The following is a 142,276-nucleotide window of genomic DNA, read 5'->3' as shown; positions in this document are numbered from 1 at the left end:
GAAAGTTGCTTTGTTTTACAGAGACCTGAAGAAAAACCCATTTGGCGCGGCAGGATTCCAGGTCTGGATACACGCCTTGTAGCCCGCCCAAGCCTACGCTGGGGGTTTATGACGGGTCCCTCGCATCGTTGCTGCTGTTATAAAATATTAATTGACTTGAGTATTAAATTGCACCTTTAAATGCACTACCTCCTTACTGAAAGACTTGAAAGTTGTTTGCACCCTTAAAGGGAATGTTGACTTGTTGCACTTTGTTGAAGTGATATCTGAAGTTAGTCCGAACTGTACTTTATATGCTAGATAGTTAACATATTAGTGCATAAATATAATGAATAAAAATGAAAACTGAAACTTGAATCCAGATAGTGTTATGTGCAGAAAGTATTGAAGATGTCTAATGTAGCACTTGTGAATTAAACGGACCTGATGCAGTGTACCCTTAGGGGTTGTCTCCGTTTTGTAGGAAAAGTTCTGCACTTTGAAGAAAGTAATATAATATTTGTTTTGCACTTTGAATCCTTAAGAGATAGTATACCCATAGCGTGTAATAGCCTTTCATAGTTATTATACTGTTCTCTATTGTTAAAAGTAGGCCTACAATGTAAATATGTTCTTGTAACATTCAAGCCAAAAATACCTCCCATAAAGGGAAGCTCCAGTTTGCCATTATTAACTTGTTTTACATGTTTACAGCATTTAAAAATTTGTATGTCTTTTTGCCAATTTGTATGGTTGTTCTTCTTTTCCCAGTCTGGGAGTACTGGATTTAACGGGGGGGGGGGGGGGGGGGGGGGGGGGGAGTGTGGCGCCCCAGGGCCCTGGTCGTCACAGTAGCATTGCTTTCCTCACGGGGAGAGTGATGTTACGTTTGGAAGCGATGAAGGATAACTCTTATCAGGTAACCACCATACACACAACATGTTCACACTCCAGGCCACAAGGGGGAGCTTTTGATCCTATTTCATAGGTGACTCCCCTATATATATTGTGGTTTGGAGGGAAAGTGAGAGTAGTTTGTGCCAGATAGCAGACTAGAGCAGTCTGAGGCAGGAAGAGAGCAGTCTACAGGACTGAAGGGGGCCGTTCAGCCAGAAAGCGCTGAAGCTCCTGGACAGAGATTATACCGACAGCAGAACATCGTCGAGTGAGCGTGCAGGAAAGCGAAGCACAGGAGAGGAAATATGGGAGACCAGCTACGAGCAGGCTGCCTCCCTCTGAGGCGCAGATAACCGGTAGCCGGACCACCGAGGTTGTAAGGACTCTACGACTTACATCAGAGACCTGCAGGACAGCTGAACTGCAAGTTACCTGTCCGCCTTTAAACCCAGGAGGCACGGTGACACCTACAGAGCCTGGGGCATGCTAGAGTCCCTGTAAAAAGGCTCAAGTCACCAGTCATATGGGTTATGTCCTATCCTATATGGGGGACAGTGAGAACAACTGTGAGGACCTTATGTGAAGCCACGGGCAGTAAGGAACTACAACACCACCACCCTTTGAGGGAGGCTTTTAACTTCCACCTGATAAAGGGGGACTCTGGATTCGTTTCCAAGCCGGCCGGACCCTGCCTGCCCTGTGATCTGGTGCCCTGGACTGTGGTTGCCTGAAGTCTTCAGTAAACCAGGTAAAGAGACTGCAAACCTGTGTCCTCCTTCTTTACTGCACCAGTCACCATCTTCCATCTACACATCGGTTTCCCTGGGGAAATACTTCACCTGTGGGAAGTTATACCATATAGCTCCCATAACATCACCCCAGAGGACCCCTTAAAGCAGCGTCGGTCCACACTGACCGAATACCACAGGTGGAGTCACGAACATAAACTTTATTCAATTTCCCCTTTTACATGGGCGCCCAGGGCCACGGACCGGGTCGCCACCGTGACATCCCCCTGTGAACACCGGTACCGGGTACCGGGTACCCCACGGCCCTGGCGGGTGACTCACCTGCCCAGCAAGAGGGCCAGGTACAGAATCAAACTCTATAAGCAGTGTGAGAGTACCTCAGGGTACACCCACAGGTTTAGAGTGTACGAAGAAAAGGACACCAGTATTAAACGCCCTGAGTGTCCCCCTGTCCTGGGAGTGAGTGGGAAAATTGTGTGGGATTTCGTGCACCCACTGCTGGATAAAGGTGATCACCTCTACACCGATAACTTTTACCAGAGTCCCACTCTTCAAATCGCTCTCTGCGCGAGGTACCGCAGCCTGCGGTACTGTCCGCAAAAATCAGAGAGGCCTCCCGAAGACGCTACTTGGGCAGATGCTCAAAAGGGGTGACAGTAGAGCCCAATGTAGCGACCACCTGCTGGTGGTCAAGTACAAAGACAAGAGGGATGTCTTTCTCTTGACCACCATACACGGTGATGGCAGCGCCCTCAGCACTGTACGGGGTACCTCTAGAGGTCTGCAAACCGACCTGTGTACTGGGGTACAACAAAAACATGGGGGGCGTTGATCTCTCCGATCAATTCCTCCATCTGTGCTTTGAGAAAGGCCAGGGTGTGGTACAAAAAGCTGTCCGTGTACATTGTACAAATGGCAATGCTCAACGCTTTAATGCTGTCACGATGTGCACGCCACACCGATACGTCGTACCTTCATTTCCAGGAGGTAGTGGTTAAGGCCCTGATGTATGGCACGAGGGAAGGAGTGGGCCCCAGTACTTCCAGAACTGAAAGAGCTCGTATCGTACCAGGTCAGCATTTCCTGTGGGTGGTCCCGCAAACTGAAAAAAAAAGGTAAGATGCAAAAAAGGTGCCGAGTGTGTTACAAAAGGGGAATACGCAAGGACACCACTTATCAATGTGACACCTGCCCTGAAAAACCTGGCCTGTGTATGAAGAATTGCTTCAAATTGTACCACACCTCCATGCACTACTAATTTACTTTACAGGAAACAGTAGATTAGTTCCAAAAAGAGGGCACATCTAGATAAGTTCCTTAGGGGGTCTAGTTTCCAAAATGATGTAAATTGTGTTTTTTTTTTACTGTTTAGGCACATCAGGGGCTCTGCAAACGGAACATGATGCCCGCAGACATTCCATCAAAGTCTGCATTCCGAAACGTCCCTTTCGAGCCCCGACATGTGCCCAGTTTTTTCCCACATATGGGGTAACAGCGTACTCAGGACAAATAGGACAACAACCTTTGGGGTCCAGTTTCTTCTGCTACCCTTGGGAAAAAAAAAATTTGGGACTAAAAGATCATTTTTGTGGAAAAAAATAGGATTTTTTATTTTCATGCCTGGGCATTATAAACTTTAGTGAAACACTTGGGGGTTCAAAATTCTCACCATAAATCTAGATAAGTTCCTTAGGGGGTCTCATTACCAAAATGGGGTCACTTGTTGGGGGTTCTACTGTTTAGGCACATCAGGGGCTCTGCAAACGGAACATGACACCCACAGACCATTCCATCAAAGTCTGCATTCCAAAACGGCACTCCTTCCCTTCTGAGCTCTGCCATGCACCCATACAGTAGTTTTCTCTCACATATGGGGTACCATCGTACTCAGGACAAATTAGAAAACAACTTTTGGGGTCCAATTTCTCCTGTTACCCTTGGGAAAATTAAAAATTGGGGACTAAAATATCATTTTTGTGGATTTTTGTTTTCTCACGCCCGGGCATTTTAGTGAAACACTTGGAGGTTCAAAGTGATCAACACACATCTAGATAAGTTCCTTAGGGGGTCTAGTTTCCAAAATGGGCTCACTTGTGGGGGGTTTCCACTAATTAGGTACATCAGGGGCTCTTCAAAAGTGACATTGCGTCTGATCTCAATTCCAGCCAATTTTGGTTTGAAAAAGTCAAACGACGCTCCTTCCCTTCTGAGCTCTGCCGTGCACCAAAACAGTGGTTTACCCCCACATATGGGGTATCAGCGTACTCAGAACAAATTCAACAACAACTTTTGGGGTCCAATTTCTCCTGTTACCCTTATTAAAAAATTGTTGCTGAAAGATCACTTTTGTGACTAAAAAGTTCAATGTTCATTTTTTCCTTCCACGTTGCTTCTGCTCCTCAAGAGTTAATAAACTTCTTGAATGTGTTTTTTTTCTGCTATATAGACCCCTCAAAGTGACTTCAAATGTGAGGTTGTCCCTAAAAAAATAAAAAAATGGTTTAGTAAATTTTGTTGTAAAAATGAGAAATCGCTGGTCTTTTACCCCTTATAACTGCCTAACGAAAAAAAATGCTATTTCCAAACTTGTGCTGATGTAAAGTAGACATGTGGGAAATGTTATTTATTAACTATTTTGTGTGACATATTTCTCTGTTTTAAGGGCACAAAAATTCAAAGTTTGAAAATTGCAAAATTTTCCCAGATTTTCGCCAAATTTCCTCTTTTTACACAAATAAACGCAAGTTATATAGAAGAAATGTTACCACTAATGTGAAGTACAAGATGTTACGAAAAAACAATGTCAGAATCACCGGCATCCGTTGAAACGTTCCAGAGTTATTAGCTCATAAAGGGACAGTGGTCAGAATTGTAAAAATTGGCCCGGTCATTAACCTATAGTGCTAGTGCTGTATGTAAAGCCTGAGCAGGTATTATAGGCCGCACTGGTGCTGTAGAAAGATTGTGTCCACATATTAGCAGTAGGTAATGCTAAGAACTTTACATAAACCCAGGCATTGGAGATGAGGTGCCAGCAGCATCCCTCACCCCTCACTCACTCAGGCTGAAGCTCCGCTCTGTGCACAACAGGCGATCAGAAGATGGCAGCTTCAAGTCTCCTAAGGAGTCTATTACAGCAAGTGAAAAGTGTAAAAAAAAAAGGTTTTAAAAATATTTTAAAAGTTCAAATCACCTCCTTTTCCCCATTCAAAATTTAAAAAAAAACAACACATATTTGGTATCGCCGAGTTCAGAATCACCCAATCAATCAAAATATAAAAATAATTGATCCAATTGGTAAATGGCGTAACAAGAAAAAAAAATCAAAACACCAGAATTACATTTTTTTTTTGTCGCCGCAACATTGCAATCAAATGCAATAAAGGGCGAGCAAAATATCGTATCTGCACCAAAATCGTATCAATAAAAACATCAGCTCGGCGCACAAAAAATAAGCCCTCACCCGAGATCACGAAAAATGGAGACGCTATAGGCCTCAGAAATTGGCACCATTTTTTATTTATTTTTTTTTTTACAAAACTATGGATTTGTTTTCACCACTTAGAGAAAAAGGAACCTAGACATGTTTGGTGTATACAAACGCGTAATGACCTGGAGAATCATAGTACCAAAAAAATAATTATTGTGGAAATTCACTTTTTTTGCAGTTTCACCGCATTCGGATTTTTTTTTTCCACTTTTCCATTATATGGGAAAAAACAATGGTGTCGTTCAAAAGTACAACTTATCCCGTAAAAAACTGTGTTGTGTTTTATTTCATTAACCCCTTCATGACCTTGGGATTTTTCGTTTTTCCGTGTTCGTTTTTCACTCCCCTCCTTCCCAGAGCCATAACTTTTTTATTTTTCCGTCAATTTGGCCATGTGAGGGCTTATTTTGTGAGGGACGAGTTGTACTTTTGAACGACATCATTGGTTTTACCATGTCGTGTACTAGAAAACGGGAAAAAAATTCCAAGTGCGGTGAAATTGCAAAAAAAGTGCAATCCCACGCTGGTTTTTTGCTTGGCTTTTTTGCTAGGTTCACTAAATGCTAAAAATGACCTGCCATTATGATTCTCCAGGTCACTACGAGTTCATAATGTATATTTGCATCATAAATGTGAAGAATCTTTAATAGGAACACCACAGTGGTACAGACAGTAGCTGAGGTAACGTTTCGACCCTTATGGGCCTTTGTCAAACCTCACTGAAAAAATGCAGAAAGACATAATATTAGAAGTCATGTATAACATAAAGCAAAATTGGACATGTACAGTTACAACATACTGAGTACAGGAATGGGGAAAAAAAGGGGGGAAGCATTTCAGCAGCCTGTGAAGGTTACGGGAAACCCATACAAAGAGATATGTACAACATCACAATCTGATATATACAATATATACGAAATTTACAAAAAATCTACAAAAAAATCTACAAAAATTGCCCTGAAACAGAGTATCAAAGAATCATGGTGTACCGCTGTGGAACAAGGAGGCGAGGGCGAAGGAGGTGGACGATAATGTCAATCTTGTATCAAGCATATGACCAATATGATGCAGATACCATTTGTGAAAAAGTACATGAAACGATAAATAAGCATACACAGTGTTTAGACATAACTGACCTTCAAGAAAGAAAGAGTGAGCGAATGTAGCGCCCCCCTACTGTCGCAGGGCCGAGGGGTACCCGGTACCGGGCCTCTGAGTCTCTGTTCTGGGGTTGTCACGGTGGCTAGACCCGGTCCGTGACCCTGCTGAGGGGCGTACAATAAAGGTGGAGGTATGGTGATGATGTTATGGTGCGGTGAAGTGCCGGTAAATAACAAGGACACCAGGTTGCAGTCTCTTTACCTTTTTACTGAAGGTTTGGAGGTACCCAATCCAGAGCACTGTTAACAGGGCTGGCTGAGACCGGCCGGTCCAACAGCACATCCGGAGTTCCCTTTGCAGGTGGGAATCAGTGTCTACCTTCTAGCGCCTGTGTGTTGTAGTCCTTCCTTGCTGAGCACCCCGGGATAGTCCTCACAACTGATTCTGTCTGTCTCTGATGTTCGTTCTCTCCGTCCCCCAGATGATATGGTAGGACTCACCCGTATGACGGGGTAGGCCTGGAGTTCTTCTGGGACCCTAGAGTCGCCCCTCTCCCACAGCTGCCTCCGTTGTCTGCTTAGGTGTTTAAGTGAGACAGCCAACCTATAATTGGCTGTCCTGCCGTGGTTTGAAGTAATGCTTAAAGTCTCTTACTTTCTCGGCGTTCCGGACACCGACTGTTTGCACCTCAGAAGGATGTTGCCTCGGTCTTACAGCACGACTCCTTCCGGTCCTATCGCCTCTTTGCTGTATTCCTGTTTTCTCACTCAGCACAATAAACCTCGCTTCTTGTCCTTTCTTAGGCCTCTGTCAGGATCCCATCCCTGACAGGTCCTCTCTCTAGCTCTTCCCAGTAACTTCTTCCTGTCTTCCTGTCCAACCCCCAGTTTTACCAGAGTGTGAGGAGTGGCCTACTAGATAGAACCACTCCCCCTGGTGGCCGGAGTGTGAAGTGTAGTGTGAGTGTTACCTGATCAGGTGAACTCCTTTAGTGCAGTCAGACGTAACATCACTCCCCTTAGCGGCAGAGCGACGTTACTGCAACGACCAGGACTCTGGGGCGCTGCACTCCCCCCCGGTTAAATCCAGTACTCCCGGACTGGGAAAATAAGAACAACAATACATGTTAACAGAAAACACACAAAATTTTGAAACATCATAAACAATTAAACAGAACAGTGCTTCCCTTCATGGGAGGTGAGGACTCTTGAACGTTGCAAAAGTTAGGTCATGCACAGTTTATGACTCTCAGTTCAGTGGTTGAAACAGCGGGGACCCCGGGTAAACAAAGGGGTCCCCTTTTAGAAGTTTTTGGAGCAATTCACTGTCCATTTCTCCGTTGTCTATTTTTAAAACCTGTAACAGAAGATATGCACACAAACATTTTCAACTAAATAGCAGCCCTCATTAATACCTCCAAGTTTTGTAGCGGAGGGGAGTTTGATTCTGAGTGCTGCGCGTGGACCTTCGCAGCGCAGGGGTTGCTATTGACCTAACAGGGCCCGCTATGCTTGCTACCGCTGTTGTAGTGCACTGCCTTCTAGCTACACTTCTAGTGAGTCTGGGTAGCACTGGCAGGCTGGAGCTCTCAGGGCTGCTGCCAGCAACAGTGGGTACGGCAGGCTCGCCGATAGCAGAGGGAGGACTTGCCAGTTCCACGGTCGGCACGGCATCTTCAGGTAGGGCTTGTTGAGGCTGCGGGGCCGGATGATCTGGTACCACCATTGTTTCTGGTGGGTCCGGTTGGTGGAATGTTAGAACAGGTACCACGATGGCCTGGTTTATCTGAGTCCAGGACTGGGGAAAGTCACCAAGGACAGTGTGGATCATCTTCACCTTTTCTACAGGTGGGGAGGTTCCTGGATCCATTTCCCTCGCTCTCAGCTTATCAGGGCAGGCTTTAAGGTGGTCCCTGGATATCACTGTCGAGGTCTCCCCTCCGTCCTTGCTGATGAGGCAAACCTTTGTGTTGTCAAAATCGGATGGCAGGACGGTATACGGTTCCGCTTCCCATTGGTCGTCGAGTTTGTGTAACCTCCTTTTTCATTTGAGTACGTGCTCACCAGGTGGCAAAGGAATTGCAGGGGCATGTAGGTTGTAGTCCCTTTCCTGTTTTTGCCTGGCCTGAGCAAGGCTTCTCTCCACACACTCTTGTACCTTGCGGTACCTTTGCCGCCTCTCGGTATCCCAATCGGCATCCGGTGATGTATCTTCGGGGGTTAGGACCCCCATGTTCAGATCAACGGGTAACTTGCTAGACCTTCCTCGCATCAGGTACGCTGGAGTGCAGTTGGTGGAATTTACTGGGATGTGATTACATATGTCCACCAGGTCAGGCAACTTCGTTGGCCACAGGCTCCGTTCCTCTACGGGCAAGGTCTTCAGTAAGTCGATCACCACCTGGTTCATCTTTTCGCACATTCCATTGGTTTGGGGATGGTACGGTGTGGTTCTGATCTTCTTGCACCCGTATAGTTGGCAGAACTCTTGGAACACTTCAGCTTCGAATGCTGGTCCCTGATCGGTCAATACCTTCTCCGGGTAGCCATGGGGCCTACAAAAGTACTGCTGGAAAGCCTTGGCGGCCGTCCTGGCCGTTAGATCCTTGACAGGTACAACCACCAAAAATCTGGAGTAGTGATCCACGATGGTAAGAGCGTAGACATAGCCTGACCGGCTAGGCGTCAGCTTCACATGGTCCAGCGCGACCAGTTTGAGGGGTCGCCTGGTGATGATAGGCTGCAAGGGAGCCCGTTGGCTGCCACGGTCCCTCCTGCGTAGGCTACATGGACCACACTCTCGACACCACTTCTCAATGGCTCTCTTCATGCCAATCCAATAGAACCTCCCTCGGAGTAGCCTCTCCAGCTTCTTCCATCCGAAGTGTCCGGTTCCATCGTGGTAGGCTCCCAGAACCATGGGCGCTGTTGTGATCCTAATGGCAGAGGATCTCAGGGTCTTCAGCAAAGTCTGCAAACATAAAAACTAGCTCTTAGGGAGGTGGTAACTGAGCTGACCACATACCTGATCCTAGCCCACAACTAATAGCAGCCGGGGAACGTACCTACGTTGGTTCTAGACGTCTCGCGCCAGCCGGAGATCTAACTAACCCTTTCAGAGAAAATACAGACCTCACTTGCCTCCAGAGAAAGATACCCCAAAGTAGATACAGGCCCCCAACAAATAATAACGGTGAGGTAAGAGGAAAGGACAAACGTAAGTATGAACTAGATTCAGCAAAGAGAGGCCCACTAAATAATAGCAGAAATATAGAAAGCGGACTTATGTGGTCAGCGAAAAACCCTACAAAAATATCCATGCTGAATATCCAAGAACCCCCGTACCGACTAACGGTATGGGGGGAGAATATCAGCCCCCTAAGAGCTTCCAGCAAAATCAGGAATCACATTATGACCACCTGGACAAAAAACAGAATAATACAAATAAACAAAAGAAACAAGAAAGCAGGACTTAGCTTATGTTGCAAAAATCAGGACCAGTAGACAAGAGCAACCAGACAAGGACTGATTACATGGATGCCAGGCAATGGACTAAGACTCCAGGAAGTTTAAATAGAAACACCCAGAGTCTTAACGAACCAGGTGACTACCAACCTGGGGAAAGAGTATCCAAGAGCCATACCGCGAGTGACCACAAGAGAGAGCCCAAAAGTATAGTTCATAACAGTACCCCCCCTTTAAGGAGGGGTCACCGAACCCTCACTACGACCACCAGGGCGATCAGGATCGGCAGCGTGAAAGGCACGAACCAAATCGGCCGCATGAACATCAGAGGCGACCACCCAGGAATTATCCTCCTGACCATAGCCCTTCCATTTGACCAGATACTGAAGCCTCCGTCTAGAGAGACGAGAATCTAAGATCTTCTCCACCACATACTCCAACTCGCCCTCAACCAAGACCGGAGCAGGAGGGTCAACAGCAGGAACCACAGGCACAATGTACCGCCGCAACACATTGTGAATGGCAAACGACACAGGAAGATCCAAATGAAAAGACACCGGATTAAGGACCTCCAAAATTCTATAAGGACCAATAAAGCGAGGCTTAAACTTAGGAGAGGAAACCTTCAGAGGGACAAACCGAGAAGACAACCAAACCAAATCCCCAACACAAAGTCGGGGACCCACACCGCGGCGGCGGTTTGCAAAACGCTGAGCCTTCTCCTGTGACAACTTCAAGTTGTCCACCACATGATTCCAAGTCCGCTGCAACCTATCAACCACAGAATCCACCCCAGGACAGTCAGAAGGCTCAACATGACCCGAGGAGAAACGAGGATGAAAACCAGAGTTGCAGAAAAATGGCGAAACCAAAGTAGCGGAACTAGCCCGATTATTGAGGGCAAACTCAGCCAATGGCAAGAAGGTCACCCAATCATCCTGATCCGCAGAAACAAAACATCTCAAATAAGCCTCCAGCGTCTGATTAGTTCTCTCCGTTTGGCCATTAGTCTGAGGATGAAAGGCAGACGAGAACGACAGATCAATGCCCATCTTAGCACAAAAAGATCGCCAGAATCTGGACACAAACTGGGATCCTCTGTCAGACACGATATTCTCAGGAATGCCGTGCAAACGAACCACATTCTGAAAAAACAAAGGAACCAGATCGGAAGAGGAAGGCAACTTAGGCAAGGGCACCAAATGGACCATCTTGGAAAAACGATCACACACCACCCAGATGACAGACATTCCCTGAGACACCGGAAGATCTGAAATGAAATCCATGGAAATGTGTGTCCAAGGCCTCTTCGGGACGGGCAAGGGCAAAAGCAACCCGCTGGCACGAGAACAGCAAGGCTTAGCCCGAGCACAAGTCCCACAGGACTGCACAAAAGCACGCACATCCCGTGACAAGGAAGGCTACCAAAAGGACCTAGCCACCAAATCTCTGGTACCAAAAATCCCAGGATGCCCTGCCAACACCGAGGAATGAACCTCGGAAATAACTCTGCTGGTCCATTTATCAGGAACAAACAGTCTATCAGGTGGACAAGAGTCAGGTCTACCAGCCTGAAATCTCTGCAACACACGTCGCAAATCAGGAGAAATGGCCGACAAAATCACTCCCTCTTTAAGAATACCAGCCGGCTCTGAGACTCCAGGAGAATCAGGCACAAAGCTCCTAGAGAGAGCATCAGCCTTCACATTTTTCGAACCAGGCAGGTATGAGACCACAAAGTCAAAACGGGAGAAAAACAATGACCAACGAGCCTGTCTAGGATTCAGGCATTTAGCAGACTCGAGATACATCAGGTTTTTGTGATCAGTCAAGACCACCACACGATGCTTAGCTCCCTCGAGCCAATGACGCCACTCCTCAAATGCCCACTTCATGGCCAACAACTCCCGATTACCAACATCATAGTTCCGCTCAGCCGGCGAAAACTTCCTGGAAAAGAAAGCACATGGTTTCATCATAGAGCAACCAGAGCCTCTCTGCGACAAAACAGCTCCTGCACCAATCTCAGAAGCATCCACTTCAACCTGAAAGGGAAGTGAGACATCAGGCTGGCACAAAACAGGCGCCGAAGTAAACCAGGGCTTCAGCTCCCGGAAGGCCTCAATGGCCGCAGGAGCCCAATTAGCGACATCAGAACCTTTCTTGGTCATATCCGTCAGAGGTTTAACAACGCTAGAAAAGTTAGCAATAAAACGACGGTAGAAATTAGCAAAACCCAAAAACTTCTGAAGACTCTTAACAGACGTGGGTTGAGTCCAATCATGAATAGCTCGGACCTTGACTGGGTCCATCTCCACAGCAGAAGGGGAAAAGATAAAACCCAAAAAGGAAACCTTCTGCACTCCAAAGAGACACTTTGAGCCCTTCACAAACAAAGCATTATCACGCAAAACCTGAAACACCATCCTGACCTGCTTTACATGAGAATCCCAATCATCAGAAAAAAACTAAAATGTCATCCAGATAAACAATCACAAATTTATCTAGATACTTCCGGAAGATGTCATGCATAAAGGATTGAAACACTGAAGGAGCATTAGAGAGCCCAAAAGGCATCACCAAGTACTCAAAATGACCTTCGGGCGTATTAAATGCAGTTTTCCATTCATCTCCCTGCCTAATGCGCACAAGGTTGTACGCACCACGAAGATCTATCTTGGTGAACCAACAGGCACCCTTAATCCGAGCAAACAAGTCCGACAAATAGTGGCAGAGGGTATTGAAATTTAACCGTGATTTTATTCAGAAGCCGATAGTCTATACAAGGTCTCAAAGATCCGTCTTTCTTGGCCACAAAAAAGAATCCCGCACCAAGAGGGGAAGAGGATGGACGAATATGTCCTTTCTCCAAAGACTCCTTTATATAAGAACGCATCGCGGCATGCTCAGGTACCGACAGATTAAATAATCGTCCCTTAGGAAACCTGCTACCAGGAATCAAATCTATAGCGCAGTCACAGTCCCTATGAGGAGGAAGAGCACTGGACCTGGACTCACTGAACACATCCTGATAGTCAAGCAAAAACTCAGGAACTTCTGAAGGAGTGGAGGAAGCAATAGACACCGACGGGGAATCGCAATGAATTCCCTGACAGCCCCAACTTGACACAGACATAGCCCTCCAATCCAGAACAGGATTATGAGCCTGTAACCATGGCAGACCCAAAACGACCAAATCATGCATTTTATGCAGAACAAGAAAACGAATCACCTCCCGATGTTCAGGAGTCATGCACATGGTCACTTGTGTCCAATACTGCGGTTTATTCTCCGCCAATGTTAGAGTAAGATTTTGGCGTGCACTCAGTCAGAGTAAAGGTGAGGTGCCGGTGTAATGGGACAGTCAGTCCCGATTAGTAATGAATTTGTAATTCACCGCACACTCGAAATGAATATTGCACGATATGCAAATAAAGTGTAAATTTATTCTAAATCTGGGAGCGTAACAGAATAAAGCAGCTTATGCGATCATATACAACGTTTCGGCTCCACCGGAGCCTTTCTCACGTAATCGCTTTTTTCAATGAGTGGAAAACATGCAAAAGAGTGAGTGGAGGGAAGAAGTTCCAGTGGTGACACTTAAGCTAGTAGTAGTGTGACTGCCTGTGTATAGCTGGTGGTGGCCAGATGGGGTCACTGCAAACGTCCGTCTATTGATGTCACTGAGATAAGCGGCGCTCCCGCGCCTTGCTGGTAGTCGACTATGATCGCATAAGCTGCTTTATTCTGTTACGCTCCCAGATTTAGAATAAATTTACACTTTATTTGCATATCGTGCAATATTCATTTCGAGTGTGCGGTGAATTACAAATTCATTATTCTCCTCCAATGGCGTAGCATCAATTCCTCTAAGAGGGATAGGATTTACTAAAGGCTCCAGAACAAAACCACAGCGCTTGGCAAACGACAGGTCCATAAGACTCAGGGCAGCGCCTGAATCCACAAACGCCATAACAGGGTAGGAAGACAATGAGCAAATTAAAGTCACAGACAAAATAAATTTAGGTTGCAAATTACCAATGGCGACAGGACTAACAACCCTTGTTAGGCGTTTAGAGCATGCTGAGATAACATGTGTAGAATCACCACAGTAAAAACACAACCCATTCTGACGTCTATGATTTTGCCGTTCAGTTCTAGTCTGAATTCTATCACATTGCATTAAATCAGGTGTCTGTTCAGACAACACCGCCAAAGGATTAGCGGATTTGCGCTCCCGCAAACGCCGGTCAATTTGAATAGCCAGCGCCATGGAATCATTCAGACTTGTAGGAATGGGGAAACCCACCATCACATTCTTAATGGTTTCAGAAAGGCCATTTCTGAAATTTGCGGCCAGAGCACACTCATTCCACTGAGTAAGCACGGACCATTTCCGAAATTTTTGGCAATACACTTCGGCTTCATCCTGGCCCTGAGAAATAGCCAGCAAAGCCTTCTCTGCCTGAATTTCAAGATTGGGCTCCTCATAAAGCAATCCGAGCGCCAGAAAAAACGCATCAATATTCGCCAATGCCGGATCTCCTGGCGCCAATGAGAAAGCCCAATCCTGAGGGTCGCCCCGCAAGAAGGAGATAACAATTTTAACTTGCTGAGCTGAGTCTCCAGACGAATGAGGTCTCAAAGATAGAAACAATTTACAATTATTCCTAAAATTCCTAAATTTAAATCGATCTCCAGAGAACAGCTCAGGAATAGGAATCTTAGGCTCTGACATAGGACTGCTAATAACAAAATCCTGAATGCCCTGCACACGAGCAGCAAGCTGATCCACACTAGTAATCAGAGTTTGCACATTCATGTCTGCAGCAGAGTTTCAAGCCATTCAGAGGTAAAGGGGAAGAAAGAAAATACAGAGCTCACTTGCCTCCAGAGAAAGATACCCCAAAGTAGATACAGGCCCCCAACAAATAATAACGGTGAGGTAAGAGGAAAGGACAAACGTAAGTATGAACTAGATTCAGCAAAGAGAGGCCCACTAAATAATAGCAGAAATATAGAAAGCGGACTTATGTGGTCAGCGAAAAACCCTACAAAAATATCCACGCTGAATATCCAAGAACCCCCGTACCGACTAACGGTATGGGGGGAGAATATCAGCCCCCCTAAGAGCTTCCAGCAAAATCAGGAATCACATTATGAACAAGATGGACAAAAAACAGAATAATACAAATAAACAAAAGAAACAAGAAAGCAGGACTTAGCTTATGTTGCAAAAATCAGGACCAGTAGACAAGAGCAACCAGACAAGGACTGATTACATGGATGCCAGGCAATGGACTAAGACTCCAGGAAGTTTAAATAGAAACACCCAGAGTCTTAACGAACCAGGTGACTACCAACCTGGGGAAAGAGTATCCAAGAGCCATACCGCGAGTGACCACAAGAGAGAGCCCAAAAGTATAGTTCATAACAGGGCGCATCTCGCCTTGGCACTACTATCTGCCATACCAATTCGTGAGTACGTGGGTCGATGCTTCTCCGGCACAGCTTGCCATCATGGATAAACAGTTTGCTTCTCCCCTTCCACAGCTGTTGGGTCTCCTGTGGATCATCTGGGCCGGGATGCAACCCTGCCTGCGTCAAGAGCTCTTTCACCTGACGGACCACGGGGTCACCATCCTGGGTTTCCGCCCATCCGTGATGGGGCAGGGGATTCAGCGTGGCATCCGGTTGGTTCTTGTGCCTGTTCTTCACATGATGGGAGTTCTGAGTGGCTTTGGGGCGATGGAATGCAGGCAGCTCCACCTCTTCAAGTGCCTCTGGGTCTTCCCCCGTTTCCTGCAGATTGGGCATTCGAGACAAGGCATCAGCATTTGCATTCTTGCGTCCTGCCCGGTACTTGATGGTGAAGTCGTAGTTGGACAGCCAGGCCATCCACCGCTGTTCCAAGGCCCCGAGTTTGGCGGTATCCAGATGCGTTAGCGGATTGTTATCCGTGAAGACGGTGAATTTCGCTGAGGCCAGGTAGTGTTTGAACCTCTCTGCCACTGCCCAGACGATGGCAAGGAATTCCAGCTTAAAGGAACTGTAGTTGTCAGGGTTCCTTTCCGTGGGACGGAGCTTCCTGCTGGCGTAAGCGATTACCCTCTCCTGGCCTTTCTGGACCTGGGACAGCACGGCCCCCTATCCTACATTGCTGGCATCCGTATACAGCACAAACGGTTGGTCGTATTCAGGGTAGGCCAGTACCTCTTCTCCCGTCAGTGCCGACTTCAAGCAAGTGAAGGATCCTTCCAGCCCCTCGTTCCAATCAAATGGGGTGTTCTTCCCCTTGGTCTTCTTTGACTGGCCCACCAACAGGTCTTGCAAGGCGCTGCCTTCTTGGTGAAGTCCTTAATGAACCTCCGGTAGTAGCCTACCAGTCCAAGGAACTGCCGGACTTCGTGGACGTTGCTGGGCTTCGGCCAGTCCTGGATCACTGTGACCTTGTCGGGGTCTGGGGCCACTCCTTCAGCGCTCACCACATGACCCAGGTACTGCACTTTAGGTTTCAGCAGATGACATTTGGACGGTTTCACCTTTAAGCCAAAGTTGGACAGGGCTTCAAACACCTCATTTAGGTGTTTCAGATGGTCTTCGTAGGTCTTGGAGAAGACAATGACATCATCCAAATACAGCAGTACGGTTTCAAAGTTCTTGTGCCCCAGACAGCACTCCATCATCCTCTGGAACGTCCCCGGGGCATTGCACAATCCGAAGGGCATGTAGTTGAATTAGCAGAGACCCATCGGTGTCGTGAAGGCAGTCTTCTCTTTGTCCGCCTCCGCCACGGGAACCTGCCAGTACCCACTGGTGAGATCTAAGGTAGAGAAGTAGTTAGCAGATTTTAAGGCAGCCAGAGACTCCTCTATCCTGGGCAGTGGGTATGCATCCTTATGTGTAATGCGATTCAACTGCCTGTAATCAACACACATCCTCATTGTACCATCCTTCTTTTTGACAAGGACTAATGGGGCTGCCCAGGGGCTACAACTGTCTCTCACCACCCCAGCCTCCTTCATTTCTCGCAACATGTCCTTGGCACACTGGTAATGAGCTGGGGGTACAGGGCGATATCTCTCTTTTATGGGTCGGTGATCTCCCATGGGGATGTGATGTTGGATCCCTTTCACCTGTCCAAAATCTAAGGGGTGTTTGCTGAATACCTGCTCGTACTCGTGAACCACCCTGTAGGCCCCCTGTTTCTGATGGGATGGGGTAGAGTCAGTGCCCACATGCAATTCCTGACACCAATCTTTCGAGTGTCCTGCGGAACCGTTGTCCTCCGCCACGTTTGACGGGGTCAAGGGTTCAGGCATCTGTATCACACTATTATTGACAGTGAACAGTTTGGCAAGCGTGGCATACTTGGTGAGGTGGACCTCTTCTTCCCCACAATTAAGGACACGTACTGGCACCCTCCCCTGGCGGACGTCGACCACCCCCCTGGCTGTTAGGAGAGTAGGCCTATTGTCTGAATATACGGGTTCTACCAGGGCCTGGTAGTCCTTACCCCATAGACCTATGGCTGCCCGACACCATATTAACATCTCACTCCTGGGGGGTATCGCGATGGGGTTTGAATCACTCACAGTGACACGACGAATCTCACCACCAGTCAGCTCTACCTGCTGTCTCTGCATCAGAGCTCTAATTTCTTTTTGCAGGGCGCATTGTTCACTGTGGCCAGCGGTTTCTGCCACCTGTTGCAACAAAACAATAACTTCTGCAAGGCAATTTTCTATAACATTAGTACCGATAGTCATCATGGGATTACATTCTTGGCGATCAATATCAACAATTACAATCCCTTGGGTTTTCAATTCCACCCGCCCCACCTTGATGGTGACCTCTTTATACCCCACTTGTGGCAATGGCTGACCATTAAGGGCTATTATGGTGAAATCGTCATCGGGGCCACGAGTAATATCGGTGTCCTCCCAATACCGTTTATAAAGCACGTAAGGCATAGTCGTCACCTGAGAACCGGTGTCCAGCAAAGCGTTCATGGGGATACCGTCAACCACTACAGGAAGAACTGGTCGCCCTCCAACGTATTTGGCTCTCCAATGCTGTGGGCCTGATCATCCTACTCCTGGGGGTTGGCCCTTTGCCCCAGGGGTTGCTCGTTTAAAGGACAGTACCTTGCCAGGTGGCCCACCTGGTGACAGCGGCGGCAGATGGGTCGTCCATCCTGATGGAAGCGATCACTGTCCCGGCCTCTGGTCGGTGGAGTCCTCCTCTGTCGCATCCAGGGGACATCTTCTGGTCTGGAGGCCAGCTGGATCTTTTCCTTGGGGGCCTCCTGTAGGGACTGCACCGTCCGGGCTAGGGCAGCAACACTCTTGGTCAGCTCCTGCATCTGGAGGCGGAGTCCTGCAGGGGAGTCGTCCTCTAGGCTTTGGGCATCGGCCTCGGCGGCGACTGGGGCATCCGACGCCATCTCCTGGTGGTATGTGAGGGCGGGGCACCTGGGTGGTATTGCGCGGCTGGGTTGTCGCTCCTGCAACGCCTGGATAGCTTTATCCTTGAATTGCGCAAAAGTCAAGTCTGGATTCTGCATGGCCAGGAAGTGTAATTGGCCCCTTTGGTGACTGCACAGGAGCCCCTCAATGAACCGCTCTTTCAGGAGCTTATCCTCATCCTGCATGCTGTCGGGGTCACTCTGCTTAACGGGCCGTATCGCCTCCTGGAGATTAAGGGCATAGTCCCGTAAGCTATCCTGCGGTCTCTGTTTGCATCCATAGAAAGTCAATTTAATTTCTGTAGCAGTACGGGTATCGAAGGTGGCTTTAAGCTTTGCAAAAACCTGCTGTGCCGTTCCCTTATCCGCGGCGGGCCAGGACTTCACTTCTCTCAGAGCCGCCCCAAAGAGTTGGCCGATTATCATATGAACCTTCTGAGGCTCTGTCAAGGGATAGAACTCGAGCAGGCTGTAGATCCCTTCTTTAAAGTCAGTGAATGTATGCGACTCCCCGGAGTATCGTGGGAGCCAGGCCGCTCCGGGCAGGTACGGCATAGAGAAGGGCATTATGGCTTTTGTGGTAGCGGCAGTGTCCGACTGGCTGATGGGGGCAGCGGGCTCCGCGGCCACCGGTGGTGGTATTGGGGCCGCGGCTATGTCCGCTACAGGGACCAGAGCTGCCTCCGCGTTCACGGCTGCGACCGCCGCCTCCGCTTCCCCTGACTCCGACATGGCTGGCCCTTCCTCCCACTAACCTGCTGGGGGGGGGGGGGTCGGAGTTCCTCTTCCAGGGTTGGCACTTTACCGCGCTTTCTCGTTCCGCGCTTCTTTTTGACCGGTTCCGCCCACGAAGCTAAGGCTCCTCCCTCCGTGCACGGCAATGGCGAATTGTGGCGGGAACTCTTGGCAGCAATTGGCAATACACAGTCTTTGCAATAAGTCACAGTCCAAGTACAATAAATCACAGTTCCAAGGCACACATGACCTGATTCTTCAGGCTTAAGTAGATCCTGTTCGTGACGCCAAGTTTGTAGCGCCCCCCCCACTGTCGCAGAGCCGAGGGGTACCCGGTATCGGGCCTCTGAGTCTCTGTTCTGGGGTTGTCACGGTGGCTAGACCCGGTCCGTGACCCTGCTGAGGGGCGTACAATAAAGGTGGAGGTATGGTGATGATGTTATGGTGCGGTGAAGTGCCGGTAAATAACAAGGACACCAGGTTGCAGTCTCTTTACCTTTTTACTGAAGGTTTGGAGGTACCCAATCCAGAGCACTGTTATCAGGGCTGTCTGAGACCGGCCGGTCCAACAGCACATCCGGAGTTCCCTTTGCAGGTGGGAATCAGTGTCTACCTTCTAGCGCCTGTGTGTTGTAGTCCTTCCTTGCTGAGCACCCCAGGATAGTCCTCACAACTGATTCTGTCTGTCTCTGATGTTCGTTCTCTCCGTCCCCCAGATGATATGGCTAGGACGCACCCGTATGACGGGGTAGGCCTGGAGTTCTTCTCTAGAGTCGCCCCTCTCCCACAGCTGCCTCCGTTGTCTGCTTAGGTGTTTTAGTGAGACAGCCAACCTATAATTCGCTGTCCTGCCGTGGTTTGAAGTATGCTTAAAGTCTCTTACTTTCTCGGCGTTCCGGCCACCGACTGTTTGCGCCACAGCACGACTCCTTCCGGTCCTATCGCCTCTTTGCTGTATTCCCGTTTTCTTCTCACTTTTTGTCCTTTCTTAGGAGTCTGCCAGGATCCCATCCCTGACAGGTCCTCTCTCTAGCTCTCCCCAGTTACTTCTCCCTGTCTTCCTGTCCAACCCCCAGTTTTACCAGAGTGTGAGGAGTGGCCTACTAGATAGAACCACCCCCCCTGGTGGCCGGAGTGTGAAGTGTAGTGTGAGTGTTACCTGGTCAGGTGAACTCCTTTAGTGCAGTCAGACGTAACATCACTCCCCTTAGTGGCAGAGTGACGTTACTGCAACGACCAGGACTCTGGGGCGATGCACGAACGTCCAGAGGGACACGTAGGCTCCTGAGAGGGTGAAGAGAAGGATGTTAAATAAATATAAAAATAAAATACTGAGAGAAACAAAGGCAAAAGTAGGGCAAATCGGGCAAACGCAGCACCATAACTGACAGGAGGAGCAGCAGCGGTGGTGTGGCCCATGTGTGGAGGCTGCGTTTAAAGTACACCCGGGGCCGGAAATGAGAAGGGGCGGGAATGATGCTGGCGTCTGCGCTCCTGTGCGTTCCACCCTGACCCCCCTATACACACCACGCAGGCGCCAGCCTCCTTCCCGCCCCTTCTCATTTCCGGCCCCGGGTGTATTTTAAACGCAGCCTCCACACATGGGCCACACCACCGCTGCTGCTCCTCCTGACATAGGACCCACCAGGTGCGCTTCATGCTGTCACGTACATGCGTACCCTGTCTACCACTATTTTATCCAATAAGCTCCTCATTCTCAGTTTTTACAGGGACTCCTTCCCTTATCCGTGCTGTTCCGGATCTTTTCAGTGTTCTTCTCCTACAAGTGGTACGTAGTACTGTTGTTTTCATTATCTTTCCTTGCCCCTTCCCTGGCTCTCCCTGGCTGGATCAGTTGTGGTGCTGCGTTTGCCCGATTTGCCCTACTTTTGCCTTTGTTTCTCTCAGTATTTTATTTTTATATTTATACATCCTTCTCTTCACCCTCTCAGGAGCCTACGTGTCCCTCTGGACGTTCGCTCACTCTTTCTTTCTTGAAGGTCAGTTATGTCTAAACACTGTGTATGCTATTATTTATCGTTTCATGTACTTTTTCACAAATGGTAACTGCATCATATTGGTCATATGCTTGATACAAGATTGACATTATCGTCCACCTCCTTCGCCCTCGCCTCCTTGTTCCACAGCGGTACACCATGATTCTTTGATACTCTGTTTCAGGGCAATTTTTGTAGATTTTTTTGTAGATTTTTTGTAAATTTCGTATATATTGTATATATCAGATTGTGATGTTGTACATATCTCTTTGTATGGGTTTCCCGTAACCTTCACAGGCTGCTGAAATGCTTCCCCCCTTTTTTTCCCCATTCCTGTACTCAGTATGTTGTAACTGTACATGTCCAATTTTGCTTTATGTTATACATGACTTCTAATATTATGTCTTTCTGCATTTTTTCAGTGAGGTTTGACAAAGGCCCATAAGGGTCGAAACGTTACCTCAGCTACTGTCTGTACCACTGTGGTGTTCTTATTAAAGATTCTTCACATTTATGATGCAAATATACAAATTGAGTGCGGTTGTTTTCTTCAATTTCTGAATGGTCTGGATCTCTCCAAGTTCAACCAGCACCTTCTCCATTCAATCCAGAGTGCACGCCATTTCTTCTTTACTACGAGTTCATAGACACCTAACATAACTAGGTTATTTTTTACCTAAGTGGTGAAAAAAATTCCAAACTTTGCTAAAAAAATAAATAAATAAAATTGCGCCATTTTCCGATACTTGTAGCGTCTCCATTTTTCATGATCTGGGGTTGGTTGAGGGCTTATTTTTTGCGTGCCGAGCTGGCGTTTTTAATGATTCCAATTCGGTGCAGATATGTTCTTTTGATCACCCGTTATTGCATTCTAATGCAATGTCGCGGCGACCAAAAAAAAGGTAATTCTGGCGTTTCGATTTTTTTTCTCGTTACGCCGTTTAGCGATCAGGTTAATGCTTTTTTTTATTCATAGATCGGGCGATTCTGAACGTGGTGATACCAAATATGTGTAGGTTTAATTTTTTTTTAATTGATTTATTTTGATCGGGGCAAAAGGGGGGTGATTTAAACTTTTATATTTTTTTTATTTTTTTCACATTTTTTTTAACTTTTTTTTTAACTTTTGCCATGCTTTAATAGCCTCCATGGGAGGCTAGAAGCAGGCACAGCACGATCGCCTCTGCTACATAGCAGCGATCTGCTGTTCGCTGCTATGTAGTAGAAAATCAGGTGTGCTGTGAGCGCCGACCACAGGGTGGCGCTCACAGCTACCGGCGATCAGTAACCATAGAGGTCTCAGGGACCTCTATGGTTACAATGGAGAAGCATCGCCAACCTCCGATCATGTGACGGGGGTCGGCGATGCGCTCATTTCCGGCCGCCCGGCCGGATGCGGTAGTTAAATGCCGCTGTCTGCGTTTGACAGCGGCATTTAACTAGTTAATAACGGCAGGTGAATCGCGATTTCACCCGCCGCTATTGCGGGCACATGTCAGCTGTTCAAAACAGCTGACATGTTCCAGCTTTGATGCGGGCTCACCGCGGAGCCCTGCATCAAAGCAGGGGAGCTGACCTCGGACGTACTATCCCGTCCGAGGTCAGTAAGGGGTTAAAAGACTTTATTCTGGCTGTGTCTTTATTTAACATGTACAAACTCTCGGATTAGTAATGGTTAGGAGCCTTATTGACACTTCTCCATTACTAAGCTGGGCTTGATGTCACCTTACAATCCAAAAGTGACATCAACCCCACAACTATTACCCCACTTGCCACCGCTACAGGGCAGTGGGAAGAGCGAGGTTAAGTGCCAGAATTGCGCCTTTTCTGGGGCAGCTGAGTGCTGATGTTTTTAGCCAGGGGGGGGCAATATCCATGGCACCTTCCTAGGCTATGGATAATAAGACGGCAAACAGCGTAAAAAAAATGTGATGGACCCCAACTACAAAAATTATTTTTTAGCCAAAAATAAAAGTTAAAACAAAAAAGTTGTCCCCCTTAAGGGTATGTGCACATGTTGCAGATTTGGATGCTGATACGCAGCGTTTTTGGATGCACGGAATTGCATCAAATCCACAGTGTAGTGCACAACCAATGTTATTCTATGTGAAATGAAGAATTGTTGTGCACATGCTGCAGAAAAATCAGTGCAGATTTGCAGCGTTTTATTTACCGCAGCATGTCAATTCTTTTGGAGCATTTCTGCACCCATTGACTTCTATTGACTCAGGCACATCTGCAGCAAAACCGCAGGATTATTAATGGTAGGAGTCTTATTGACGCCTCTCCATTACTAACTGGGCTTAATGTCACCTTACAATTAAAGGTGACATTAACCCCTTATTACCCCATATCCCACTGCTACAGGGCAATGGGAAGAGAGGGGCTAAGTGCCAGATTTGGTGCATCTTACAATTTCTGGGGTGGCTGGGGGCTGGTGTATGTAGCCGGGGGGGGGGGGGGGGGCAATATCCATGGCCCCTCTCTAGGCTATGAATATCAGCCTGCAGCTGTCTGCATAGCCTTTTCTGGCTAGTAATTATAGGGGACCCCACGTCATTCTTTGGGGGGTCCCCCTATTTTAATAGCCAGTAAAGGCTAAATATATAGCTGCGGGCTGATATAGCCTGGGAAAATTCATGGGTATTAACCCCTTCCCAGGCTATAAACATCAGTCCCCCAGTCGCTGGCTTTCCCTCTCTGGCGCAAAAAATTGAGCGGGAGTCTACGCCATTTTTTTTATAAAGTATACAGATATTGCGTTTAAGGCCAGGGTCACACTTGCGAGAAACTCGCACCAGTCTCGCACCTCAATACCTGACACTGCTGACGGCACTTGGGACTGGAGTGTGCGGTACATGTATTTCTATGCATCTGAATGCTGTGCCGGGTATTGATGTAAGAGACTCGTGCGAGTTTCTCATAAGTGTGACCCCGACATAACGCAGATTTTGTGTGTGTCTTTATTTAACTCTTTATTTACCATTGTTTTATGTTTACTAGATGGTGGCCCGACTCTAACGCATCAGGTAATATAGAATATGTATGTAGTTTATTTATGAAGATTTCAGAATAATGCAATGAATACACAGGATTCGCCAGCCGGACGCGACTAATTAACGAAGCGTGGTTCAAATCCCGTGTCAATTCGCGGCCAGACTGCACCTGTCGCTGATTGCTCGCGCCCGGCCGGCCGCGAACAATTAGTGAAGCCAGGGCCAGATGCAGATTTTTGAGGGGCCCCTGGCGAAAGACTCTCACAGCGCACGTAGCATATAACACAGCCACGTAGTATAGAGCACAGCCAAGTAGTATATAGCACAGCCACGTAGTATATAGCACAGGCACGTACTATATACACATAGCCACGTAGTATATAGCACAGCCACGTAGTGTATAGCATAGCGACGTAGTATATAACACAGCCACGTAGTACATAGCACAGCCACGTAGTATATAGCACAGCGACGTAGTATATAACAGCCACGTAGTATATAGCACAGCGACTTAGTATATAACAGCCCACGTAGTATATAACACAGCCCACGCAGTATATAACAGCCCACGCAGTATATAACACAGCCCACGTAGTATATAACACAGCCATGTAGTATATACCACAGCGACGTAGTATATAGCACAGGCCACGTAGTATATAACACAGCCCACGCAGTATATAACACAGCCACATAGTATATAACACAGCCCACGTAGTATATAACACAGCCCACGTAGTATATAACACAGCCACATAGTATATAGCACAGCGACTTAGTATATAACACAGCCCACGTAGTATATAACACAGCCCAAGCAGTATATAACATAGCCCATGTAGTAAATAACACAGCCCACGTAGTAAATAACATAGCCCACGCAGTATATAGCACAGCCCACGCAGTATCTAACACAGCCCACGCAGTATCTAACACAGCCCACGTAGTATATAGCAATGTGGACACCATATCCCTGTTAAAAAAATAATTAAAATTAAAAATAGTTATATACTCACCCTCCGACGGCCCCCGGATCCAGCCCAGGCCTTTAGTGATGCTCCTCGCGACGCTCCGTTCCCAGTAATGGCTTGAGGCAATAACCCGCAATAATGTAGCGGTCTCGCGAGACCGCTGCGTCATCTCCGGTCATTGCCGCAATGCATTCTTGGGACCAGAGCTTCACAAGGAGCGGGAAAGGCTGGCGCGGACGGCGGAAGGTGAGATTATAATGATTTTTTTAAAATTATTATTATTTTTAACATTATATGTTTTTACTATTGATGCTGCATAGGCAGCATCAATAGTAAAAAGTTGGGCACACTTACAGGGTTAATGGCAGCGTTAACGGACTGCCTTACACCGCGTTATGCCGCGGTGTAACGCAGTCCTAAAACACTATGTGGGCGCTGACTGGAGGGGAGTATGGAGGGGGAACTGATATTATCTATCATCTATTATCTATCTATTATCTATCGATCTATTATCTATCTATTATCTATCGATCTATCTATTATTTATCTATTATCTATTATTTATCGATCTATTATCTGTGTGTAAGCATTCTTCTTCACTGGAGTATGTAATGCCGGGTTCACATCGCGTTAGGGCATTCCGTTTAACAAATCCATTTCTAAGCGGCACTAACGCTATGTAACGGATCCGTTAACGCGCCCATAGACATCAATTAGCGTAACGGGTCCTAACGCATGTGAAAATCGGCATGTGTTAGCGATGATCCGTTACTTTGTGACGCACCTTCGAAGACTACCGCGATTTTGGGTACATTACGGCGAACGCACAGCGAGTGGAAGCGTCCGCTCTGCATTGAACTCTATTGCTAACACATGCCGACGCAATGCAACCATGCGTTAGCGCAATCGCAAAAAATAAGACAATTTAGGACACATCGTTAGCGCATCCGTTAATGCGATGTGAACCTAGCCTTAATGAAGAGGTTGGACAAGAAATGACATCACAATAGAGCTTTATTTAGCTTACAGAAACGCAGACAAATCTGAATGAAAAAAAACACATGAAAAGCCGCATCAAATCCCTGCGGATTTTTACACGCGTTATCTGGCAAGAGATGCAGATTCTGTGCAGGAAATTCTGCAACGTGTGCACATAGCCGTAAAAGTGGACGAATCCTTTAAAATCGACGTTTCTGGTTATCGGCATCATAGAGATGGTCTTGTAGGTTTTCTGAAAGCCTAAAGTAAACAAATAATAAAAAATAGATAAGCCCAAGAGCGCCCCCTATGGCCTCAGAGTGGGACATATCCTCAGTAAGCTATAAACTACAAGTCCCAGCATTCCCTGCACCAGCACAGACTGCTGCCTCTCCTCCACGCTGAGCAGCCCGTCCCTCCCTCTGTCTTTCCCTGCGGCTGCCAGCCAGATGCCCTTTATTATCAAGGTCGCAACAGACTGGAAGCCGCAGATCTGCGCAGCCGCACTGCCAGCTTCCAAGATGGCGTCCATCTGTCAATGTTTAACGTCGCAGCGGAAGTGACGTACCGTCCCCACTGCAGTTCCCATAGGAACCACCTCGCGTCCCGGAAGTTCTGGTAACCTCCAAATCGCTACAGAACCTGAACTATGCCGGCGGCGTCCTCAGAAGGTGAGAGGCCTAATGGTGGAGAACCACAAGTGCCAGCGGGCCCAACCCTTTTCGGCCTCAGTAACTGTCTTTTTTCCATTTTTTTTAATCTGGTTTACAGCCTTTCTAAGTCTGTGATTAGACGGAGGCGGCAAAAAAACTGGGGAAAAGTAAAATATCCTGGGTTTAGAGTTTTCGCTCCATTTTTCTCACACGATTTCAAGGATTTTTTTATACTATGTTTCTTAAAGGGGTTGTCGCACTGTAGAAATTCCCTTTAATATGTAACCCGATTCTAATGATTTTCTGGGGAAAAAAGTTTCTGACTTGACTTATGCTATTGTCATGTTAGATGAGTGTAAATGGCTTTTCTCATACTTTAACCCCTTCATGACCGTGGGATTTTCCATTTTTCCGTGTTCGTTTTTCGCTCCCCTCCTTCCCAGAGCCATAACTTTTTTATTTTTCCGTCAATTTGGCCATGCGAGGGCTTATTTTTTGCGGGACGAGTTGTACTTTTGAACGACATCATTGGTTTTACCATGTCATGTACTACAAAACGGGAAAAAAATTCCAAGTGCGGTGAAATTGCAAAAAAAAGTGCAATCTCACACTTGTTTTTTGCTTGGCTTTTTTGCTAGGTTCACTAAATGCTAAAACTGACCTGCCATTATGATTCTCCAGGTCACTACGAGTTCATAGACACCTAACATGTCTAGGTTATTTTTTATCTAAGTGGTGAAAAAAAAATCCAAACTTTGCTAAAAAACAAAACACAAATTGCGCCATTTTCCGATACTCGTAGCGTCTCCATTTTTCATGATCTGGGGTCTAGTGAGGGCTTATTTTTTGTGTGCCGAGCTGGCGTTTTTAATGATACCATTTTGGTGCAGACACGTTCTTTTGATCACCCGTTATTGCATTTTAATTCAATGTCGTGGCAACCAAAAAAACGTAATTGTGGCATTTCAATTTTTTTTCTTGCTACGCCGTTTAGCGATCAGGTTAATGCTTTTTTTTTATTGATAGATCGGGCGATTCTGAATGCGGCGATACCAAATATGTGTAGGTTTGATTTTATATTTATTGATTTATTTTGATTGGGGCGAAAGGGGGGTGATTTAAACTTTTATGTTTTTTTTTAATTTTTTCCCTTTTTTTACCTTTTTTTTTTTTTACTTTTGCCATGCTTCAATAGCCTCCATAGGAGGCTAGAAGCAGGCACAACGCGATCGGCTCTGCTACATATCAGCGATCTGATGTTCTCTGCTATGTAGCAGAATTGCAGGTGTCCTGTGAGCGCCGACCACAGGGTATGTGTCTCGCTCAGTAATATAGGCTGGATGTGAGCTCTGTGTGTCTCTCCCAGTAATATAGGCTGGATGTGAGGTCTGTGTGTCTCTCCCAGTAATATAGGCTGGATGTGAGGTCTGTGTCTCTCCCAGTAATGTAGGCTGGATGTGAGGTATGTGTGTCTCTCCCAGTAATATAGGCTGGATGTGAGGTCTGTGTGTCTCTCCCAGTAATATGTGTTGGATATGAGGTCTGCGTGTCTCTCCCAGTAATATAAGCTGGATGTGAGGCCTGTGTCTCTCCCAGTAATATAGGCTGGATGTGAGCTCTGTGTCTCTCCCAGTAATATAGGCTGGATGTGAGGTCTGCGTGTCTCTCCCAGTAATATAGGCTGGATGTGAGCTCTGTGTCTCTCAGTTATATAGGCTGGATGTGAGGTCTGTGTGTGTCTCTCAGTAATATAGGCTGGATGTGAGGTCTGTGTCTCTCAGTAATATAGGCTGGATATGAGAGCTGTGTCTCTCAGTAATATAGACTGGATGTGAGGTCTGTGTGTCTCTCCCAGTAATATAGACTGGATGTGAGGTCTGTGTCTCTCAGTAATATAGACTGGATGTGAGGTCTGTGTCTCTCAGTAATATAGAATGGATATGAGGTCTGTGTGTCTCTCTCAGTAATACAGGCTGGATGTGAGGTCTGTGTGTCTCTCCCAGTAATATAGGCTAGATGTGAGCTCTGTGTGTCTCTCCCAGTAATATAGGCTGGATGTGAGCTCTGTGTGTCTCTCCCAGTAATATAGGCTGGATGTGAGCTCTGTGTCTCTCAGTAACATAGGCTGGATGTGAGCTCTGTGTCTCTCCCAGTAATATAGGCTGGATGTGAGGTCTGTGTGTCTCCCGGTAATATAGGCTGGATGTGAGGTCTGTGTCTCTCAGTAATATAGGCTGGATGTGAGCTCTGTGTGTCTCTCAGTAATATAGGCTGGATGTGAGGTCTCTCCCAGTAATATAGGCTGGATGTGAGCTCTGTGTGTCTCCCAGCAATATAGGCTGGATGTGAGGTCTCTCCCAGTAATATAGGCTGGATGTAAGTTCTGTGTCTCTCCCAGTAATATAGCCTGGATGTGAGGTCTGTGTGTCTCTCTCAGTAATATAGGCTGGATGTGAGGTCTGTGTGTCTCTCCCAGTAATATAGCCTGGATGTGAGGTCTGTGTGTCTCTCCCAGTAATATAGGCTGGATGTGAGGTCTGTGTCCCTCCCAGTAATATAGGCTGGATGTGAGATCGGTGTGTCTCTCCCAGTAATATAGGCTGGATGTGAGCTCTGTGTCTCTCCCAGTAATATAGGCTGGATGTGAGGTATGTGTGTCTCCCAGTAATATAGGCTGGATGTGAGCTCTGTGTGTCTCTCCCAGTAATATAGGCTGGATGTGAGGTCTGTGTCTCTCCCAGTAATATAGGCTGGATGTGAGCTCTGTGTCTCTCCCAGTAATATAGGCTGGATGTGAGGTATGTGTGTCTCTCCCAGTAATATAGGCGGGATGTGAGCTCTGTGTCTCTCAGTAATATAGGCTGGATGTGAGGTCTCTCCCAGTAATATAGGCTGGATGTGAGTTCTGTGTCTCTCCCAGTAATGTAGGCTGGATGTGAGGTCTGTGTGTCTCTCCCAGTAATATAGGCTGGATGTGAGTTCTGTGTCTCTCCCAGTAATATAGGCTGGATGTGAGGTCTGTGTGTCTCTCCCAGTAATATAGGCTGGATGTGAGCTCTGTGTCTCTCCCAGTAATATAGGCTGGATGTGAGGTCTGTGTTTCTCCCAGTAATATAGGCTGGATGTGAGGTCTGTGTGTCTCCCAGTAATATAGGCTGGATGTGAGGTCTGTGTGTCTCTCCCAGTAATATAGGCTGGATGTGAGGTCTGTGTCTCTCCCAGTAATATAGGCTGGATGTGAGGTCTGTGTGTCTCTCAGTAATATAGGCTGGATGTGAGGTCTCTCCCAGTAATATAGGCTGGATGTGAGTTCTGTGCGTCTCTCCCAGTAATATAGGCTGGATGTGAGGTCTGTGTGTCTCCCCCAGTAATATAGGCTGGATGTGAGGTCTGTGTGTCTCCCAATAATATAGGCTGGATGTGAGGTCTGTGTGTCTCTCCCAGTAATATAGGCTGGATGTGAGGTCTGTGTGTCTCTCCCAGTAATATAGGCTGGATGTGAGGTCTGTGTCTCGCTCAGTAATATAGGCTGGATGTGAGGTCTGTGTGTCTCTCCCAGTAATATAGGCTGGATGTGAGGTCTGTGTGTCTCTCCCAGTAATATAGGCTGGATGAGAGGTCTGTGTGTCTCTCCCAGTAATATAGGCTGGATGTGAGGTCTGTGTCTCTCCCAGTAATATAGGCTGGATGTGAGGTCTGTGTGTCTCTCCCAGTAATATAGGCTGGATGTGAGGTCTGTGTCTCTCCCAGTAATATAGGCTGGATGTGAGCTCTGTGTCTCTCCCAGTAATATAGGCTGGATGTGAGGTCTGTGTGTCTCTCCCAGTAATATAGGCTGGATGTGAGGTCTGTGTGTCTCTCCCAGTAATATAGGCTGGATGTGAGGTCTGTGTCTCTCCCAGTAATATAGGCTGGATGTGAGCTCTGTGTCTCTCCCAGTAATATAGGCTGGATGTGAGGTCTGTGTGTCTCTCCCAGTAATATAGGCTGGATGTGAGGTGTGTGTCTCTCCCAGTAATATAGGCTGGATGTGAGGTCTCTCCCAGTAATATAGGCTGGATGTAAGTTCTGTGTCTCTCCCAGTAATATAGCCTGGATGTGAGGTCTGTGTGTCTCTCCCAGTAATATAGGCTGGATGTGAGGTCTGTGTGTCTCTCCCAGTAATATAGCCTGGATGTGAGGTCTGTGTGTCTCTCCCAGTAATATAGGCTGGATGTGAGGTCTGTGTCCCTCCCAGTAATATAGGCTGGATGTGAGATCGGTGTGTCTCTCCCAGTAATATAGGCTGGATGTGAGCTCTGTGTCTCTCCCAGTAATATAGGCTGGATGTGAGGTATGTGTGTCTCCCAGTAATATAGGCTGGATGTGAGCTCTGTGTGTCTCTCCCAGTAATATAGGCTGGATGTGAGGTCTGTGTCTCTCCCAGTAATATAGGCTGGATGTGAGCTCTGTGTCTCTCCCAGTAATATAGGCTGGATGTGAGGTATGTGTGTCTCTCCCAGTAATATAGGCTGGATGTGAGCTCTGTGTCTCTCAGTAATATAGGCTGGATGTGAGGTCTCTCCCAGTAATATAGGCTGGATGTGAGTTCTGTGTCTCTCCCAGTAATGTAGGCTGGATGTGAGGTCTGTGTGTCTCTCCCAGTAATATAGGCTGGATGTGAGGTCTGTGTGTCTCTCCCAGTAATATAGGCTGGATGTGAGCTCTGTGTCTCTCCCAGTAATATAGGCTGGATGTGAGGTCTGTGTTTCTCCCAGTAATATAGGCTGGATGTGAGGTCTGTGTGTCTCCCAGTAATATAGGCTGGATGTGAGGTCTGTGTGTCTCTCCCAGTAATATAGGCTGGATGTGAGGTCTGTGTCTCTCCCAGTAATATAGGCTGGATGTGAGGTCTGTGTGTCTCTCAGTAATATAGGCTGGATGTGAGGTCTCTCCCAGTAATATAGGCTGGATGTGAGTTCTGTGCGTCTCTCCCAGTAATATAGGCTGGATGTGAGGTCTGTGTGTCTACCCCAGTAATATAGGCTGGATGTGAGGTCTGTGTGTCTCCCAATAATATAGGCTGGATGTGAGGTCTGTGTGTCTCTCCCAGTAATATAGGCTGGATGTGAGGTCTGTGTGTCTCGCTCAGTAATATAGGCTGGATGTGAGGTCTGTGTGTCTCTCCCAGTAATATAGGCTGGATGTGAGGTCTGTGTGTCTCTCCCAGTAATATAGGCTGGATGTGAGGTCTGTGTGTCTCGCTCAGTAATATAGGCTGGATGTGAGGTCTGTGTGTCTCTCCCAGTAATATAGGCTGGATGTGAGGTCTGTGTGTCTCTCCCAGTAATATAGGCTGGATGTGAGGTCTGTGTGTCTCTCCCAGTAATATAGGCTGGATGAGAGGTCTGTGTGTCTCTCCCAGTAATATAGGCTGGATGTGAGGTCTGTGTGTCTCTCCCAGTAATATAGGCTGGATGTGAGGTATGTGTCTCGCTCAGTAATATAGGCTGGATGTGAGGTCTGTGTGTCTCTCCCAGTAATATAGGCTGGATGTGAGGTCTGTGTGTCTCTCCCAGTAATATAGGCTGGATGTGAGGTCTGTGTGTCTCTCCCAGTAATATAGGCTGGATGAGAGGTCTGTGTGTCTCTCCCAGTAATATAGGCTGGATGTGAGGTCTGTGTCTCTCCCAGTAATATAGGCTGGATGTGAGGTCTGTGTGTCTCTCCCAGTAATATAGGCTGGATGTGAGGTCTGTGTGTCTCGCTCAGTAATATAGGCTGGATGTGAGGTCTGTGTGTCTCTCCCAGTAATATAGGCTGGATGTGAGGTCTGTGTGTCTCTCCCAGTAATATAGGCTGGATGTGAGGTCTGTGTGTCTCTCCCAGTAATATAGGCTGGATGAGAGGTCTGTGTGTCTCTCCCAGTAATATAGGCTGGATGTGAGGTCTGTGTGTCTCTCCCAGTAATATAGGCTGGATGTGAGGTATGTGTCTCGCTCAGTAATATAGGCTGGATGTGAGGTCTGTGTGTCTCTCCCAGTAATATAGGCTGGATGTGAGGTCTGTGTGTCTCTCCCAGTAATATAGGCTGGATGTGAGGTCTGTGTGTCTCTCCCAGTAATATAGGCTGGATGAGAGGTCTGTGTGTCTCTCCCAGTAATATAGGCTGGATGTGAGGTCTGTGTCTCTCCCAGTAATATAGGCTGGATGTGATGTCTGTGTGTCTCTCCCAGTAATATAGGCTGGATGTGAGGTCTGTGTCTCTCCCAGTAATATAGGCTGGATGTGAGCTCTGTGTCTCTCCCAGTAATATAGGCTGGATGTGAGGTCTGTGTGTCTCTCCCAGTAATATAGGCTGGATGTGAGGTCTGTGTGTCTCTCCCAGTAATATAGGCTGGATGTGAGGTCTGTGTCTCTCCCAGTAATATAGGCTGGATGTGAGCTCTGTGTCTCTCCCAGTAATATAGGCTGGATGTGAGCTCTGTGTGTCTCTCCCAGTAATATAGGCTGGATGTGAGGTGTGTGTGTCTCCCAGTAATATAGGCTGGATGTGAGGTCTCTCCCAGTAATATAGGCTGGATGTAAGATCTGTGTCTCTCCCAGTAATATAGCCTGGATGTGAGGTCTGTGTGTCTCTCCCAGTAATATAGGCTGGATGTGAGGTCTGTGTGTCTCTCCCAGTAATATAGCCTGGATGTGAGGTCTGTGTGTCTGTCCCAGTAATATAGGCTGGATGTGAGGTCTGTGTCCCTCCCAGTAATATAGGCTGGATGTGAGATCGGTGTGTCTCTCCCAGTAATATAGGCTGGATGTGAGCTCTGTGTCTCTCCCAGTAATATAGGCTGGATGTGAGGTATGTGTGTCTCCCAGTAATATAGGCTGGATGTGAGCTCTGTGTGTCTCTCCCAGTAATATAGGCTGGATGTGAGGTCTGTGTCTCTCCCAGTAATATAGGCTGGATGTGAGCTCTGTGTCTCTCCCAGTAATATAGGCTGGATGTGAGGTATGTGTGTCTCTCCCAGTAATATAGGCTGGATGTGAGGTCTCTCCCAGTAATATAGGCTGGATGTGAGTTCTGTGTCTCTCCCAGTAATGTAGGCTGGATGTGAGGTCTGTGTGTCTCTCCCAGTAATATAGGCTGGATGTGAGTTCTGTGTCTCTCCCAGTAATATAGGCTGGATGTGAGGTCTGTGTGTCTCTCCCAGTAATATAGGCTGGATGTGAGGTCTGTGTTTCTCCCAGTAATATAGGCTGGATGTGAGGTCTGTGTGTCTCCCAGTAATATAGGCTGGATGTGAGGTCTGTGTGTCTCTCCCAGTAATATAGGCTGGATGTGAGGTCTGTGTCTCTCCCAGTAATATAGGCTGGATGTGAGGTCTGTGTGTCTCTCAGTAATATAGGCTGGATGTGAGGTCTCTCCCAGTAATATAGGCTGGATGTGAGTTCTGTGCGTCTCTCCCAGTAATATAGGCTGGATGTGAGGTCTGTGTGTCTCCCCCAGTAATATAGGCTGGATGTGAGGTCTGTGTGTCTCCCAATAATATAGGCTGGATGAGAGGTCTGTGTGTCTCTCCCAGTAATATAGGCTGGATGTGAGGTCTGTGTGTCTCTCCCAGTAATATAGGCTGGATGTGAGGTCTGTGTCTCACTCAGTAATATAGGCTGGATGTGAGGTCTGTGTGTCTCTCCCAGTAATATAGGCTGGATGTGAGGTCTGTGTGTCTCTCCCAGTAATATAGGCTGGATGTGAGGTCTGTGTGTCTCGCTCAGTAATATAGGCTGGATGTGAGGTCTGTGTGTCTCTCCCAGTAATATAGGCTGGATGTGAGGTCTGTGTGTCTCTCCCAGTAATATAGGCTGGATGTGAGGTCTGTGTGTCTCTCCCAGTAATATAGGCTGGATGAGAGGTCTGTGTGTCTCTCCCAGTAATATAGGCTGGATGTGAGGTCTGTGTCTCTCCCAGTAATATAGGCTGGATGTGAGGTCTGTGTGTCTCTCCCAGTAATATAGGCTGGATGTGAGGTCTGTGTGTCTCCCGGTAATATAGGCTGGATGTGAGGTCTGTGTCTCTCAGTAATATAGGCTGGATGGGAGCTCTGTGTGTCTCTCCCAGTAATATAGGCTGGATGTGAGCTCTGTGTGTCTCTCAGTAATATAGGCTGGATGTGAGGTCTCTCCCAGTAATATAGGCTGGATGTGAGCTCTGTGTGTCTCCCAGCAATATAGGCTGGATGTGAGGTCTCTCCCAGTAATATAGGCTGGATGTAAGTTCTGTGTCTCTCCCAGTAATATAGCCTGGATGTGAGGTCTGTGTGTCTCTCTCAGTAATATAGGCTGGATGTGAGGTCTGTGTGTCTCTCCCAGTAATATAGCCTGGATGTGAGGTCTGTGTGTGTCTCCCAGTAATATAGGCTGGATGTGAGGTCTGTGTCCCTCCCAGTAATATAGGCTGGATGTGAGATCGGTGTGTCTCTCCCAATAATATAGGCTGGATGTGAGCTCTGTGTCTCTCCCAGTAATATAGGCTGGATGTGAGGTATGTGTGTCTCCCAGTAATATAGGCTGGATGTGAGCTCTGTGTGTCTCTCCCAGTAATATAGGCTGGATGTGAGGTCTGTGTCTCTCCCAGTAATATAGGCTGGATGTGAGCTCTGTGTCTCTCCCAGTAATATAGGCTGGATGTGAGGTCTGTGTCTCTCCCAGTAATATAGGCTGGATGTGAGCTCTGTGTCTCTCCCAGTAATATAGGCTGGATGTGAGGTCTGTGTGTCTCTCCCAGTAATATAGGCTGGATGTGAGGTCTGTGTGTCTCTCCCAGTAATATAGGCTGGATGTGAGGTCTGTGTCTCTCCCAGTAATATAGGCTGGATGTGAGGTCTGTGTGTCTCTCCCAGTAATATAGGCTGGATGTGAGGTGTGTGTGTCTCCCAGTAATATAGGCTGGATGTGAGGTCTCTCCCAGTAATATAGGCTGGATGTAAGTTCTGTGTCTCTCCCAGTAATATAGCCTGGATGTGAGGTCTGTGTGTCTCTTCCAGTAATATAGGCTGGATGTGAGGTCTGTGTGTCTCTCCCAGTAATATAGGCTGGATGTGAGGTCTGTGTCCCTCCCAGTAATATAGGCTGGATGTGAGATCGGTGTGTCTCTCAGTAATATAGGCTGGATGTGAGCTCTGTGTCTCTCCCAGTAATATAGGCTGGATGTGAGGTATGTGTGTCTCCCAGTAATATAGGCTGGATGTGAGGTCTGTGTCTCTCCCAGTAATATAGGCTGGATGTGAGCTCTGTGTCTCTCCCAGTAATATAGGCTGGATGTGAGGTATGTGTGTCTCTCCCAGTAATATAGGCTGGATGTGAGCTCTGTGTCTCTCAGTAATATAGGCTGGATGTGAGGTCTCTCCCAGTAATATAGGCTGGATGTGAGGTCTCTCCCAGTAATATAGGTTGGATGTGAGTTCTGTGTCTCTCCCAGTAATGTAGGCTGGATGTGAGGTCTGTGTGTCTCTCCCAGTAATATAGGCTGGATGTGAGTTCTGTGTCTCTCCCAGTAATATAGGCTGGATGTGAGGTCTGTGTGTCTCTCCCAGTAATATAGGCTGGATGTGAGCTCTGTGTCTCTCCCAGTAATATAGGCTGGATGTGAGGTCTGTGTTTCTCCCAGTAATATAGGCTGGATGTGAGGTCTGTGTGTCTCCCAGTAATATAGGCTGGATGTGAGGTCTGTGTGTCTCTCCCAGTAATATAGGCTGGATGTGAGGTCTGTGTCTCTCCCAGTAATATAGGCTGGATGTGAGGTCTGTGTGTCTCTCAGTAATATAGGCTGGATGTGAGGTCTCTCCCAGTAATATAGGCTGGATGTGAGTTCTGTGCGTCTCTCCCAGTAATATAGGCTGGATGTGAGGTCTGTGTGTCTCCCCCAGTAATATAGGCTGGATGTGAGGTCTGTGTGTCTCCCAATAATATAGGCTGGATGTGAGGTCTGTGTGTCTCTCCCAGTAATATAGGCTGGATGTGAGGTCTGTGTGTCTCTCCCAGTAATATAGGCTGGATGTGAGGTCTGTGTCTCGCTCAGTAATATAGGCTGGATGTGAGGTCTGTGTGTCTCTCCCAGTAATATAGGCTGGATGTGAGGTCTGTGTGTCTCTCCCAGTAATATAGACTGGATGTGAGGTATGTGTCTCGCTCAGTAATATAGGCTGGATGTGAGGTCTGTGTGTCTCTCCCAGTAATATAGGCTGGATGTGAGGTCTGTGTGTCTCTCCCAGTAATATAGGCTGGATGTGAGGTCTGTGTGTCTCTCCCAGTAATACAGGCTGGATGAGAGGTCTGTGTGTCTCTCCCAGTAATATATGAAAAAACACCGTGTGCACAGTCACTCTATGGTGCTTAGACTAGGTTCCCAAACCATTAGTGTCAACAAAAAGGAAGTCTAGCACTCAACTCAAGTAAACTTGAACACAAATTTATTTGTAGCACTTGAAACGTTTCAGTCCTTTCTGGACTTTTATCAGTCACGTGCCAGTGTGGGCCAATGGGGCCAGGCAAGGATAGAACAAGAGGATACAGGCTCAAAGCCAGGATATAGAAAAGGAGCCCTCTATGGCACTAATGAGGAAGGTGGTAAACACTTGACTATGGTGTGTTAATGGAACATGTTCATCCAAATGGTGGAACATAGAACGTAGCACCTATAAGCTAAAGTGGTGCCGATAAGAGGGAGAAGGGTGCTGCCTTCAGACACGGAATCCACCGCTTGTCTCTGCCTCTGTGAGGTCTGTGTCTCTCCCAGTAATATAGGCTGGATGTGAGCTCTGTGTCTCTCCCAGTAATATAGGCTGGATGTGAGGTATGTGTGTCTCTCCCAGTAATATAGGCTGGATGTGAGCTCTGTGTCTCTCAGTAATATAGGCTGGATGTGAGGTCTCTCCCAGTAATATAGGCTGGATGTGAGTTCTGTGTCTCTCCCAGTAATATAGGCTGGATGTGAGGTCTGTGTGTCTCTCTCAGTAATATAGGCTGGATGTGAGTTCTGTGTCTCTCCCAGTAATATAGGCTGGATGTGAGGTCTGTGTGTCTCTCCCAGTAATATAGGCTGGATGTGAGCTCTGTGTCTCTCCCAGTAATATAGGCTGGATGTGAGGTCTGTGTTTCTCCCAGTAATATAGGCTGGATGTGAGGTCTCTCCCAGTAATATAGGCTGGATGTGAGTTCTGTGCGTCTCTCCCAGTAATATAGGCTGGATGTGAGGTCTGTGTGTCTCCCCCAGTAATATAGGCTGGATGTGAGGTCTGTGTGTCTCCCAATAATATAGGCTGGATGTGAGGTCTGTGTGTCTCTCCCAGTAATATAGGCTGGATGTGAGGTCTGTGTGTCTCTCCCAGTAATATAGGCTGGATGTGAGGTCTGTGTCTCGCTCAGTAATATAGGCTGGATGTGAGGTCTGTGTGTCTCTCCCAGTAATATAGGCTGGATGTGAGGTCTGTGTGTCTCTCCCAGTAATATAGGCTGGATGTGAGGTATGTGTGTCTCCCAGTAATATAGGCTGGATGTGAGCTCTGTGTGTCTCTCCCAGTAATATAGGCTGGATGTGAGGTCTGTGTCTCTCCCAGTAATATAGGCTGGATGTGAGCTCTGTGTCTCTCCCAGTAATATAGGCTGGATGTGAGGTATGTGTGTCTCTCCCAGTAATATAGGCTGGATGTGAGCTCTGTGTCTCTCAGTAATATAGGCTGGATGTGAGGTCTCTCCCAGTAATATAGGCTGGATGTGAGTTCTGTGTCTCTCCCAGTAATGTAGGCTGGATGTGAGGTCTGTGTGTCTCTCCCAGTAATATAGGCTGGATGTGAGTTCTGTGTCTCTCCCAGTAATATAGGCTGGATGTGAGGTCTGTGTGTCTCTCCCAGTAATATAGGCTGGATGTGAGCTCTGTGTCTCTCCCAGTAATATAGGCTGGATGTGAGGTCTGTGTTTCTCCCAGTAATATAGGCTGGATGTGAGGTCTGTGTGTCTCCCAGTAATATAGGCTGGATGTGAGGTCTGTGTGTCTCTCCCAGTAATATAGGCTGGATGTGAGGTCTGTGTCTCTCCCAGTAATATAGGCTGGATGTGAGGTCTGTGTGTCTCTCAGTAATATAGGCTGGATGTGAGGTCTCTCCCAGTAATATAGGCTGGATGTGAGTTCTGTGCGTCTCTCCCAGTAATATAGGCTGGATGTGAGGTCTGTGTGTCTCCCCCAGTAATATAGGCTGGATGTGAGGTCTGTGTGTCTCCCAATAATATAGGCTGGATGTGAGGTCTGTGTGTCTCTCCCAGTAATATAGGCTGGATGTGAGGTCTGTGTGTCTCTCCCAGTAATATAGGCTGGATGTGAGGTCTGTGTCTCACTCAGTAATATAGGCTGGATGTGAGGTCTGTGTGTCTCTCCCAGTAATATAGGCTTGATGTGAGGTCTGTGTGTCTCTCCCAGTAATATAGGCTGGATGTGAGGTCTGTGTGTCTCGCTCAGTAATATAGGCTGGATGTGAGGTCTGTGTGTCTCTCCCAGTAATATAGGCTGGATGTGAGGTCTGTGTGTCTCTCCCAGTAATATAGGCTGGATGTGAGGTCTGTGTGTCTCTCCCAGTAATATAGGCTGGATGAGAGGTCTGTGTGTCTCTCCCAGTAATATAGGCTGGATGTGAGGTCTGTGTCTCTCCCAGTAATATAGGCTGGATGTGAGGTCTGTGTGTCTCTCCCAGTAATATAGGCTGGATGTGAGGTCTGTGTGTCTCCCGGTAATATAGGCTGGATGTGAGGTCTGTGTCTCTCAGTAATATAGGCTGGATGGGAGCTCTGTGTGTCTCTCCCAGTAATATAGGCTGGATGTGAGCTCTGTGTGTCTCTCAGTAATATAGGCTGGATGTGAGGTCTCTCCCAGTAATATAGGCTGGATGTGAGCTCTGTGTGTCTCCCAGCAATATAGGCTGGATGTGAGGTCTCTCCCAGTAATATAGGCTGGATGTAAGTTCTGTGTCTCTCCCAGTAATATAGCCTGGATGTGAGGTCTGTGTGTCTCTCTCAGTAATATAGGCTGGATGTGAGGTCTGTGTGTCTCTCCCAGTAATATAGCCTGGATGTGAGGTCTGTGTGTGTCTCCCAGTAATATAGGCTGGATGTGAGGTCTGTGTCCCTCCCAGTAATATAGGCTGGATGTGAGATCGGTGTGTCTCTCCCAATAATATAGGCTGGATGTGAGCTCTGTGTCTCTCCCAGTAATATAGGCTGGATGTGAGGTATGTGTGTCTCCCAGTAATATAGGCTGGATGTGAGCTCTGTGTGTCTCTCCCAGTAATATAGGCTGGATGTGAGGTCTGTGTCTCTCCCAGTAATATAGGCTGGATGTGAGCTCTGTGTCTCTCCCAGTAATATAGGCTGGATGTGAGGTCTGTGTCTCTCCCAGTAATATAGGCTGGATGTGAGCTCTGTGTCTCTCCCAGTAATATAGGCTGGATGTGAGGTCTGTGTGTCTCTCCCAGTAATATAGGCTGGATGTGAGGTCTGTGTGTCTCTCCCAGTAATATAGGCTGGATGTGAGGTCTGTGTCTCTCCCAGTAATATAGGCTGGATGTGAGGTCTGTGTGTCTCTCCCAGTAATATAGGCTGGATGTGAGGTGTGTGTGTCTCCCAGTAATATAGGCTGGATGTGAGGTCTCTCCCAGTAATATAGGCTGGATGTAAGTTCTGTGTCTCTCCCAGTAATATAGCCTGGATGTGAGGTCTGTGTGTCTCTTCCAGTAATATAGGCTGGATGTGAGGTCTGTGTGTCTCTCCCAGTAATATAGCCTGGATGTGAGGTCTGTGTGTCTCTCCCAGTAATATAGGCTGGATGTGAGGTCTGTGTCCCTCCCAGTAATATAGGCTGGATGTGAGATCGGTGTGTCTCTCAGTAATATAGGCTGGATGTGAGCTCTGTGTCTCTCCCAGTAATATAGGCTGGATGTGAGGTATGTGTGTCTCCCAGTAATATAGGCTGGATGTGAGGTCTGTGTCTCTCCCAGTAATATAGGCTGGATGTGAGCTCTGTGTCTCTCCCAGTAATATAGGCTGGATGTGAGGTATGTGTGTCTCTCCCAGTAATATAGGCTGGATGTGAGCTGTGTCTCTCAGTAATATAGGCTGGATGTGAGGTCTCTCCCAGTAATATAGGCTGGATGTGAGGTCTCTCCCAGTAATATAGGCTGGATGTGAGTTCTGTGTCTCTCCCAGTAATGTAGGCTGGATGTGAGGTCTGTGTGTCTCTCCCAGTAATATAGGCTGGATGTGAGTTCTGTGTCTCTCCCAGTAATATAGGCTGGATGTGAGGTCTGTGTGTCTCTCCCAGTAATATAGGCTGGATGTGAGCTCTGTGTCTCGCTCAGTAATATAGGCTGGATGTGAGGTCTGTGTGTCTCTCCCAGTAATATAGGCTGGATGTGAGGTCTGTGTGTCTCTCCCAGTAATATAGACTGGATGTGAGGTATGTGTCTCGCTCAGTAATATAGGCTGGATGTGAGGTCTGTGTGTCTCTCCCAGTAATATAGGCTGGATGTGAGGTCTGTGTGTCTCTCCCAGTAATATAGGCTGGATGTGAGGTCTGTGTGTCTCTCCCAGTAATACAGGCTGGATGAGAGGTCTGTGTGTCTCTCCCAGTAATATATGAAAAAACACCGTGTGCACAGTCACTCTATGGTGCTTAGACTAGGTTCCCAAACCATTAGTGTCAACAAAAAGGAAGTCTAGCACTCAACTCAAGTAAACTTGAACACAAATTTATTTGTAGCACTTGAAACGTTTCAGTCCTTTCTGGACTTTTATCAGTCACGTGCCAGTGTGGGCCAATGGGGCCAGGCAAGGATAGAACAAGAGGATACAGGCTCAAAGCCAGGATATAGAAAAGGAGCCCTCTATGGCACTAATGAGGAAGGTGGTAAACACTTGACTATGGTGTGTTAATGGAACATGTTCATCCAAATGGTGGAACATAGAACGTAGCACCTATAAGCTAAAGTGGTGCCGATAAGAGGGAGAAGGGTGCTGCCTTCAGACACGGAATCCACCGCTTGTCTCTGCCTCTGTGAGGTCTGTGTCTCTCCCAGTAATATAGGCTGGATGTGAGCTCTGTGTCTCTCCCAGTAATATAGGCTGGATGTGAGGTATGTGTGTCTCTCCCAGTAATATAGGCTGGATGTGAGCTCTGTGTCTCTCAGTAATATAGGCTGGATGTGAGGTCTCTCCCAGTAATATAGGCTGGATGTGAGTTCTGTGTCTCTCCCAGTAATATAGGCTGGATGTGAGGTCTGTGTGTCTCTCTCAGTAATATAGGCTGGATGTGAGTTCTGTGTCTCTCCCAGTAATATAGGCTGGATGTGAGGTCTGTGTGTCTCTCCCAGTAATATAGGCTGGATGTGAGCTCTGTGTCTCTCCCAGTAATATAGGCTGGATGTGAGGTCTGTGTTTCTCCCAGTAATATAGGCTGGATGTGAGGTCTCTCCCAGTAATATAGGCTGGATGTGAGTTCTGTGCGTCTCTCCCAGTAATATAGGCTGGATGTGAGGTCTGTGTGTCTCCCCCAGTAATATAGGCTGGATGTGAGGTCTGTGTGTCTCCCAATAATATAGGCTGGATGTGAGGTCTGTGTGTCTCTCCCAGTAATATAGGCTGGATGTGAGGTCTGTGTGTCTCTCCCAGTAATATAGGCTGGATGTGAGGTCTGTGTCTCGCTCAGTAATATAGGCTGGATGTGAGGTCTGTGTGTCTCTCCCAGTAATATAGGCTGGATGTGAGGTCTGTGTGTCTCTCCCAGTAATATAGGCTGGATGTGAGGTCTGTGTGTCTCGCTCAGTAATATAGGCTGGATGTGAGGTCTGTGTGTCTCTCCCAGTAATATAGGCTGGATGTGAGGTCTGTGTGTCTCTCCCAGTAATATAGGCTGGATGTGAGGTCTGTGTGTCTCTCCCAGTAATATAGGCTGGATGTGAGGTCTGTGTGTCTCTCCCAGTAATATAGGCTGGATGTGAGGTCTGTGTGTCTCTCCCAGTAATATAGGCTGGATGTGAGTTCTGTGTCTCTCCCAGTAATGTAGGCTGGATGTGAGGTCTGTGTGTCTCTCCCAGTAATATAGGCTGGATGTGAGTTCTGTGTCTCTCCCAGTAATATAGGCTGGATGTGAGGTCTGTGTGTCTCTCCCAGTAATATAGGCTGGATGTGAGCTCTGTGTCTCGCTCAGTAATATAGGCTGGATGTGAGGTCTGTGTGTCTCTCCCAGTAATATAGGCTGGATGTGAGGTCTGTGTGTCTCTCCCAGTAATATAGACTGGATGTGAGGTATGTGTCTCGCTCAGTAATATAGGCTGGATGTGAGGTCTGTGTGTCTCTCCCAGTAATATAGGCTGGATGTGAGGTCTGTGTGTCTCTCCCAGTAATATAGGCTGGATGTGAGGTCTGTGTGTCTCTCCCAGTAATACAGGCTGGATGAGAGGTCTGTGTGTCTCTCCCAGTAATATATGAAAAAACACCGTGTGCACAGTCACTCTATGGTGCTTAGACTAGGTTCCCAAACCATTAGTGTCAACAAAAAGGAAGTCTAGCACTCAACTCAAGTAAACTTGAACACAAATTTATTTGTAGCACTTGAAACGTTTCAGTCCTTTCTGGACTTTTATCAGTCACGTGCCAGTGTGGGCCAATGGGGCCAGGCAAGGATAGAACAAGAGGATACAGGCTCAAAGCCAGGATATAGAAAAGGAGCCCTCTATGGCACTAATGAGGAAGGTGGTAAACACTTGACTATGGTGTGTTAATGGAACATGTTCATCCAAATGGTGGAACATAGAACGTAGCACCTATAAGCTAAAGTGGTGCCGATAAGAGGGAGAAGGGTGCTGCCTTCAGACACGGAATCCACCGCTTGTCTCTGCCTCTGTGAGGTCTGTGTCTCTCCCAGTAATATAGGCTGGATGTGAGGTATGTGTGTCTCCCAGTAATATAGGCTGGATGTGAGGTCTGTGTCTCTCCCAGTAATATAGGCTGGATGTGAGCTCTGTGTCTCTCCCAGTAATATAGGCTGGATGTGAGGTATGTGTGTCTCTCCCAGTAATATAGGCTGGATGTGAGCTGTGTCTCTCAGTAATATAGGCTGGATGTGAGGTCTCTCCCAGTAATATAGGCTGGATGTGAGGTCTCTCCCAGTAATATAGGCTGGATGTGAGTTCTGTGTCTCTCCCAGTAATGTAGGCTGGATGTGAGGTCTGTGTGTCTCTCCCAGTAATATAGGCTGGATGTGAGTTCTGTGTCTCTCCCAGTAATATAGGCTGGATGTGAGGTCTGTGTGTCTCTCCCAGTAATATAGGCTGGATGTGAGCTCTGTGTCTCGCTCAGTAATATAGGCTGGATGTGAGGTCTGTGTGTCTCTCCCAGTAATATAGGCTGGATGTGAGGTCTGTGTGTCTCTCCCAGTAATATAGACTGGATGTGAGGTATGTGTCTCGCTCAGTAATATAGGCTGGATGTGAGGTCTGTGTGTCTCTCCCAGTAATATAGGCTGGATGTGAGGTCTGTGTGTCTCTCCCAGTAATATAGGCTGGATGTGAGGTCTGTGTGTCTCTCCCAGTAATACAGGCTGGATGAGAGGTCTGTGTGTCTCTCCCAGTAATATATGAAAAAACACCGTGTGCACAGTCACTCTATGGTGCTTAGACTAGGTTCCCAAACCATTAGTGTCAACAAAAAGGAAGTCTAGCACTCAACTCAAGTAAACTTGAACACAAATTTATTTGTAGCACTTGAAACGTTTCAGTCCTTTCTGGACTTTTATCAGTCACGTGCCAGTGTGGGCCAATGGGGCCAGGCAAGGATAGAACAAGAGGATACAGGCTCAAAGCCAGGATATAGAAAAGGAGCCCTCTATGGCACTAATGAGGAAGGTGGTAAACACTTGACTATGGTGTGTTAATGGAACATGTTCATCCAAATGGTGGAACATAGAACGTAGCACCTATAAGCTAAAGTGGTGCCGATAAGAGGGAGAAGGGTGCTGCCTTCAGACACGGAATCCACCGCTTGTCTCTGCCTCTGTGAGGTCTGTGTCTCTCCCAGTAATATAGGCTGGATGTGAGCTCTGTGTCTCTCCCAGTAATATAGGCTGGATGTGAGGTATGTGTGTCTCTCCCAGTAATATAGGCTGGATGTGAGCTCTGTGTCTCTCAGTAATATAGGCTGGATGTGAGGTCTCTCCCAGTAATATAGGCTGGATGTGAGTTCTGTGTCTCTCCCAGTAATATAGGCTGGATGTGAGGTCTGTGTGTCTCTCTCAGTAATATAGGCTGGATGTGAGTTCTGTGTCTCTCCCAGTAATATAGGCTGGATGTGAGGTCTGTGTGTCTCTCCCAGTAATATAGGCTGGATGTGAGCTCTGTGTCTCTCCCAGTAATATAGGCTGGATGTGAGGTCTGTGTTTCTCCCAGTAATATAGGCTGGATGTGAGGTCTCTCCCAGTAATATAGGCTGGATGTGAGTTCTGTGCGTCTCTCCCAGTAATATAGGCTGGATGTGAGGTCTGTGTGTCTCCCCCAGTAATATAGGCTGGATGTGAGGTCTGTGTGTCTCCCAATAATATAGGCTGGATGTGAGGTCTGTGTGTCTCTCCCAGTAATATAGGCTGGATGTGAGGTCTGTGTGTCTCTCCCAGTAATATAGGCTGGATGTGAGGTCTGTGTCTCGCTCAGTAATATAGGCTGGATGTGAGGTCTGTGTGTCTCTCCCAGTAATATAGGCTGGATGTGAGGTCTGTGTGTCTCTCCCAGTAATATAGGCTGGATGTGAGGTCTGTGTGTCTCGCTCAGTAATATAGGCTGGTTGTGAGGTCTGTGTGTCTCTCCCAGTAATATAGGCTGGATGTGAGGTCTGTGTGTCTCTCCCAGTAATATAGGCTGGATGTGAGGTCTGTGTGTCTCTCCCAGTAATATAGGCTGGATGTGAGGTCTGTGTGTCTCCCCCAGTAATATAGGCTGGATGTGAGGTCTGTGTGTCTCCCAATAATATAGGCTGGATGTGAGGTCTGTGTGTCTCTCCCAGTAATATAGGCTGGATGTGAGGTCTGTGTGTCTCTCCCAGTAATATAGGCTGGATGTGAGGTCTGTGTCTCGCTCAGTAATATAGGCTGGATGTGAGGTCTGTGTGTCTCTCCCAGTAATATAGGCTGGATGTGAGGTCTGTGTGTCTCTCCCAGTAATATAGGCTGGATGTGAGGTATGTGTGTCTCCCAGTAATATAGGCTGGATGTGAGCTCTGTGTGTCTCTCCCAGTAATATAGGCTGGATGTGAGGTCTGTGTCTCTCCCAGTAATATAGGCTGGATGTGAGCTCTGTGTCTCTCCCAGTAATATAGGCTGGATGTGAGGTATGTGTGTCTCTCCCAGTAATATAGGCTGGATGTGAGCTCTGTGTCTCTCAGTAATATAGGCTGGATGTGAGGTCTCTCCCAGTAATATAGGCTGGATGTGAGTTCTGTGTCTCTCCCAGTAATGTAGGCTGGATGTGAGGTCTGTGTGTCTCTCCCAGTAATATAGGCTGGATGTGAGTTCTGTGTCTCTCCCAGTAATATAGGCTGGATGTGAGGTCTGTGTGTCTCTCCCAGTAATATAGGCTGGATGTGAGCTCTGTGTCTCTCCCAGTAATATAGGCTGGATGTGAGGTCTGTGTTTCTCCCAGTAATATAGGCTGGATGTGAGGTCTGTGTGTCTCCCAGTAATATAGGCTGGATGTGAGGTCTGTGTGTCTCTCCCAGTAATATAGGCTGGATGTGAGGTCTGTGTCTCTCCCAGTAATATAGGCTGGATGTGAGGTCTGTGTGTCTCTCAGTAATATAGGCTGGATGTGAGGTCTCTCCCAGTAATATAGGCTGGATGTGAGTTCTGTGCGTCTCTCCCAGTAATATAGGCTGGATGTGAGGTCTGTGTGTCTCCCCCAGTAATATAGGCTGGATGTGAGGTCTGTGTGTCTCCCAATAATATAGGCTGGATGTGAGGTCTGTGTGTCTCTCCCAGTAATATAGGCTGGATGTGAGGTCTGTGTGTCTCTCCCAGTAATATAGGCTGGATGTGAGGTCTGTGTCTCACTCAGTAATATAGGCTGGATGTGAGGTCTGTGTGTCTCTCCCAGTAATATAGGCTTGATGTGAGGTCTGTGTGTCTCTCCCAGTAATATAGGCTGGATGTGAGGTCTGTGTGTCTCGCTCAGTAATATAGGCTGGATGTGAGGTCTGTGTGTCTCTCCCAGTAATATAGGCTGGATGTGAGGTCTGTGTGTCTCTCCCAGTAATATAGGCTGGATGTGAGGTCTGTGTGTCTCTCCCAGTAATATAGGCTGGATGAGAGGTCTGTGTGTCTCTCCCAGTAATATAGGCTGGATGTGAGGTCTGTGTCTCTCCCAGTAATATAGGCTGGATGTGAGGTCTGTGTGTCTCTCCCAGTAATATAGGCTGGATGTGAGGTCTGTGTGTCTCCCGGTAATATAGGCTGGATGTGAGGTCTGTGTCTCTCAGTAATATAGGCTGGATGGGAGCTCTGTGTGTCTCTCCCAGTAATATAGGCTGGATGTGAGCTCTGTGTGTCTCTCAGTAATATAGGCTGGATGTGAGGTCTCTCCCAGTAATATAGGCTGGATGTGAGCTCTGTGTGTCTCCCAGCAATATAGGCTGGATGTGAGGTCTCTCCCAGTAATATAGGCTGGATGTAAGTTCTGTGTCTCTCCCAGTAATATAGCCTGGATGTGAGGTCTGTGTGTCTCTCTCAGTAATATAGGCTGGATGTGAGGTCTGTGTGTCTCTCCCAGTAATATAGCCTGGATGTGAGGTCTGTGTGTGTCTCCCAGTAATATAGGCTGGATGTGAGGTCTGTGTCCCTCCCAGTAATATAGGCTGGATGTGAGATCGGTGTGTCTCTCCCAATAATATAGGCTGGATGTGAGCTCTGTGTCTCTCCCAGTAATATAGGCTGGATGTGAGGTATGTGTGTCTCCCAGTAATATAGGCTGGATGTGAGCTCTGTGTGTCTCTCCCAGTAATATAGGCTGGATGTGAGGTCTGTGTCTCTCCCAGTAATATAGGCTGGATGTGAGCTCTGTGTCTCTCCCAGTAATATAGGCTGGATGTGAGGTCTGTGTCTCTCCCAGTAATATAGGCTGGATGTGAGCTCTGTGTCTCTCCCAGTAATATAGGCTGGATGTGAGGTCTGTGTGTCTCTCCCAGTAATATAGGCTGGATGTGAGGTCTGTGTGTCTCTCCCAGTAATATAGGCTGGATGTGAGGTCTGTGTCTCTCCCAGTAATATAGGCTGGATGTGAGGTCTGTGTGTCTCTCCCAGTAATATAGGCTGGATGTGAGGTGTGTGTGTCTCCCAGTAATATAGGCTGGATGTGAGGTCTCTCCCAGTAATATAGGCTGGATGTAAGTTCTGTGTCTCTCCCAGTAATATAGCCTGGATGTGAGGTCTGTGTGTCTCTTCCAGTAATATAGGCTGGATGTGAGGTCTGTGTGTCTCTCCCAGTAATATAGCCTGGATGTGAGGTCTGTGTGTCTCTCCCAGTAATATAGGCTGGATGTGAGGTCTGTGTCCCTCCCAGTAATATAGGCTGGATGTGAGATCGGTGTGTCTCTCAGTAATATAGGCTGGATGTGAGCTCTGTGTCTCTCCCAGTAATATAGGCTGGATGTGAGGTATGTGTGTCTCCCAGTAATATAGGCTGGATGTGAGGTCTGTGTCTCTCCCAGTAATATAGGCTGGATGTGAGCTCTGTGTCTCTCCCAGTAATATAGGCTGGATGTGAGGTATGTGTGTCTCTCCCAGTAATATAGGCTGGATGTGAGCTGTGTCTCTCAGTAATATAGGCTGGATGTGAGGTCTCTCCCAGTAATATAGGCTGGATGTGAGGTCTCTCCCAGTAATATAGGCTGGATGTGAGTTCTGTGTCTCTCCCAGTAATGTAGGCTGGATGTGAGGTCTGTGTGTCTCTCCCAGTAATATAGGCTGGATGTGAGTTCTGTGTCTCTCCCAGTAATATAGGCTGGATGTGAGGTCTGTGTGTCTCTCCCAGTAATATAGGCTGGATGTGAGCTCTGTGTCTCGCTCAGTAATATAGGCTGGATGTGAGGTCTGTGTGTCTCTCCCAGTAATATAGGCTGGATGTGAGGTCTGTGTGTCTCTCCCAGTAATATAGACTGGATGTGAGGTATGTGTCTCGCTCAGTAATATAGGCTGGATGTGAGGTCTGTGTGTCTCTCCCAGTAATATAGGCTGGATGTGAGGTCTGTGTGTCTCTCCCAGTAATATAGGCTGGATGTGAGGTCTGTGTGTCTCTCCCAGTAATACAGGCTGGATGAGAGGTCTGTGTGTCTCTCCCAGTAATATATGAAAAAACACCGTGTGCACAGTCACTCTATGGTGCTTAGACTAGGTTCCCAAACCATTAGTGTCAACAAAAAGGAAGTCTAGCACTCAACTCAAGTAAACTTGAACACAAATTTATTTGTAGCACTTGAAACGTTTCAGTCCTTTCTGGACTTTTATCAGTCACGTGCCAGTGTGGGCCAATGGGGCCAGGCAAGGATAGAACAAGAGGATACAGGCTCAAAGCCAGGATATAGAAAAGGAGCCCTCTATGGCACTAATGAGGAAGGTGGTAAACACTTGACTATGGTGTGTTAATGGAACATGTTCATCCAAATGGTGGAACATAGAACGTAGCACCTATAAGCTAAAGTGGTGCCGATAAGAGGGAGAAGGGTGCTGCCTTCAGACACGGAATCCACCGCTTGTCTCTGCCTCTGTGAGGTCTGTGTCTCTCCCAGTAATATAGGCTGGATGTGAGCTCTGTGTCTCTCCCAGTAATATAGGCTGGATGTGAGGTATGTGTGTCTCTCCCAGTAATATAGGCTGGATGTGAGCTCTGTGTCTCTCAGTAATATAGGCTGGATGTGAGGTCTCTCCCAGTAATATAGGCTGGATGTGAGTTCTGTGTCTCTCCCAGTAATATAGGCTGGATGTGAGGTCTGTGTGTCTCTCTCAGTAATATAGGCTGGATGTGAGTTCTGTGTCTCTCCCAGTAATATAGGCTGGATGTGAGGTCTGTGTGTCTCTCCCAGTAATATAGGCTGGATGTGAGCTCTGTGTCTCTCCCAGTAATATAGGCTGGATGTGAGGTCTGTGTTTCTCCCAGTAATATAGGCTGGATGTGAGGTCTCTCCCAGTAATATAGGCTGGATGTGAGTTCTGTGCGTCTCTCCCAGTAATATAGGCTGGATGTGAGGTCTGTGTGTCTCCCCCAGTAATATAGGCTGGATGTGAGGTCTGTGTGTCTCCCAATAATATAGGCTGGATGTGAGGTCTGTGTGTCTCTCCCAGTAATATAGGCTGGATGTGAGGTCTGTGTGTCTCTCCCAGTAATATAGGCTGGATGTGAGGTCTGTGTCTCGCTCAGTAATATAGGCTGGATGTGAGGTCTGTGTGTCTCTCCCAGTAATATAGGCTGGATGTGAGGTCTGTGTGTCTCTCCCAGTAATATAGGCTGGATGTGAGGTCTGTGTGTCTCGCTCAGTAATATAGGCTGGATGTGAGGTCTGTGTGTCTCTCCCAGTAATATAGGCTGGATGTGAGGTCTGTGTGTCTCTCCCAGTAATATAGGCTGGATGTGAGGTCTGTGTGTCTCTCCCAGTAATATAGGCTGGATGTGAGGTCTGTGTGTCTCTCCCAGTAATATAGGCTGGATGTGAGGTCTGTGTGTCTCTCCCAGTAATATAGGCTGGATGTGAGTTCTGTGTCTCTCCCAGTAATGTAGGCTGGATGTGAGGTCTGTGTGTCTCTCCCAGTAATATAGGCTGGATGTGAGTTCTGTGTCTCTCCCAGTAATATAGGCTGGATGTGAGGTCTGTGTGTCTCTCCCAGTAATATAGGCTGGATGTGAGCTCTGTGTCTCGCTCAGTAATATAGGCTGGATGTGAGGTCTGTGTGTCTCTCCCAGTAATATAGGCTGGATGTGAGGTCTGTGTGTCTCTCCCAGTAATATAGACTGGATGTGAGGTATGTGTCTCGCTCAGTAATATAGGCTGGATGTGAGGTCTGTGTGTCTCTCCCAGTAATATAGGCTGGATGTGAGGTCTGTGTGTCTCTCCCAGTAATATAGGCTGGATGTGAGGTCTGTGTGTCTCTCCCAGTAATACAGGCTGGATGAGAGGTCTGTGTGTCTCTCCCAGTAATATATGAAAAAACACCGTGTGCACAGTCACTCTATGGTGCTTAGACTAGGTTCCCAAACCATTAGTGTCAACAAAAAGGAAGTCTAGCACTCAACTCAAGTAAACTTGAACACAAATTTATTTGTAGCACTTGAAACGTTTCAGTCCTTTCTGGACTTTTATCAGTCACGTGCCAGTGTGGGCCAATGGGGCCAGGCAAGGATAGAACAAGAGGATACAGGCTCAAAGCCAGGATATAGAAAAGGAGCCCTCTATGGCACTAATGAGGAAGGTGGTAAACACTTGACTATGGTGTGTTAATGGAACATGTTCATCCAAATGGTGGAACATAGAACGTAGCACCTATAAGCTAAAGTGGTGCCGATAAGAGGGAGAAGGGTGCTGCCTTCAGACACGGAATCCACCGCTTGTCTCTGCCTCTGTGAGGTCTGTGTCTCTCCCAGTAATATAGGCTGGATGTGAGGTATGTGTGTCTCCCAGTAATATAGGCTGGATGTGAGGTCTGTGTCTCTCCCAGTAATATAGGCTGGATGTGAGCTCTGTGTCTCTCCCAGTAATATAGGCTGGATGTGAGGTATGTGTGTCTCTCCCAGTAATATAGGCTGGATGTGAGCTGTGTCTCTCAGTAATATAGGCTGGATGTGAGGTCTCTCCCAGTAATATAGGCTGGATGTGAGGTCTCTCCCAGTAATATAGGCTGGATGTGAGTTCTGTGTCTCTCCCAGTAATGTAGGCTGGATGTGAGGTCTGTGTGTCTCTCCCAGTAATATAGGCTGGATGTGAGTTCTGTGTCTCTCCCAGTAATATAGGCTGGATGTGAGGTCTGTGTGTCTCTCCCAGTAATATAGGCTGGATGTGAGCTCTGTGTCTCGCTCAGTAATATAGGCTGGATGTGAGGTCTGTGTGTCTCTCCCAGTAATATAGGCTGGATGTGAGGTCTGTGTGTCTCTCCCAGTAATATAGACTGGATGTGAGGTATGTGTCTCGCTCAGTAATATAGGCTGGATGTGAGGTCTGTGTGTCTCTCCCAGTAATATAGGCTGGATGTGAGGTCTGTGTGTCTCTCCCAGTAATATAGGCTGGATGTGAGGTCTGTGTGTCTCTCCCAGTAATACAGGCTGGATGAGAGGTCTGTGTGTCTCTCCCAGTAATATATGAAAAAACACCGTGTGCACAGTCACTCTATGGTGCTTAGACTAGGTTCCCAAACCATTAGTGTCAACAAAAAGGAAGTCTAGCACTCAACTCAAGTAAACTTGAACACAAATTTATTTGTAGCACTTGAAACGTTTCAGTCCTTTCTGGACTTTTATCAGTCACGTGCCAGTGTGGGCCAATGGGGCCAGGCAAGGATAGAACAAGAGGATACAGGCTCAAAGCCAGGATATAGAAAAGGAGCCCTCTATGGCACTAATGAGGAAGGTGGTAAACACTTGACTATGGTGTGTTAATGGAACATGTTCATCCAAATGGTGGAACATAGAACGTAGCACCTATAAGCTAAAGTGGTGCCGATAAGAGGGAGAAGGGTGCTGCCTTCAGACACGGAATCCACCGCTTGTCTCTGCCTCTGTGAGGTCTGTGTCTCTCCCAGTAATATAGGCTGGATGTGAGCTCTGTGTCTCTCCCAGTAATATAGGCTGGATGTGAGGTATGTGTGTCTCTCCCAGTAATATAGGCTGGATGTGAGCTCTGTGTCTCTCAGTAATATAGGCTGGATGTGAGGTCTCTCCCAGTAATATAGGCTGGATGTGAGTTCTGTGTCTCTCCCAGTAATATAGGCTGGATGTGAGGTCTGTGTGTCTCTCTCAGTAATATAGGCTGGATGTGAGTTCTGTGTCTCTCCCAGTAATATAGGCTGGATGTGAGGTCTGTGTGTCTCTCCCAGTAATATAGGCTGGATGTGAGCTCTGTGTCTCTCCCAGTAATATAGGCTGGATGTGAGGTCTGTGTTTCTCCCAGTAATATAGGCTGGATGTGAGGTCTCTCCCAGTAATATAGGCTGGATGTGAGTTCTGTGCGTCTCTCCCAGTAATATAGGCTGGATGTGAGGTCTGTGTGTCTCCCCCAGTAATATAGGCTGGATGTGAGGTCTGTGTGTCTCCCAATAATATAGGCTGGATGTGAGGTCTGTGTGTCTCTCCCAGTAATATAGGCTGGATGTGAGGTCTGTGTGTCTCTCCCAGTAATATAGGCTGGATGTGAGGTCTGTGTCTCGCTCAGTAATATAGGCTGGATGTGAGGTCTGTGTGTCTCTCCCAGTAATATAGGCTGGATGTGAGGTCTGTGTGTCTCTCCCAGTAATATAGGCTGGATGTGAGGTCTGTGTGTCTCGCTCAGTAATATAGGCTGGTTGTGAGGTCTGTGTGTCTCTCCCAGTAATATAGGCTGGATGTGAGGTCTGTGTGTCTCTCCCAGTAATATAGGCTGGATGTGAGGTCTGTGTGTCTCTCCCAGTAATATAGGCTGGATGTGAGGTCTGTGTGTCTCTCCCAGTAATATAGGCTGGATGTGAGGTCTGTGTGTCTCTCCCAGTAATATAGGCTGGATGTGAGTTCTGTGTCTCTCCCAGTAATGTAGGCTGGATGTGAGGTCTGTGTGTCTCTCCCAGTAATATAGGCTGGATGTGAGTTCTGTGTCTCTCCCAGTAATATAGGCTGGATGTGAGGTCTGTGTGTCTCTCCCAGTAATATAGGCTGGATGTGAGCTCTGTGTCTCGCTCAGTAATATAGGCTGGATGTGAGGTCTGTGTGTCTCTCCCAGTAATATAGGCTGGATGTGAGGTCTGTGTGTCTCTCCCAGTAATATAGACTGGATGTGAGGTATGTGTCTCGCTCAGTAATATAGGCTGGATGTGAGGTCTGTGTGTCTCTCCCAGTAATATAGGCTGGATGTGAGGTCTGTGTGTCTCTCCCAGTAATATAGGCTGGATGTGAGGTCTGTGTGTCTCTCCCAGTAATACAGGCTGGATGAGAGGTCTGTGTGTCTCTCCCAGTAATATATGAAAAAACACCGTGTGCACAGTCACTCTATGGTGCTTAGACTAGGTTCCCAAACCATTAGTGTCAACAAAAAGGAAGTCTAGCACTCAACTCAAGTAAACTTGAACACAAATTTATTTGTAGCACTTGAAACGTTTCAGTCCTTTCTGGACTTTTATCAGTCACGTGCCAGTGTGGGCCAATGGGGCCAGGCAAGGATAGAACAAGAGGATACAGGCTCAAAGCCAGGATATAGAAAAGGAGCCCTCTATGGCACTAATGAGGAAGGTGGTAAACACTTGACTATGGTGTGTTAATGGAACATGTTCATCCAAATGGTGGAACATAGAACGTAGCACCTATAAGCTAAAGTGGTGCCGATAAGAGGGAGAAGGGTGCTGCCTTCAGACACGGAATCCACCGCTTGTCTCTGCCTCTGTGAGGTCTGTGTCTCTCCCAGTAATATAGGCTGGATGTGAGCTCTGTGTCTCTCCCAGTAATATAGGCTGGATGTGAGGTATGTGTGTCTCTCCCAGTAATATAGGCTGGATGTGAGCTCTGTGTCTCTCAGTAATATAGGCTGGATGTGAGGTCTCTCCCAGTAATATAGGCTGGATGTGAGTTCTGTGTCTCTCCCAGTAATATAGGCTGGATGTGAGGTCTGTGTGTCTCTCTCAGTAATATAGGCTGGATGTGAGTTCTGTGTCTCTCCCAGTAATATAGGCTGGATGTGAGGTCTGTGTGTCTCTCCCAGTAATATAGGCTGGATGTGAGCTCTGTGTCTCTCCCAGTAATATAGGCTGGATGTGAGGTCTGTGTTTCTCCCAGTAATATAGGCTGGATGTGAGGTCTCTCCCAGTAATATAGGCTGGATGTGAGTTCTGTGCGTCTCTCCCAGTAATATAGGCTGGATGTGAGGTCTGTGTGTCTCTCCCAGTAATATAGGCTGGATGTGAGGTATGTGTGTCTCTCCCAGTAATATAGGCTGGATGTGAGCTCTGTGTCTCTCAGTAATATAGGCTGGATGTGAGGTCTCTCCCAGTAATATAGGCTGGATGTGAGTTCTGTGTCTCTCCCAGTAATATAGGCTGGATGTGAGGTCTGTGTGTCTCTCTCAGTAATATAGGCTGGATGTGAGTTCTGTGTCTCTCCCAGTAATATAGGCTGGATGTGAGGTCTGTGTGTCTCTCCCAGTAATATAGGCTGGATGTGAGCTCTGTGTCTCTCCCAGTAATATAGGCTGGATGTGAGGTCTGTGTTTCTCCCAGTAATATAGGCTGGATGTGAGGTCTCTCCCAGTAATATAGGCTGGATGTGAGTTCTGTGCGTCTCTCCCAGTAATATAGGCTGGATGTGAGGTCTGTGTGTCTCCCCCAGTAATATAGGCTGGATGTGAGGTCTGTGTGTCTCCCAATAATATAGGCTGGATGTGAGGTCTGTGTGTCTCTCCCAGTAATATAGGCTGGATGTGAGGTCTGTGTGTCTCTCCCAGTAATATAGGCTGGATGTGAGGTCTGTGTCTCGCTCAGTAATATAGGCTGGATGTGAGGTCTGTGTGTCTCTCCCAGTAATATAGGCTGGATGTGAGGTCTGTGTGTCTCCCAGTAATATAGGCTGGATGTGAGGTCTGTGTGTCTCTCCCAGTAATATAGGCTGGATGTGAGGTCTGTGTGTCTCTCCCAGTAATATAGGCTGGATGAGAGGTCTGTGTCTCTCCCAGTAATATAGGCTGGATGTGAGGTCTGTGTCTCTCCCAGTAATATAGGCTGGATGTGAGGTCTGTGTGTCTCTCCCAGTAATATAGGCTGGATGTGAGGTCTGTGTCTCTCCCAGTAATATAGGCTGGATGTGAGCTCTGTGTCACTCCCAGTAATATAGGCTGGATGTGAGGTCTGTGTGTCTCTCCCAGTAATATAGGCTGGATGTGAGGTCTGTGTCTCTCCCAGTAATATAGGCTGGATGTGAGCTCTGTGTCTCTCCCAGTAATATAGGCTGGATGTGAGGTCTGTGTGTCTCTCCCAGTAATATAGGCTGGATGTGAGGTCTGTGTGTCTCCCAGTAATATAGGCTGGATGTGAGGTCTGTGTGTCTCCCAGTAATATACGCTGGATGTGAGGTGTGTGTGTCTCCCAGTAATATAGGCTGGATGTGAGGTCTCTGTGTATCCAGGATGCTGCTCTCTTTATAAGCTCATATATCTGAACAGCTTTTCGCTTGCCCTTATTTTGCTTTCCTCTTTGTCTACATCCTATTTTCTGTGCCCTCCAAAGTATTTCCTCCCCTGTCCACTTACAGGCTTGTGTACAACCATTTCTCCCTCCTTGCTATCTCTAAGATGTACAGATTCGTGGGATACTGTTTTGATTTGAGAGAAACATGTTGTTTTTTTTCCTCGGGTGTCTTCTTAGTTCCATCGTTTTTTTTGTTGTTTTCTTATCCCTCTTTTTAGCACTGAAGCATCTAGTGTCTGAGCGTTCTTCTTCCTTGACTCTTAACAGTGGATCAGTTAAAAACAGATGAGACTCGGATGAAAAACAGAAGTGTAAAGTCCGTCTTCTGTGTCTTCTAAGTCTCACGGATTTGTCTGGAGATGGCTTGCAGTACCGTTGATGACCACTCCACAATGTACGGCGCTGTGCTGATTCCAGTGCTCAGCAGCAAATTTAACCGCTGGCCAATTTTTCATTTTTGTTCCCCTTCTTAAAAGAGCCATAACTTTTTTTTGTTTTTGCTTTTTCCGTCCACATAGCCGTGTGAGGGCTTGTTTTTTGCGGGCTGAGTTGTACTTTTGAACTACACCATTTATTTTATCATGCGATGCACCGGAAAGCGTAAAACATAAAAAAAAAAGTCCAAGTGCATTTTACTTAAATCAGCCTTGGTCTGCTAGGAAAGATGCGACATATGACGTGTCTGTATTTCGCGTGTTGTGCAGGGGTTAAGCACCGATCCTGACAACCCCTTTAACTGTAAGTAACCCGTGTGTTTGATGTGACCGTTTGCCGTAGCCGCGCTGCAGAGGAGGAGGGATCACGGCACCATCCACGAGGCAGTGAGGTGCGGACATGTCGAAGAGCTGGCCACCATCGTGAAGAACGGGACCAGTGTGAATGACGTGGATCCCGTGCATAAGTTTACACCCCTGCACTGGGCGGCACATTCTGGGAGTCTGGAGGTAACTGACCAATAACCACCACTGGTCAAATACTGGGGGGGGAGGGGGGAATGAGGCTTATTCTATGTATAATGGAAAAGTTTTCCAACTTTCTTCTTAGTTTCAAGATCTCAGCTTGCCTGACGGAATCCCTCCACTTGGCATTTTAGTGGTTAAGCAGAGCTGCTGTAAGAGGCAGACGCTTGCTGTATGATACCTACCTGCACCTATACATACACATAAAAGGCATGACGGGGTTAATTACCCTGGAATTTTGGTCTTGGTTTCTCTCCATTGAAACAAATGGAATGAAATAGAATGTAGAACACAAGATCCAGGGCTCTGAAAGGGTAAAGTGTAGCGCATTCTCACCGCCACTAGAGGGAGCTCACCGCATACAGGATTACTATTGAGTTCCATAGATAAACCGTATGCTGTGAGCTCCCTCTAGTGGTGACTGCAGGAAGCCAGAATTGTGTTACTTAGCTATGTCATGTAGAGAAATCCGAGCTCTGTATCAGGAAAAAAATACAACTGATGTAAAGATTTATTAAGAGATTAATGGGAATATATCTGTTTACCAATTATATATTTCTTCATAATCAAGGACAGATCGGATCACTGTGCCTTTATGATCATGTTAATCTCCAGTTTGTCTATTATCTTGCAGTGTCTTCACTGGTTACTGTGGCATGGAGCCGATATCACTAATGTCACCAGCAGAGGATGGACCGCAGCTCATATAGCTGCTATAAAAGGACAAGATGCCTGCATGCAGGTACACAGCAAACATCTATCTATCTATCTATCTATCTATCTATCATCTATGTATTATCTATCTATCTGTCTTGATTTTGATCACAGGCCTTGATTCTCAGTGGAGCAAACCTATCAGCTAAAGACGACCGGCAGTGCTCCCCGTCACACCTGGCTGCTTCCCATGGGCACTCATTCACCCTACAGACCATTCTGCGCAGTGTAGCGGTGAGCACAGGCTAATATACCGATTATTACATGACAGCCGGTCTTCATGTACTATGGAAGATGTAAAAGTATTATTCTATATACTTAAGGTTATATTCATTACAGGACACAGGCAGCGCAGATATTAAAGGATGGACACCAGTTCATTATGCTGCATTTCATGGCCGACTCGGCTGTTTACAGCTTCTTGTTAGATGGGGCGCTTCCGTGGAAGAAATCGATCATGATGGAAACTCACCAGGTAGATCTATTATTATATTCATGTTTAACATATAATACTGCTCCTATGTACAAGAATATAACTACTATAATACTGCTCCTATGTACAAGAATATAACTACTATAATACTGCCCCTATGTACAAGAATATAACTACTATAATACTGCCCCCTATGTACAAGCATATAACTACTATAATACTGCCCCTATGTACAAGAATATAACTACTATAATACTGCCCCTATGTACAAGAATATAACTGCTATAATACTGCTCCTATGTACAAGAATATAACTGCTATAATACTGCCCCTATGTACAAGAATATAACTACTATAATACTGCTCCTATGTACAAGAATATAACTACTATAATACTGCTCCTATGTACAAGAATATAACTACTGTAATACTGCCCCCTATGTACAAGAATATAACTACTATAATACTGCTCCTGTGTACAAGAATATAACTACTATAATACTGCCCCTATGTACAAGAATATAACTACTATAATACTGCCCCTATGTACAAGAATATAACTACTATAATACTGCCCCTATGTACAAGAATATAACTACTATAATACTGCCCCTATGTACAAGAATATAACTACTATAATACTGCCCCTATGTACAAGAATATAACTACTATAATACTGCTCCTATGTACAAGAATATAACTACTATAATACTGCCCCCTATGTACAAGAATATAACTACTATAATACTGCTCCTATGTACAAGAATATAACTACTATAATACTGCTCCTATGTACAAGAATATAACTATTATAATACTGCTCCTATGTACAAGAATATAACTACTATAATACTGCCCCTATGTACAAGAATATAACTACTATAATACTGCTCCTATGTACAAGAATATAACTACTATAATACTGCTCCTCTGTACAAGAATATAACTACTATAATACTGCTCCTATGTACAAGAATATAACTACTATAATACTGCCCCCTATGTACAAGAATATAACTACTATAATACTGCCCCTATGTACAAGAATATAACTACTATAATACTGCTCCTATGTACAAGAATATAGCTACTGTAATACTGCTCCTATGTACAAGAATATAACTACTATAATACTGCCCCTATGTACAAGAATATAACTACTATAATACTGCCCCCTATGTACAAGAATATAACTACTATAATACTGCCCCTATGTACAAGAATATAACTACTATAATACTGCCCCCTATGTACAAGAATATAACTACTATAATACTGCCCCTATGTACAAGAATATAACTACTATAATACTGCCCCTATGTACAAGAAAATAACTACTATAATACTGCCCCCTATGTACAAGAATATAACTACTATAATACTGCCCCTATGTACAAGAATATAACTACTATAATACTGCTCCTATGTACAAGAATATAACTACTATAATAATGCTCCCTATGTACAAGAATATAACTACTATAATACTGCTCCTATGTACAAGAATATAACTACTATAATACTGCTCCTATGTACAAGAATATAACTACTATAATAATGCTCCCTATGTACAAGAATATAACTACTATAATACTGCTCCTATGTACAAGAATATAACTACTATAATACTGCCCCTATGTACAAGAATATAACTACTATAATACTGCCCCCTATGTACAAGAATATAACTACTATAATACTGCTCCTATGTACAAGAATATAACTATTATAATACTGCTCCTATGTACAAGAATATAACTACTATAATACTGCCCCTATGTACAAGAATATAACTACTATAATACTGCTCCTATGTACAAGAATATAACTACTATAATACTGCTCCTCTGTACAAGAATATAACTACTATAATACTGCTCCTATGTACAAGAATATAACTACTATAATACTGCCCCCTATGTACAAGAATATAACTACTATAATACTGCTCCTATGTACAAGAATATAACTACTATAATACTGCTCCTATGTACAAGAATATAACTACTATAATACTGCTCCTATGTACAAGAATATAACTACTATAATACTGCTCTCTATGTACAAGAATATAACTACTATAATACTGCTCCTATGTACAAGAATATAACTACTATAATACTGCCCCTATGTACAAGAATATAACTACTATAATACTGCTCCTTTGTACAAGAATATAACTACTATAATACTGCCTCTATGTACAAGAATATAACTACTATAATGCTGCTCCTATGTACAAGAATATAACTACTATAATACTGCTCCTATGTACAAGAATATAACTACTATAATACTGCCCCAATGTACAAGAATATAACTCCTATAATACTGCCCCTATGTACAAGAATATAACTACTATAATACTGCCCCTATGTACAAGAAAATAACTACTATAATACTGCCCCCTATGTACAAGAATATAACTACTATAATACTGCCCCTATGTACAAGAATATAACTACTATAATACTGCCCCTATGTACAAGAATATAACTACTATAATACTGCCCCCTATGTACAAGAATATAACTACTATAATACTGCCCCTATGTACAAGAATATAACTACTATAATACTGCTCCTATGTACAAGAATATAACTACTATAATACTGCTCGCTAAGTACAAGAATATAACTACTATAATACTGCTCCTATGTACAAGAATATAACTACTATAATACTGCCCCTATGTACAAGAATATAACTACTATAATACTGCTCCTGTGTACAAGAATATAACTACTATAATACTGCTCTCTATGTACAAGAATATAACTACTATAATACTGCTCCTATGTACAAGAATATAACTACTATAATACTGCTCTCTATGTACAAGAATATAACTACTATAATACTGCTCCTATGTACAAGAATATAACTACTATAATACTGCCCCTATGTACAAGAATATAACTACTATAATACTGCTCCTGTGTACAAGAATATAACTACTATAATACTGCCTCTATGTACAAGAATATAACTACTATAATGCTGCTCCTATGTACAAGAATATAACTACTATAATGCTGCTCCTATGTACAAGAATATAACTACTATAATACTGCCCACTATATACAAGAATATAACTACTATAATGCTGCCCCTATGTACAAGAATATAACTACTATAATACTGCCTCTATGTACAAGAATATAACTACTATAATACTGCCTCTATGTACAAGAATATAACTACTATAATGCTGCTCCTATGTACAAGAATATAACTACTATAATACTGCCCCTATGTACAAGAATATAACTACTATAATGCTGCTCCTATGTACAAGAATATAACTACTATAATACTGCTCCTATGTACAAGAATATAACTACTATAATGCTGCTCCTATGTACAAGAATATAACTACTATAATACTGCTCCTATGTACAAGAATATAACTACTATAATGCTGCTCCTATGTACAAGAATATAACTACTATAATACTGCCCACTATATACAAGAATATAACTACTATAATGCTGCCCCTATGTACAAGAATATAACTACTATAATACTGCCCCTATGTACAAGAATATAACTACTATAATACTGCCTCTATGTACAAGAATATAACTACTATAATACTGCCTCTATGTACAAGAATATAACTACTATAATACTGCTCCCTATGTACAAGAATATAACTACTATAATACTGCCCCTATGTACAAGAATATAACTACTATAATACTGCACCTATGTACAAGAAAATAACTACTATAATACTGCCCCCTATGTACAAGAATATAACTACTATAATACTGCCCCAATGTACAAGAATATAACTACTATAATACTGTCCCTATATATAAGAATATAACTACTATAATACTGCTCCTATGTACAAGAATATAACTACTATAATACTGCCCCTATGTACAAGAATATAACTACTATAATACTGCTCCTTTGTACAAGAATATAACTACTATAATACTGCCTCTATGTACAAGAATATAACTACTATAATGCTGCTCCTATGTACAAGAATATAACTACTATAATACTGCTCCTATGTACAAGAATATAACTACTATAATACTGCCCCAATGTACAAGAATATAACTCCTATAATACTGCCCCTATGTACAAGAATATAACTACTATAATACTGCCCCTATGTACAAGAAAATAACTACTATAATACTGCCCCCTATGTACAAGAATATAACTACTATAATACTGCCCCTATGTACAAGAATATAACTACTATAATACTGCCCCTATGTACAAGAATATAACTACTATAATACTGCCCCCTATGTACAAGAATATAACTACTATAATACTGCCCCTATGTACAAGAATATAACTACTATAATACTGCCCCTATGTACAAGAATATAACTACTATAATACTGCCCCTATGTACAAGAATATAACTACTATAATACTGCTATGTACAAGAATATAACTACTATAATACTGCTCCTCTGTACAAGAATATAACTACTATAATACTGCTCCTATGTACAAGAATATAACTACTATAATACTGCCCCCTATGTACAAGAATATAACTACTATAATACTGCTCCTATGTACAAGAATATAACTACTATAATACTGCCCCCTATGTACAAGAATATAACTACTATAATACTGCTCCTATGTACAAGAATATAACTACTATAATACTGCTCCTATGTACAAGAATATAACTACTATAATACTGCTCCTATGTACAAGAATATAACTACTATAATACTGCTCGCTAAGTACAAGAATATAACTACTATAATACTGCTCCTATGTACAAGAATATAACTACTATAATACTGCCCCTATGTACAAGAATATAACTACTATAATACTGCTCCTGTGTACAAGAATATAACTACTATAATACTGCTCTCTATGTACAAGAATATAACTACTATAATACTGCTCCTATGTACAAGAATATAACTACTATAATACTGCTCTCTATGTACAAGAATATAACTACTATAATACTGCTCCTATGTACAAGAATATAACTACTATAATACTGCTCCTATGTACAAGAATATAACTACTATAATACTGCCCCTATGTACAAGAATATAACTACAATAATACTGCCCCTATGTACAAGAATATAACTACTATAATACTGCCCCTATGTACAAGAATATAACTACTATAATACTGCTCCTGTGTACAAGAATATAACTACTATAATACTGCCTCTATGTACAAGAATATAACTACTATAATGCTGCTCCTATGTACAAGAATATAACTACTATAATACTGCCCACTATATACAAGAATATAACTACTATAATGCTGCCCCTATGTACAAGAATATAACTACTATAATACTGCCTCTATGTACAAGAATATAACTACTATAATACTGCCTCTATGTACAAGAATATAACTACTATAATGCTGCTCCTATGTACAAGAATATAACTACTATAATACTGCCCCTATGTACAAGAATATAACTACTATAATGCTGCTCCTATGTACAAGAATATAACTACTATAATACTGCTCCTATGTACAAGAATATAACTACTATAATGCTGCTCCTATGTACAAGAATATAACTACTATAATACTGCTCCTATGTACAAGAATATAACTACTATAATGCTGCTCCTATGTACAAGAATATAACTACTATAATACTGCCCACTATATACAAGAATATAACTACTATAATGCTGCCCCTATGTACAAGAATATAACTACTATAATACTGCCCCTATGTACAAGAATATAACTACTATAATACTGCCCCTATGTACAAGAATATAACTACTATAATACTGCCTCTATGTACAAGAATATAACTACTATAATACTGCTCCCTATGTACAAGAATATAACTACTATAATACTGCACCTATGTACAAGAAAATAACTACTATAATACTGCCCCCTATGTACAAGAATATAACTACTATAATACTGCCCCAATGTACAAGAATATAACTACTATAATACTGTCCCTATATATAAGAATATAACTACTATAATACTGCTCCTATGTACAAGAATATAACTACTATAATACTGCTCCTATGTACAAGAATATAACTACTATAATACTGCCCCCTATGGGTGAGATTATGAATCTGAGTTGAAAGGTATTTTACATTAGAAATGATTCCCCCTGTTGTTGTCTATGTACATTATATATTGATGCTGTATAATATGTATTACAGGATATATTTTTTTGTCTATCATATTCTTATAAGTGCATTTAGCCGCCATGGAGGGACATCTGCATTGTTTAAAATTTCTGCTCAGTAAACTCCCCAGCTTCACCCGTGCACTGGAGGCAAGAAACAATAAGGGAGACAACCCAAAGGACCTGGCGAGAAGATTTTATAAGGAGAAAGTCATTCAGTATATAGACGGTGTAGAGTATGAGAGGGATCACCCAGAGGAGATGGAGAGTGAGTATACCCGAGAGCCGACATGTTTTCTACCATAGATTCTAATGAAATCTACTCTGCGGTTTACTGGTATGTCACTTTTCCTGCTCCCTTCCTGTAGCCATAGATGTAAATGATCACCACTAGGGGGAGCTCACTGCACACAGATCCACACAGCCCTCATAGGGTTCAATACTGTATTTGTCTTCAGTGAGCTCCCCCTAGTGGCAGCCAAAATCTTATGTTTCTCTTTGTGTCAAAATCTGTTTTTTACCTATTTTTTACATTACAACCTGTGTTTAAATATTTTTGCAATCGGATTTGTGTATGATGCATCAGCATTAAATAGTCTAAGTTGGTGAAGTGAGAAAAATATAGTCATAAATTAAATTTATGGGATCAAATAACTAAAAATTGGTGTGTGCATATGCATTCACCCCTTTTGTTATAAAGCCCCTAATAATTTGAGGTGCAATCAATTACCTTTATAAGTTCCATGCTTAGTGACAGGACGTCCCCTTGTGTGCGATCTAAGTGTCACATGTCTGTCAGTATATATACTTTACCTTTTCTGAGAGGCCAAAGAGGCTGCAAAACCATTAGCAAGAGGCACCGCTAACCAAACACCATGAAGACCATGGAGATCTCCAAGCGACACCACGAAGACCAAGGAGATCTCCAAACACCACCACGAAGACCAAGGAGATCTCCAAACACCATGAAGACAAAGGAGATCTCCAAACATCACCATGAAGACCAAGGAGATCTCCAAACAACACCATGAAGACCAAGGAGATCTCCAAACATCACCATGAAGACCAAGGAGATCTCCAAACATCACCATGAAGACCAAGGAGATCTCCAAGCGACACCATGAAGACCAAGGAGATCTCCTAACACCACCATGAAGACCAAGGAGATCTCCAAACATCACCATGAAGACCAAGGAGATCTCCTAACATCACCATGAAGACCAAGGAGATCTCCAAACACCACCACGAAGACCAAGGAGATCTCCAAACACCACCACGAAGACCAAGGAGATCTCCAAACATTACTATGAAGACCAACAATACCTCCAAGCGACACTACGAAGACCAAGGAGATCTCCAAACACCACCATGAAGGCCAAGGAGATCTCCAAACAAGTCAGGGACAAAGTACTTGAGAAGTCTAAGTCAGTCTTGGGTTCTAAAAAAAAATATCCCAATCTCTAATGATCCCCCGGAGCACCATCAAATCCATTATCATCAAATGGAAAGAACATGGTACCACAACAAACTGCCATGAGAGGGCAACCCACCAAAACTGACAGCCTGGGCAAGGAGGGCATTAATCAGAGAGGCAGCACAGAGAGCAAAGGTAAGCCCCATGAAGCTGCAAAGTTCCCGAGTAGAGACTGGAGGATCTGTCCATATGACCTCAATAACCCGTGCACTCCATAGAGGTGGCCTACATGGAAAAGTGGGCAGAAAAAAAGCCTTTACTTACAATTTGTGTAAGGCTTTTTTTGAGTTTGCCAAAAGACGGAGTAAGGTGCTGTGGTCAGAAGAGACCAAAATTTAACGTTTTGGCCATCAAGGTAAAAGCTATGTCTGTCAACAAACCAACACAACTCATCACCCCTAGAACACCATCCCCACAGTGAAACATGATGGTGGCCGCATCATGCTGTGAGGATGTTTTTTGGCAGCAGGGACAGGGGACAATGGTTTGAGTTGAGAGGAAGATGGATGATGTGAACTACAGGGATATTCTTGAGCAAAACCTATTTCAGTCTGTCAGTAATTTGAGACTGGGACGAAGGTTCACCATCCAACAAGACAATGATCTATCTATCTAGCCTTTTAATTATGGTTATTCTGTTCTTCATTAGATTTGGCGTTCCCGGCTCACGTCGCTGCCTATAAAGGTGATCTGTTAACTCTTCGAAAACTGGTAGAGAGTGGAATAATTAACATTAACGAGCGAGATGATAAAGGCTCCACCCCCTTACACAAAGGTGAGAATCATAAAAATGAATGGGACAAGCCTGTCTATAAGGGCTAGTCTTAGTTCTACGGGCGATCCATGCGATGTAACCAGGTGTTGTGCTCCTCAGCCGCGGGTCATGGTCAGCTGGAGTGTATACAGTGGCTGCTGGAAATGGGGGCGGACTACAACATCACCACCGAGGCCGGGGAGACCCCAAAAGATGTGGCGAAAAGGTAGGAGGATAATTTCCCATGTGCCGTCTTGGATTCTGACCTGGACTACTCGCTGTTGACCTGTTTCCGTGTGTCGGTGGCAGGTCCGCACATATGGCTGCTGTAAAGCTCTTGGGGGGCAGAGCTGATGAAGATTCAGAGGAGGAGTTAGGAGAAGACGACCCCTTGTTTTTCGAGAGACATGGCGTGGAAGGAAGCACCGATCAACAAGAAGACATAAACCTGAGCGCCGGCGAAAAGAAAAAGGCCCGCGGTACGTAGAGAAAAATAGGGGGGGGGATGTAGGGAGCCGGTCAGAGGTAATATAAGGGTCTCCAACCTGTACGTGCTGGGAGTTGTAGTTCTCAAACTAGCTGCAGACACAGATTGGAAGCCGGTGGTTAAGTATTTTGGAAATCTCAGTGTTACATTGTCTTTCTTCCAGCGAGAGCCCACGACAAGATGAAAGAACTCGAGAAGTTACTGGAGATCGCAAAAAGCAATTTCAAGCACCTGGGCGGCATCCTGGAAGAAGACAATCAGAGGAAAAAGGAGCAGAAAGAATCTGAGAAGTACAGGTTTAGCATTAAAAGGATTGTCCAGGACTTTAACATTGACGGCCCATCCTCAGTGTCTGAGAGGTGGTGGTGCTATAGAGCCGCACAGCTCCATCAGCTGCATAGTGGCCACGGCCGGTACTGCACATCCCCTATTGGTTTCAATAGGGGGCTGATAGCAGTAAAAAGTGTTGATTAAATCATATCGCTCCCCCCAAAAAAAAACAATAAGCTCTTGTCCCAGTAATTGGCTCATACCAACTTTTTTTTTTTTTACTGTTAAAATCGTTGCAAAATAAGGAAAATCGGAATAAAAAAATTAAATATTTATCGCTGCAATCATACTGACCTGGTTCAGGTCTCCCAACCGCATTATGTGGTCTCTCATGGTCCGGCAGTGACATATAACTTAAAGGGGTATTCTGATCTACAAGATCCTATATGTAGTAGGTGTAATAATAATAATGCTAGCAAATACCTCTAATTAGAAATGTATAGTTCTTTTGATTAGCTATGTTGCTTAACCCACGTGCAGGGCATTAGGGTAGCTTAGGTGTCCATGTTTACGACCATGAATAACTGTCACAATATGGGTGGTCGTAATCGTGGACACCTAAGCTACCCTAATGCCCTGATAATGGGTTAAGCAACATAGCTAATCAGAAGAACTATACATTTCTAATTAGAGGTATTTGCTAATATTATTATTATGACACCTACTACATATTGGAATAGGATCTTGGAGATGATGAATACCTAAGCTACTGCCATGCCCTGCACATGCAATATAGCTAATCAGAAGAATTATACTACATTTCTAAGTAGAGGTATTTGCTATTATTATTACACCTACTTATTGGGATAGGATCTTGGAGATGGGAATACCCCTTCTAAGGCCCGGTTTTCTCCGTAGGGTGATCAGAGATTTGGAGGCACAGCTGGAGTACGAGCGTCTGCGCCGGGAGAAGATGGAGGTCCAGCTTGATGACTACAGGGTGCAGATCTCTCAGCTCAGCAGCTGCCTGCAGCAGACGAAACCTCCTCCCAGACCCAGCGTGAGAGGCTCATGTACCGTAGCGCGGTAGCAATGTCTTATTACAGGGACTTAGATTTCTTCCTCAGCAGCACAGAGTATTTAAGGAAGGGAGTAAATCTGCTTTTCGGCAGGGATTTATTCCCCGATGTGACGTTGGTGAAGGAATTGAATTGGGGCAACGAGACAGGAAATGGGGCAACCAAGAGGCTACAAAGGGGAAAGTTACAGCAGTAAATGGCTGCTTAGCTGGAGCAGTTTTTTTTAAATTTCCCATTGAAGTAAATGGAACGAGACCAGACTGCGTCCATGGAAAGTAACGGCAGCCATAATAGGTGGTTCCTCCATGGCACACGAATGGGACTTACCTTCAAGGTGTTAGGGGGCAGGAAGCGGCGAGCGGCACCTCGGATGAGACGGTAGAGGCCGTCTTACTGACACTTCAGGGAAGATTGTGCAGTTTATTCGACAAGTGGGCGTGGTTTAACTTTTGCTGTATATTCGTAATGACCCATGATATGAATTGTGGTGTGAGGGTGGAGATGCCCTGTAACTACATAATAATATCCGACCACTCTACAAGCCGCTATGTCTGCATCATGTGTTCTCCAGACAAAATCAGTGGAGCCGGTCCGTATACATAGAAATCATGGCGCCCCATGCCACAAAACTGAGAGGGTCATGTATTACGGCAGGTAAACTAATTCTGCCCAGACTGAAGCCCCTTAGTGTTCTCACCCACTATTATAACCCTCTCATGGCCCTTAGAGTATAACGCCCCCCAGAGTGCCCCCTCCAGCACATTATGACACCACAGTGCCTCCAGTATAGTGCCACCAGTTACCCCAACACAGTATCATTTCTCCCACAGCACGATGCCCCTAGAGTGCCCCCCAAACAGTATGATGGCTTCACAGCCCCCTATACATAGCATGGAGGCCCCACAGCCCCTTGTCTATAGTAATGATGGCCCCACAGCCCCTTATCTATAGTAATGATGGCCCCACAGCCCCTTGTCTATAGTAATGATGGCCCCACAGCCCCTTATCTATAGTAATGATGGCCCCACAGCCCCTTGTCTATAGTAATGATGGCCCCACAGCCCCTTGTCTATAGTAATGATGGCCCCACAGCCCCTTATCTATAGTAATGATGGCCCCACAGCCCCTTGTCTATAGTAATGATGGCCCCACAGCCCCTTATCTATAGTAATGATGGCCCCACAGCCCCTTGTCTATAGAAATGATGGCCCCACAGCCCTTTGTCTATAGCAATGATGGCCAGACAGCCCCTTGTCTATAGTAATGATGGCCCCACAGCCCCTTGTCTATAGTAATGATGGCCCCACAGCCCCTTGTCTATAGTAATGATGGCCCCACAGCCCCTTGTCTATAGTAATGATGGCCCCACAGCCCCTTGTCTATAGTAATGATGGCCCCACAGCCCCTTGTCTATAGTAATGATGGCCCCACAGCCCCTTGTCTATAGTAATGATGGCCCCACAGCCCCTTATCTATAGTAATGATGGCCCCACAGCCCCTTGTCTATAGTAATGATGGCCCCACAGCCCTTTGTCTATAGCATTGATGGCCAGACAGCCCCTTGTCTATAGTAATGATGGCCCTACAGCCCCTTGTCTATAGTAATGATGGCCAGACAGCCCCTTGTCTATAGTAATGATGGCCCCACAGCCCCTTGTCTATAGTAATGATGGCCCCACAGCCCTTTGTCTATAGCAATGATGGCCAGACAGCCCCTTGTCTATAGTAATGATGGCCAGACAGCCCCTTGTCTATAGTAATGATGGCCCCACAGCCCCTTGTGTATAGTAATGATGGCCAGACAGCCCCTTGTCTATAGTAATGATGGCCCCACAGCCCCTTGTCTATAGTAATGATGGCCAGACAGCCCCTTGTCTATAGTAATGATGGCCCCACAGCCCCTTATCTATAGTAATGATGGCCCCACAGCCCCTTGTCTATAGTAATGATGGCCAGACAGCCCCTTGTCTATAGTAATGATGGCCCCACAGCCCCTTATCTATAGTAATGATGGCCCCACAGCCCCTTGTCTATAGTAATGATGGCCCCACAGCCCCTTATCTATAGTAATGATGGCCCCACAGCCCCTTGTCTATAGAAATGATGGCCCCACAGCCCTTTGTCTATAGCAATGATGGCCAGACAGCCCCTTGTCTATAGTAATGATGGCCCCACAGCCCCTTGTCTATAGTAATGATGGCCCCACAGCCCCTTGTCTATAGTAATGATGGCCCCACAGCCCTTTGTCTATAGCATTGATGGCCAGACAGCCCCTTGTCTATAGTAATGATGGCCCTACAGCCCCTTGTCTATAGTAATGATGGCCAGACAGCCCCTTGTCTATAGTAATGATGGCCCCACAGCCCCTTGTCTATAGTAATGATGGCCCCACAGCCCTTTGTCTATAGCAATGATGGCCAGACAGCCCCTTGTCTATAGTAATGATGGCCAGACAGCCCCTTGTCTATAGTAATGATGGCCCCACAGCCCCTTGTGTATAGTAATGATGGCCAGACAGCCCCTTGTCTATAGTAATGATGGCCCCACAGCCCCTTGTCTATAGTAATGATGGCCAGACAGCCCCTTGTCTATAGTAATGATGGCCCCACAGCCCCTTATCTATAGTAATGATGGCCCCACAGCCCCTTGTCTATAGTAATGATGGCCAGACAGCCCCTTGTCTATAGTAATGATGGCCCCACAGCCCCTTGTCTATAGTAATGATGGCCAGACAGCCCCTTGTCTATAGTAATGATGGCCCCACAGCCCCTTATCTATAGTAATGATGGCCCCACAGCCCCTTGTCTATAGTAATGATGGCCCCACAGCCCCTTATCTATAGTAATGATGGCCCCACAGCCCCTTGTCTATAGAAATGATGGCCCCACAGCCCTTTGTCTATAGCAATGATGGCCAGACAGCCCCTTGTCTATAGTAATGATGGCCCCACAGCCCCTTGTCTATAGTAATGATGGCCCCACAGCCCCTTGTCTATAGTAATGATGGCCCCACAGCCCTTTGTCTATAGCATTGATGGCCAGACAGCCCCTTGTCTATAGTAATGATGGCCCTACAGCCCCTTGTCTATAGTAATGATGGCCAGACAGCCCCTTGTCTATAGTAATGATGGCCCCACAGCCCCTTGTCTATAGTAATGATGGCCCCACAGCCCTTTGTCTATAGCAATGATGGCCAGACAGCCCCTTGTCTATAGTAATGATGGCCAGACAGCCCCTTGTCTATAGTAATGATGGCCCCACAGCCCCTTGTGTATAGTAATGATGGCCAGACAGCCCCTTGTCTATAGTAATGATGGCCCCACAGCCCCTTGTCTATAGTAATGATGGCCAGACAGCCCCTTGTCTATAGTAATGATGGCCCCACAGCCCCTTATCTATAGTAATGATGGCCCCACAGCCCCTTGTCTATAGTAATGATGGCCAGACAGCCCCTTGTCTATAGTAATGATGGCCCCACAGCCCCTTGTCTATAGTAATGATGGCCAGACAGCCCCTTGTCTATAGTAATGATGGCCCCACAGCCCCTTATCTATAGTAATGATGGCCCCACAGCCCCTTGTCTATAGTAATGATGGCCAGACAGCCCCTTATCTATAGTAATGATGGCCAGACAGCCCCTTATCTATAGTAATGATGGCCCCACAGCCCCTTGTCTATAGTAATGATGGCCAGACAGCCCCTTGTCTATAGTAATGATGGCCCCACAGCCCCTTGTGTATAGTAATGATGGCCAGACAGCCCCTTGTCTATAGTAATGATGGCCCCACAGCCCCTTGTCTATAGTAATGATGGCCAGACAGCCCCTTGTCTATAGTAATGATGGCCCCACAGCCCCTTGTCTATAGTAATGATGGCCAGACAGCCCCTTGTCTATAGTAATGATGGCCCCACAGCCCCTTGTGTATAGTAATGATGGCCAGACAGCCCCTTATCTATAGTAATGATGGCCCCACAGCCCCTTGTCTATAGTAATGATGGCCAGACAGCCCCTTGTCTATAGTAATGATGGCCCCACAGCCCCTTGTCTATAGTAATGATGGCCAGACAGCCCCTTATCTATAGTAATGATGGCCAGACAGCCCCTTATCTATAGTAATGATGGCCAGACAGCCCCTTATCTATAGTAATGATGGCCCCACAGCCCCTTGTCTATAGTAATGATGGCCAGACAGCCCCTTGTCTATAGTAATGATGGCCCCACAGCCCCTTGTCTATAGTAATGATGGCCAGACAGCCCCTTATCTATAGTAATGATGGCCCCACAGCCCCTTGTCTATAGTAATGATGGCCAGACAGCCCCTTGTCTATAGTAATGATGGCCAGACAGCCCCTTGTCTATAGTAATGATGGCCCCACAGCCCCTTGTCTATAGTAATGATGGCCAGACAGCCCCTTGTCTATAGTAATGATGGCCCCACAGCCCCTTGTCTATAGTAATGATGGCCCCACAGCCCCTTGTCTATAGTAATGATGGCCCCACAGCCCCTTGTCTATAGTAATGATGGCCAGACAGCCCCTTATCTATAGTAATGATGGCCCCACAGCCCCTTGTCTATAGTAATGATGGCCAGACAGCCCCTTGTCTATAGTAATGATGGCCAGACAGCCCCTTGTCTATAGTAATGATGGCCCCACAGCCCCTTATCTATAGTAATGATGGCCCCACAGCCCCTTGTCTATAGTAATGATGGCCAGACAGCCCCTTATCTATAGTAATGATGGCCAGACAGCCCCTTATCTATAGTAATGATGGCCCCACAGCCCCTTGTCTATAGTAATGATGGCCAGACAGCCCCTTGTCTATAGTAATGATGGCCCCACAGCCCCTTGTGTATAGTAATGATGGCCAGACAGCCCCTTGTCTATAGTAATGATGGCCCCACAGCCCCTTGTGTATAGTAATGATGGCCAGACAGCCCCTTGTCTATAGTAATGATGGCCCCACAGCCCCTTGTCTATAGTAATGATGGCCCCACAGCCCCTTGTGTATAGTAATGATGGCCAGACAGCTCCCCTATACAGTGCCTTGTGAAAGTATTCGGCCCCCTGGAACTTTTCAACCTTTTCCCACATATCATGCTTCAAACATGAAGATACCAAATGTAAATTTTTGGCGAAGAATCAACAAGTGGAACACAATTGTGAAGTTGAATGAAATTTATTGATTATTTTAAAGGGATTCTGTCACCCTATTTTTGTGATGAGGTAAAAATATGCAGCAATTCAGCGTCAGTTCTGCATTACAGCAGTACTCCTGATAGCCCCCGACTTCCCCACCTTTTTCATCTCTCCTTCGTTGTATGTAAATCTCCTCGGTCCGATGGGCGGGGCTTATTCTCCTCTCCCCACCTCCTGTCTTGCTCTGCTCATTTATTTCTCCTCATTTCTGCGGTCATGTACAGTTGCCACAAGTGCGCATTGAAATGGCCTCTCGTTCGTGCGCAGTATCCTTTGCCCAACTGTGGGCAAAGCATAAAAATCAGTATTGCGCATGCACTGGCATTTTTCATTACATTCAATGCCCCGGAAGTCTTGCCATGCAAGGGGGCATAGAACGTAATGAAAAATGCAGGCGCATGCGCAATACTGATTTTTATGCTTTGCCCACAGTTGGGCAAAGGATAATGCGCACGCGCAGCAACTCTTCGGGATCTGTGCTAATCACAGATCTCATTCCCTACAGCAAGCCGAGGAGCGGGGGGGGAGGAGAATAAGCCACGCCCATCTGACCCGACCGAGGAAATTTACATACATATGAAAAAGGTTTTTATTCATCAAAGGTGTGGAGTCAGGAGCTATCAAAAGTACTGCTGTAATGCAGAACTGACGCTGAATTGATGAATATTTTTATCTCATATCACAAAAATGGGGTGACAGAATCCCTTTACATTTTTTGTGGAAATTCAAAAACTGAAAAGTGGGGCTTTCAATATTATCGGCCCCTGTAACTTAATACTTTGTTGCGCCACCTTTTGCTGCGATTACAAGTCCCTTGGGGTATGTCTCTATCAGTTTTGTACATCGAGAGACTGAAATTCTTGCCCATTCTTCCTTGGCAAACAGCTCGCACTCAGTGAGGTCTGATGGAGATCGTTTGTGAACAGCAGTTTTCAGCTCTTTCCACAGATTCTCGATTGGATTGAGGTCTGGACTTTGACTTGGCCATTCTAACACCTGGATACGTTTATTTGTGAACCATTCCATTGTACATTTTGCTTTTTGTTTGGGATCATTGTCTTGTTGGAAGACAAATCTCCGTCCCAGTCTCAGGTCTTTTGCAGACTCCAACAGGTTTTCTTCAAGAATGGTCCTGTATTTGGCTCCATCCATCTTCCCATCAATTTTAACCATCTTCCCTGTCCCTGCTGAAGAAAAGCAGGCCCAAACCATGATGCTGCCACCATGTTTGACAGTGGGGATGGTGTGTTCAGGGTGATGAGCTGTGTTGCCTTTACGCCAAACATATCGTTTGGTATTGTTGCCAAAAAGTTTGATTTTGGTTTCATCTGACCAGAGCACCTTCTTCCACATGTTTGGTGTCTCCCAGGTGGCTTGTTCTAAACTTTAAACTACACTTATTATGGATATCTTTGAGAAATGGCTTTCTTCTTGCCACTCTTCCATAAAGGTCAGATTTGTGCAGTGTACGACTGATTGTTGTCCTATGGACAGACTGTCCCACCTCAGATGTAGATCTCTGCAGTTCTTCCAGAGTGATCATGGGCCTCTTGGCTGCATCTCTGATCAGTCTTCTCCTTGTTTGAGATGAAAGTTTAGAGGGACGGCCGGGTCTTGGTAGATTTGCAGTGGTATGATACTCCTTCCATTTCAATATGATCGCTTGCACAGTGCTCCTTGGGATGTTTAAAGTTTTGGAAATCATTTTGTATCCAAATCCGGCTTTAAACTTCTCCACAACAGTATCACGGACCTGCCTGTTTTGTTCCTTGGTCTTCATGATGCTCTCTGTGCTTCACACAGAACCCTGAGACTATCACAGAGCAGGTGCATTTATACGGAGACTTGATCACACACAGGTGGATTATATTTATCATCATTAGGCATTTAGGACAACATTGGATCATTCAGAGATCCACAATGAACGTCTGGAGGGAGTTTGCTGCACTGAAAGTAAAAGGGCCGAATAATATTGCACGCCCCACTTTTAAATTTTTGTGGAAATTCAAAAACTGAAAATACCCAATAAATTTCCTTCAACTTCACAATTGTGTTCCACTTGTTGTTGATTCTAAGCCAAAAATTTACATTTGGTATCTTTATGTTTGAAGCATGATATGTGGGAAAAGGGTGAAAAGTTCCAGGGAGACGAATACTTTCGCAAGGCACTGTATATAGCATGGAGGCCCCACAGCTCCCCTATATACAGCATGGAGGCCCCACAGCTCCCCTATATACAGCATGGAGGCCCCACAGCTCCCCTATATGTATCATGGAGGCCCCACAGCTCCCCTATATACAGCATGGAGGCCCCACAGCTCCCCTATATACAGCATGGAGGCCCCACAGCTCCCCTATATGTATCATGGAGGCCCCACAGCTCCCCTTATATATAGCATGGAAGCCCCACAGCTCCCCTATATGTATCATGTAGAACCAGAACACATGAGCTATGTTTGAAGCATGATATGTGGGAAAAGGGTGAAAAGTTCCAGGGAGACGAATACTTTTGCAAGGCACTGTATATAGCATGGAGGCCCCACAGCTCCCCTATATACAGCATGGAGGCCCCACAGCTCCCCTATATACAGCATGGAGGCCCCACAGCTCCCCTATATGTATCATGCAGGCCCCACAGCTCCCCTATATACAGCATGGAGGCCCCACAGCTCCCCTATATACAGCATGGAGGCCCCACAGCTCCCCTATATGTATCATGCAGGCCCCACAGCTCCCCTATATACAGCATGGAGGCCCCACAGCTCCCCTATATACAGCATGGAGGCCCCACAGCTCCCCTATATGTATCATGGATGCCCCACAGCTCCCCTATATGCAGCATGGAGGCCCCACAGCTCCCCTATATACAGCATGGAGGCCTCACAGCTCCCCTATATACAGCATGGAGGCCCCACAGCTCCACTATATGTATCATGGAGGCCCCACAGCTCCCCTATATGCAGCATGGGGGCCCCACAGCTCCCCTATATATAGCATGGAGGCCCACAGCTCCTTATACACAGTATGATGTCCTCTACAATCGCAACATGCCATTTGAGGGTACACACGCACACCCAACATTATAGCCCTCCGCAGTCCTCCACTCAATATAAAGACCCCCACGTTCCCCAGCACACTTGAGACCCCCGCATACATTTTGGCATCATCCACACTAAATGACGTCATTGTGCCAGCTGTGATGAGTCACTGAGACGCACAGGCTGAGTGATGAAGCCGGGGGCTGACTGATGCCTCCTGCACCATTCTATTCAATGGTGTCCATAGGACGCAGACAGATACCGTTGAAATTGTAATTACAGGTGAGGAGTTGGGGAGCGATTCCACTTGGCACCGCTCCCCCTTCCCAGCTAATGGGGCTTATAGAGGCCTATTGGTCTGCTGCTATGGCCGGTACACCCCTGCACAAGGCTCAGTCCTTACGCCATGGACACCTTTTGCTTCCTCTTAGAGCCCCAAATCTCTTGCTGCTGTCTGCAGCCACCACTAGGGGGAGCCCAGAGCACACTATGTAATGACGTATTCAGTACAGTGTGCAGTGAGCTCCCTCTAGTGGTGGCTTCAGGTATCCAGCATTTTATTATTTCACTTTTTTTCTCTGCAAGAGATTTGCTGCTGTAGATCAGGAATATAAAGTTACATCCTGCTGTAAAAACAGGATTAGAAAGTGAAGGGAGTTTTCCCCAATTTGTCCTGGCATTGATTAAAATACTAAAATCACATGTACTCGCCCCCCCCCCGGTCCAGCGCTGCACCTCAACTGCTACTCTAGTGATTTGCTGCAGCCTGTACACAATCCCCGGGGCTGCACTGGACCTGGGGAGGGTGAGTACGGGATGATTTTAGTATTTTTAGCAAGGCCAGGTTAAAACTAGTAAAATTTAAAATTTGAAGGGTGAAATTTGGTTTAATCTGCAACGGGGTGTATGAGATATTGCCTCCAGTCAGTGCAGGCTGCAGTACCACACACAACCTGAAGACAGCTGTGGCGCTGTGTCTACAAGAAACCAATTTTGTTGAATCTTTTCTTACATGATTTATCCTTTCTCCAGAAACTGTCCGACGCATACAAGGAGAAGAAAAGCGCGAAGAAGAAACCGGCTCCGCAGCAAAACCCTGGCGGCGTGTTTGTGAAGAGAGGAACGGAGAAGTAACGCAATGCATGCTGGGAGGTAGACTGTCGCGGGTCACCTGACACTGGATTAGTGATCTATAGAAATCAAACTTTTCTGGATTTTATGCCAAAATTGACTTCCAAAATTGAATATTTTTTATTGAAAAAGATTTATTAAAACTTTCTTTGGATTTTTCAGACTTTGTTGTTGTATTTTTCTGTTGTTAATAAAGCTGTGTGAGGAGTTGGCTACCCAGTGGTTGTCATGTGAATTGCAGCCGAAACCAGCGAGCGGAGCGCAGACCGTGAACCAGCAGCGACGGACAATAGATTTAATATAACAATATAAATAATATAATATATTGTTAATTAATATAAACCAGAAATAAATGTCAGGGGACAAAACGTAGAAAAGGCACTTAAGGAAACATTCAGTCCGGTCCCAGAATAACACGAAAAATGATGAATTGTGCGTGAGCGGAAAAACAACACAGCCCTGAACGGCTACGAGTCCTGCCTGCGGGGAGCTGATGGTGACTGGCAGCAGCGGGGAGAGGATGAACACGAGCCGCTGACAATCATACGCTGGCGAGTCTTCACTACTTCCAGAGTCGGTAAAATCCCAGAGCGATCGCCAGGCAGGTGAACACGGAGGCTGGAACGAGACGGGGAGGAAAGAAAAAGCAAGAAGTAATGGAGGACTGTGTGCACAGATATCTGCATGTGAACTGCAGCCAATAACGTGGAGATTATATATTAAACCTTTCCCATTTTAAGTCACCAGGATTACCAGAATTATTAATATTTGCCAAATGTCAGAATAATGAGAGAGAATATTTAAGGCATTTATATTACTGCAAAGTCAAACGTTTCCATCCATTTCATTAGTATTTGGTACCATTGCCCTTAAACTGAATGACTTCGGTTAGACGTTTGGGATTTCCTTCCACAAGCTTCTCATAATAGTTGGTTGGAATTTCAGCCGATTCTTCCTGACAAAACTGGTGTAACTGATCCAGGTTTGTAGGTCTCCTTCCTCACATCGGCCTTTTCAGCTTTGCCCATAAATTTTCAATAGGATTGAGATCAGGGCTTTGTGATGGTCGCTCCAAAACATTGACTTGGTTATCCTTAAGCCACTTTGTTACCATTTTGGCAGTATGCTTCTGGTCATTGTCCATTTGGAAGACACATTTCCACCTAAGATTTAACTTCCTGGCTGATGTCTTAAGATGTTGCTTCAGTATTTCCACATAATCTTCTATTCTCATGATGCCATCTGTTTTGTGAAGTGCAAAACAACCCCACAACATGATGCTGCCACCACCGTGTTTCACAGGTGGGATGGCGTTCTTAGGCTTCCAAGCTTCTCCCTTTTTCTTCTAAATGTAACAATGGTTTTTATGCCCAAAAGTTCAATTTTAGTTTCATCAGACCACAGGACGTGTCTCCAAAAATTAAGGTCTTTGTTCCTGTGTGCATTTGCAAACATTAATCTGGCTTTTTATATGTTTCTTTTGGAGTAATGGCCTTTCAGCCCATGTTGATACAGTACTAGTTTCACTGAGGATATTGACACAATCTTACCAGCTTCCGCCATCATCTTCACAAGGTCTTTGAATATAAACCCAAGGACAAAAAGTAACACGGCCAAACGCACGTTCCTCTCTGGGACACAGAACCCATCTTCTTCCTGAGCGGTATGATGGCTGGATATTCCCATCTTGTTTGTACTTGTGTATAATTGTTTGTATAGATGAATGAGGCGCCTTCAGGTATCTTGTACTTGTACCCAAGGATGAGCCAGACTTGTGCAAGTCCACAATTCTCTTCCTGATATCTTGGCTGATTTCTTGAGACTTTCCCATAATGCTACACAAAGAAGCAGTGTGTTTCAGGTGTGCATTACAATACATCCACAGGTGTGTCTCTAATTAACTCAGATGTTGCCAAAATCCCTTTCAGAAACTTCCAAACACTCATCATCATATGGGCAGTCCAGAATTTTTTTTTTTTACAGGCATAGTAATCTTAGTGTATATAAACCTTTGACTTCGCAGTAAGTAATAAAAATGCCGTAAAACATTCTCTTTGATTATTCTGGCATTTGGCAAATATTAATAACTAGATGGAGGCCGGATGCTATCGCATCGGGAGGGCGGTAATGTCACGTTGGGGGCAGGCATGCGGCGCTGTTGTTGCCTAATGGCATCCTGTGATAATCTAATGACTTTTGCATCAGGGGACTCATGTGCTTGACTCCTACGCTTATATGCATTGTTTTTGTCCCAGCGATGCTGTTGCTTTTCAAGAGTCTCATTTGCCCGTTGTTGTCTTCGACGTTGTGCCTTTTCTGCTTTCCTTTCATTGTCATTGGTGTACTTTTTAGGAGGAGCCATATTGACGTTGATATTTGCTTTTAAAAGGGGTTTTCCCATGAACAAAAGTTCATTTTAAAACTTGTCTTTGTCTGACCGGGTACAGAGCATACCACAGCTCCTGGGCAGGGGAGGAAGCAAAAGACAATACTGACATTAGAGAAAGAGATCGCAGAGGATACATTTTGTGAGGTAAAATATATTTTTAAACACAGTCAGTGAAATATTTTACCTCACAAAATGAATCCTCTGTGATCCCCTGCTGTAATGTCAGTATTGTCTTTTGCTTCCTCCCATGCCCAGGAGATGTGCTATGCTCCATACACGTTCAGACACAATTTCTAAAATGAACTTTCGTTCTTGGGAAAGCCCCTGTAATGTGACCGGCTTCCTCTGCCTGTAGACTCGTCGCGCATCTGCCGCCGGGATCACCCGAATGATTCACTGCGCCAGCGCAGAATACACGCAGGCGCAGTAAATCAGACCGCCGCCATCTTTGTGCAGACAGATAGCGGCGGTCACATTAAAACTGCACATGCGCTCCTCCTGTACAAAGATGGCGGCGGTCAGTGAATCATTTGGCTGATCCCGGCGGTGGCGTGTTCGCAACGGTGTTCTGCTGGTGGTACCGCGCAAGAGGCTGCGTGTGCGTTGCGACCACACAATAGGTTGGTACCAACAGCAGTTTCCATATTGAGACACCCATCACTTGGGTGTCCCAATATGGCGGTCGGTGAACTTCCTCCGCTTGGAATTCTGGGATGCGGTGACATCTGGACAGAACAGGAAATGAAAACATTACAAGGCAATTATATAAATAGATTATGGCGATTCCTAATTGACCTAAAACGGGAAAGTTATTTTCTGATTTCATGTCAGATATTGAGAAAAACATGGAGATGTCTCTTTATATTGTGTATGGAAACTTCTGGTTTCAACTGTAGAGAGATAATAGAGAGAGACGTAATAAATAGATATTATCTATCTACAGAGGAAAACAGAGTCCAGGTGCCAAAAAGCTCTCAAAGGCAAAGACCAAACCTCATATGCAGAGATCCAAAAACTACGGTGTGCTGCTCCTGTTTTTTGGATATCTATCTATCTATCTATCTATCTATCTTATCTATCTATTATCTATCAATCTATTATCTATCTTTATCTATATCTATCTATTATCTATCTATCTATCAAATCTATTATCTATCTATGAAATCTATTATCTATCTATCTATTATCAATCTATTACACTGGTCAACAGCATTTTTGGTGCCAAAGATATTTCATCGAATTTAGGGTATTTTTGGGGTGCTGATTCTGAATATGTCATCAGTTTTGCCAGATTGGCTCAAGTTTTTGACATTTTTGGTATCTTATTTATAGCACTTGTTGGTAAATGCGACGCATCATCTCATTAATTTCTTTGGATTAGTACTTGAACTGAGCAGTTCTCAATATAGTTTTGTGTTAATTAGTGTTCTAAAAGTTTGTTCATAGCTTGATTTTTGCACTAACTTTATGTTGTTGTCTGTTTTCCAGTGAAAAGCATGAACTCATCAAGAAGAAGTTGTCTTAACGATCCAGACTCATTCTGTTACATTTGTGGTGAATACACACTGCCAAAACATAGAAGAAACATAACAGACTTCGTAAAAAAAGTGTATTTTGCCTATTTTGGGGTTATGCTTGGGGACCAAGACAAGTTTTGGGCACCACACATAGTGTGCAAAGCATGTATCGAATTATTACGAAAATGGAGCAAAGGACAAAGAAAAAGCTTCAAATTTGGTGTTCCAATGGTGTGGAGAGAGCCAAAAAATCATCATGATGACTGTTATTTCTGTGCAGTGCAAGTGCAAGGATTCAATAAGCATAAGAAACGAAAATGGGAGTAACATGGAATCTGCAAGAAGGCCTGTCCCTCATTGTGAAGATGTGCCTGTACCTGTGTTTACCATAAATAACAGTCATCATGATGATTTTTTGGCTCTCTCCACACCATTGGAACACCAAATTTGAAGCTTTTTCTTTGTCCTTTGCTCCATTTTCGTAATAATTCGATACATGCTTTGCACACTATGTGTGGTGCCCAAAACTTGTCTTGGTCCCCAAGCATAACCCCAAAATAGGCAAAATACACTTTTTTTACGAAGTCTGTTATGTTTCTTCTATGTTTTGGCAGTGTGTATTCACCACAAATGTAACAGAATGAGTCTGGATCGTTAAGACAACTTCTTCTTGATGAGTTCATGCTTTTCACTGGAAAACAGACAACAACATAAAGTTAGTGCAAAAATCAAGCTATGAACAAACTTTTAGAACACTAATTAACACAAAACTATATTGAGAACTGCTCAGTTCAAGTACTAATCCAAAGAAATTAATGAGATGATGCGTCGCATTTACCAACAAGTGCTATAAATAAGATACCAAAAATCTCAAAAACTTGAGCCAATCTGGCAAAACTGATGACATATTCAGAATCAGCACCCCAAAAATACCCCAAATTCATTAAAATATTTTGGACACCAGAAAACATTTTTTTTTGTTGACCTGTGTTATCTATATATTATCTATCAATCTATCATCTATCTATTATCTATCTATTAAATCTATTATATATCTATCTATATTATTTATCAATCAATCTATCTTCTATCAATCTATTATCTATCAATCTATTATCTATCAATCTATTATCTATCAATCTATTATCTATCAATCTATTATCTATCTATTATTTATCTCCATCTACACACAGTAATATGTATCACCCCTTCCCCATCCGCCATACATTGTACGGTGTGGGCTGCAGACACGGCGCCGGCTTCTGATTGCAGTGACTGGAGCCAGCGCTGATCGCTGCTGTTTAACCACTTAAATACCGCTGTCAGTTTGTGACAGAAGCCTTTACAGTAGTGAGATCTATTGGGTGAATTTGATCCAAACGGAAGCAGAGAGAATAGTTTTTTGCTGCAGCTGAAAAGTTCGGGTCTTCATTTGTTTTCAATGGGGCTCAGAACCAAACTTTGGAATACAGTTTGTGTCGGGCACCAGAACTTCCATGGGGCTGCTCATCCCTACTAGTATGGCTATGTGAACAGAAATAACTAAAATAAAAATAAAAAGTTATGACTCGTGGAAGGAGGGGGAAAACAAAAATGAAAGCGCAAAAAAGGAAAATTAGCTGGGGTGGAAAGGGTTAAAGCAGGGTTGAACAGAACACATTGCAGCAAGTGTTGTCATAGGGACACAAGTATAAAGGAGCCGTGCTGAGCGCCCGTGGTCCGATCACCGAGATGTGATACTCACCGGCCAGGTAGCGGATGGTGTCCAGCTTATGTGACTCCATCAGCGTCTTCAAGGAGGCGACATCGATATCTATCTTCTTATTGATCTCCGTGATGGCGCCGTCCGTGGACATGTTCTACAGGGAAAGAAGCCACATTCAGTACCCGAGGAGGAGCAGACCGGCCCGTTACCCCAGAGAGCGCCGCTCTGTACCATAACATGGTCTCTACTGACTGCAGCTTAAAGGGAAGGTGTCATCAGAAAGTAACCAAAATCAGATTACTATGGTAAAGGGGGTTGTCCACCACTATTGGGGGTCCTATTCTTACCTGTACCTCATATAACATAAATATATTCCTCCCTACAGCACCGCCCCTCTGTGTGACGTCCTGATTCCTGGCTGACAATCCACAACGTTATAGCAGGTGACCACTGCAACAAATCAATGTCCGCTAATCGGCTGCAGCGGTCACTTAACATAACAGACAACACTTTAAATTTTCACACTGGCTGCGAGGTATAATATTAGTCTCATACTTCCTGTTCTTTCAGCAGTTTCGTTACCATTACAGATATGGGTACACTGACTGATAACACAGGATCCACCATTCACAATAGGTTATGTCACAGCTCACCTCCTCCTCTTGTACAATGACTGATAACACCTCTATATATAGTAGATAGCACAGGATCCACCATTCACAATAGGTGATGTCACAGCTCACCTCCTCCTCCTGTACAATGACTGATAACACCTCTATATACAGTAGATAACACAGGATCAACAATTTACAATAGGTTATTTCACAGCTCACCTCCTCCTCCTGTACAATGACTGATAACATCTATATACAGGAGATAATAGGTTCCACTATTCACAATAGGTGATGTCACAGCTCACCTCCTCCTCCTCCTGTACAATGACTGATAACACCTCTATATACAGTAGATAACACAGGATCCACCATTCACGATAGGTGATGTCACAGCTCACCTCCTCCTCCTCCTGTACAATGACTGATAACACCTCTATATACAGTAGATAACACAGGATCCACCATTCACAATAGGTGATGTCACAGCTCACCTCCTCCTCCTGTACAATGACTGATAACACCTCTATATATAGTAGATAACACAGGATCCATCATTCACAATAGGTGATGTCACAGCTCACCTCCCCCTCCTGTACAATGACTGATAACACCTCTATATATAGTAGATAACACAGGATCCATCATTCACAATAGGTGATGTCACAGCTCACCTCCCCCTCCTGTACAATGACTGATAACACCTCTATATACAGTAGATAACACAGGATCCACCATTCACAATAGGTGAGGTCACAGCTCACCTCCTCCACATTCACTCAGATTGCAGTAAATAATCTACAGCAGTTACCATATAAGGTAATAGGGAATGATATAAAAAAAAAGAAATAACCACCATTGACCTCAAGTCCCCCGCTGTAGCCACCGCCGTGGTAGTCTCCGCCAGTCCTGGAGTGGTGATGTCCCTTCCATCATTTGCATGACCGCTGCAACCAATCACTGTCTCAGTGGTCACATGACATAGATGGACATCACCGATCCTGCAGTGGAGACTATGGGGGCGATGGTGCAGGTGGAGCAGAGGCTCAGTGAGTAAGCTGCGAAAGTTCTCACTGCTCCATTAGTACTTTTGAAAAATCTTGAACAAAAATCACAACCTTAAAAATGGTTTTGTGCCGCCAATTCCCTCCGGATCAGCAGGTGAGGGGATGATGGCGTTGCCCGATACCCGACGTGATGTGGATGCCATCGCAGGGTGTTCAGCATCGATGAACGGGGCCCAGCAGGTTGGGGGCAGACCCCGGAGAAAGGTTATTATTGACCGTTCACCAAGGAGGAGGTAAGAATTTGTCTGTGATATGTCAGGGCCGGTCTGCAGGGGGCGCCGCCTACAAGTACGTTACATTCTACAGATACAGAACCTATGGGGCATAAACAACGGCATCACCTTCTTATGGAATTCAGTGCTCGCCTCCATCAGCTTCTTCTCCTGTTCTGTGAACTGCAGGAAAGGATCAAAAGAAAAAAGAAGCGTCAGGATGAGGGGGCATCACCGACACGATCTGGGGGCTATAAGATGTCATTATCCTGTACCCCGAGTGTCAGTGTCATTATCCTGTACCCCGAGTGTCAGTGTCATTATCCTGTACCCCGAGTGTCAGTGTCATTATCCTGTACCCCGAGTGTCAGCGTCATTATCCTGTACCCCCAGTGTCAGTGTCATTATCCCGTACCCCCAGTGTCAGTGTCATTATCCTGTACCCCCAGTGTCAGTGTCATTATCCTGTACCCCGAGTGTCAGTGTCATTATCCTGTACCCCGAGTGTCAGTGTCATTATCCTGTACCCCCAGTGTCAGTGTCATTATCCTGTACCCCGAGTGTCAGTGTCATTATCCTGTACCCCGAGTGTTAGTGTCATTATCCTGTACCCCAAGTGTCAGCGTCATTATCCTGTACCCCAGTGTCATTATCCTGTACCCCAGTGTCAGTGTCATTATCCTGTACCCCGAGTGTCAGTGTCATTATCCTGTACCCCGAGTGTCAGCGTCATTACCCTGTACCCCCAGTGTCAGTGTCATTATCCCGTACCCCCAGTGTCAGTGTCATTATCCTGTACCCCGAGTGTCAGTGTCATTATCCTGTACCCCCAGTGTCAGTGTCATTATCCTGTACCCCGAGTGTCAGTGTCATTATCCTGTACCCCGAGTGTCAGTGTCATTATCCTGTACCGTCAGTGTCATTATCCTGTACCCCAGTGTCAGTGTCATTATCCTGTACCCCGAGTGTCAGTGTCATTATCCTGTACCCCGAGTGTCAGTATCATTATCCTGTACCCCGAGTGTCAGTGTCATTGTCCTGTACCCCCAGTGTCAGTGTCATTATCCTGTACCCCAGTGTCAGTGTCATTATCCTGTACCCCCAGTGTCAGTGTCATTATCCTGTACCCCGAGTGTCAGTGTCATTATCCTGTACCCCCAGTGTCAGTGTCATTATCCTGTACCCCGAGTGTCAGTATCATTATCCTGTACCCCGAGTGTCAGTGTCATTATCCTGTACCCCCAGTATCAGTGTCATTATCCTGTACCCCCAGTGTCAGTGTCATTATCCTGTACCCCGAGTGTCAGTATCATTATCCTGTACCCCGAGTGTCAGTGTCATTATCCTGCACCCCGAGTGTCAGTGTCATTATCCTGCACCCCCAGTGTCAGTGTCATCATCCTGTACCCCCAGTATCAGTGTCATTATCCTGTACCCCCAGTGTCAGTGTCATTATCCTGTACCCCCAGTGTCATTATCCTGTACCCCCAGTGTCAGTGTCATTATCCTGCACCCCCAGTGTCAGTGTCATCATCCTGTACCCCGAGTGTCAGTATCATTATCCTGTACCCCGAGTGTCAGTGTCATTATCCTGTACCCCCAGTGTCAGTGTCATTATCTTGTACCCCCAGTGTCAGTGTCATCATCCTGTACCCCCAGTGTCAGTGTCATTATGCTGTACCCCCAGTGTCAGGGTCATTATCCTGTACCCCGAGTGTCAGTGTCATCATCCTGTACCCCGAGTGTCAGTGTCATTATCCTGTACCCCCAGTGTCAGGGTCATTATCCTGTACCCCGAGTGTCAGTGTCATTATCCTGTACCCCGAGTGTCAGTGTCATCATCCTGTACCCCGAGTGTCAGTGTCATTATCCTGTACCCCGAGTGTCAGTGTCATTATCCTGTACCCCCAGTGTCAGGGTCCTACATCACACAGCTGCTTCCTCCTCTATTGTCTTCCTGCTTTATCTGCCCATTACACGCCGCACTTCTGCAGGTTGTCACTTCCCCGTATCGGCCAGCAGGTGGCAGCACAGTCCCGCACCATCGGCCGGCTCTTACCATGTCGGTGAGGCGGCTCCTCTCCAGGTTGATGTCCAGCTTCGTGTCGGCGCGGATCTGATTTGTTTCATTCTTAAATTCCAAACGATATAAAATACACAGCGTGAGTAACATATAGTACAGTACACACCGTATGGAGCAGAGGCTTGTGCCCCCTCCACATTACACCACGGGGGCTTTCCTTGTGCTCTGGACACAGTCATGGGGGACAGAAGAGTCTTCCCCAAACTGTTCCAACAAAGCTGAAGCTACAATTTCCACTATGTCTTGTGCTGAAGACTAAGATTTCCCATCACTGGAGCTGAGGGTCCGAGGCCGCCCCCTGATAACAGCCCATAGCATCATCCCCCTCCACCATCTGTACAGGGGGCACAATGCAGTCAGGGGGTAACGTCCTCCTGGAATCACCAAACCCAGACTCCTCCATCAGACGCAGATAGAGAAGTGTGATCCATCACTGCACAGAACATGTCTCCTCCAGAGTCCAGTGGTGGCGGCTTTACACCACTCCATCAGACGCTCAGCATTGTGCTTGGTGATGTACGGCTGCAGATATTATCCACCAAGGAAAAGGAGGAACAAGGGGCCGGATGTTATACACTGGGGGTGAGGAGCCGGATATTATACACTGGGGGTGAGGGGCCAGATGTTATACACTGGGGGTGAGGGGCCGGATGTTATACACTGGGGGTGAGGGGCGGGATGTTATACACTGGGGGTGAGGGGCTGGATGTTCTACACTGAGGGCGAGGGGCTGGATGTTATACACTGGGGGTGAGGGGCCGGATGTTATACACTGGGGGTGAGGGGCCGGATGTTATACACTGGGGGTGAGGGGCCGGATGTTATACACTGGGGGTGAGGGGCCGGATGTTATACACTGGGGGTGAGGGGCCGGATGTTATACACTGGGGGTGAGGGGCTGGATGTTTTACACTGGGGGTGAGGGGCCGGATGTTATACACTGGGGGTGAGGGGCCGGATGTTATACACTGGGGGCGAGGGGCCGGATATTATACACTGGGGGCGAGGGGCCGGATATTATACACTGGGGGTGAGGGGCCGGATATTATACACTGGGGGCGAGGGGCTGGATGTTCTACACTGAGGGCGAGGGGCCGGATGTTATAGACTGGGGGTGAGGGGCCGGATGTTCTACACTGAGGGCGAGGGGCCGGATGTTATACACTGGGGGTGAGGGGCCGGATGTTCTACACTGGGGGCGAGGGGCCGGATATTATACACTGGGGGTGAGTAGCCCATCAGTTTTTTTAATGCTGCTCTGGAGGTGACTGGAGACGAATGCTATACCCGGCACATGGGCCGCGATTTTACCACTCAGGCCCCGGATTTATTTGTTTGTCATGCACTATGTGAGATGTCGGCCATCACTCACCTGCAGATGTTGTCTGACGTGACCGATTTCAATCTTCATTTTCTAAAATGCAAAAAAGACAGAATGTAAATAAACCTTCACCTCCGACATAATCTGTAAAAAGTATGTGACCCCCTATGTATCGTCTCAGCAAAATACAGACCCCCCCCCCCCAGTCCTGCTGGGACAATCCTTCCGGTGATCTCACTTATTAGGACACCCGACCTTCAATCCTCCGCAGTCCTCTATACAAACCTCCTACAATGACGCCGCGGATTTTTGCTCCTTGGTATTTGGCGACATTAAAATGCTTCATTATCATCCAAAACAGACCATGTCACATAAGTATGTGCCCCCTCACGATCCTGGACTTTAGGGTAATGTCAGACGGAGACGTTGAGTGTCTTTTCAAAAAGGTAAAAAAAGCCCAAATGCCACGCCGTGATTTGCATGATATTTCCATAATATTACACGCGGGTGATTGGGTAAGAAGTATCTTAAAGGGAGACTGCAAATACATTTCTTTTCTACCTGGTGTAAACGCCGCTGTTCTCCTGAATCCGGCGTCACTTTCCTTTTGTTCCTGCGCCTTTCCGTTCCTAAGATATGGCCCTTTTATCACTCTATAAAAAGCTAGCCTTTTTAGCCAAGTGGGTGTGGTTCTCAAGAAAACACCCCCGAAGAAGAGTTTAAGACCACACCCACTTGTCTTAAAGGACTAGCTTTTCATAAATACATAGATGGCGATATCTCGGAGCAGGAGCAAAAGAAAAACATCGCCAATTCAGGAGAACATTACGCCAGGTAAAAATAATATATTTACGACAGGTGACAGCTCCGGATGCCGAGTATCAACCATTAAAAGGGAATGTATCACCAGAAAATGACCTATTGTTTAAATCAGCTTTTAATACAATTTTTTTTTTCTAATCACATGTCACAATCTTTTTAAAAACAATGTAAAATCTTGCAGTTCTCACAACGGCCACTGGGGCTTTTTTAGACACTAACTTCCTGTTATTACAGGAAATGCACATGAACATCAGCAGCAATGAACAGGCGGAGCTTATATTTTGTATTGAAGCATCTAATGAGCGGGGGTTTTTTTTGCTTTTTTATATAATGCATAATCCCGATTTCGGAACATAGGTAATTTTTTGACTACACGTTCCCTTTAAATATCTGACTGGCTGCCATTAATAAGCATATAACAAGCCAAAGGCAACATCTGTATCCAGTCGGTATGTCCTCCCGCTGACTAATATACGTGTGCATGTCTTCCATACCTCATTCTCCGCCCTCAGCGTTGCAAATTCACTTTTCTCCAGAATCACCATGTCTTTGCGTATGGAGTCCAGGTGCGCCATGATCTGCTGGAGGGTGATTTCCTACAGGGAAAACGAGAGCGTGGTGTAACGGGGCAAACCATCTATATCTATTGAAAAAAAATGTCGCCAAAATTTTCACAAAGGTTTGGCAACCTAAACGCCTTGGTTTTGCAAAAAATTGCGGACAAAACCCATGATCTGCCAGTGACATGGTTCACTGCCCTAAATCCTGTGTCACGTACGGACCGTAGGCACGGATATCCTTCACCAATATCACCCAAGCCAACTGCTGAACGCCAAAGTAAGTGCCGGAACTTTTCTTCAGGTTATCACCCCTGACACTGATATCTGACTACTAAACAACCTCCGATGAGTCAGGGTGGGGATTAGATGCAGGAACATTTCTTCAGGTTATCGCCCCTGACACTGACATCTGACTATTAAACAATCTCTGATGAGTCAGGGTGGGGATTAGATGCAGGAACATTTCTTCAGGTTATCGCCCCTGACACTGACATCTGACTATTAAACAATCTCTGATGAGTCAGGGTGTGGATTAGATGCAGGAACATTTCTTCAGGTTATCGCCCCTGACACTGACATCTGACTATTAAACAATCTCTGATGAGTCAGGGTGGGGATTAGATGCAGGAACATTTCTTCAGGTTATCGCCCCTGACACTGACATCTGACTATTAAACAATCTCTGATGAGTCAGGGTGTGGATTAGATGCAGGAACATTTCTTCAGGTTATCGCCCCTGACACTGACATCTGACTATTAAACAACCTCCGATGAGTCAGGGTGTGGATTAGATGCAGGAACATTTCTTCAGGTTATCGCCCCTGACACTGATATCTGACTACTAAACAACCTCGATGAGTCAGGGTGGGGATTAGATGCAGGAACATTTCTTCAGGTTATCGCCCCTGACACTGACATCTGACTATTAAACAATCTCTGATGAGCCAGGGTGTGGATTAGATGCAGGAACATTTCTTCAGGTTATCACCCCTGACACTGATATCTGACTACTAAACAACCTCCGATGAGTCAGGGTGTGGATTAGATGCAGGAACATTTCTTCAGGTTGTCAACCCTGACACTGATATCTGACTATTAAACAACCTCCGATGAGTCAGGGTGTGGATTAGATGCAGGAACATTTCTTCAGGTTATCACCCCTGACACTGATATCTGACTACTAAACAACCTCGATGAGTCAGGGTGGGGATTAGATGCAGGAACTTTTCTTCAGGTTATCACCCCTGACACTGATATCTGACTACTAAACAACCTCCGATGAGTCAGGGTGGGGATTAGATGCAGGAACATTTCTTCAGGTTATCACCCCTGACACTGATATCTGACTATTAAACAATCTCTGATGAGCCAGGGTGTGGATTAGATCCAGGGACATTTCTTCAGGTTATCACCCCTGACACTGATATCTGACTACTAAACAACCTCCGATGAGCCAGGATGTGGATTAGATGCAGGAACATTTCTTCAGGTTATCACCCCTGACACGGATATCTGACTACTAAACAACCTCCGATGAGCCAGGATGTGGATTAGATGCAGGAACATTTCTTCAGGTTATCACCCCTGACACTGATATCTGACTACTAAACAACCTCCGATGAGCCAGGATGTGGATTAGATGCAGGAACATTTCTTCAGGTTATCACCCCTGACACTGATATCTGACTACTAAACAACCTCCGATAAGTCAGGGTGTGGATTAGATGCAGGAACATTTCTTCAGGTTATCACTCCTGACACGGATATCTGACTACTAACTAAACAACCTTGATGAGTCAGGGTGTGGATTAGATGCAGGAACATTTCTTCAGGTTGTCACCCCTGACACTGACATCTGACTACTAAACAACCTCCAATGAGCCAGGGTGTGGATTAGATGCAGGAACATTTCTTCAGGTTATCACTCCTGACACGGATATCTGACTACTAACTAAACAACCTTGATGAGTCAGGGTGTGGATTAGATGCAGGAACATTTCTTCAGGTTGTCACCCCTGACACTGACATCTGACTATTAAACAATCTCTGATGAGCCAGGATGTGGATTAGATGCCGGAACATTTCTTCAGGTTATCACCCCTATAAGCCGACCCCAGAACACTTCTAGAAAAATCGTGCTCACTACATAGCAAGGTCAAGAAAGTAATCACAACAGGGACTGTCATTGTATGAATATCCATTTATTAGGTACCAATAGTTAAAACATAAGATACAATACTAAAATCAAGAATAATTGAATATGTGTATATGATATACTAGTGCCCATATCTACCTGGCTGCCATAATAAATAATTAAATATCTATATCCATAAGGTCATTAAAAACCGCCCAATATGAAAACAAGTAGATAAAAATTATTAAAAAAAAGTGTATTATCTATATAAAATGTGCCACAATGCATACTATAAAATAGAAAGGACAAGCAAAAATTAAGTGATAGTGCAATAGGTATTAAGTGCAAACCAATGCAAAAAGTGCTTAAAGTGTTAATAAATAGGCGATGTAAAGAGACACCTACTTCTAATATATGTAGGTAGATAAATATGGACTTCCAGTACGATATAGGGCACCCCGACGCGCGTTTCGGACGCACTGTTCCTTCGTCACCCCCTGTTCTAGTTAATTGTAGTGCTACACTACACTATTATCACACTGGGTGTTTTTCTGGGTACTTTTATTTAATTTTAATATAGTCTATTTTAATAGTAATAACTATTTATTTTATGGTACCGTTAGCATTAGCGTGTTTATTAATTACCCAGAACACTTCTACAGACTGAAAATGTTAAAGATTTATTAGATTTTATGCTATGTCAGTGCAAAAAAAACCCTCGGCAGTTTTTTGAGACTCAAAAATTAAAAAAATAAAAAGTAGACAAATCTGCCTCATTCAAGAAGAGAAACAGGAACTTTTCTTCAGGTTATTAAACCAGGCAACTTATCTCTGCTCTGTACGACCACTGGTGATCCAATTGCAAATCTCAGTCTCTTCTGCCGTCACTTCCCCTTTAATCGTGGACGCTCCTATTAAAATTCTGCCCCCCTTTAAATAAACCATAAGATATTCAGCCCTGTGTGGTCTGACTTTTATTCTTTACAAAAACAATGAATTTCTTTATTGTGTGATGGATGCCTGACAGGCGGCGAAATAAAATGACAGAATCCATTATGCTGCGATCATAAAATATCAGAACGTGCGAGGATTAATCATAAGACGCTGACAAATAAAAAAAATTAAAAATTTGTCATATAAATTTGATGCGACGTTCAATCTGTTTGCACGCGGCATCATCTGATATGGACGAATAATGGACGACAGCGGCGAATAATCAGGGAGAACGTATCAGTGTTTATTCTGTGCCTTATAAAGTATGTATAAAATATGTAAGACTCTCCTGGAATCGGGAGTAAAAGAAGTGAATAAAACCTTCTCTTCTGTCTCATCAATCACTCAGAAAGCGAGCTCACAAGGCAAAGAACATCACAGCTAATAGTGAAAACAAAAGCTGCTCCTATGTACAAGAATATAACTACTATAATACTGCCACCTATGTACAAGAATATAACTACTATAATACTGCTCCTATGTACAAGAATATAACTACTATAATACTGCTCATATGTACAAGACTATAACTACTATAATACTGCTCCTATGTACAAGAATATAACTACTATAATACTGCTCCTATGTACAAGAATATAACTACTATAATACTGCTCCTATGTACAAGAATATAACTACTATAATACTGCCCCTATGTACAGGAATATAACTACTATAATACTGCTCTTATGTGCCAGAATATAACTACTATAATACTGTCCCTATGTACAAGAATATAACTACTATAATACTGCCCCCTATGTACAAGAATATAACTACTATAATACTGCTCCTATGTACAAGAATATAACTACTATAATACTGCTCCTATGTACAAGAATATAACTACTATAATACTGCTCCTATGTACAAGAATATAACTACTATAATACTGCCCCTATGTACAAGAATATAACTACTATAATACTGCCCCTATGTACAAGAATATAACTACTATAATACTGCTCCTATGTACAAGAATATAACTACTATAATACTGCTCCTATGTACAAGAATATAACTACTATAATACTGCCCCATGTACAAGAATATAACTACTATAATACTGCTCCTATGTACAAGAATATAACTACTATAATACTGCCCCTATGTACAAGAATATAACTACTATAATACTGCCCCTATGTACATGAATATAACTACTATAATCCTGCCCCTATGTACAGGAATATTAACTACTATAATCCTGCCCCTATGTACAAGAATATAACTACTATAATACTGCTCCTATGTACAAGAATATAACTACTATAATACTGCCCCTATGTACAAGAATATAACTACTATAATCCTGCCCCTATGTACAAGAATATAACTACTATAATCCTGCCCCTATGTACAAGAATATAACTACTATAATACTGCTCCTATGTACAAGAATATAACTACTATAATCCTGCCCCTATAGACAAGAATATAACTACTATAATCCTGCCCCTATGTACAAGAATATAACTACTATAATACTGCCGCTATGTACAAGAATATAACTACTATAATACTGCCTCCATGTACAAGAATATAACTACTATAATCCTGCCCCTATGTACAAGAATATAACTACTATAATCCTGCCCCTATGTACAAGAATATAACTACTATAATACTGCCTCTATGTACAAGAATATAACTACTATAATACTGCCCCTATGTACAAGAATATAACTACTATAATACTGCTCCTATGTACAAGAATATAACTACTATAATACTGCTCCTATGTACAAGAATATAACTACTATAATACTGCCTCTATGTACAAGAATATAACTACTATAATACTGCCCCTATGTACAAGAATATAACTACTATAACACTGCTCCTATGTACAAGAATATAACTACTATAACACTGCCCCTATGTACAAGAATATAACTACTATAACACTGCCCCTATGTACAAGAATATAACTACTATAATACTGCCCCTATGTACAAGAATATAACTACTATAATACTGCTCATATGTACAAGAATATAACTACTATAATACTACCCCTATGTACAAGAATATAACAGCTATAATACTGCCCCTATGTACAAGAATATAACTACTATAATACTTCTCCTATGTACAAGAATATAACTACTATAATACTGCCTCTATGTACAAGAATATAACTACTATAATACTGCTCCTATATACAAGAATATAACTGCTATAATACTGCCCCTATGTACAAGAATAGAACTACTATAACACTGCCCCTATGTACAAGAATATAACTACTATAATACTTCTCCTATGTACAAGAATATAACTACTATAATACTGCTCCTATGTACAAGAATATAACTACTATAATACTGCCCCTATGTACAAGAATATAACTACTATAATACTGCTCCTATATACAAGAATATAACTGCTATAACACTGCCCCTATGTACAAGAATATAACTACTATAACACTGCCCCTATGTACAAGAATATAACTACTATAATACTGCCCCTATGTACAAGAATATAACAGCTATAATACTGCCCCTATGTACAAGAATATAACTACTATAATACTGCTCCTATATACAAGAATATAACAGCTATAATACTGCCCCTATGTACAAGAATATAACTACTATAATACTGCCCCTATGTACAAGAATATAACTACTATAATACTGCCCCTATGTACAAGAATATAACTACTATAATACTGCTCCTATATACAAGAATATAACAGCTATAATACTGCCCCTATGTACAAGAATATAACTACTATAATACTGCCCCTATGTACAAGAATATAACTACTATAATACTGCTCCTATGTACAAGAATATAACTACTATAATACTGCCCCTATGTACAAGAATATAACTACTATAATACTGCCCCTATGTACAAGAATATAACTACTATAATACTGTCCCTATATATAAGAATATAACTACTATAATACTGCTCCCTATGTACAAGAATATAACTACTATAATACTGCTCCTATGTACAAGAATATAACTACTATAATGCTGCTCCTATGTACAAGAATATAACTACTATAATACTGCCCCTATGTACAAGAATATAACTACTATAATACTGTCCCTATATATAAGAATATAACTACTATAATACTGCTCCCTATGTACAAGAATATAACTACTATAATACTGCTCCTATGTACAAGACTATAACTACTACAATACTGCCCTTATGTACAAGACTATAACTACTATAATACTGTCCCTATATATAAGAATATAACTACTATAATACTGCTCCTATGTACAAGAATATAACTACTATAATACTGCTCCTATGTACAAGAATATAACTACTATAATACTGCCCCTATGTACAAGAATATAACTACTATAATACTGCCCCTATGTACAAGAATATAACTACTATAATACTGTCCCTATATATAAGAATATAACTACTATAATACTGCTCCCTATGTACAAGAATATAACTACTATAATACTGCTCCTATGTACAAGACTATAACTACTACAATACTGCCCTTATGTACAAGACTATAACTACTATAATACTGCCCTTATGTACAAGAATATAACTACTATAATACTGTCCCTATATATAAGAATATAACTACTATAATACTGCTCCCTATGTACAAGAATATAACTACTATAATACTGCTCCTATGTACAAGAATATAACTACTACAATACTGCCCTTATGTACAAGACTATAACTACTATAATACTGCTCCTATGTACAAGAATATAACTACTATAATACTGCTCTTATATACAAGACTATAACTACTATAATACTGCTCCCTATGTACAAGAATATAACTACTATAATACTGCTCATATGTATAAGAATATAACTACTATAATACTGCCCCTATGTACAAGAATATAACTACTATAATACTGCTCCTATGTACAATAATATAACCACTATAATACTGCCCCTATGTACAAGAATATAACTACTATAATACTGCCCCTATGTACAAGAATATAACTACTATAATACTGCCCCTATGTACAAGAATATAACTACTATAATACTGCTCCTATGTACAAGAATATAACTACTATAATACTGCTCTTATCTACAAGAATATAACTACTATAATACTGCTCCTATGTACAAGAATATAACTACTATAATACTGCTCTTATCTACAAGAATATAACTACTATAATACTGCCCCCTATGTACAAGAATATAACTACTATAATATGCTCCTATGTACAAGAATATACTATAATACTGCCGCTGTGTACAAGAATATAACTACTATAATACTGCCCCTATGTACAAGAATATAACTACTATAATACTGTCCCTCTATATAAGAATAACTATTATAATACTGCTCCTATGTACAAGAATATAACTACTATAATACTGTCCCTATATATAAGAATATAACTACTATAATACTGCCCTTATGTACAAGACTATAACTACTATAATACTGCTCCTATGTATAAGAGATGGAAACAATTATATCACACCATATGGTGCAGTCATGGATGGCTGTCTTTACCTGTTGGGCTCGGGTCACCATGTCCTTGTACACAGAGTCCAGGCTTGCATTGGTTAATGATGCCAGCGCTGTCACTACCACCTCGGACTGCTCTTTATTGAATCCTGTAAAATAAACTAACATCATTAATATTTGCGATCTTCAGGTGCTCAGTGTTTGCAGGAGGGAGAATCCATTAATTAATTAATTAATTAATTAATTAATTAATTAATTAATACAGGGTGACATCATATACGGAAGGTTGTCACAGCTCCTCCGGTCAGCACTTTCTGTGCCGCTCTGTTAAATCTCCTGCATTTGGGGGAATAGTAAAAATACTGACCCCTAGAGGTTAGAAAAAGGTATTACCATAGTAAAAATAAAACGTAACTGAAGCTCCACCCTTAGAGCCATTATATACTTTATATTAGAAAGTTGCATAAATAACAATTCCCTCCTCCGCTGATATTACACTGCAGGTCTGTCACAGGTAAGTTACGGCTGGGTTACATTTGAACGCTGCCGTCCAAAGGATTTGAAACTATTGAGCAGTTTTGTGCACATTTCCATATGAAAATTCAGAACCAAAAATATGATCATACCGCACCCAAATGCTAAGGCAGACAGGTACATAATGTGACAGTCCTGTAACACGCTCATACAGGCAGCCAAAAATCAGGCTGATTCATGAACCCACAAGATGCCCTTATACATGTACCCACATGTCACTCACATACACAATATGCCCATACATGCACCCATGATACATGCTGATTCCTGTAACACTTATGCCGGCGTCCCTGCACGGTTCCCCTTCCCCTTCATGCAGGGATGCCGACATACTTACCACCACAGCTGTGAGATCACCTCCACTTCTCAACACGTCTCCCCGCTTCCTGTGCACTCTGCACAGACTTCCCGGTGGCGCATCTAGGGCGCGTGCACTCCCCTGCTAGTAAAGGGGCAGCATACGTAGTTTGAAGATGCCCCAGATCTTGTATAAAAAGGCATCCTCCCCAATAGAGAAGTGCCTGATCAACGTTCTCCCATTTGTGAGTGTTTACGCAACTAGCGAGTTGCCAGGTCCCAGTCCCTGTACCCGAGTCCTCTGGTTCTTGTGAGGCCAGAGCCTGAACCTGAGCTCCTGGTCTTTGTGTAGCCAGAGCCTGAACCTGAGCTCCTGGTCCTTGTGCTGCCAGAGCCTGAACCTGAGCTCCTGGTCCTTGTGCGGCCAGAGCCTGAACCTGAGCTCCTGGTCCTTGTGCGGCCAGAGCCTGAACCTGAGCTCCTGGTCCTTGTGCGGCCAGAGCCTGAACCTGAGCTCCTGGTCCTTGTGCGGCCAGAGCCTGAACCTGAGCTCCTGGTCCTTGTGCGGCCAGAGCCTGAACCTGAGCTCCTGGTCCTTGTGCGGCCAGAGCCTGAACCTGAGCTCCTGGTCCTTGTGCGGCCAGAGCCTGAACCTGAGCTCCTGGTCCTTGTGCAGCCAGAGCCTGAACCTGAGCTCCTGGTCCTTGTGCGGCCAGAGCCTGAACCTGAGCTCCTGGTCCTTGTGCGGCCAGAGCCTGAACCTGAGCTCCTGGTCCTTGTGCGGCCAGAGCCTGAACCTGAGCTCCTGGTCCTTGTGCGGCCAGAGCCTGAACCTGAGCTCCTGGTCCTTGTGCGGCCAGAGCCTGAACCTGAGCTCCTGGTCCTTGTGCGGCCAGAGCCTGAACCTGAGCTCCTGGTCCTTGTGCGGCCAGAGCCTGAACCTGAGCTCCTGGTCCTTGTGCGGCCAGAGCCTGAACCTGAGCTCCTGGTCCTTGTGCGGCCAGAGCCTGAACCTGAGCTCCTGGTCCTTGTGCGGACAGAGCCTGAACCTGAGCTCCTGGTCCTTGTGCGGACAGAGCCTGAACCTGAGCTCCTGGTCCTTGTGCGGACAGAGCCTGAACCTGAGCTCCTGGTCCTTGTGCGGACAGAGCCTGAACCTGAGCTCCTGGTCCTTGTGCGGACAGAGCCTGAACCTGAGCTCCTGGTCCTTGTGCGGACAGAGCCTGAACCTGAGCTCCTGGTCCTTGTGCGGACAGAGCCTGAACCTGAGCTCCTGGTCCTTGTGTGGCCAGAGCCTGAACCTGAGCTCCTGGTCCTTGTGTGGCCAGAGCCTGCTCCCCTGGTCCTTGTGTGGCCAGAGCCTGAACACTTGACCCTTGTGTGGCCAGAGCATAAATCCCTGGTCCTTCTATGGCCAGAGCCTGAACCCTTGTGTGGCCTGAGCCTGAACCCTTGGTCCTTGTGTGGCCAGAGCCTGAACCTGAACCCTTGGGTCCTTGTGTGGCCAGAGCCTGAACCTGAACCACAGATCCTTGTGTGGCCAGAGCCTGCGCCCCTGTTCCTTGTCTTGTGTGGCCAGAACCTGAAGCCCTGGTCCTTGTGTGGCCAGAGCCTGAAACTGAACTCCTGGCCCTTGTGTCGCCAGAGCCTGCGCCCCTGGTCCTTGTGTGGCCAGAGCCTGAACGTGAACCCTTGTCCCTTGTGTGGCCAGAGCCTGAACTCCTGGTCCTTGTGTGGCCAGAGCCTGAATCCCTGATCCTTCTATGGCCAGAGTCTGAACCTGAACCCTTGGTTCTTGTGTGGCCAGAGCCTGAACCCTTGGCCCTTGTGTGGCTAGAGCCTGAACCATAGATCCTTGTGTGGCCAGAGCCTGAACCATAGATCCTTGTATGGCCAGAGCCTGAACCTGAATCCCTGGTCCTTGTGTGTCCAGAGCCTGGACCTGAACCATTGATCCTTGTATGGTCGGGGACTGAACCTGGACTCCTAGTCCTTGTGTGGCCAGAGCTTGAACCCTTGGTCCTTGTGTGGCCAGAGCCTGAACCTGAACCCTTGGTCCTTGTGTGGCCAGAGCCTGCGCCCCTGGTCCTTGTGTGGCCAGAGCCTGAACCATAGATCCTTGTATGGCCAGAGCCTGAACCTGAATCCCTGGTCCTTCTATGGCCAGAGTCTGAACCTGAACCCTTGGTTCTTGTGTGGCCAGAGCCTGAACCATAGATCCTTGTGTGGCCAGAGCCTGAACCTGAATCCCTGGTCCTTGTGTGTCCAGAGCCTGAACCTGAACCATTGATCCTTGTATGGTCGGGGACTGAACCTGGACTCCTAGTCCTTGTGTGGCCAGAGCCTGAACCCTTGACCCTTGTGTGGACAGAGCCTGAACCATAGATCCTTGTGTGGCCAGAGCCTGAACCTGAACCCTTGGTCCTTGTGTGGCCAGAGCCTGAACCCTTGGCCCTTGTGTGGCTAGAACCTGAACCCTTGGTCCTTGTGTGGCCAGAGCCTGAACCCTTGGCCCTTGTGTGGCTAGAGCCTGAACCCTTGGCCCTTGTGTGGCTAGAGCCTGAACCCTTGGCCCTTGTGTGGCCAGAGCCTGAACCTGAATCCCTGGTCCTTGTGTGTCCAGAGCCTGAACCATTGATCCTTGTATGGTCGGGGACTGAACCTGGACTCCTAGTCCTTGTGTGGCCAGAGCTTGAACCCTTGGTCCTTGTGTGGCCAGAGCCTGAACCCTAGTGTGGACAGAGCCTGAACCATAGATCCTTGTGTGGCCAGAGTCTGCTCCCCTGGTCCTTGTGTGGCCAGAGCCTGAATCCCTGGTCCTTCTATGGCCATGGCCAGAGCCTGAACCCTTGTGTGGCCAGAGCCTGAACCTGAACCCTTGGTCCTTGTGTGGCCAGAGCCTGAACCTGAACTCATGGCTTTTGTGTGGCCAGAGCCTGAACCATAGATCCTTGTGTGGCCAGAGATTGAACCTGAACCCTAGGTCCTTGTGTGGCCAGAGCCTGAAACTGAACCCATGGCTCTTGTGTGGCCAGAGCCTGAACCTGAACCATAGATCCTTGTGTGGCCAGAGCCTGCGCCCCTGGTCCTTGTGTGGCCAGAGCCTGAACCATAGATCCTTGTGTGGCCAGAGCCTGCTCCCCTGGTCCTTGTGTGGCCAGAGCCTAAATCCCTGGTCATTCTATCGCCAGAGCCTGAACCCTTGGTCCTTGTGTGGCCAGAGCCTGAACCTGAATCCCTGGTCCTTGTGTGGCCAAAGCCTGAACCTGAACCATAGATCCTTGTGTGGCCAGAGCCTGAACCTGAATCCCTGGTCCTTCTATGGCCAGAGTCTGAACCTGAACCCTTGGTTCTTGTGTGGCCAGAGCCTGAACCCTTGGCCCTTGTGTGGCTAGAGCCTGAACCCTTGGCCCTTGTGTGGCTAGAGCCCGAACTTGAACCATAGATCCTTGTGTGGCCAGAGCCTGGACCTGAACCATTGATCCTTGTATGGTCGGGGACTCAACCTGGACTCCTAGTCCTTGTGTGGCCAGAGCTTGAACCCTTGGTCCTTGTGTGGCCAGAGCCTGAACCCTTGGTCCTTGTGTGGCCAGAGCCTGCACCCCTGGTCCTTGTGTGGCCTGAGCCTGAACCATAGATCCTTGTGTGGCCAGAGCCTGAACACTTGACCCTTGTGTGGCCAGAGCCTAAATCCCTGGTCCTTCTATGGCCAGAGCCTGAACCCTTGTGTGGCCAGAGCCTGAACCTGAAACCTTGGTCGTTGTGTGGCCAGAGCCTGAACCTGAACCCATGGCTTTTGTGTGGCCAGAGCCTGAATCCCTGGTCCTTCTATGGCCATGGCCAGAGCCTGAACCTGAACCCTTGGTCCCTGTGTGGCCAGAGCCTGAACCCCTGGTCCTTGTGTGGCCAGAGCCTGCGCCCCTGGTCCTTGTGTGGCCAGAGCCTGAACATGAACCCTTGTCCCTTGTGTGGCCAGAGCCTGATTCCCTGATCCTTCTATGGCCAGAGTCTGAACCTGAACCCTTGGTTCTTGTGTGGCCAGAGCCTGCGCCCCTGGTCCTTGTGTGGCCAGAGCCTGAACCATAGATCCTTGTGTGGTCAGAGCCTGCTCCCCTGGTCCTTGTGTGTCCAGAGCCTGAACACTTGTCCCTTGTGTGGCCAGAGCCTAAATCCCTGGTCCTTCTATGGCCAGAGCCTGAACCCTTGTGTGGCCAGAGCCTGAACCCTTGGTCCTTGTGTGGCCAGAGCCTGAACCCATGGCTCTTGTGTGGCCAGAGCCTGAACCATAGATCCTTGTGTGGCCAGAGCCTGCACCCCTGGTCCTTGTGTCCAGAGCCTGAACGTGAACCCTTGTCCCTTGTGTGGCCAGAGCCTGAACTCCTGGTCCTTGTGTGGCCAGAGCCTGTACCTGAATCCCTGGTCCTTCTATGGCCAGAGTCTGAACCTGAACCCTTGGTCCTTGTGTGGCCAGAGCCTGAACGTGAACCCTTGTCCCTTGTGTGGCCAGAACCTGAACTCATGGTCCTTGTGTGGCCAGAGCCTGAACCTGAACCCCTGGTACTTGTGTGGCCAGAGCCTGAACCCCTGGTCCTTGTGTGGCCAGAGCCTGAACCCTTGGCCCTTGTGTGGCCAGAGCCTGAATCCCTGGTCCTTGTGTGGCCAGAGCCTGAATCCCTGGTCCTTCTATGGCCAGAGTCTGAACCTGAACCCCTGGTCCTTGTGTGGCCAGAGCCTGAATCTGGACTCCTGGTCCTTGTGTGGTCAGAGCCTGAACCCCTGGTCCTTCTATGGCCAGAGTCTGAACCTGAACCCTTGGTCCTTGTGTGGCCAGAGCCTGAACCCTTGGCCCTTGTGTGGCCAGAGCCTGAACCTTTGGCCCTTGTGTGGCCAGAGCCTGAACCCTTGGTCCTTGTGTGGCCAGAGCCTGAACCCATGGCTCTTGTGTGGCCAGAGCCTGAACCATAGATCCTTGTGTGGCCAGAGCCTGCACCCCTGGTCCTTGTGTCCAGAGCCTGAACGTGAACCCTTGTCCCTTGTGTGGCCAGAGCCTGAACTCCTGGTCCTTGTGTGGCCAGAGCCTGAACTCCTGGTCCTTGTGTGGCCAGAGCCTGTACCTGAATCCCTGGTCCTTCTATGGCCAGAGTCTGAACCTGAACCCTTGGTCCTTGTGTGGCCAGAGCCTGAACGTGAACCTTTGTCCCTTGTGTGGCCAGAACCTGAACTCATGGTCCTTGTGTGGCCAGAGCCTGAACCCCTGGTACTTGTGTGGCCAGAGCCTGAACCCCTGGTCCTTGTGTGGCCAGAGCCTGAACCCTTGGCCCTTGTGTGGCCAGAGCCTGAACCTGAACCATAGATCCTTGTGTGGCCAGAGCCTGCACCCCGGTCCTTATGTGGCCAGAGCGTGAATCCGAACCCCTGGTCCTTTTTTGGCAGAAGCCTGAACCTGAACCCCTGGTCCTTGTGTGGCCAGAGCCTGAATCTGGACTCCTGGTCCTTGTGTGGCCAGAGCCTAAATCCCTGGTCCTTGTGTGGCCAGAGCCTGAATCCCTGGTCCTTCTATGGCCAGAGTCTGAACCTGAACCCCTGGTCCTTGTGTGGCCAGAGCCTGAATCTGGACTCCTGGTCCTTGTGTGGCCAGAGCCTGAACCTTTGGCCCTTGTGTGGCCAGAGCTTGAACCCTTGGCCCTTGTGTGGCCAGAGCCTGAACCCTTGGCCCTTGTGTGGCCAGAGCCTGAACCCTTGGCCCTTGTGTGGCCAGAGCCTGAAACCTTGGCCCTTGTGTGGCCAGAGCCTGCACCCCAGTCCTTGTGTGGGCAGAGCCTGAATCTGGACTCCTGGTCCTTGTGTGGCCAGAGCCTGAACCTGAACCTTTGTCCTTGTGTGGCGAAAGCCTGCGCCCCTGGTCCTTATGTGGCCAGAGCCGGAACCTGAACCCTTGGCCCTTGTGTGGCCAGAGCTTGAACCCTTGGCCCTTGTGTGGCCAGAGCCTGAACCCTTGGCCCTTGTGTGGCCAGAGCCTGAACCCTTGGCCCTTGTGTGGCCAGAGCCTGAAACCTTGGCCCTTGTGTGGCCAGAGCCTGCACCCCAGTCCTTGTGTGGGCAGAGCCTGAATCTGGACTCCTGGTCCTTGTGTGGCCAGAGCCTGAACCTGAACCTTTGTCCTTGTGTGGCGAAAGCCTGCGCCCCTGGTCCTTATGTGGCCAGAGCCGGAACCTGAACCCTTGGCCCTTGTGTGGCCAGAGCCTGAACCTGAACGCCTGGTCCTTGTGTGGCCAGAGCCAGAGTCACATCAGTGACTGCTCTCAAAGTCATTAGGATCATCGTGGGACATTATGGATTATCTTCTTTGCGGACAGGTGAAGAATATTGTGGTTTATTACTTTATTGTTGTTGCAGGAGACATTGGCGTCAGTGGATTAGGCGTTTGGTGAGCATGGTTTAATTTAGATTCAATAAAGAAGTCTGTCACTTTTTCAATTAAAGGACTTTATTCTGGCTGTCTGTTTTTATAACATCACTATGGAGTTAGTAATGGGGGCGTCTTATAGACATCTCTCCATTGATAACCTGTGGGCTTGATGTCACCTGACAATACAAAAATTATATCATCCCCCCAAATCATCACCCCTCTTGCCACCACTACAGGGCAAGTGGAAAGAGCGAGGCTAAGCGTCAGACCTCAGCCATTGGCTTTCCCTCTGCTGGTTAAGGAAATTAAGCGGGAGCCCATGCACTTTTTATCTCTTTAACCCCTTTAGCCACAAGGGTGGTTTGCACGTTAATGACCGGGCCAATTTTTACAATTCTGACCACTGTCCCTTTATGAGGTTATAACTCTGGAACGCTTCAACGGATCCTGATGATTCTGACACTGTTTTCTTGTGACATATTGTACTTCATGATAGTGGTGAAATTTGTTTGATATTACCTGCATTTATTTGTGAAAAAAAAAGAAATTTGGTGAAAATCTTGAAAGTTTTGCAATTTTCCAACTTTGAATTTTTATGCCCTAAAATCACAGAGATATGTCACACAAAATACTTAAGCACAATTTTGGAACCAAAATGTTTTCTTGTTAGGGAGTTATAAGGGTTAAAAGTTGACTGGCAATTTCTCATTCTTACAACACCATTTTTTTTTTTTAGAGACCACATCACATTTGAAGTCATTTTGAGGGGTCTATATGATAGAAAATAACCAAGTGTGACACCATTCTAAAAACTGCACCCCTCAAGGTGCTCAAAACCGCATTCAAGAAGTTTATTAACCCTTCAGGTGTTTCACAGGAATTATTGGAATGTTTTAAAAAAAAATAAAAAATCAACATTTAACTTTTTTTCACAAAAAATTTACTTCAGCTCCAATTTGTTTTCTTTTACCAAGGGTAACAGGAGAAAACGGACCGCAAAAGTTGTTGTACAATTTGTCCTGAGTGCGCTGATACCCCATAAATGGGGGTAAACCACTGCTTGGGCGCATGGCAGAGCTCAGAAGGGAAGGAGCGCCATTTGACTTTTCAATGCAAAATTGACTGGAATTGAGATGGGACGCCATGTCGCGTTTGGAGAGCCACTGATGTGCCTAAACATTGAAACCCCCCACAAGTGACACCATTTTGGAAAGTAGACCCCCTAAGGAATTTATCTAGATGTGTGGTGAGCACTTTGACCCACCAAGTGCTTCACAGAAGTTTATAATATAGAGCCGTAAAAATAAAAAATCATATTTTTTCACAAAAATGATCTTTTTGCCTCCAATTTTTTATTTTCCCAAGGGTAAGAGAAGAATTTGGACCCCAAAAGTTTTTGTGCGATTTGTCCTGAGTATGCCGATACCCCATATGTGGGGGTAAACCACTGTTTGGGTGCATGGCAGAGCTCGGAAGGGAAGGAGTGCCATTTGACTTTTCAATGCAAAATTGACAGGAATTGAGATGGGACGCCATGTTGCGTTTGCAGAGCCCCTGATGTGCCTAAACATTGAAACCCCCCACAAGTGACACCATTTTGGAAAGTAGACCCCCTAAGGAACTTATCTAGATGTGTTGTGAGAGCTTTGAACCCCCAAGTGTTTCACTACAGTTTATAATGCAGAGCCGTGAAAATAAAAATACTTTTTTTTTTTTTTCACAAAAATTATTTTTTAGCCCCCAGCTTTGTATTTTCCAAAGGGTAACAGGAGAAATTGGACCCCAAAACTTGTTGTCCAATTTGTACGCTGATACCCCATATGTGGGGGGGAACCACCGTTTGGGCACATGGCAGAGCTCGGAAGGGAAGGATTGCCGTTTGGAATGCAAACTTAGATGGAATGGTCTGCAGGTGTCACATTGCGTTTGCAGAGCCCCTAATGTACCTAAACAGTAGAAACCCCCCACAAGTGACCCCATATTGGAAACTAGACCCCCCAAGGAACTTATCTAGATGTGCTGTGAGGACTTTGAACCCCCAAGTGTTTCACTACAGTTAATAACGCAGAGCCGTGAAAATAAAAAATCATTTTTTTTCCCACAAAAACGTTTTTTAACCCCCCAAATTTTTATTTTCCCAAGGGTAACAAGAGAAATTGGACCCCAAAAGTTGTTGTCCAATTTGTCCGGAGTACGCTGATACCCCATATGTTGGGGTAAACTCCTGTTTGGGCACACGGGAGAGCTCGGAAGGGAAGGAGCACTGATTTGCTTTTTCAACGCAGAATTGGCTGGAATTGAGATCAGACGCCATGTCGGGTTTGGAGAGCCCCTGATGTGCCTGAACAGTGGAAACCCCCAATTCTAACTGAAACCCTAACCCAACCACACTCCTATCCCCAACCACACCCCAAACCCTAATCCCAAACATAATTCTAACCACACCCCTAACCCTGACACACCCCTAACCCTAATCCCAACTGTAAATGTAATCCAAATCCTAACTTTAGCCCCAACCCTAACTTTAGCCCCAACCCTAACTTTAGCCCCAACCCTAACTTTAGCCCTAACCCTAATGGGAAAATGGAAATAAATACATTTTTTACATTTTATTATTTTTCCCTAACTAAGGGGGTGATGAATGGGGATTTGATTTACTATTTATAGCGGGTATTTTAGCGGATTTTTATGACTGGCAGCTGTCACACACTAAAAGACGCTGTTTATTGCAAAAAATAGTTTTCGCGTCTCCACATTTTGAGAGCTATAATCTATATATATATATATATATATAATTGTCTAAGGGGTACTTCCGTCTTTCTGTCTGTCCTTCTGTCGGCAACTTCCGTCATGGTTATTCATTCGCCGATTGGTCTCGCCAGCTGCCTGTCATGGCTGCCGCGACCAACCAGCGACGGGCACAGTCTGATTAGTCCCTCCCTACTCCCTGCAGTCAGTGCCGGGCAGCCGCTCCATACTCCCCGCAGTCACGGCTCACACAGGGTTAATGCCAGCGGTAACGGACCGCATAATGCCACGGGTAACTCACTCCGTTAAAGCCGCTATTAAACCTGTGTGACCAAGTTTTTACTATTGACGCTGCCTATGCAGCCTCAATAGTAAAAACATCTAATGTTAAAAATAATTTAAAAAAATAAAAAATCATTACTCAGGAGCCTATTCACCTGTCCACGTTCCATCCGCCGGGCGCCGCTCCGTCTTCCCGTCCTCTGCAGTGACTGTGCAGGTCAGAGGGCGCGATGACGTATTAGTCATTAGCCCTCTGCCTGAACAGTCAGTGCGGAGAGACGGGACGCTGAGGAGCAGCGACGAGAGGTGAGTATGTGATTTTTTATTTTTATTTTATTGCAGCAGCAGCATTACATGTGGCACAATGCTATATGGAGCATCTATGGGGCCATAAAGAACAGCACATGGAGCATTATATGGGGCATCTATGGGGCCATAACTGCATGGAGCATTATATGGGGCATCTATGGGGCCATAACTGCATGGAGCATTATATGGGGCATCTATGGGGCCATAACTGCATGGAGCATTATATGGGGCATCTATGGGGCCATAACTGCATGCAGCATTATATGGAGCATCTATGGGGCCATAACTGCATGCAGCATTATATGGGGCATCTATGGGGCCATAACTGCATGCAGCATTATATGGGGCATCTATGGGGCCATAACTGCATGCAGCATTATATGGGGCATCTATGGGGCCATAACTGCATGCAGCATTATATGGGGCATCTATGGGGCCATAACTGCATGCAGCATTATATGGGGCATCTATGGGGCCATAACTGCATGCAGCATTATATGGGGCATCTATGGGGCCATAACTGCATGCAGCATTATATGGGGCATCTATGGGGCCATAACTGCATGCAGCATTATATGGGGCATCTATGGGGCCATAACTGCATGCAGCATTATATGGGGCATCTATGGGGCCATAACTGCATGGAGCATTATATGGAGCATCTATGGGGCCATAACTGCATGGAGCATTATATGGGGCATCTATGGGGCCATAACTGCATGGAGCATTATATGGGGCATCTATGGGGCCATAACTGCATGGAGCATTATATGGGGCATCTATGGGGCCTATAACTGCATGCAGCATTATATGGGGCATCTATGGGGCCATAACTGCATGGAGCATCTATGGGGCCATAACTGCATGCAGCATTATATGGGGCATCTATGGGGCCATAACTGCATGCAGCATTATATGGGGCATCTATGGGGCCATAACTGCATGCAGCATTATATGGGGCATTTATGGGGCCATAACTGCATGCAGCATTATATGGGGCATCTACGGGGCCATAACTGCATGCAGCATTATATGGGGCATCTACGGGGCCATAACTGCATGGAGCATTATATGGAGCATCTACGGGGCCATAACTGCATGCAGCATTATATGGGGCATCTATGGGGCCATAACTGCATGCAGCATTATATGGGGCATCTATGGGGCCATAACTGCATGGAGCATTATATGGGGCATCTATGGGGCCATAACTGCATGGAGCATTATATGGGGCATCTATGGGGCCATAACTGCATGGAGCATTATATGGGGCATCTATGGGGCCATAACTGCATGGAGCATTATATGGGGCATCTATGGGGCCATAACTGCATGGAGCATTATATGGGGCATCTATGGGGCCATAACTGCATGGAGCATTATATGGGGCATCTATGGGGCCATAACTGCATGGAGCATTATATGGGGCATCTATGGGGCCATAACTGCATGGAGCATTATATGGGGCATCTATGGGGCCATAACTGCATGGAGCATTATATGGGGCATCTATGGGGCCATAACTGCATGGAGCATTATATAGGGCATCTATGGGGCCATAACTGCATGGAGCATTATATGGGGAATCTATGGGGCCATAACTGCATGGAGCATTATATGGGGCATCTATGGGGCCATAACTGCATGCAGCATTATATGGGGCATCTATGGGGCCATAACTGCATGGAGCATTATATGGGGCATCTATGGGGCCATAACTGCATGGAGCATTATATGGGGCATCTATGGGGCCATAACTGCATGGAGCATTATATGGGGCATCTATGGGGCCATAACTGCATGGAGCATTATATGGGGCATCTATGGGGCCATAACTGCATGGAGCATTATATGGGGCATCTATGGGGCCATAACTGCATGGAGCATTATATGGGGCATCTATGGGGCCATAACTGCATGGAGCATTATATAGGGCATCTATGGGGCCATAACTGCATGGAGCATTATATGGGGCATCTATGGGGCCATAACTGCATGGAGCATTATATGGGGCATCTATGGGGCCATAACTGCAAGGAGCATTATATGGGGCATCTATGGGGCCATAACTGCATGGAGCATTATATGGGGCATCTATGGGGCCATAACTGCATGGAGCATTATACTACGTGACTGGGCAATATACTACGTGGACATGCATATTCTAGAATACCCGATGCGATAGAATCAGGCCACCATCTAGTTTTTCCATATTTTGGTCCACAGAGTCATGTGAGGTCTTGTTTTTTGCAGGACGAGTTGTTGTTTATATTGGTATCATTTTCGGGCATGTGACATTTTTTGATCGCTTTTTATTCCGATTTTTGTGAGGCAGAATGACCGAAAACCAGCTATTCATGAATTTCTTTTGGGGGAGGCGTTTATACCGTTCCACGTTTGGTAAAATTGATAAAGCAGTTTTATTCTTCGGGTCAGAACGATTACAGCAATACCTCATTTACATCATTTTTTTATGTTTTGGCGCTTTTATACGATAAAAACTATTTTATAGAAAAAATAATTATTTTTGCATTGCTTTATTCTGAGGACTGTAACTTTTTTATTTTTTCGCTGATGATGCTGTATGGTGGCTCGTTTTTTGCGGGACAAGATGACGTTTTCAGTGGTACCATGGTTATTTATATCCGTCTTTTTGATCGTGTGTTATTCCATTCCACTTTTTGTTCGGCGATATGATAATAAAGCGTTGTTTTTTGCCTCTTTTTTTTTTTTTTTACGACGTTCATTGAAAGGGTTAACTAGTGGGACAGTTTTATAGGTCGGGTCGTTACGGACGCGGCGATACTAAATATGTGAACTTTATTTTGTTATTAGTGTTTATTTTATGAACACTAATCACATTACCCTGATGCCACCGCATCAGAATGATAAAGGTGGTGTCGAACCAAGAAATTACATCACAAAACTTTTTTTTAATATCTTGAGCTAAAAATAAAGCTTTCATTGCTGTTCAAAAACGCATGCAAAAACGCACCAAAAATCGCATCAAAACGCTCGTTTTTTGCCACAGCGTTTTTGCTGCCAAGAGATGCATAAACTTTGCAGAAATTTCTGCAAATACTAATCTGCTTCCACTTTGTCTTTCTTTAAAAAATACCATTTTGATGCAAATTTGGCAGCAGATAAACCTGTCTGCACCGCGCTCTTCCCCGTACAAGAGATAACAGAGTGCATGGTGCCATGTAACAATGCACGCTGTCAGAGCGGGCGGCGGCGGCTGCTGACAGTATCAGTGTGTCCTTGCCGTCACCTTGTGCCTGTATATGTAAAGATGCAATGACGGATCGATCCAGCTGCCACCGCAGCAACCCAACCTGTGATGTGATCTACTCCAATCAATGCAGGCCACAGCCGGGAGATCTCATGATACCAAGACGGAAGACAGGAAAGTCTCATCACAGAGAACGCGGCCCGGCCCCCGCAATCCGGAAAAAGTCCTTCCTGATAGTGATTTTGGGGTTTTTGTTTTTACAGTGTTCATTGTACGGTGACAATTACCCAGCACCAAGATTCTCCAGAGCTGTACAATTATAGCAATACCAAACTACACACACACATAGACACACGACACCTACCTTTTCTTCTAAAAAAAACCAAAACCTAAAGATCAATCCAGAATCAGTAATGTAATGTATGTACACAGTGACTGCACCAGCAGAATAGTGAGTGCAGCTCTGGGGTATAATACAGGATCAGTAATGTAATGTATGTTCACAGTGACTGCACCAGCAGAATAGTGAGTACAGCTCTGGGGTATAATACAGGATGTAACTCAGGATCAGTAATGTAATGTATGTACACAGTGACTGCACCAGCAGAATAGTGAGTGCAGCTCTGGGGTGTAATACAGGATGTAACTCAGGATCAGTAATGTAATGTATGTACACAGTGACTGCACCAGCAGAATAGTGAGTGCAGCTCTGGGGTATAATACAGGAGGTAACTCAGGATCAGTAATGTAATGTATGTACACAGTGACTGCACCAGCAGAATAGTGAGTGCAGCTCTGGGGTATAATACAGGATCAGTAATGTAATGTATGTTCACAGTGACTGCACCAGCAGAATAGTGAGTACAGCTCTGGGGTATAATACAAGATGTAACTCAGGATCAGTAATGTAATGTATGTACACAGTGACTGCACAAGCAGAATAGTGAGCGCAGCTCTGGGGTATAATACAGGATGTAAGTCAGGATCAGTACAGGAACAGTAATGTACCATATTTTTCGGACCATAAAACGCACCCCAAATTTTGTGGTGTAAAATAGCAGAAAAGAGATTTTTATAAGATGGGGGTCCGTCTTATTGTCCGAATTTGAGGGCAAGCAGTGGTACAGCGGGGGTCACAGAAGGCAGGGTCCCTTCCTCAGGAATCTGGTAGAGGGGCAATGCTGCAGTCTCGGGGTGCGATGCTGCAGGTCCGGTGTTGGCGGTGAGGCAGACCTGGAGCAGAGTCCCTTCTTCAGGATACCAGCGGCAGAAATGTGGCGACGCTGTGGCACAGTGAGCAGGGCCAAGTGCATCACCGGTTTCTCTGCGGCCATTTTCCTGAAGCCGTGGGCCGCCGAGATTTCAATGTCCGCACGAACAGCCTCTGGTGGCCATTTTCCTGAAGGCTCCGCGGCCCATGGCTTCAGGAAGATGCCTGCAGGGAAACTGGTGATGCACTTGGCCCTGCTCACCGTGGACATCGGGCCGCAGCGTTGCCACATTTCTATCGCCGGAATCCTGAAGAAGGGACCCTGCTCAGGTGCACTCCGCACTGCCCACCGCCACATCTCTGCCGCATCCCCTTGGTAAGCCTGCGTTCGCACTGTAAGACGCACCCCCCATTTTCCTCCCAAATATTAGGGAAAAAGTGAGTCTTATAGTCTGAAAAATATGGTAAGGTATGCACACAGTGACTCCACCAGCTGAACAGTGAGCGCAGCTCTGGGGTATAATACAGGATAAGTAATGTCATAGCCCGGTGCTGGACGCTCACCGTGGGTCTCCAGCTCTCGCACCAGCGCGTGTGTGTCGAATGTCAGCCTCCGCTGCTCGGATGGGGTGATCTCCACCTGTCTGACATCATAATTAGAGAGGACGGAGGAAGAAGATCCAAAGCCTTGGAAGGAAACAGAGCAGTCACTATAAGCGCAGCACAAAGGAATGATACAACGTCTAGGAGCATTATATGTCAGCACAGCAGCACAGAGTATTTCAGAGGAGCCGTGACCTGATGTTATAGGGGGGCAGTGACCTGATGTTATAGGGGCAGTGACCTGATGTTATAGGGGGGCCGTGACCTGATGTTATAGGGGGGCCGTGACCTGATGTTATAGGGGGGCCGTGACCTGATGTTATAGGGGGGCCGTGACCTGATGTTATAGGGGGGCCGTGACCTGATGTTATAGGGGGGCCGTGACCTGATGTTATAGGGGGGCCGTGACCTGATGTTATAGGGGGGCCGTGACCTGATGTTATAGGGGAGCCGTGACCTGATGTTATAGGGGGGCCGTGACCTGATGTTATAGGGGGGCAGTGACCTGATGTTATAGGGGGGCAGTGACCTGATGTTATAGGGGGGCAGTGACCTGATGTTATAGGGGGGCAGTGACCTGATGTTATAGGGGGGCAGTGACCTGATGTTATAGGGGGCAGTGACCTGATGTTATAGGGGGGCAGTGACCTGATGTCATAGGGGGGCAGTGACCTGATGTTATAGGGGGCAGTGACCTGATGTTATAGGGGGCCGTGACCTGATGTTATAGGGGGGGCAGTGACCTGATGTTATAGGGGGGGCGTGACCTGATGTTATAGGAGGGCCGTGACCTGATGTTATAGGAGGGCCGTGACCTGATGTTATAGGGGGCAGTGACCTGATGTTATAGGGGGGCCGTGACCTGATGTTATAGGGGGCAGTGACCTGATGTTATAGGGGGGCCGTGACCTGATGTTATAGGGGGCAGTGACCTGATGTTATAGGGGGGGCAGTGACCTGATGTTATAGGGGAGCAGGGACTCTCTCGCCCATATAATGGTAGGAGCTGCCTGTGATAAGTGGAAGGTCATACATAGAATTAGACTGTGGAGTTAATATCGAGCTGCTAATAAAGTTATTTGAAAGCACCTTCTGCCCAGCGCCTCCTTACCCCTCCTGCAGCTCCTCTGTGGTGCTGTGAGCAGCCGGGCCGTCCATCTACACACTGCCCCTCTCATCCTCCTCACTCACTGACAGCTCCTCTGTATCCCCGCCCTCCAATCCGGGCAGACGTTGGCATCCCGCTGCATCACTTCCGGAGAGGCGCTTTGCATTGTGGGGCTAGTAGTTTTTCCTATGTGATAGGAGTAGCTCACAGGAAGTAGCCACTGATTATATATGAGGGGTTCGGCCCGGAGCTATGGTAACGGAGGATGTGTCTGCAGAAAAGATAGTGCCGCTATTATCAGTATTCGCCATCATTATCGGGGAAAGTCAGTCACAAACACCTCAAACTGCTGTAGATGGGAAAAAGGTCATCAGCAATGCCCCCATAACAGCGACATCCACAGTGCCCCCATAACAACAGCGACATCCACAGTGCCCCCATAACAACAGCGACATCCACAGTGCCCCATAATAACAGCTATATCCACAGTGCCCCCATAATAACAGTGATATCCACAGTGCCCCATAATAACAGTGATATCCACAGTGTCCCCATAATAACAGTGATATCCACAGTGCCCCCATAATAACAGTGATATCCACAGTGCCCCCATAATAACAGTGATATCCACAGTGTCCCCATAATAACAGTGATATCCACAGTGCCCCCATAATAACAGTGATATCCACAGTGCCCCATAATAACAGTGATATCCACAGTGCCCCCATAATAACAGTGATATCCACAGTGTCCCCATAATAACAGTGATATCCACAGTGCCCCCATAATAACAGTGATATCCACAGTGTCCCCATAATAACAGCGATATCCACAGTGTCCTCATAATAACAGTGATATCCACAGTGCCCCCATAATAACAGTGATATCCACAGTGCCCCCATAATAACAGTGATATCCACAGTACCCCCATAATAACAGTGATATCCACAGTGCCCCCATAATAACAGTGATATCCACAGTGCCCCCATAATAACAGTGATATCCACAGTGTCCCCATAATAACAGTGATATCCACAGTGCCCCATAATAACAGTGATATCCACAGTGCCCCATAATAACAGTGATATCCACAGTGCCCCCATAATAACAGTGATATCCACAGTGCCCCCATAATAACAGTGATATCCACAGTGCCCCCATAATAACAGTGATATCCACAGTGCCCCCATAATAACAGTGATACCCACAGTGTCCCATAATAACAGTGATATCCACAGTGCCCCCATAATAACAGCGATATCCACAGTGCCCCCATAATAACAGTGATATCCACAGTGCCCCCATAATAACAGTGATATCCACAGTGCCCCCATAATAACAGTGATATCCACAGTGCCCCATAATAACAGTGATATCCACAGTTGTCATGTTCTCAATGGCAAGAGATCATAGCATCAGCATATATAGGAACTAGCTCTTGGAAGATGGGAACTGAGCTGACCATGAACTAAACCTAACGCACAACTAGCAGTGGCCGGGTAGCATGCCTACGTTGATTCTAGATGCCCAGCACCAGCCGGAGGACTAAATAATGCTAGCAGAGGAAAATATTAGTCCTAGCTCACCTCTAGAGAAATACCCCGAAAGGAGACAGAGGCCCCCCACATGTATTGGCGGTGAATTAAGATGAAATAACAAACGTAGTATGAAAATAGGTTTAGCAAATTTGAGGTCCACTTACTACATAGCAGAAGACAGAAAGGACACTTTCATGGTCAGCTGAAAACCCTATCAAAACACCATCCAGAAATTACTTTAAAACTCTGGCATTAACTCATAACACCAGAGTGGCAATTCCTGTTCACAAGAGCTTTCCAGACACAGTAACGAAACTACAGCTGTGAACTGGAACAAAAATGCAAAAACAAACATGGACAAGAGTCCAACTTATCTAGTAGTTGTCTAGGAGCAGGAACAAGCACAGAGAGGCTTCTGATAACATTGTTGACCGGCAAGCAACTAACAGAGCAGCAAGGTTATATAGCGACTCCCACATCTTGATGGGAACAGGTGAACAGAGAAGATGAAAACACCAGTTCAATTCCACCAGTAGCCACCGGGGGAGCCCAGAATCCAAATTCACAACACACAGTGCCCCCATAATAACAGTGATACCCACAGTGCCCCCATAATAACAGTGATACCCACAGTGTCCCCATAATAACAGTGATATCCACAGTGTCCCCATAATAACAGTGATATCCACAGTGCCCCATAATAACAGTGATATCCACAGTGCCCCCATAATAACAAAGATATCAACAGTGCCCCCATAATAACAGTGATATCCACAGTTTCCCCATAATAACAGTGATATCCACAGTGCCCCCATAATAACAGTGATACCCACAGTGTCCCCATAATAACAGTGATACCCACAGTGTCCCATAATAACAGTGATATCCACAGTGTCCCCATAATAACAGTGATATCCACAGTGCCCCCATAATAACAGTGATATCCACAGTGCCCCCATAATAACAGTGATATCCACAGTGCCCCCATAATAACAGTGATATCCACAGTGTCCTCATAATAACAGTGATATCCACAGTGCCCCCATAATAACAGTGATATCCACAGTGCCCCCATAATAACAGTGATACCCACAGTGTCCCCATAATAACAGTGATATCCACAGTGCCCCCATAATAACAGTGATATCCACAGTGCCCCCATAATAAGATATCAACAGTGCCCCATAAAAACAGTGATACCCACAGTGTCCCCATAATAATAGTGATATCCACAGTGCCCCATAATAACAGTGATATCCACAGTGTCCCCATAATAACAGTGATATCTACAGTGCCCCATAATAACAGCGATATCCACAGTGCCCCCATAATAACAGTGATATCCACAGTGCCCCCATAATAACAGTGATATCCACAGTACCCCCATAATAACAGTGATATCCACAGTGCCCCATAATAACAGTGATATCCACAGTGCCCCCATAATAACAGTGATATCCACAGTGCCCCATAATAACAGTGATATCCACAGTGCCCCCATAATAACAGTGATACCCACAGTGTCCCATAATAACAGTGATATCCACAGTGCCCCATAATAGCAGTGATATCCACAGTGTCCCCATAATAACAGTGATATCCACAGTGCCCCATAATAACAGTGATATCAACAGTGCCCCCATAATAACAGTGATATCCACAGTGCCCCCATAACAGTGATATCCACAGTGCCCCATAATAACAGTGATATCCACAGTGCCCCCATAATAACAGTGATACCCACAGTGCCCCCATAATAACAGTGATACCCACAGTGCCCCCATAATAACAATGATATCCACAGTGCCCCCATAATAACAGTGATATCCACAGTGTCCTCATAATAACAGTGATATCCACAATGCTCCCATAATAACAGTGATATCCACAGTGCCCCCATAATAACAGTGATATCCACAGTGCCCCCATAACAGCGATATCCACAGTGCCCCCATAACAGTGATATCCACAGTGCCCCCATAATAACAGTGATATCCACAGTGTCCCCATAACAACAGTGATATCCACAGTGCCCCATAATAACAGTGATATCCACAGTGCCCCATAATAACAGTGATATCCACAGTGTCCCCATAATAACAGTGATATCCACAGTGTCCCCATAATAACAGTGATATCCACAGTGCCCCCATAACAGTGATATCCACAGTGCCCCATAATAACAGTGATATCCACAGTGCCCCATAATAACAGTGATATCCACAGTGCCCCATAATAACAGTGATATCCACAGTGCCCCCATAATAACAGTGATATCCACAGTGCCCCATAATAACAGTGATATCCACAGTGCCCCATAATAACAGTGATATCCACAGTGCCCCCATAATAACAGTGATATCCACAGTGCCCCCATAATAACAGTGATACCCACAGTGTCCCATAATAACAGTGATATCCACAGTGTCCCCATAATAACAGTGATATCCACAGTGTCCCCATAATAACAGTGATATCCACAGTGCCCCATAATAACAGTGATATCCACAGTGTCCCCATAATAACAGTGATATCCACAGTGCCCCATAATAACAGTGATATCCACAGTGCCCCATAATAACAGTGATATCCACAGTGCCCCCATAATAACAGTGATATCCACAGTGCCCCCATAATAACAGTGATATCCACAGTGCCCCCATAATAACAGTGATATCCACAGTGTCCCCATAATAACAGTGATATCCACAGTGCCCCATAATAACAGTGATATCCACAGTGCCCCCATAATAACAGTGATACCCACAGTGTCCCATAATAACAGTGATATCCACAGTGCCCCATAATAACAGTGATACCCACAGTGTCCCATAATAACAGTGATATCCACAGTGTCCCCATAATAACAGTGATATCCACAGTGCCCCCATAATAACAGTGATACCCACAGTGTCCCATAATAACAGTGATATCCACAGTGTCCCCATAATAACAGTGATATCCACAGTGCCCCCATAATAACAGTGATATCCACAGTGCCCCCATAATAACAGTGATATCCACAGTGCCCCCATAATAACAGTGATATCCACAGTGTCCTCATAATAACAGTGATATCCACAGTGCCCCCAGATTAACAGTGATATCCACAGTGCCCCCATAATAACAGCGATATCCACAGTGCCCCCATAATAACAGCGATATCCACAGTGCCCCCATAATAACAGTGATATCCACAGTGCCCCCATAATAACAGTGATATACACAGTGCCCCCATAATAACAGTGATATCCACAGTGTCCTCATAATAACAGTGATATCCACAGTGCCCCCATAATAACAGTGATATCCACAGTGCCCCCATAATAACAGCGATATCCACAGTGCCCCCATAATAACAGCGATATCCACAGTGCCCCCATAATAACAGTGATATCCACAGTGTCCCCATAATAACAGTGATATCCACAGTGTCCCCATAATAACAGTGATATCCACAGTGTCCCCATAATAACAGTGATATCCACAGTGCCCCCATAATAACAGTGATATCCACAGTGTCCCCATAATAACAGTGATATCCACAGTGCTCCATAATAACAGCGATATCCACAGTGTCCCCATAACAACAGTGATATCCACAGTGCCCCATAATAACAGTGATATCCACAGTGCCCCCATAATAACAGCGATATCCACAGTGCCCCCATACTAACAGCGATATCCACAATGCCCCCATAATAACAGTGATATCCACAGTGCCCCCATAATAACAGCGATATCCACAGTGTCCCCATAATAACAGCGATATCCACAGTGTCCCCATAATAACAGCGATATCCACAGTGCCCCATAATAACAGCGATATCCACAGTGCCCCATAATAACAGCGATATCCACAGTGTCCCCATAATAACAGTGATATCCACAGTGCCCCCATAATAACAGTGATATCCACAGTGCCCCATAATAACAGTGATATCCACAGTGCCCCCATAATAACAGTGATATCCACAGTGCCCCATAATAACAGTGATATCCACAGTGTCCCCATAATAACAGTGATATCCACAGTGCCCCATAATAACAGTGATATCCACAGTGTCCCCATAATAACAGTGATATCCACAGTGCCCCCATAATAACAGTGATACCCACAGTGTCCCCATAATAACAGTGATATTCACAGTGTCCCCATAATAACAGTGATATCCACAGTGCCCCATAATAACAGTGATATCCACAGTGTCCCCATAATAACAAAGATATCAACAGTGCCCCCATAATAACAGTGATATCCACAGTGCCCCATAATAACAGTGATATCCACAGTGCCCCCATAATAACAGTGATATCCACTGTGTCCCCATAATAACAGTGATATCCACAGTGCCCCCATAATAACAGTGATATCCACAGTGCCCCATAATAACAGTGATACCCACAGTGTCCCATAATAACAGTGATATCCACAGTGCCCCATAATAACAGTGATACCCACAGTGTATTATGGGACACTGTGGATATCACTGTTATTATGGGGGCACTGTTGATATCTTTGTTATTATGGGGGCACTGTGGATATCACTGTTATTATGGGGACACTGTGGATATCACTGTTATTATGGAGCACTGTGGATATCACTGTTATTATGGGGACACTGTGGATATCACTGTTATTATGGGGGCACTGTGGATATCACTGTTATTATGGGGGCACAGTGGATATCACTGTTATTATGGGACACTGTGGATATCACTGTTATTATGGGGGCACTGTGGATATCACTGTTATTATGGGACACTGTGGATATCACTGTTATTATGGGACACTGTGGATATCACTGTTATTATGGGTGCACTGTGGATATCACTGTTATTATGGGACACTGTGGGTATCACTGTTATTATGGGGGCACTGTGGATATCACTGTTATTATGGGGCACTGTGGATATCACTTATTATGGGGCACTGTGGATATCACTGTTATTATGGGACACTGTGGATATCACTGTTATTATGGGACACTGTGGATATCACTGTTATTATGGGGGCACTGTGGATATCACTGTTATTATGGGGCACTGTGGATATCACTTATTATGGGGCACTGTGGATATCACTTATTATGGGGCACTGTGGATATCACTGTTATTATGGGACACTGTGGATATCACTGTTATTATGGGGGCACTGTGGATATCACTGTTATTATGGGGGCACTGTGGATATCACTGTTATTATGGGGGCACTGTGGATATCACTGTTATTATGGGGCACTGTGGATATCACTGTTATTATGGGGGCACTGTGGGTATCACTGATATATATATATATATATATATATATATATATATATAGTATTTCCTATATATTGCATATACAGCATTCTGTATACATTATATAGGCGATACTTCAATTATACACAGCAGTTGCTGTAATATAGATAGACTGCTGTGTATAATTGCAGTGTCACCTACATAACATATATACACCATTCACAGTATCACCTATATAATGTATATACACCAATCTATATACATTATATAGGTGATACTGCTGTATATACATTATATAAGTGATACTGCGACTATACACAGCAGTTGGAGTATCACCTATGTAATGTACTGTATATACAGTAGTCTCAATGTGATAGGAGACACCACATGTACTGAACATACACTGCTCAAAAAAATAAAGGGAACACTTAGGCTGTGTGCACACGTAGCAGATTTTTTGCATTTTTTCGCGGTTTTTCACTGTAGAAACGCTATAAAACCACGAAAAAAACGCTAACATTAAGTGTATGTAACAGAATGCAATCCGCATTTTTTGTGCACATGCTGCATTTTTTTCCTGAGCGGAATCGCAATCCAGAAAAAAACGCAGCATGTTCATTAAAATTGCGGAATCGCGGCGATTCTGCACACATAGGAGTGCATTGATCTGCTTACTTCCCGCACGGGGCTGTGCACACCATGCGGGAAGTAAGCAGATCAAGTGCGGTTGGTACCCAGGGTGGAGGAGAGAAGACTCTCCTCCACGGACTGGGCACCATATAATTGGTAAAAAAAAAAGAATTAAAATAAAAAATAGCGATATACTCACCTTCGGGCGGCCCGACCTCCTCAACGGCTTCTGTGGTGTGTGTGAAGGACCTGCGATGACGTCACGGTCACATGACCGCGGGTCACGTGACCGCTACGTCAATGGAAGGTCCTGAACACACAGCATTAGGAACGGAAGCCGCTAAGGTGAGTATAACCCTTTTTTTAATTTTTTTTATTATTTTTAACATTCTACCTTTTACTATAGATGCTGCATAGGCTGCATCTATAGTAAAAAGTTGGTCACACTTGTCAAACACTATGTTTGACAAGTGTGACCAACCTGTCAGTCAGTTTTCCAAGCGATGCTACAGATCGCTTGGGAAACGCTAGCATTCTGCAAGCTAATTATGCTTGCAAAACGCTAGTTTTCTGCGGGTATATGCATGCAAATTCTGCATGTGATATACAGTACATTACATAGGTGATACTCCAACTGCTGTGTATAGTCGCAGTATCACTTATATAATGTATATACAGCAGTATCACCTATATAATGTATATAGATTGGTGTATATACATTATATAGGTGATACTGTGAATGGTGTATATATGTTATGTAGGTGACACTGCAATTATACACAGCAGTCTATCTATATTACAGCAACTGCTGTGTATAATTGCAGTATCGCCTATATAATGTATACAGAATGCTGTATATGCAATATATAGGAAATACTGTGCAGTATCACCTACATAATGTATATAGAGCAGTCTGTATTAGTGATGAGCGAGTATACTCGTTGCTCGGGTTTTCCAGAGCACGCTCGGGTGATCTCTGAGTATTTGTTAGTGTTCGGAGATTAAGTTTTCATCACGGCAGCTGGATGATTTACAGCTATTAGCCAGCTTGCTTACATGTGGGGATTCCCTAGCAACCAGGCAACCCCTACATGTACTCAGGCTGGCTACTAGCTGTAAATCATTCAGCTGAGGCGATGAAAACTAAATCTCAGAACACTAACAAATACTCGGAGATCACCCGAGCGTGCTCTGGAAAACCCGAGCAATGAGTATACTCGCTCATCACTAGTCTGTATACATCATGTAGGTGATACTGCAATGGTTATATATACAACCAGCTGAAGAGCCCGGCTTTGTCTGGGCATAGTAAATATCTGTGGTTAGTTATAGCACCTCACTCCTCTTATTTTCCCATCACGCCTCTCATTTTTCCCATCACATCTCTCATTTTCTCTCTCACACCTCTCATTTTCCCCCTCACTCCTCTTATTTTCCCCCTCACTCCTCTCATTCCCCCCTAACACTTGTCATTTCGACCTCACATCTGTCATTTTCCGATCACTCCACTATTTTCCCTCACTCCTCTCATTTTGCACTCACACCTTTTCATTTTCACCTCACACCTCTTTTTCACCTCAGTATATACATGTTTGTCATCTCCCTTATATATAGTATACACCTGTATGTCATCTCCTGTATATAGTATATAACTGTATGTCATCTCCCCTGTATATAGTATATACCTGCTGTGTGTCATCTCCCCTGTATATAGTATATACCTGTATGTCATCTCCTCCTATATATAGTATATACCTGTATGTAATCTCCTCCTGTATATAGTATATACCTGTGTGTCATCTCACCTATATATAGTATATATCTGTGTGTCATCTCCTCCTGTATATAGTATATACCTGTATGTCATCTCCTCCTATACATAGCATATACCTGTATGTCATCTCCTCCTGTATATACTATATACCTGTAGGTAATCTGCTCCTGTATATAGTATATACCTGTGTGTCATCTCCTTCTGTATATAGTATATACCTGTATGTCATCTGCTGTATGTAGTATATACCTGTATGTCATCTCCTCCTCTATATAGTATATACCTGTGTGTCATCTCTCCTGTATATAGTATATATATGTGTGTCATCTCCTCCTGCATATAGTATATACCTGTGTCATCTCCCCTGTAAATAGTATATACCTGTGTGTCATCTCCTCCTGTATATAGTATATATCTGTATGTCATCTCCTCCTGTATTAGACCTCGTTCACACGTTATTTGCTCAGTATTTTTACCTCAGTATTTGTAAGCTAAATTGGCAGCCTGATAGATCCCCAGCCAACAGTAAGCCCACCCCCTGGCAGTATATATTAGCTCACACATACACATAATAGACTGGTCATGTGACTGACAGCTGCCGGATTCCTATATGGTACATTTGTTGCTCTTGTAGTTTGTCTGCTTATTAATCAGATTTTTATTTTTGAAGGATAATACCAGACTTGTGTGTGTTTTAGGGCGAGTTTCGTGTGTCAAGTTGTGTGTGTTGAGTTGCGTGTGGCGACATGCATGTAGCGACTTTTGTAAGATGAGTTTTGTGTGGCGACATGCGTGTGGCAACTTTTTGTGTGTCGAGTTGCATGTGACAGGTTAGTGTAGCAAGTTGTGTGCAGCAAATTTTGCGCATGGCGAGTTTTGCGCGTGGCGAGTTTTATGTGTGGTGCCTTTTGAGTATGTGCAAGTTTTGTGTGAGGCAACTTTTGCATGTGTTGCAACTTTTGTGCATGTGGCAATTTTTCCGCGTGTGCAAGTTTTGCGTGTGGCGAGTTTTCCATGAGGTGAGTTTTGCACGTGTGGCGAGTTTTGCATGTGGCGAGTTTTGCGCGTGGCGAGCTTTGAGCGGCGACTTTTGTGTTTCGACTTTTATGTGGCGAGGTTGGTGTATGTGTGGTGAAATGTGCGCTGAGGGTGGTATATGTGTTCGAGCACGTGGTAGTGTGTGGCGCATTTTGTGTGTGTGTTCATATCCCCGTGGTGGTGTGGTGAGTATCCCATGTCGGGGCCCCACCTTAGCAACTGTACAGTATATACTCTTTGGCGCCATCGCTCTCATTCTTTAAGTCCCCCTTGTTCACATCTGGCAGCTGTTAATTTGCCTCCAACACTTTTCCTTTCATTTTTTCCCCATTATGTAGATAGGGGCAAAATTGTTTGGTGAATTGGAAAGCGCGGGGTTAATATTTCACCTCACAATATAGCCTATGACGCTCTCGGGGTCCAGACGTGTGACTGTGCAAAATTTTGTGGCTGTAGCTGTGACGGTGCAGATGCCAATCCCGGACATACACACATACATACAGGTCCTTCTCAAAAAATTAGCATATAGTGTTAAATTTCATTATTTACCATAATGTAATTATTACAATTAAACTTTCATATATTATAGATTCATTATCCACCAACTGAAATTTGTCAGGTCTTTTATTGTTTTAATACTGATGATTTTGGCCTACAACTCCTGATAACCCAAAAAACCTGTCTCAATAAATTAGCATATTTCAACCGTCCAATCAAATAAAAGTGTTTTTTAATAACAAACAAAAAAACCATCAAATAATAATGTTCAGTTATGCACTCAATACTTGGTCGGGAATCCTTTGGCAGAAATGACTGCTTCAATGCGGCGTGGCATGGAGGCAATCAGCCTGTGACACTGCTGAGATGTTATGGAGGCCCAGGATGCTTCAATAGCGGCCTTAAGCTCATCCAGAGTGTTGGGTCTTGCGTCTCTCAACTTTCTCTTCACAATATCCCACAGATTCTCTATGGGGTTCAGGTCAGGAGAGTTGGCAGGCCAATTGAGCACAGTAATACCATGGTCAGTAAACCATTTACCAGTGGTTTTGGCACTGTGAGCAGGTGCCAGGAAGCATGAAGTGCTCCAAAATCTCCTGATAGCTAGCTGCATTGACCCTGCCCTTGATGAAACACAGTGGACCAACACCAGCAGCTGACATGGCACCCCACACCATCACTGACTGTGGGTACTTGACACTGGACTTCAGGCATTTTGGCATTTCCTTCTCCCCAGTCTTCCTCCAGACTCTGGCACCTTGATTTCCGAATGACATGCAAAATTTGCTTTCATCAGAAAAAAGTACTTGGGACCACTTAGCAACAGTCCAGTGCTGCTTCTCTGTAGCCCAGGTCAGGCGCTTCTGCCGCTGTTTATGGTTCAAAAGTGGCTTTACCTGGGGAATGCGGCACCTGTAGCCCATTTCCTGCACACGCCTGTGCACGGTGGCTCTGGATGTTTCCACACCAGACTCAGTCCACTGCTTCCTCAGGTTCCCCAAGGTCTGGAATCGGTCCTTCTCCACAATCTTCCTCAGGGTCCGGTCACCTCTTCTCGTTGTACAGCGTTTTCTGCCACATTGTTTCCTTCCAACAGACTTACCATTGAGGTGCCTTGATACAGCACTCTGGGAACAGCCTATTTGTTGAGAAATTTCTTTCTGGGTCTTACCCTCTTGCTTGAGGGTGTCAATGATGGCCTTCTTGACATCTGTCAGGTCGCTAGTCTTACCCATGATGGGGGTTTTGAGTAATGAACCAGGCAGGGAGTTTTTAAAAGCCTCAGGTATCTTTTGCATGTGTTTAGAGTTAATTAGTTGATTCAGAAGATTAGGGTAATAGGTCGTTTAGAGAACCTTTTCTTGATATGCTAATTTATTGAGACAGGTTTTTTGGGTTATCAGGAGTTGTAGGCCAAAATCATCAGTATTAAAACAATAAAAGACCTGACAAATTTCAGTTGGTGGATAATGAATCTATAATATATGAAAGTTTAATTGTAATCATTACATTATGGTAAATAATGAAATTTAACACTATATGCTAATTTTTTGAGAAGGACCTGTACATACACACATTCAGCTTTATATATTAGATATATAGGTGATACTGCAATTATATAAATCAGGAGCAGTATCACCTCCAGGCACCAGGCAGTGGTCATCAGGATCCAGGCTGCGGTCGTCAGGCACCCGGCAGCGGTCATCAGGCACCAGGCAGCGGTCGTCAGACACCAGGCAGCGGTCGTCAGGCACCAGACAGCGGTCGTCAGGCACCAGACAGCGGTCGTCAGGCACCAGACAGCGGTCGTCAGGCACCAGGCAGCGGTCGTCAGGCACCAGACAGCGGTCGTCAGGCACCAGGCAGCGGTCGTCAGGCACCAGACAGCGGTCGTCAGGCACCAGGCAGCGGTCGTCAGGCACCAGGCAGCGGTCGTCAGGCACCAGGCAGCGGTCGTCAGGCACCAGGCAGCGGTCATCAGGCTCCAGGCACCAGGCAGAGGCAGTCAGGCTCCAGGCAGCGGTCGTCAGGCTCCAGAGAATAGACACGAATTAGAAAGGAACTCAAGCGGTATAGTGCAAGCACCGCAGAATGGGACCGGAGCTGGACAGAGCTAGAACCGCATAGTAGGCTGAGCACAGTGTAGTAGATGCTCAGCAGGAACACCGGACTCTACCTTCAAAAGACAAACACAGGTTTATTTTCAAGACACCAGTTACAAGAAACTCACAGTCACTGGGTACATGGTTCAAGACACAGAAGGACTTCACGAACATCACACAGCAGGAATTCCCATTCTAGGGCAAGGACTTTGGTAACAACACAAAGACAGGACGGGTTCAGGGACAAAGACATCAGCTTTCCCAGAACTGATAGCAGCAGAACAGGAGCTGAAGACAAGGCAGACCAGGAGCAACATGGAGGACCAAACACACATGGCTAGGTTCTACAACCTAATGAGAAGCTCTGGCAACGCCCAACAGGGAAAAGGAACTTTATATAGGAGCTGCCCCTCAGCGATAGGCTGGGGAAAGCAATTCAAGCACACACACTGCCCCTAATAAAAGTGGGGAAGGTGTGGCCGCATGCACCCTAAGCACAGACAGAAACCAGTACAGCATAGCCAGCACAGGAACTGAGGCCTAAGGCACCTGGCAGAGGCTGCAAGCCTGGACACACGTGGAAAGTCATGCACCAGCTGCAGAGGACCTCACAACCGGCGGATAGCTTCCAGAGTGGCAGCCAGGGACTGCACACGTGGATGGTCATGCAGCATAGCAAAGACATGTACGGCTACGCAGCAGAGCAGGGAACTGAGCAGCATCCATACAGGTAACAGACAACAGTATCCCAGCTGGTTATGGGGAAAGGAGCAAAGGGTAAGAGTGCAGACATGCAGAGTAATGCCAGGAAAACAAGGCACAAACACACTGGCATTACAATAACCCTGATAGCAAGTATACATTCCCGATTTAAGATATTTTGCAGGGTCACCCTATGTGAGTGTAATGTACAAGAATATAAGTACTATAATACTGCTCCTATGCACAAGAATATAACTACCATAATACAGCCCCTATGTACAAGAATATAACTACTATAATACTGCTCCTATGTACAAGAATATAACTACTATAATACTGCCCCTATGTACAAGAATATAACTACTATAATACTGCCCCTATGTACAAGAATATAACTACTATAATACTGCTCCTATGTACAAGAATATAACTACTATAATACTGCTCCTATGTACAAGATTATATCTACTATAATACTGCCCCTATGTACAAGAATATAACTACTATAATACTGTCCCCTATGTACAAGAATATAACTACTATAATACTGTCCCCTATGTACAAGAATATAACTAATATAATACTGCTCCTATGTACAAGATTATAACTACTATAATACTGCTCCCTATGTACAAGAATATAACTACTATAATACTGCTCCTATGTACAAGAATATAACTACTATAATACTGCTCCTATGTACAAGATTATAGCTACTATAATACTGCCCCTATGTACAAGAATATAACTACTATAATACTGTCCCCTATGTACAAGAATATAACTACTATAATACTGTCCCCTATGTACAAGAATGTAACTACTATAATACTGCTCCTATGTACAAGATTATAACTACTATAATACTGCTCCCTATGTACAAGAATATAACTACTATAATACTGCTCCTATGTACAAGAATATAACTACTATAATACTGCTCCTATGTACAAGAATATAACTACTATAATACTGCCCCTATGTACAAGAATATAACTACTATAATACTGCTCCTATGTACAAGAATATAACTACTATAATACTGCCCCTTATGTACAAGAATATAACTGCTATAATACTGCCCCTATGTACAAGAATATAACTACTATAATGCTGCTCCTATGTACAAGAATATAACTACTATAATACTGCTCCTATGTACAAGAATATAACTACTATAATACTGCTCCTATGTACAAGAATATAACTACTATAATACTATAATCGTGTCGAATAATATAGCTATGATACTGTCTCTCTGATTTAAATTATATCACTGTTTTGTTTCTCTATCACTGTTTTATTATATATTTGCACGTTTATTCTTCCTCATTATGTTTGGGATTGTTTGTGTATTTAATACTTAAGCTTCCAATATTTATAATTAATTGCTCATTATATTTCTCCACATAATAATCTACTTTTAGGTTCAGAGTCATTTAATTTCTTGTCCTTTTCTGTGTGTTTTGGAAGCTTTTCTTTTTCTCTTTGCTTGTTATGTCGCTCTGTGTGCTGCAAACAATCTGTTCGCTTTGACAAGCCAAGATTTAATAGATGACTCTGACCAAGCTGGATGAAGGAAAGACTAATTACTTTGAACCTACATCCCCCCCCATGGGACCCTCGGTGCGTGTGGAGGACAGGTTCTGGATCATTGTGGTTGCTGAAGTTTGGCTAATATGCCCAACTTTTTCAGTGCAACGGAACAGTGGAAAAGTAGCTCAATATAGATATATTGGAGTCTTGTCTTTTATAGTAGAATCCTGGATATTAACATTTGCGAAAAGTTGTCCAAAATAACTGCTTTTCCCCTCCCCTTTTACCATCTTTTCAGTTAGCCATTAAAAGGTATCAACTACTGAGGACTCTCAATTCTAAATATTTGCTTTTCCCCTAGCAGCCAATTATATGTGCATTCTCTTAATAGCTTTTTGTATTGTGTTTACAAAAAGATCCATCGGGTGGGGGTCACAAATATACTGACACCTGCTTTTCTGAGAGAAGTGGCCCCCATTTGTTCTTTCACCTAGCACATTAGGCAAAAGTAATGGATGACTGCTAGAGTAGTCTTCTGGAGACAGGCTCGGACCTGCCCACAGGAGAACAGGAGAATCCTCCGGTAGGCCCCTGTGAAGAAGTGTTAATGAGTAATGCTATTACTTTTGATTCACAATTTGCAGAAAAAATAAGGTCCCAAGAATACATTTTACTGGTGGGCTTTTGCCAACCTGGTCTGACATAAACTGGAGATGATGTGGACCAATTGAGTTGGCAACAGATTTGGCTTGAGCCTTGACAACAGACTGGTGTCCAACAGATTGTTAACCCTTAACCTAGCATAGGCGTATTATCTTTTCCACAGGGAATTCCCAGATTGCTACCCGCAAAAGTAGTCATTATTAGCAACAGCTAGTGCACAGATTGTAGACCTCAATTCATGGTACTACTGTCGGGGTCGTAAGACGACAATTAATCCTCATTCACCAGTCATTCCAAATTGTAATGTGAGCGCAGAACTTCTGGTACCGGAAAAAGAAATGATTCAGACACGTAGCTGATTCAATCTTTGCTAATGCTCTTGCGTTCACCTCAGTGAGGAGCCGAGCAGCAACTAACTTTATTCTTGAATACACAGTACTATTGTTTAGGAAAAAGGAATGTATTAGGCGGAGTTTAAGCAGCATACATCTAGTGCTCAGTCTCTCTCTCTGATTCGTCAGGACATCTTCGATGGTTACTTTCTTCACATTCCAGAGTTATCTTTTTCAAGAGAAATAAACTTAACTCTTCACATTCTAAACTGAAATGAAAAATGAACACTGGCGGCCATCTTTAAATACAATTACATTTGCATTAGCTAGCAGATAGGAAAAACTTATTGTTTCACAGTATAACTTATATAAAAGTACAAAAGGTATATAAGAAAATATATTTTCACCTTGACAATCCCCCCTAAACACTAAGTTTTTCCCTTAAAGAAGGATCCTTCGAGACTGTCCATGTGATGGGAAAAGGGGAGGTGGATTTCTTCATCCAGACACCTCAGAAACTCTCCCCTAGCGAGAGGCCTCCAGGCAGCTGAACCCTTCACTAACCTCACATGGAGTTCTCCCACTGTCCCTAAACTAAATCTCTTAGCATCATCTGAGAATGAGGGATTTTGTCTACTCTCTTGGGAGGAATATACTTCGGGATCTCCCTTGGATCAGTACCATCGTACTCTGGTGGGTCTACTTCTTGATTGAGGAAGGTGCCAGTCGGGATTGCTTTGGCAATAACCTTTTTATACAAGGGAATAACACAACAGAGGATTATTGATCCAATTACAAGGAAAGCAATCAGTACTAAACAAACTTATTGAAGGAATCCCTTGATCCCACCTAACCAACTGGAGAAGAAAGATGTGTCTGCTCCAGCATACATGACACGTCGTCTTATTATCCTAATTTGTTCAACTTCTACATCTACATTTCGCCATTCAGGTCTGGCTGTCTATATTTCGTATCGTAAGTCTTTGGTCATACCGTCAAAGAATGTATTTACCAATACTTTAACATCAAGTGGGTCTATGGGACTGTACTTCATGTCTTCCCATTTCAGCTGTAACCGTCCAAAGTATAGCTCTACACTCTCTCCTTTTGTCACATCTGCAAAAAGTCTTAATTTGCGTCCTAGCACGTCACCTGTTTTTGTGCTCACTAACTACCTAGGCCTGCCTAGGTGCACTTAATACGTCCATCATATGATCATTATTTGTCTGTAAAATTAAAAATGTTGGTTCTCAGGGTCAGCCAATTGTTTTTGCATAGCTAGTCAGAGGGCCTCCAGGGATAATACTCCTGTATCTGTCTTACCCTACCTGATGTGGTTGGTTCTCTGGTGGTGGGGGCGACATGACATGCTGGTCTACAGCTCCTTCCCAAAAGGATTACTGTCAGCCTACTCCTAAAAGTTAATGTCCCCACTATCCGCCAACCACAATCCTGTGTCAGCTTCTTATATCACTGCATGTGATCTTGTCTGGACAGGATTCAGTGTAATTCTCTTAGGTCGGGTTGCAGCACGGGTCATACAAGTGTTAGGGCCCAAATCCTCAACTATATCCTGAAAGGCATCACAGCTATAATTAACAAATCTTTGTTCACTGTAATATATACATACATATATATATTTGATCCATTCAACATTTTTTATTAATCTGCACCTGTGGGATTATAGAAGCAATGCCAGCATAAATCTGGTTCTGGGCTTTAAACTGGTCAGGCACCCCCCTTGGCACCCCAATAGCATCAATATATACTAGTGGATCTTCTTCATAACTCATGTGGAGTTGATCAAAACTTCTCCTCTTTCTGGTAGGTTCATCAGGTATCTTTGGTGTACATATATTGTGTATGTTTAATTAGCAAATCAGTATCTAGAGAACTGTTCTCTTTGCAGAAACTTGTCTTGAAGATCCCTACTGGTGTACCTGTGGTGTCGTGGGAATTATAACAGGTGTAATTGTCAGCTAATACGGTTACTTCTCCTGGGACCTTTAGTTTAGGTTCCTTATGAATCAGTGGGACATAATCTGGGCAATCAGTGGGCTTCAAACCTTCTAACAGATTCATAACACAGGCGGTGGTGTTGTCATCAGGAAAAAGCAGTGCATGTGTGTATAGATGCGTATTCGCAGCAGCACAAGCAATACATCCTACAGAGATATTCTGGACTCTTACATTGTATCTCACCCATTCTAACCATAGGTTTTTCCTTGGGGCTGTTTGTGTTTCTATGGAGAAAACCTCTTGCCAACTGAGACCTGGAATGGGGATTACTTCATTAACTACATTTTGCAAACGCTCACCTGGGCCTGTTTTCCCATGGTATCCACTACTAAATACATAATTATAATATCTTCCCAGTACAAACGTCTGCAGATCAGCAGATTGGGGGCTTTCAAGATTCAGGAGGAGGGGGTGACAACTTTTACCCCATTTACAGCCCCTAAGTGGTTGCAGAAGGGCTGTTAGATGCATTCTCCCACGAAGACTCCTACCCGTCCCATCCTTAGGGAACATGGCTTCACTAGGTTTATATCCCCAATCTTTCCCTGTACTCCAGGCAGCATCTGACCAATAATAACAATTATTGTTGTATTGTCTGGTAACACACACATAAAACTGGATAGTTCCCTCTACTATCCGTTCAGTCTCAAGGCACTTGACTACATCACAGAAATCAAATCGCCAGATTTTTACCGGGGCTGTCAGGTTTACCCAGAGAATAGTGGGACCAGGATTCTTATTTTTACAATAGGGGCCGAAGAGGTAGGGGCGAGGATAGCCCTCAGTTCCAGGATCAAAAACAACAGCAACATTTCCCTTCAGTCACTACTGTGACTAAACACTGGTTCGGTCTCTTTTACAGTGTGAAGCGTGAATCCAGGTGCTCTTTCCTTCAAGTTTTACTGCAGTGGGGGTGACCAGGATCACCGTGTGAAGTCCTTCAAATCTTGTCTGGAGACAATCTCTGCGCACAAACTTTTTCACATACACCAGGTCTCCTGGCACAAAAGGATGGTGTCCAGGAACCTTGTCTGGGTCTGGAAGAGAACTGAAGACAGTTAATTGCACTTTGGCAAGGTGTCCATGTAAGGCCTGCACATAGCTAGTCAAGTCCTGGTACTTGGGCTACAACTGTTGTGGAAAGAAACATTCAGAATTGGGGCTCCTGCCAAACAGAATCTCATACGGTGACTGTCCTGTCTTCCTGTTTGGGGTATATCCTACTGAAAACAAAGCTAGAGGAAGGCATTCTGTCCATGGTTTACCAGTCTCTACCATTGCCTTTTGGATTTTAAGCTTAAGAGTTCCATTTAGTCTCTCCACTCTTCCACTGCTCTGTGGATGGAGTATGCAATGCTTGACTTACCCCCAGTGCTGCCATTACCTCTGACATGATCTCTCCAGTAAAATGGGAACTCTGATCGCTTTCAATGACTTCAGGAACTCCATACCTGCATATGATCTCAGCCATCAGTTTCTTCGCCGTTGTCTTAGCCGTAGCTTTGGCAACTGGGTAGGCTTCTGGCCAACCTGAAAATAAATCAATGCAGACCAACACATACTCATACGTCCCTACCCTGGGTAACTGAATATAATCATTCTGCAGTCTCTGGAATTGGTTAAAGGGGCCGGGGAGTGTGTTTGGATGGGGTTTTCACTGTCCTACCCTGATTATGTGTGGCACATATCATGCAGCTCCGTACCTGCCTTTCTGCGCAGGTGGAAAACCCGGAGGCAATCCATTGTTTCTGTAGGGTGTCACACATGGCCGTCTTCGAGTGGTGCACATTCCCGTGCAGAACCTGTGCCATCATTGGGTACAGTACCTGTGGTAGGCAGACCTTTTCACCCCTCCCCCATAGTCCGGTAACGGTATCAGAGCAAGCCCCTATCTTTTGCCACCTATTTTTCTCCTCCTTACTTGCCTGTTCTTGCAACCGGGCTAAGATGTCTTTCAACACAAGTGGAGATGGTGGGGTGTCTAGGTGATGTACTTGAGAGGCTACAGGAGTGCTTGCTGCTTTCTTGGCAGCCTGGTCTGCCAGTGCGTTACCCTTTGTCCGTCCATCAGTGCCTTTAGTATGTGCCTTTACCTTTATGATGCCTGTTTGGGTGGGAAGCTGTAGTGCATTCATAAGTTGCTGGACTGCCTCAGCACGTTTAAAGGGGTGGCCATTTGCTGTCAGGAAAGCCCTGGCTCTCCAGATAGGCCCATAACCGTGTGTAATGCCAAAAGCATACCTGGAATCAGTGTAGATATTTACAGTCTTACCTTCTGCTAGTTTGCACGCTTCTGTGAGCGCCTTGAGCTCTGCTTCTTGTGCAGACATATGAGCTGGCATTGACTCTGCCTTGATTACCTCATGTTCTGAGACCACAGCATATCTGGTACAGTAGCGTCCTTGGTCATCTTGGTGACGGGATCCATCTACAAAAAGCTCAAAATCAGCATTAGAATAGGCACACTAGAGACCAGCCGTTTCCTGAGACATCAATTCTAGACAATCATATGGTTTGGAAACCTAATCTTGTTCCTCTGGATCCATTTTAGAAAGAAAAAGAGTGTCCTTTTTCATGTCACCTACTCCTCCCCCCTTTGGATCCATAGGAACTAGGAGAAGAGTAGTGGGGTTTAGGACAGTGCACCTTTTCAAAGTCACATTAGTAGGCATGAGAATAACACACTGAAGTCGCAGCTGTCCAGCCATGGACATGTGGCTAGGTTGTACCTGGTTAAAGATACTATGTACATCGTGTGGGGTGTGGACCATCAGTGGATAATCCAAAACAATCTCTGAAGATTTGTGTAGCAATAGCTGGACAGACAACACAGTCCAAATACAGGAGGGACTTCCCTCTTGCCACCGTATCCAAGCGGCCACTATAATAAGCAACAGGTCTCTGTTTGTCTCCATGAAGCTGAGTCAGCACACCTGTAGCATGTCCTGCAGGTGAGCTCTGTCTGCAATACTGTACGGCAGTGCTCGGGTGTCTTGCAATCATATATAGGGCCTGCAGTGTGTAACACTATATCACAGGGCAAATTCCCTCTTTGGGTGGACATAGCGTCTCCTGGATGCAAGGGGCCATAAGTGGCAAGGTAGGCCTGACACTCTTGGGCTATGACTGGCCCCCCTTTTTTGCTATCTGTTGGGCCAAACCACCTCTATATGACAGGGTAGAATTAGCTGGGTTCACTATGGCTCCTACCTGGTGGGTAATTATGTCCCCATACCCTACTGAGAAAATAACCTGGGAGCCCTGAGGTGTGATGTAGCAACATGAATGACAGGGAAACAAACTTCAGATTCCTGGAAAATCTAGCTGAAAATTGACATAAGGCAGCTGGGAGGGAGTTAGATTCCTATACAGGGTTAAAGGCGTATTGGAGTGTGAAGCTGGACTCACATGTACAAAGGAGGGGGGCAGAAACTGGAGTCTGTTACATGGAGATAAGAAACACTGTGACCTCGCAGCTGCAGCGGTGGGGCCAGTGAGCGAGCAAGAATTATTACAGCTAGTGACTTAATCCTTGTCTTTCCTGCTGGGCTAAATTCTTTTGAAAAAAACTCTTTACTATTTTCAATATATCATCCGGAGTGGAAATCTCAATATCGGGTCTACTCCAAAAAGGTATGAATTGCTTGCTTTACTCAACTCTTTTACCAATCTTTCAATTACACTGATACAAATCTCCTTATAAAACCAGGCACTATATTTCACTTTCAAATTCCAGATTATAATATTTCTTCATACTTCAAAACAATGTTGTCGCTTTAAACCGGACACAGATCTACCAGAGAAAATACAGAGAACACCGTTACAGTATGTGCTCTCTCCATTCCAAGGACACAGAGATAAGAGATCACAGCATTCCTCTACACAGAGAAAAAAAAAGACTACTAGAAACAGCACAGAATTCCTCAGCGTACAAGGGAGAATATTGAGCCCAGCTCTTTGCCCCCCTTTCTTCTCCGGCACATAGCGTAGATAAGGAGAAAGAAGAAGAACTGACAAAGAAATCTCGCAGCGGTCTGCCTCGCCCCTCCCCTACAGTACACAGCACTGATACAAAGCTCCGTATCCTCTACAAAGTCACAAATTACAGCAGTTTTCAGACCTAATTTCTACAAAACTTTCCTATAATCCTCCGTGGTCTGGGCGGAGCCCCAAGGACGGTCCGTACGCACACACAAGGCAGGTCTCCACCCAGGTTGGATTCTGCACAACACAAACAGGACACACCTACACTTCTGGAGATCTCTTTCCGCCGCCATTACAGGGCGCTGGCTGAGACTGCATTTTCATCATCAGTGGCACGGCGGCCATTTTACAATCTATAAGATCACAGTTCAAAGGCATTTTATAACCAAACACGGGCTCTGTATTGTCTGATCCTTCCTCTCAACCTATTTTCATCCTTTATTCTTTAAGCTTCGCGCAACTCGCAGATAAGCTTCTTGACTGTCTCTTGCCCTCCCGTGACCATTGTCTTGACTTCCACAGCATCCTCATCTAACTTGTGGGGCACGGACTTCTACTTTAAGATACGCAGCTTGGCTCCCAGGATACTATGATTTTCTGCAGTAAAACCACTGGCAGCGATATTCAACACTGTGTTCCACAGTACGGAGCCTCACGTTCGACGTACTAGGAAAAGAGCCTCGCGCTCAATATTTCCATCCCTAACCTGAACAACAGTGATTAACAGACTATCCTGCCACGATATCCCAAACAGTCGGGAGGCAGCCTCCTAATGAGACCCCTCCACAAAAATATAGGTGGTCCCCTCACGGAACGTCTTAGGTTACCTAACTAGACAGGTGGTCCCCTCACGGAACGCCTTATTTACCTGCCTGGACAGGTGGTCCCCTCACGGAACGCCTTATTTACCTGTCAGCACAATATCACAGAGGCTGCGTCTCCTATCCCTTTCTCTAAGCTGCCCCACAATCTACAACTAGCTCAATCTTTCACTCCACTTCACTACTGGACAATAGTCACGGGTAGGGTGGTTGAACGGAGTACAATGACCGGTGGAGAAGGTGTGGTGTACAGAGGTCGCACAGGATGCGACGTCTCTCAGTTGCTGGTTCAGAGCGTGGCACAGGATCACGTTTGATCTCACCACTCGATCATTCACCTCCCGGACCCAAGGAGACTACAGACAAACCAATAACGGCTGAGACACTAGCAAGTGTGACACATACAGTGTATATGATCGCCACTTACCGTGTGCGGAGGGTGATCAGTCCTCGAGGTCAGCCACTACGGGTATCATCCACAGACATCCAGGCATGGGTCCAGAGGGTCTCGGATCGCTGGCCACGCCCCACGTTGGTCGCGCCAAAATTGTCGGGGTCGTAAGACGACAATTAATCCTCCTTCACCAGTCATTCCAAATTGTAATGTGAGCGCAGAACTTCTGGTACCGGAAAAAGAAATGATTCAGACACGTAGCTGATTCAATCTTTGCTAATGCTCTTGCGTTCACCTCAGTGAGGAGCCGAGCAGCAACTAACTTTATTCTTGAATACACAGTACTATTGTTTAGGAAAAAGGAATGTATTAGGCGGAGTTTAAGCAGCATACATCTAGTGCTCAGTCTCTCTCTCTGATTCGTCAGGACTAGGGTTGAGCGAAACGGGTCGATCATTTTCAAAAGTCGCCGACTTTTGGCTAAGTCGGCGTCTCATGAAACCCGATCCGACCCCTGTGCTTGTCGGCCATGCGGTACGCGACTTTCGCGCCAAAGTCGCGTTTCAATGACGCGAAAAGCGCCATTTCTCAGCCAATGAAGGTGAACGCAGAGTGTGGGCAGCGTGATGACATAGATCCTGGTCCCCACCATCTTAGAGAAGGGCATTGCAGTGATTGGCTTGCTGTCTGCGGCGTCACAGGGGCTATAAAGGGGCGTTCCCGCCGACCGCCATCTTACTGCTGCTGATCTGAGCTTAGGGACAGGTTGCTGCCGCTTCATCAGAAGCAGGGAGAGCGTTAGGCAGGGTCCACTAACCACCAAACCGCTTGTGCTGCAGCGATTTCCACTGTCCAACACCACCTTCGGTGTGCAGGAACAGTGGAAGCTATTTTTTTTTTTTTTTCCCCTCAGCGCTGTAGCTCATTGGGCTGCCCTAGAAGGCTCCGTGATAGCTGTATTGCTGTGTGTACGCCACTGTGGAAACCAACTGCTTTTTTCAAAGCACATATCCTCTTGTTCCTTCCTTTCTGCACAGCTATCTTTTTTGTTTGTCCACACTTTTTATTTAATTTGTGCATCAGTCCACTCCTATTGCTGCCTGCCATACCTGGCTTACATTACTGCAGGGAGATAGTAATTGTAGGACAGTTTTTTTTTTTTTTTTGTTTTTTTTTTGGGGGAGATTAAGATTGGCATTTCTGCTACAGTGCCATCCCTGTGTGTGCCATCTCTCACTGAGTGGGCCATAGAAAGCCTATTTATTTTTTCCGTGATTTGTGTTCTAAAATCTACCTCAACACAGAAACACTACATCAATCAGTGGGAGAAAAATATTGGCCTCAGTCAGGGCTTGTGTGCCACTGCTGTGTGTGCGCTATCTCTCATTCAGTGGGCTATAGCAAGCCTATATTTTTTTTTTTTTTTTTTTTTTTAATATTATTTGGTTTCAAAAGTCTCCCTGAAAAAAAAAAAAAACCTAAAAAAACAGTGGGAGAGTAATATTGCCCTTTCAGCTTGTGTGCCAGTCTTGACTCCTGGGTGTGCCACCTCTCTCCCTCTCATTCAGTGGGCCATAGAAAGCCTATTTATTTTTTTTTTTAAATATTATTGGGTTTCTAAAGTCTCCCTGAAAAAAACAAAAAATACATAAAAAAACAGTGGGAGAGTAATATTGCCCTTTCAGCTTGTGTGCCAGTCTTGACTCCTGGGTGTGCCACCTCTCTCCCTCTCATTCAGTGGGCCATAGAAAGCCTTTTTTTTTTTTGGTTTTTTTAATATTATTTGGTTTCTAAAGTCTCCCTGAAAAAAACAAAAAAAAACATAAAAAACAGTGGGAGAGTAATATTGCCCTTTCAGCTTGTGCGCCAGTCTTGACTCCTGGTTGTGCCACCTCTCTCTCTCTAATTGTGGGCCATAGAAAGCCTTTTTTTTTTTTTAAAATATTATTGGGTTTCTAAAGTCTCCCTGAAAAAACAAAAAATACATAAAAAAACAGTGGGAGAGTAATATTGCCCTTTCAGCTTGTGTGCCAGTCTTGACTCCTGGGTGTGCCACCTCTCTCCCTTTCATTCAGTGGGCCATAGAAAGCCTATTTATTTTTTTTTTTAAATATTATTGGGTTTCTAAAGTCTCCCTGAAAAAAACAAAAAATACATAAAAAAACAGTGGGAGAGTAATATTGCCCTTTCAGCTTGTGTGCCAGTCTTGACTCCTGGGTGTGCCACCTCTCTCCCTCTCATTCAGTGGGCCATAGAAAGCCTTTTTTTTTTTTGGTTTTTTTAATATTATTTGGTTTCTAAAGTCTCCCTGAAAAAAACAAAAAAAAACATAAAAAACAGTGGGAGAGTAATATTGCCCTTTCAGCTTGTGCGCCAGTCTTGACTCCTGGTTGTGCCACCTCTCTCTCTCTAATTGTGGGCCATAGAAAGCCTTTTTTTTTTTTTAAAATATTATTGGGTTTCTAAAGTCTCCCTGAAAAAACAAAAAATACATAAAAAAACAGTGGGAGAGTAATATTGCCCTTTCAGCTTGTGTGCCAGTCTTGACTCCTGGGTGTGCCACCTCTCTCCCTTTCATTCAGTGGGCCATAGAAAGCCTATTTATTTTTTTTTTTAAATATTATTGGGTTTCTAAAGTCTCCCTGAAAAAAACAAAAAATACATAAAAAAACAGTGGGAGAGTAATATTGCCCTTTCAGCTTGTGTGCCAGTCTTGACTCCTGGGTGTGCCACCTCTCTCCCTCTCATTCAGTGGGCCATAGAAAGCCTTTTTTTTTTTTGGTTTTTTTAATATTATTTGGTTTCTAAAGTCTCCCTGAAAAAAACAAAAAAAAACATAAAAAACAGTGGGAGAGTAATATTGCCCTTTCAGCTTGTGCGCCAGTCTTGACTCCTGGTTGTGCCACCTCTCTCTCTCTAATTGTGGGCCATAGAAAGCCTTTTTTTTTTTTTAAAATATTATTGGGTTTCTAAAGTCTCCCTGAAAAAACAAAAAATACATAAAAAAACAGTGGGAGAGTAATATTGCCCTTTCAGCTTGTGTGCCAGTCTTGACTCCTGGGTGTGCCACCTCTCTCCCTTTCATTCAGTGGGCCATAGAAAGCCTATTTATTTTTTCCGTGATTTGTGTTCTAAATTCTACCTCAACACAAAAACACTACATCAATCAGTGGGAGAAAAATATTGGCCTCAGTCAGGGCTTGTGTGCCACTGCTGTGTGTGCTATCTCTCATTCAGTGGGCCATAGAAAGCCTATTTTTTTTTTTTTTAATATTATTTGGTTTCTAATTCTCCCTGAAAAAAAAAAAAAAACCTAAAAAAACAGTGGGAGAGTAATATTGCCCTTTCAGCTTGTGTGCCAGTCTTGACTCCTGGGTGTGCCACCTCTCTCTCTCTAATTGTGGGCCATAGAAAGCCTTTTTTTTTTTTTTTTTTAATATTATTTGGTTTCTAAAGTCTCCCTGAAAAAAACAAAAAAAACATAAAAAACAGTGGGAGAGTAATATTGCCCTTTCAGCTTGTGTGCCAGTCTTGACTCCTGGGTGTGCCACCTCTCTCTCTCTAATTGTGGGCCATAGAAAGCCTTTTTTTTTTTTTTTTTTAATATTATTTGGTTTCTAAAGTCTCCCTGAAAAAAACAAAAAAAACATAAAAAACAGTGGGAGAGTAATATTGCCCTTTCAGCTTGTGTGCCAGTCTTGACTCCTGGGTGTGCCACCTCTCTCTCTCTAATTGTGGGCCATAGAAAGCCTTTTTTTTTTTTTTTTTTAATATTATTTGGTTTCTAAAGTCTCCCTGAAAAAAACAAAAAAAACATAAAAAACAGTGGGAGAGTAATATTGCCCTTTCAGCTTGTGTGCCAGTCTTGACTCCTGGGTGTGCCACCTCTCTCTCTCTAATTGTGGGCCATAGAAAGCCTTTTTTTTTTTTTTTTTTAATATTATTTGGTTTCTAAAGTCTCCCTGAAAAAAACAAAAAAAACATAAAAAACAGTGGGAGAGTAATATTGCCCTTTCAGCTTGTGCGCCAGTCTTGACTCCTGGTTGTGCCACCTCTCTCTCTCTAATTGTGGGCCATAGAAAGCCTTTTTTTTTTTTTTTTTTAATATTATTTGGTTTCTAAAGTCTCCCTGAGAAAAAAAAATAAATAAATTAGGTGGGAGATTAATATTGACATTAGTGCTTGAGTGACAGTCCTGCGTGTGTGTCATCTCTGTGATTTTGTGCCACAGAAAACAGAGTGTGTAACATTGTGCCTGATTTTCCTTGTGGTCTCACCAACCTGTTAAGGGATATTGAAATCATACTGAAGTTATAGCTCACCGTGTAAGTTGTTTGATAGCAACAAATAAAGTTACTTTGGTTAAGATTTTAAAACAATGAGGAAGTCTGGTGCAAGAGGTCGTCGTGGGCGTTCATTGTCAGCTGGTAATGATGGTAGTGGTAGTGGAGCATCAGGTGGTCGTGGGGATAAAAATATTCCACCTAAGTCTGGAGCTGTGGAGCCAGTTTCGTCGTCAGGCTACACAAGGCCTCGAACGCTCTCTTTTCTGGGAGTAGGAAAACCGCTTTTAAAGGCGGAGCAGCAACAGCAAGTTTTGGCTTACATTGCAGACTCAGCCTCTAGCTCTTTTGCCTCCTCTTCCGAAACTGGTAAATGTAAAAGCAGCGCGTCGCTTGTGGATGTTCACGGTCAGGGACAAGTCGCTTCCTTGTCCTCCTCAGCAAAAACTACAACAAGAGAGAAGGATGCAGCAGGCGACACAACGGGTCACTCCATGGAGCTCTTTACA

General features: G+C 45.2%; 2 protein-coding genes across 11 annotated transcripts; one reads left to right on the top strand and one right to left on the bottom strand.

Moving 5' to 3' along the window:
* Positions 1-26,248: 26,248 nt before the first annotated feature.
* ANKRD42 (ankyrin repeat domain 42) lies at positions 26,249-77,776 on the top strand. 10 transcript variants are annotated; one of them, XM_077298653.1, is made up of 12 exons: positions 26,249-26,495; positions 56,713-56,879; positions 57,529-57,636; positions 57,723-57,842; positions 57,948-58,083; positions 64,250-64,450; positions 66,306-66,431; positions 66,531-66,636; positions 66,720-66,889; positions 67,061-67,187; positions 68,086-68,227; positions 77,515-77,776. In XM_077298653.1, the coding sequence occupies exons 1-12, from the start codon at positions 26,474-26,476 to the stop codon at positions 77,614-77,616; spliced, it is 1,527 nt and encodes a 508-aa protein (XP_077154768.1). In that variant the 5' UTR covers positions 26,249-26,473; the 3' UTR covers positions 77,617-77,776. The 10 variants fall into 10 exon arrangements, 9 of the variants coding, with proteins under 9 accessions (XP_077154768.1, XP_077154767.1, XP_077154765.1 ...); XM_077298652.1 differs by having other exon boundaries at positions 68,086-68,253; XM_077298650.1 differs by having other exon boundaries at positions 67,061-67,193; positions 68,086-68,253.
* A 118-nt stretch (positions 77,777-77,894) lies between these two features.
* Positions 77,895-114,374, bottom strand: CCDC90B (coiled-coil domain containing 90B). The gene is made up of 9 exons (XM_077298656.1): positions 114,216-114,374; positions 113,066-113,188; positions 97,526-97,629; positions 89,835-89,936; positions 88,570-88,611; positions 87,174-87,245; positions 85,244-85,297; positions 83,264-83,378; positions 77,895-78,231 (listed from the first exon to the last, which is right to left on the bottom strand). Exons 1-9 carry the CDS (start codon positions 114,280-114,282, stop codon positions 78,176-78,178), a joined length of 735 nt encoding a protein of 244 aa, XP_077154771.1. The 5' UTR covers positions 114,283-114,374; the 3' UTR covers positions 77,895-78,175.
* Between the last annotated feature and the right edge of the window lie 27,902 nt (positions 114,375-142,276).

The sequence above is a fragment of the Ranitomeya variabilis genome, chromosome 3 (genome assembly GCF_051348905.1).
Source record: "Ranitomeya variabilis isolate aRanVar5 chromosome 3, aRanVar5.hap1, whole genome shotgun sequence".
Lineage (NCBI taxonomy): Eukaryota > Metazoa > Chordata > Amphibia > Anura > Dendrobatidae > Ranitomeya > Ranitomeya variabilis.
The sequence above is the reverse complement of the archived record's forward strand: the minus strand, read 5'-3'. Positions and strand labels throughout refer to the sequence as shown.

Excerpts from the sequence above, each read along its gene's own strand:
- CCDC90B (XM_077298656.1), bottom strand. The coding sequence starts at position 114,282 with ATGAGAGGGGCAGTGTGTAGATGGACGGCCCGGCTGCTCACAGCACCA. Across the intron at positions 113,189-114,215 it reads ACAGAGGAGCTGCAGGAGGG|GCTTTGGATCTTCTTCCTCC; the intron begins GTAAGGAGGCGC and ends TTTCCTTCCAAG. Across the intron at positions 89,937-97,525 it reads TGGTGACCCGAGCCCAACAG|GAAATCACCCTCCAGCAGAT; the intron begins GTAAAGACAGCC and ends TTTTCCCTGTAG.
- ANKRD42 (XM_077298647.1), top strand. The coding sequence starts at position 26,474 with ATGCCGGCGGCGTCCTCAGAAG. Across the intron at positions 66,432-66,530 it reads CTCCACCCCCTTACACAAAG|CCGCGGGTCATGGTCAGCTG; the intron begins GTGAGAATCATA and ends TGTGCTCCTCAG. Across the intron at positions 67,194-68,085 it reads AAAGAATCTGAGAAGTACAG|GGTGATCAGAGATTTGGAGG; the intron begins GTTTAGCATTAA and ends TTTTCTCCGTAG.